This window comes from Xenopus tropicalis, chromosome 1 (genome assembly GCF_000004195.4).
Source record: "Xenopus tropicalis strain Nigerian chromosome 1, UCB_Xtro_10.0, whole genome shotgun sequence".
In the NCBI taxonomy this organism is placed as follows: domain Eukaryota; kingdom Metazoa; phylum Chordata; class Amphibia; order Anura; family Pipidae; genus Xenopus; species Xenopus tropicalis.
This window is the reverse complement of record NC_030677.2, coordinates 168,807,837-168,952,015: the sequence shown is the minus strand read 5'-3', so window position 1 is coordinate 168,952,015 and position 144,179 is coordinate 168,807,837. Positions and strand designations below refer to the sequence as shown.

The 144,179-nt window shown below is 36.6% G+C and overlaps 1 protein-coding gene across 6 annotated transcripts; it reads right to left on the bottom strand.

Annotated features, from left to right (window-relative positions):
* Positions 1-52,564: 52,564 nt before the first annotated feature.
* znf608 (zinc finger protein 608) lies at positions 52,565-109,052 on the bottom strand. Of its 6 annotated transcripts, none has more exons than XM_012968414.3 (10): positions 108,857-109,052; positions 105,240-106,343; positions 87,323-87,578; positions 63,234-63,321; positions 60,609-63,060; positions 59,214-59,616; positions 58,380-58,555; positions 57,280-57,433; positions 56,317-56,398; positions 52,565-53,603 (listed from the first exon to the last, which is right to left on the bottom strand). In XM_012968414.3, exons 2-10 carry the CDS (start codon positions 106,113-106,115, stop codon positions 53,597-53,599), a joined length of 4,494 nt encoding a protein of 1,497 aa, XP_012823868.1. In that variant the 5' UTR covers positions 106,116-106,343; positions 108,857-109,052; the 3' UTR covers positions 52,565-53,596. The 6 variants fall into 6 exon arrangements, with proteins under 6 accessions (XP_012823868.1, XP_004910537.1, XP_031748898.1 ...); XM_004910480.4 differs by lacking the exon at positions 108,857-109,052 and adding an exon at positions 106,844-107,720; XM_031893038.1 differs by lacking the exon at positions 108,857-109,052 and adding an exon at positions 106,844-107,720 and having other exon boundaries at positions 56,339-56,398.
* Positions 109,053-144,179: the final 35,127 nt, after the last annotated feature.

Genomic DNA, 144,179 nt, shown 5'->3' with positions numbered 1-144,179 from the left:
TGCTATGTAAACAGTGTAATTCAGAAATAAAAAGTATACCACCTTTCCTGGTAGGTGCTTATATACTAAAGTTTGTGTTAAAATGGACTATGTCTTAACATTCCACACATTATTATATGTTTTTGTGTTTCTTTGTTTTTTTCCTCTTTCAGAGATTGCAATATCTATTCTGGGTGATGCAAGAGAAACAAATGGAAAAAACAGAGAAGCATGAGGGGAAGCTATAATTGAATCCTGAACTGAGACAAAATGATTAATAGAGGTATTGAGGGTAAAAGAAATAAAACAAAACAGGACTGAACAATAGCATTTTCCTGGTTGGTTATGAACCTTTTAACTGAATTTCTATCCAAAGGCCAGGCATTTGCACCCCTTTGTGCAAATGTTTTATTACAGCTAAACTTAGACTTCTAACAGTGGTAAGCCATTGTTCTTTGCTACATGATAAGATACACTGAAAAACATGTATACAGATTTCATCTGACACAAATATGTCTAGAAATGGTATTTTAATACTAATTTATTTTTCAACTCCTTATTCCCTCGTTATTAATAAAACAAAATATTATGGCTATGGATTATAGCACACAAGAGGTTTGATTTACGATCATAGCTGCTCCATAGCACAAGTACTGCTGCCCATAGCAACCAATCAGCAATTAGTTTTAATCACTATACTACCAGTTAGTAAAGATAAGATTGAGCAAAGGGATTTGATTGCATATCAACATTAAATGGATCACTTGATAGCAGTTTGGTCAACAGGTCTTTTCACCATAATTCTTAAGCTAATGGTGATTTTGGGTAATTATCTATACCAAGTAATATCTAACAGTGCCTACTCTTACAAGTGGGATCATGGCAGATATTTCAAAGGCTCACATTCCATCATTAGAGAAAAGATTTGAAGTTGTCAGGAAATGTTTGTTTGTCAGCAATTTTTGGAGCAGATTAATCAAAGGCCTGAAGAAACTCCTTTGTCTTCACATTTTAACACTTGTGCAATTTTGGAATTGTTAGGAAATTTTGTTTTGTTGTTTTTGTTTTATTACAAATTTTAAGACACCACTTTAGAATGAATAAACACAACATATCATCTTGTTATTTCATGTTTGCATGATGGTGTTGATGACGTAGGAATTTAATATATCGATACTCTCCAAGATGCTTTTATTTCCTATATTATGTGAAAAGAATTAAGACACATAACTTCCATAGTCTAAAGGGAATCCAACACCCTACATGACACTTCTATTTAAAGTAGTTTCTGAGGTGTTAGCTGTTGGTATTAGATTGTTTATACTAGGCTTTCCACTTAGCAGCTCTTCCAAACCCAGTACAATTGTCCCTAGAGTTAACTGACATAGTAAGTTAGGGTCATTGACATTCTCATTCTGAAAGACAGTTGTTGAGCTTAAAGCCTGCTATTGGCAATCGGAAATGATTAATATTTCAGAAACCTTGAAAAATAGAAAATGTATTTAAATGACAAAATACACACACCACAAACATATAGGCAGCTTCTGCTAAAATTGGCCCTAGTGTGTGTGAATGTGACAGGGACCTTAGATTGTAAGCTCCTCTGGGGCAGGGAATGATGTATGTAAGGCACAGTGGAAATGTTTCAGTGCTGTATAAATACCAGAAAATAAATATATATCATGGGAGGGGAATGGTTTCAAAGCAAGTGTAAATGCATCCTACCCAATATAGATTGCTTATAGATTATGTTGGAATGTGCTCAACACAGATCCTGACATCCGGGTTGCATTTTCACAGCAGTTAGATGTAAGAATAACACACACTGCCAAGGGACACTCAGAAAGTTGCAATAGTGAAAATGAAGAGAAAGCATGCCCTGTAATGGGGCATTCAGTGGTCAGGAAGAATCTTTACCAATTAGATATAAATAGGACTGAATGTGATAAGTGATACATACAGCATGCCTACAGTGTATATAAGATATTGATGGGTATTACCCTTAGGACCTCCTGAACGTACTCTTACCTTGTTTCAGATGAATTTGCTCCAAATATTCCTGCCTTACTTTAAGTTGGGTGGTACATTTCTAATAGTAACGCCTGGGGCAAATTAATGAGTAGCACAATTACTCAACGCAGTTTTGTTTATATATAAATTCAGTAACTGCTCTAGGACATATCATAGAACAATCAAAAATATTTTTTCAGATTTACTCAGTAAGGAAAAATGTCAGTGGTCTGTATTATACTTCATACTTTATAGTCCCAAAGGGAAAAGAGAAGCACTGCAAGCTGTGCTTATGAACATGGTACACTATATAGTCCAATTAAATGAAGGGTTTAGTGCAGATCCTCTATTTATCAAGTGGGATTCACATGTCTTTGACATTGTATTTAATCATTACACTATCCTTTTTAAGAGGCTGCTATTTATGGTTTTTAATGCAGCAGCACCATAACAGAACGAGCTGTAATAATTAGCAATTTATTTCATTCTCGTTTTGCATTACATTGTCAAAACATTTGTTAGGAAGCAAACTCATTTTCACCATCCTCGACAAATTGCAGGTTTTTAATTGTTGTGTGCCTGGTATAAAAGACCTCTTGATATAACAGAACCTGACACTGTTTACTTCAGCCTATTATGCTACAGTCACTGAATGCTCTGGTGGAAAAGGGAAAAATCGAAAGAAGACTATTATTTTTTTTCAAACCAGCTGCTTTTTTTTATTTAAAAAAAAAAAAGCAGAGAGAAAAAAAAAATCAATTTTAGCTTAGACTCAGTGTGAGCTCAGCAGATCTGGAATGACATACCGCATCCTATATCAACAACAAAAGGGTTGACTTGTTTTTTTTTTTTTCCGCAGTTCACAAAAGCTGCTTAGAGAACAGTGAAATCTCCTTGCATTTATTTATTTAATACCTCAATAGATCTCCAGTGGAAAATAACAAAGACATGTTTCAATCTGGTCTTCTTAAAGAAACCCCAAAGTTACAAATATAAATAACAAAGAATCCTTTTTTCATAATGCTAATAGAGGAAAAAGCTTGGAGAAGTCTTTTTACTAAAGTCTCCAGATTAATAATAATTAGGTTGATAAAATGCTACAATTTTCATAATATATTCACTAATTAATAGGTAACATTTAAATATAGTTTAAAAACCTTTTAAGTAGCAGTTTGGCCATTCATTACCACCCACCAAGCTACACAGGGGTCAGGCTGCAGTTTACCAAAGTATGTCTGTACTTTTTCTCTTTCTGATGAAGGGTAAAAAGCCACTTGTCATGAACTAGTCTTGTTTGTTCTGATCACAATTAATTAGACAGTATTGACATTTTCACTCTTGTTATTTACCCTTTATTTTCTTCCAACCATCTATATCTTGTTGCATAGACAGTCTAGTTATGTGACTATTGTATGTAAATACAATTCGTTGGTAGTGATGGGCGAAAAGTTTCGCCAGGCATGGATTCGCGGCGAATTTCCGCTTTTCGCCATTGGCGGATTGTTTTGCGAAACGGATGAAAAATTTCGCCGCACGTCCAAAAATTGTCGCCGGCGTCAAAAAAGAATAGTTGCGGGTGACAAAATAATACCTGCGTGACAAAATAATAGCCGCGGGCGACGAAACAATAGCCGCGTGACAAAATAATAGCCGCGGGCGACGAAACAATAGCCATGGGCAACGAAACAATAGCCACGGGTGATGAAACAATAGCCGCGCGACAAAACAATAGCAGCGGGCGACGGAACAATAGCCGCGCGACGAAATAATAGCCGCAGGCGACGAAACAATAGCCGCGCGACAAAATAATAGCCGCGGGCAACTAAACAATAGCCGTGCGACAAAATAATAGCCGCGGGCGAAATTTTTTTTTTGTTGCACGACATTTTCGCCGTTTCGCGGATCTTTTGAAAGATTCACTAATTTTGCGGCGAAACGGAACAGATTTGCTCATCACTATTCGTTGGGTAAAAAAGCAGCAAAGTGATATATTTGTGTGTTTTACAGTGGTTTTTATAGTATTGTATCTGATTATTTTCAACAATATTCAGCAATATTATTAGGATGAACTGGAATAGACTCTCAGTTATCTAGTAATTCATTTAATATCAACTTGAAATAATGAGGGTGAAATTGCCTTGGAGCACAGAAAAATACTGGTAGCTCACATTAAAACTCAGTCTGGGCTAATGAAGCAAGCAACTCTTAATACATAACAGATTAATTATTACAAATCTCAAAGAGCTTTTTGTACACTCAGTACAGGTTCAAATATATTCTTTGGTTCATTGTTCAAAAAATGTAATCTCCATTTTTGAAAAATCATTTATAAAGGACAATTGTCCTTAATGTTACCTTATTGGGCATTGTGAAATGTCTAAAACTCACAAAACACATGGAAATCAATGAGCGTAATTTTGCACAAAATACATTCAAGTCAATGGGTGTTTTTCCACAGCATTTTTTTTTCTTTTGCACTGTATTCTTGCAGTAACATTTTTTGCATTGAAATTTTGCCACAGACAACATTCAGAATTTCTCCACAAATAAATGCCTTCCAAAAAATTGCGATCATCACTATTTATTTGACTTATACAATATAATACAGTATACTCTCTGTATAGCATTGTGGCTTACAGTATATCAACTCCATAAAAATAAGGCATAATAACAATATATACAGGTATATATATTTTTTTTTTCTTAAAAAGAAACATTGGATAGATTTTCAGCATGTTGTGCAATTTTATTCCGAATCAAGGACAAGTATCAATTTATGTTTTCAGTTTGACTGGCACCTGGACACTGCACTCTGTAGGAGTGCCACTCATATCCTGGCTATATATACATGTACTTTATATCTGAGGGGGGAGGTGTATATAATTTGATTCCAGGCTGTCAAAAGCAAAACCATTCTATTCCTGTTCTTTGTAGTGTTTAATTCTATCGCCTCCCTCCCCCATACTTTTATGCAGAACTGCAGCGCTGTAGGATATGAGATGAAAGTATTGATTGTTAAAGCATAGCAGCAAGCAGAAATAATGTGCATCTTAACACAATGTATTTTTCTGTGATAATATGAAGGTCACAATTAAAGTAAGTTTGGTTAATATAATCCCCGTTTTGGCGAAAACAAAGGCACAACAGAACAGCCATTAATTAAATACTACTTTATACCTGATAGAAAAGAGCTACAGACAGAAGAAACATAAAAGGATTCAGATCCAACCTTCTTTTTCTCCCTTTATGTTGGCAAGAAGTACAATTACAGCAATATATTCTTATTCCTTTTAAATCACAAAAGTAATAAAATTCTACAAGAGAAGCGGCTTCCACTTAAAGGGGCAGTTTACTATGCATTTAACTTGAGTTCAATGAATACGCTTTTTGCTAATAAAACAATAGGCAAAAAGTATGTTTAGTACAACAAGTATTCAGATTAAATTCTGACAGTGATGTCAGTATGACATCATATTACCTGGTTCCGACCCGGCATGTGTGACTCCATCCAGCTCTGTCCTTACTGGCTCCTTCCCTGCAGAATATGTTTGCCTCCTTTGCCTGCCTCTTTGGGAATCGCAATTTGTTTCTTGACAAACAAGACATTGAAATCTTATCTCATGAATCCCTCTGACTAGGCCTGCAGGGCACTAGGATGTGTCTTAAGCTGGCCATACACGTGGCGATCTGACGATGTTTCGCGCGACCCTCGGTCGCACGAAACATCGTCAGATCCGCCACACACCATTCAGGGCTGAATCGGCAGGTAAGGAGGTAGAAACAATAGGATTTCTACCTCCTTCTGCCGATTCAGCGCTGAAGGGAGATTTTGGTCAGGCGCCTTCTATGGCGCCCGATCAAAATTTTCAAACTGGTCCGATCGGCGAGTCGGCCGATATCAGCAGCTTCCTGCGAGGTTTCGTACGATATTATCGGTGCGTATATGGCCACCTTTAAATGTGATACAACTATATCTCATATATTGCCCTTGCAAATGTAAACTATTTTCTAAACCCTTGTAACATCTCTATCTCCAAAAGTAATTATTGACTCAAACATCACCCATCATCTGAAATTAATAAGTAGAAAATAATCTTTAAACACCTACAGCTTCACACAAGACTTCAGGTCTGTAGACCACCACCAATGAGGTACGAAATCCAGTAGACATGTAATATATTGCGCTGTCACCTTAAGCTTGGGACAGCAGCTGGTCACATGTTCTCTTCTTCCTGTTCCTGTACTGTGTGTGTAGAAGTCTAAGAGCCACCATTTTGCAGTGTGCTATTATATGTTGCTGTGTTAGCCTTTAGTAAAAGTTATTCTCTACAAGACCAGTTCCTGTGTGTGCTTGTCATCTGGTTCACTGTCTTATCCACATGCTTCAGAGTCTCCTGCAAAGCCAGTGCAAGGTGCCTGAACAGATTTAATCAGGGACAAGACATGGTGTCAGAAGTTGGAGTGTAACCAGAAATCTGCAAGCAAATCCCCACAGAACTGTAAGTAGTTAAAGAAGAATACACTGTGTGCTATAAAGGACATTTATACAGATAAAAGACTGTGTGCCTGCCTAAAAATGGAGCAGTTTAAACCTCCAAATGCTTTAATATTTTCTGGCAACCTCAGTGAAAACTGGAGGAGATGGGAACAGAAATTGCAGCTGTATCTGACTGCAACTGGTGCCTGCAAATATCCAGAGGCACAGAAAATAGCCATTCTGTTACACACCATAGGGGAGGAAGGCTTGGAGCTGTATAATACTATGAATGTGGTATATGGGACTCCTGAAGCACCAACTATGAATGAACTGCTGGCACAATTCAGAAAGCACTGCAATCCTAGAAAAAACAGTGTGTTTGAGAGATATCAGTTCTGGACACATCCCATGCCAGACACTGGGGGTATAGACAAGTTTCAGACAGAGCTGAAATTAAAAGCAAAAGATTGTGAATTTAAAGACACAGAAGATCTCATGCTCAGAGATAAAATTGTGTTTAGCATTACTAACCCTGCACTAAAAGAGAAGCTGTTAGCTGATCCTGATTTGACATTAGAAAAAGCAGTGTCAATCTGCAGAATTAAAGAGACAACAAAAGCCCAAGTTGAAGCTATGGGTGCAAGTGCAGCAGAGAGGCAAATGCAAGCACTGTCACAGAGAAAAGCAAGCAAAGAATATGCCCAGGACAGAAAGTCAGGACACATAAAGCAAAGCATGCAAAAATCACCTGATACACAGGTTTATAGCTGTAAGCAGTGTGGGCAGAGGCACAAACCAAAACAGTGTTCAGCTTATGGGGCAACATGTCATAAATGTAATGGAAAGAATAATTTTGCTAAATGCTGCAGAACAAAAAATCCTCTTTGGAAAATGAATAAGGAGAAGCCAAAGGAAATAGACTCTCTGTTTATTGGTGTCCTGCAGGCAGCAGATTTATGTACACAGGCCCAGAAATTGGATGATGCCTGGTACACAGATATAACCATTGGAGAAAATACAGTTAAATTTAAGCTAGACACTGGAGCAGAAGCTAATGTATTACCAATTGCAACGGTTAATACCATGTCCACTCCTGTGAAAATTGAACCAACTACCACTGTGTTAGTTTCATATGGGGGTACAAAGCTGATTCCTAGAGGCTGTACAACTTTGGCAGTTATGGCAAAAGGCCAGCAAGCAAAACTCCAGTTTTTCATCACAAATGAAAATACAACACCTATTTTGGGAAGGAAAGCATGTGTAGATCTACAACTCATTCAGAGAATAGATACAGTGAATGTATCATCACCTGCAACTAAAAAAGACTTAATAACAAAACACCCTGAAGTTTTCAAAGGACTCGGTTGTTTTCCTGGAAAACATCACATATATGTAGACCCTACAGTGCCACCTGTCATACATGGTTGTAGGAAAATTCCCTATGCCATCATGGACAAATTCAAGCAAACACTTACAGAACTTAAAGAGACAGGAGTTGTGAGCCTTGTGACTGTACCTACACCCTGGGTTAATAGTCTAGTAATAACAGAAAAGAAAAATGGAAACCTCAGAGTCTGTCTGGATCCCAGAGATCTTAACAAAGCTATAAAAAGACAGCACTACTCAATTTCTACACCTGAGGATGTGAGATCCAAACTAAATGGAAAGAAATTCTTTACCATCCTGGATGAGAAGGACGGTTACTGGCAAGTCGTTCTAGATGAAAAATCATCATTGTTATGTACCTTTAACACACCGTGGGGGCGCTATAAATTCAATCGGCTACCATTTGGAATAAAGTCTGCGAGTGAGGTGTTTCAGCAGAAAAATTCAGAAGCTTTTGGAGACATTGAAGGCACCCACATAATAGCAGATGATATGATTATAGCTGCTTCCACTAAGCAGGAACATGATGACATTCTGAACAAAGTTATGGAGAGAGCCCGAAAGCTTAATGTCAAGTTTAACAAGGATAAAATCCAATACTTGGTGAAAGAAGTTAAATACATGGGCCACATCATTTCTTCAGATGGTGTCAAACCTGACGATAGCAAAATCTCAGCAATACTAAATATGCCTCCACCGCAAGATAAGAAAGGTCTAATGAGATTTCTTGGCATGACCAGGTATCTAGCACAATATATTCCTAAAGAAGCTTCCCTGACTGCACCTTTGAGAATGCTCCTCAAAAAAGACATTTTGTGGCAATGGGGCCCAGAGCAGGACAAAGCCCTAAATTTGCTAAAGAGCAGCCTGACACAAGCCCCAGTTCTCAGTTACTTTGATCCAGCCAAACAACTGGAAATTCAAGCTGATGCATCAAAAGATGGACTTGGAGCATGCCTCATGCAAGAAAGAAAACCCATTGTTTATGTTTCCAGAGCACTATCACGTGCAGAACAAAATTATGCACAAATTGAAAAAGAACTGCTAGCAATTGTGTTTGCAACAAAGAAATTTCATCAGTACATCTATGGGGCCAATGTAAAAGTACAATCAGATCATAAGCCTCTGCAAGCCATTCTCTCCAGGCCTATAGGACAAGCTCCTGCACGACTACAGAGAATGTTACTGCAGTTGCAAAAATATGACATATCTGTATCATACACCCCAGGAAAATTGATGGCTATTGCTGACACACTATCCAGAGCAGTTGATATCAAAAGTACAGACAATGGAGAGGAACTTTTTGATGAGAAAGTTGTCTATGCAATGCAGTCTACAGAAGCATTAAGCCCCAAACTGCTACAAATGCTAAAAGTGGAGACACAAAAAGATGATACCCTGCAAGCAGTTAAAGACATGCATACGCAAGGTTGGCCACAGCGAAAGAAACAAGTGCCATCCATCATACACCAATACTGGCCAATTCGTCACACATTTTCAATAGTTGATGATCTTCTAATGTCTGGTGACAGAGTTGTGATACCAAAAGGTTCTCGAGCTGAAATGCTAAGGCGACTACATAGCGCACACCAGGGCATGCAACGCTCCAAAGCAAGAGCTAGACTGATCATGTGCTGGCCAGGTATGTCCAAAGACATAGAACAGATGGTGGAGAACTGCACAGTCTGTCAAGAAGAAAGACCAGCCAACCACAAAGAGACATTATTATCACATGATATACCAGACCTTCCATGGCTAAAGCTCGCGGCTGACATTTTTGACTTTAGAGGTCATGCATTTTTGTTGATTGTGGACTATTTTTCGAAATATCCAGAAATCCTAAAACTTCCGGATAAAACGTCACACTCCATAATTGCAAAACTGAAATCCGTGTTTGCCAGACATGGCATTCCAAAGGAGATGGTTTCAGACAACATGCCTTTCTCCAGCAGAGAGATACATAGTTTTGCATCCCAGTGGGGAATTCAACTAACTCACTCTAGTCCTGGATATCCTCAGTCTAACGGTCAAGCTGAGAGGATGATACAAACGGTGAAGTTGCTTTTTAAGAAGTCGTTCAGCACTGGAGCTGATCCACACTTAGCACTTCTACATTTAAGGAATACTCCTATCTCAGGTACCAATGTCACTCCTGCTCAACTACTGATGGGAAGAGTGTTGAGAAGTACTTTACCTGAAACAACTGAAATCCTTAAACCAAAACTCCCTGAGAAAGCTCACAAAATGCTATTGAAGCTACAAAACTCTCAAAGACAATACTATAACAGAGGCGCTAAAGATTTGCCAATCTTTCAAAAGGGAGAGAGAGTGAGGATACAGACCTCCCAAGGATGGAAACCTGCAGTCATTGTGAAACCTACAGCGGAACCAAGGTCATATATGGTAATGACTCCAGGTGGAGCTCGATTCCGCAGAAACAGACGTCATTTGAGACGTGACACGATTATTCCAACAGCTGAAGATGAGGTGCATCTACCAGCAGATATGAACAATGAATCTGGAGTAGATCCAGTGGAATCTCCAGAACAACGAGCTGTACCTGTTGATCCTAGAGTTGATGAACCAACCCCAGCAGCTCACCAGCCAACAGGAGAACAAAGAAGCACTCGCTTTGGACGAACTGTAATAAAGCCTGCCAAGTTACAGGACTATGTTCTCAGTTAGATATCCCTAGCAAAGTCTATTATGATAATCATTTTATAATAAAGAAGTAGATTGTATGCTCGGGGGGAGACTTTGTTAAAAACGGGGGATGTAATATATTGCGCTGTCACCTTAAGCTTGGGACAGCAGCTGGTCACATGTTCTCTTCTTCCTGTTCCTGTACTGTGTGTGTAGAAGTCTAAGAGCCACCATTTTGCAGTGTGCTATTATATGTTGCTGTGTTAACCTTTAGTAAAAGTTATTCTCTACAAGACCAGTTCCTGTGTGTGCTTGTCATCTGGTTCACTGTCTTATCCACATGCTTCAGAGTCTCCTGCAAAGCCAGTGCAAGGTGCCTGAACAGATTTAATCAGGGACAAGACAAGACAGGTTATGTTGTTCAAATATTTAACTAACACCTTCCCAAATAAATCCTTTATGCCCAGACATCTATGTAACTAATTTATATGAAACAAGCTTTCGCTGTGCTGAAGAAAACAAAGGTACTAAATTAGTAAAGGAATGAAGGAAAAACTCAAAAGGACCAACCACTTTGCACTTAGCATCTTTCTACTGCTCCAAAAAATGTGCATTCCAGGCCAGCCTCTACAGCCACTTCAATACTGGATGGATGGTTTGTTGGAGTGGAAGTAAGCTTGACAGCATATATCAATATATTAAGTAAACAAATCTAAATGCTACAAAAAATCTAATGCTAGTTGTTCAAGCTAATGTGTGTATTTTATTTTTTTTTGGCTTACTAAAAATGCCTGCTGTGTCTTTTCGATACAAAGCTATTTGTGTTTAACGAATATGTTATTGAGTTCTTGTTATGGAATGTTTGACTGGCCATTGGAGATTATCATTCAAAGAGTGATGCACACAATAATCACAGAAACAGAAATAGTTATGATGAAGGTGAATTCTTACCCCAATAGGAGTGATTTCAGGTGCTCATGCCCCAGACCTTCAGCTTAAAGAGCCATACTGGATTTGGTAAGAAAAAAGACAGCAGGCAGGCACTCTGGTATCCACGGATCATCAAAAAGTCATTGGAGAGCTTAATTGCAGGCTCTATGACCACTTTATAGTATCACTAAGGAAACGTGACCGTACCTTTTCATAATGATCAGCATTGTGCAAAGCAGCCAGAATGTGATTATGCTCTTGCAAAGGTCACTCAGGTAACCAGTGGTCTTCAGCTCATTCTGAAATTAACAAGTTGTATTGTTTGATCATGGTGAATAGGTCCAAATTCACAATTGCATGTCAATATGAAGTGTTGCTTAGTGATGAGTTAATCTGTCCCGTTTCGCTTCACCGGAAAATTTGCGAAACTTTGAAAAAGTATGCTTAACGGCAAAAAAATTGTTAAAGAAGAAAAATTACATGCGTAAAAAAATGGGCACATGCTTCAAAAAAAACTGACGCGCACAACAATTGTTTTTACGCACATGACTTTTTTTTTCTTGCACAGCTGCAAATTTTTGCACCCGTTTTGCACAAAAAAAATCTGCCAATGCAGAAACACAGAAATTCACCACAAATGCATGACTGGCGAAAAATTTTGCTCATCACTAGTGGAAATGTATTCTCCTCACAATAAATAGGGCATTTCAAACTTTAAAAAAACAAATATTGAGATAATTATGATTGTCTGTCTGGAATATGTATGAATCAATCTTATGTATCAATAAAGCTAATAATTTTTAATTATTAAACTTAATAAAATGTATTATACATATAGAAGGAAGAATGCATTCGAAGTTTTATAAAGTGATGTTTTATTACTATGGCTGGAAATATATAGATTTATTGGCCATCACTGGTGAAATAACTAGTATTCTGCTTTTATTTGGCATTCATTCTTTTGACTGAATACATTGGTAAAATATGGCCTTTTGTTTACAAAGGATTTAGGGTGAACCAATTATAAATATCATTAAAGGCCAGCATTTAAAACCGCCAACAGTGTGGGCTAAAATGAAATGTCAGTCACAGCCTATAAAAATGCAAAGGGTTTGTATCAGGGTTGTCACTTATCAACAATAATATTTACTTTGTGTATTGAGCTGCAAGCAAAGCAAATAATATGCCATCCAAACACAAATAGCTTTCATGGAAGACAAGGAAAACAAGAAATGATTTTATGCTGACAACATGCCGTGCAATTCAACGAGTCCACTTATAGCAATTCCAAAACTCATAACTCACAATTATAGGTTCGGATACTTATGGGGTCTTGCTGTCATTTAACTGATAGCCTTTAAAAACAATAAAAGAAAAACAATAATAAAAAAACATGAATAAATACATTTTTATAAAAAAGATGTTTTTTTACTAAGTGGCTCACAAAAACACTGAATTTATATTTATTTCAGTTAACGGCAATTGTTTAGAAAAAATACATTTATACTATACAGGTATGGGAAACCCATTATCCAGAAAGTTCCAAATTATGGGAAGTCCATCTCCAGTAGATCAAATAATTCACATTTTTAAAAATGGTTTGCTTTTTTCTCTGTAATAATTAAAAAGTATGTTGTACTTGATCTCAACTAAGATATAATTAATACTTATTGGAGCTAAAACAATCCTATTGGTTTTAATTACTGTTTAAATAATTTTATCAGCAGACTTAAGGTGGCCATACACGAGCAGATCCGCTCGCTTGGCAATGTCGCCAAGCGAGCGGATCTTCCCCCGATATCCCCACCTACGGGTGGGCGATATCGGGGACCATTTAGGTAAAAAAAATAATAATCCGATCGTTTGGCCCTGGGGCCAGACGATCGGATTATGTGGGCGGCAATGGGGCAGTCGGATCGGGGACCGCATCAACAAGCCGATGCGGTCCCCGATCCGACCAGATTTTCTAACCTGGCCGATCGAGATCTGGCCAATTTCAGGCCAGATATCGGTCGGCCAGGCCGATCTGCTCTCCCCATACACGGGCCGATTAGCTGCCGAATCGGTCCAAGGGACCGATATCGGCAGCTATAGTCGGCCCGTGTATGGCCACCTTTAAGGTAGAAGATCAGAATTACGGAAAGACCCCTTATCCGACGATCGGATTATGTGGCGGCAATGGGGCAGTCGGATCGGGGACCGCATCAACGAGCCGATGCGGTCCCCGATCCGACCAGATTTTCTAACCTGGCCGATCGAGATCTGGCCAATTTCAGGCCAGATATCGGTCGGCCAGGCCGATCTGCTCTCCCCATACACGGGCCGATTAGCTGCCGAATCGGTCCAAGGGACCGATATCGGCAGCTATAGTCGGCCCGTGTATGGCCACCTTTAAGGTAGAAGATCAGAATTATGGAAAGACCCCTTATCCGGAAAACCCCAGGTCCCGAGCATTCTGGATAAGGGGTCCCAAACCTGTACTTAACAAATATCCACAAACCCAATGCACTTTAATTATCTAAAATTCTCTATATAATTATAATTACAATAAACCTTGATATTAAATAAGTCTTAAATGTTTAAAGAGGATATGAAGATAAAAATAAGTGAAAATGTTGAAAAACTCTTATTTGGGTATATTGAACATTATAGGAGAGAGATGTATAAACAATATATATGGGACCTGTTATCTAGAATGCTCAGGACCAGGAGTTCTACAGATAATAATTCATCTCCATACTTTAATGGGCTTATTTATCAATTTTCAAATTTGTGAATTTGTGAGTTTGCTTTTTTAATTCGAATAAACGTATATTTAAAAAAACTTGAATGCTTGCTTATTTATCAACATATTAAGCTTGTAAAAAAGCTCAGTAAAAAAAACTTGAATATCTCAAATAAAAAAATATGGCTAGACTTTGCTAGACAACTCCTATTGATTTCTATAGAAACTCGCAAGATTTTAGTTTTTGGGTTTTCGCACTTAATAAATACTAGTCATTTGAGTTTTTGAACCATAACTTGTATTGTGCATGTCATGAAAAAAATCCCACACTTAAACATTGACAAATCTCCCTTGTCGCGGGTGACTAATCTCCCCGCAATGCCATCTCACCGGCGGTGACAAAAAAGTCACGCCACAAACACATTTCGAATCCCATACCTGTACAATCTTCATTAAGAAATGACATCACAAAACAATGTATAATATTTAATTTGTATTAAAACATATTTTAGATACAGACTTTTTTTTAGCTGAAAATGGGAATATCTCAATTTCATTGTTGCAGCTGCCTACGTACCAGATTATTGTGCAGGATCATTTTTGTGAATAACTAATTCTTGCTTTATTTTATGCAGTTTGAAGATAAGACAAAGTAAAAGATATGATTAAAGGTATCAGTAATAGTGCAGTAATAGGCCCTGTGTTTTCTGATTTTATTTCTTTTCTTATCTCCCCAAGGTTTCTTGAATAAATAAATAATCAGGCTACAGGGCTGTAATATGACAGAACAAAGAGTTTTTCAGGCCACTAATAGAACTCGAGCTAGAATAAATATTTGTATTTTACATCTACACCATCTGTTGTTGGATAAGTTGTTCTCCCCTGTACTGTTATGTTTATACCAACTGGATTGCTTTGCAGCAGTGGCTAAACGCTGTGGGAAGTTGCCAATAAGGGACAATGGGTTATGAGCAAGAATTAGTGAACACACTTATTTGTAAAGGTCTCATCTTTTTGAAGCTTGCAGAAATATAGAAACAAAAACAATATTCCCATGTATTCACTAGTCAAGTATTTTCCTGTACATTGTGTTTTTTATGCACCGCCAATAGGCCTTCAATACAAATATAAGCTATCCTTTTATAAAAGCTGGAACTGTGGATTAATTTGATGTCATCCATTTTCTATAAAACTTCCATAATCAATTCAAAACCCTTGTGTTAGACTCAAAGATATTAGGGCGCATTTACTTAACCTTAACAAAGTGGACTTTTAGATGCAATTGCTATGTTTTTACCCCACAATGCACCGTTTTTCAGAATTCGCATGTGATTGCACGAGCAAGTGGATGTTAAATCAGATGTAATTGTCTGCCACAACTGTTCCCGATATGTTAAAATGGGTACAACTGAACATGAACTTTGCTGTAAGTTGGTTGTGAATATTTTTGCAGTCTGCCCAGCATCAGTTCCTGTGTTAACTCACATCAGTTCCGGTGTTCAGCGTGCGAATGACGTCTGGGCCTACTGCCTGCTCAGGAGCTTCAGGGTTTGCTCAGAGCTGTACATCAATAGACACAGCATCACAGTTCCAAACAGAAGGAAGAAAGGACTGATCATCACTGAGCACAGCTACTGTATATGGAAGTGCATTGGGCACATTTGGACACAAGTATCTTTAATGTTAGTGGTTTTAGATGCAATTTACTGCCGGGAATTGCCCACTATCTTCGGAGTTAACTGAGCCCTTTTTTCTTTAATATTCTTTCCCACTTTTGACTGCCACAGCACTGCCTTACTGAACCCAAACCCTCATATTCCAGCCAGTCGACATTACCATAGCAACACATCATATGGGCACACAGGACCAAATAATGCCACCTTCTCTTCCCAGGAGTTCCTTAGCAACAATATTGGTGGAAAAAAAAAAATCAGTCCTTGCTACAGGCTATACTCTACCACATTTTTGTTTCATTACTGTCCCCCAAAATGGTACTGGCAGATGTAAGTATTGTAATGCCAGATTTTACTTAGAGTTAAGTATTACCCACAGAAATAAAAAATATTAAAATAATTAAAGTTATCTATAATGGTAATGATATAAAGGTATCTAGTAAATTCATGAAAATGTGTAAGATGGCTAAAATGCGACCTGTCATTGAAGAGCAGCCCTAAACACAGAGGAGTTTTTCATAGTAAACACAATGTCATTATAAAATGACAAAATGACTTGCTTTCACACATTTTGTTGACAAGCACTCAGCGATGTCTCTTTGACAAATACACAATGGAGCTGAATTGCTAATTTTTTTCTTTTTGAGTATTGTGTCCTGATCTTCTGACTCTTGTTAATTGACTCTCTTGTACAGAGTATCGATTGCTATTTGCCTGGAGAGATATTTTCATTTGATTCTCATTCTGCCTTTTAAAAAACACTTCCTATGCTTAAATCAATTGATGGACAAGCTGTTAATCTTTCAGGAGCCTACTTAAATCTTAAAGAATATTGGTACAGCCAGTGGAGACAAACATTGATGTGTTTTTATTAGTTATATCTGAAAAAGTGTTATTGGGCATTATATACTGTATATATATGTGTACTTTCCATGGAGTCATACAAAAAAAAGTGCCATATAAAAAAAGAAGTGGGGTGTGGTATAAACAATGACACATTCCTGTACTCCAATGAATACAGTTGCTACATAGGTGCAGGGGTGGGCCAAGCAAACTAGGCACCCTAGGCAACCCGGGCAGCTGCCTCGCCTACTCCCACCCCCACCACTCCCTTGCATGCATGCATGCATGATTACGTTCTTGGAGGAAAGGGCAGTGTGTCAAGGCGGCAGGAGGCAAAAGATCACGGAGAAGGGGTAGGCGGAAGTGGTACCTGCCTAGCACCCCACCCCCATTGTTATGCCCTAGGCAGGTGCCTCTTCTGCCTACCCCTAGTTACGGCCCTGCATAGGTGCATATGGTAGCTTACATGAACCATGAAAAGGGTTCTCTTCGGAACTGGTTGGTTTGAGTCTGAGCATTTCACACTTATCATTTTCCAATTTTCTGTATGTTCTTGACACTGATGGATAACAAACTGAATTCAAATCTCAACTTGTTTCAGTCTCTGTTTTATTATTAATAACATTATTAAAAAAGTGTTAAACCCTGCCTGGATACAGAGATTTTTAGTTTATTTAGCATGTGCTAGAAATGCAGATTTACTCTTGCATAGATACCCTGCATGCATATATTAAAGCGTATACTTATACATCCGGCAAAAGGTGAACAGTGATTGCTTTCCTGAGCTCCAGAATAGCAGTCATCAATTCATACTGAAATTAAATGATATGATACAGACACTTTGTTGGATGTTGGGGAAATAAACGATTTGTTCCCTTTATCATACCCATTCTTTGTATAATTGAATAATGTATGCCCCATTATTTGTTAGAAGATACTAAATAGCTGATTTTATCTTAAGGGTAATGTACCACGGGGAGATTTGTAACCCCTGGTTAAATCTCAGCTGCCAGGGGGGGGACAAATCTCTCTGAAATGCTTTACATCCTGCAATAAAGTGAATTACCAGTGGAAAAGCATACACTGTGCTTTGTTTTCCAAAGTCACCCAATCCACCCAAAGTTTCCTGCACAGGAAACAAAGTGCTGCGTGTGCTCTTCCCCATTGTTCACCCCTATGGAAAGTTCCGTGTGTGTTTATGTACCCTTTTCTACATAAGCCCAACTGAATGAGCCCTCGTCAAAAATTCAGATCACTAGCACTGATTAGTGTTTGGATATAAAAAATATGGCTATGTTTGTAATTGCTCAGTCTTTAGTTAAATCTTACTACAACATTTTATTTTTACTCTACATTTGCTACAGTACTGCTTTTTTGTGTATATATATATATATATAACTGATTTATCGGACAGAAGGTAGATTTATCGGAAGAAGGATGAGGAATGGCTGTTCTTGATGCAAAGCAAAAAGCAGCTAGTATGCAAGGCTTAAGGTTACTTATCTATAAAACCTGTAAATGATGATCTCCCATTTGCCATTCTGTGTCTTGCAGCTATCTGAGATGCATATACTAAGAATACCGTTAAACTATTGCCCCACATTGTATCTTAATGTGTTCCAGCTGGACATAGTAAAAAGACTGACCACAACACTTTGTTTATTATGACAATCACCATGTTTCCCATGTGAGGTAAGCTATGCTACTCAGGCAATTAGCTTGAGCGGAATGGATCATAAATGATCCTGTTGTTAAAAAAAAAAAATCAACAAAATGAAACAGACAAAACCAATTAAAAGAAAGCCTGTTTGCAATTTTATTGCCTTTGTTTCATGAACAAAGCGGGCTGACTCTGTCTATCCAATTAATTGATCTTTACCCAATTGTCTTTAGGTTCCTGGTGCCAATTGTGGCTTTTGACTATGGGGACAGGGCTATTATGGATCTTTTAATACATGATGATATTTACCCTTATAAACGGAATGCATAGTCTCTTAATGCATTTTGTATAAAGTGGGCAGACAAATGCCTATGCGCAGAAAATGCTTAGAAAGTAAGCAGTGTCCTTTTATTCAGAAGGGTACTTCTAGTAAAAATTCCAAGATGGGTATCTCTTTGGAGCTTGATCATTTTTTTGGTTTGGGTGATGATGCAACTAGGTGAACAAAGATGTTGCTCCATTTCAAATTATGCACTGGATCTCTGTTTTTTAATCTGGGCCTGTCCAATGGTTGTGTGTTTTTCTTTTGATTGGTGCCAAATTCCTTTTGAATCAGGGTTTGACTCTTTATACTCTGGCCCATGCAGGCCTTTTGTTCCTAAAGATCCTGGTCAAGCCATTCATACATTTATCTATTTTTGATTAATGTTGCCTATTCATTGACCTTGATCCTAGCTGCTCTTACTTTGTTGCCCAAATTTTTCCAAATTACATGTATGGATTACATATCATGTTCAGTTGCAAATGTAATTGGTTACATTGTTTTCACTAACTAATTTTTTACTGACAACATCTTTCTTCACTCTGTCATATCCTGTCTGTGCTGTGTTCTCATGTCCTTGAATATCAGTGAATAGCTATTGATTCATGGACATCAAGGCCCTGGTATGCTGAAATGGTAGAGCCTAGCATGGCCAATTTGGCCTAATCTGTTGCTTACCTGTCCAGTTTGGGGCAATGGGGCAAATTCAGTTCACCAAGAAAAAGTAATCTCATGGTTTATTAAATTAAAATTTACGGATGAGATTCAAATTAAGGAGAAAAAAAATCTTTCTCCTAATTCAATTCCATCTTTTCCCCATAGATTTCAGTAAAGTTTTCACGTAATAAACAATGGGAGAAGTTTTTCTGAATTGAATTGCATCACAAATTGAATCTTGTTCATCATTATACCCAGACACAACAGGGTCTATAGAGTGCCAAGCAAATCATTGTGTCTTTAATACATGGATATGTTAACATACACAGCTAGCTTGGTGGCCCTGGTATTCTAAAATGGTGTAATAGGCTAATGTTATGGCTACTTGCAACTATGTGTCACAGCATGATATGCAATGAACTCAATGGACCCTTATCAAGAGATCCATTGACATTGATGGTGGTGGTGAGAGACTATTGTAGGACAAGTATATGATGACGGGGCCTTCTGTACTTCAGCCATTTCTGTTCTTGAAATCTTCTTTTCCCGTTTCCTTTGTTTTTGGGATTTCCTTTTGTTGTCAGTGTATTACATTTTATTTTCACTTGGTACGTATCTTATATACAACCCCCCCCCCCCCCCCAAGGGGCTTTTTAACTCCTTGGGGTCTCAAGGTTATTCGTAATAACTCCAAAAAAGAATCAGCAAAGATCCAATTGGCAGAGATGGCATGCAGCTTCCGGGAAAAGAGGTTCAAAAGGTCTGACATTAACCAAAAGTATAGGAAGTATTGCTTAGGGGCTAATTTGTCAGCACATATTCTACTGAGAATGACATGGTTTGCAGCATAATTTTTTTAAAAAAAGCAAATTGGGGAAGAACATTTAATTAATTCCCTTCCTGTTTTTTTGTTTAGCAGCACATTTTTGTTATTATTTTGTTATTATTTGTTATTATTTTTGTTCTTTTCTTTACTTTAACACATTATGCTGGCAGAGGTAGTTTTTTTACTGATCCCACCTTAGTGACAGTGTTGTTTACTTACACTGTACTGAAAATGTGTTACCATTTCTAAAAGCATGATAGCTGAAAATATCAGTATGAGGTGTGTGGTACTTAAATGAATGAATGTGTATTAAGCGAGTCTTGTTTTAAGGTGATTTCCAGGTTGCCATCTGCACCTTCTGGTGCTTTTGTGGGTCAGGCGATTGTCATCAGAAAAAGCTGGCTAATGGCAAAACATGTGGAATAACCCTGTGTGCCATTACTCTTAGAATAATGGACAAAGTGGGGCTTACTATAGACAATAGATATCTGAACTCACCAGAGCTAATAGCAAATACATCTAAAAAAATTCAAATAAAATCAAATTGATGATTTTTATGTTTAGCAACGTATCTTGTATCTGTAACATACAGTAGTGTTTTATGCATACTCATTGGTTAGTTACTTTCATTATTTCTACCTGCAGCAGACTGATCAGAGGTAATTGCTGATTAGTTTAAATTTGCCCATGGTTAATAAACAAGCCCCAGTGTCTCACAATTCATTATTTCATATTTTCATAATTCATATTTTATCTAGCTTTAATAAGAATGAATTAAGACTAGGGTGACACATTCATTTTATAGGTTCACAGAAAAGAAGTTGCAAATACTGAATTCGTTATTAATTACCTATCTAAGAGTTGTAACATTCCGTAAATATAACAATACAGAATAGGCCAGATTAAAAAAAAAAAAAGGTTTATTGCATGAAAACGCTATTGAAGTCTAGGGGAAAAAAATGTAACTAAAAATTCTCCTCAAATTGATTCTTGTCCATGAGTTTTCATGTGATAACCAATGAAATTACTTTTTCTCATTTACCTGAATCTAGCCCAATATATGGAAAAATGGGAAATTTGGAGACATGAGTCCCTGGTCATATTTTTCAGTTTCTATCCTGTAGTTCTAACACTCACAGTTTCTAGAGCTTGGCACATACTGTGGCCTGGAAGCTTAGACTGATTATCTTTCTGCTATCTCTTCCTGGATGTCACAGCACCACCTGAATGAACCTCTCTAAAACAAACTTCATTACATGTCCCCCATCACCTATCTCTATGCCTTAGGTTTCACTCACAGTCAACAACATGATTTTTTAATCAAACACACAGGTACACTGCCTAGGAATTATCTTAAGCTCCTGTCATTTACACCACATATGCAACCCTATGCCAGATTCTGTTACTATTATCCGGGCAACATTGCCTGAATAGGGCCTTACTTAGATACAAGCTCACTCCACATCACTCATCATCTGCTGCTCCCCTATGCATTTCCCTTCACTAACTCCCAATCTCTTCAAATTAAATTTAAATTACAAACACTGACATACAAGGTCCTTAGCAATGAAGCTCCTCCCCATATCTTAGCTGTGCTCTCAAAATACGCTTCTTCATGCAACCTACACTCTGTCTCAGGCCTGCGCATCCCTTCTCTTTTCACCACGTTATCCCATTCCCAAGTGGAAGGCCCAGCCACAACCCAAGCCACCACAAGTCTTGCCCATTCCTTTCTAATTTGCAAACCCACCATGAAGGCTCACCATTAAGTAAAGCCTATTCAAAGCATCTTGATTGATCAGAAATAAAAAAACACCAATTGTCTTTATCTTCCTCATGTTTCAATGGTTTCCTATCCCCCTTAGATTGCAAACGCTTGTGAGTAGGGCTCTCTGATCCTATTTTTATTCTGTAACTCTCGCCTTTTTATTATATATTATTATATGAATTAATGTAAAGTGCTTCATAACTTGGTGGCTCTATATTTAAAAAATAATGATAATGATGATGAATATCTATATAAGTGTATACTTATTTGAACATTTTCTAGAACCTTTGGCTGCAGTAAGAACATCTGTTTAGTAAATGGCTGTGACTGTATCATTGGGGAGAGTTAAGCGCTGCATGTCACTTCTATTAAATGAACTACACAAAACATGGATGCACTTCTAAATTATAGAAAGCTGTATATCATAAAATTACTCAGAGCAGCCATAATTATTGCTAAGTGCATATAATCCGTCCACTGGCTTGTGTGCATTGTTACAGTTGTTGAACTCTAAATAATTGAAAGAATGCTGAACTGGGTTATATCCCGTATGATGTGTTGTGAATCAGCATCAGGTTTATGGCTTGTTTGAGATATTCCCTTATCCTTATAAATGTTTCATGAACAGTCTTTATACTTCATTCTTAAATGCAATCCTTTTAATGGATTTTTTTTACTATATTAGCTTAAGAATGAATTTCAGTATAAATCTGAGCAGTATATGTGCAGCAAACTTTAGATTAAATAAACTAATACATTCCTCTTAAATTATCTATCATAGGCTTGAAGGATAATTGAGAGATCAGAGAAGCACAGTTTTAGCTTCAGCAGTAAGGTTATTGATGTATATGTTGTATGTTATAATCTTCCTACTTGCAGCCATCAGCATGTAACTTCCAGCACAAAAAGGGAATTCCTAGTTTATTTCCTGTTGAACATTCCCATATTTCTGTCTTATGAACAGAAAGCACCTTTTCATTTTATTACTGTGACATTTTGTTACTATCACAGGATGCAATTTACTGATTTATTAATGCAAATGATGCTTTAATCTCAGTGTCGGCTCCTTTATCTCCATTTCTTCCAACCTGTTCTTGTTGATACGAAAGAAAAAAAATATATAACTTTGAAGCCACTGACTTTTCTTTCATGTGCCTTTCCAAAAGCAAAAGAAAATGATGGAAATGCTATAATCACACAATATGGTAACCCTCTTTACATGTACTGTGTTATTTAATGTAACACGAGAGGTTTGGAATGTGTAAATATATGCATTTTAAAATTGCACTGGTTTTCTTAACCCTTTTCAGATGCAATTTTTTATCGCTTCCACTTTAAGGGCAGGGGTACAATGGGAGATTACTCGCCCCGCGCCTGAAGTTTCCTCTCAAGACAACTTCGGGTGACTGCGGGACATCGCACTGATGTGTATGCCATCCCACTGGTGATTTACATTCTAGCCGGGGGGATGGCATTGCGGGGAGATTAGTCGCCCGCGACAACAAAGATTTGTCGCTAGGTGACTAATCTCCCTGTGTACCCCTGCCCTAATGTGGCAATACATTGGCTAATAAAGTCTGCTGGTGAGGGTGGCAGGTGGGACCTTGCAGTTCTCTAGTTATTCCACTGATGTTATCCATGGGTTACCACAATATTTTTTAGATGCATAATACAAGCAGTGGGTTTTGGATACAAATAGCAATAAGCAAAACTGTCTCTTTTGCTTGGTGAGAAATTATTTGCAAAACCATGGGAAAATTTGCAAAATGTTGAAACTTTGCAGATATTTAGATGTATACATCACTCAATGTCAGTGTTCATTTTCATTTTGTACATTTTAAAAAGTATATGGATTTCTGAAGTAAACTTACTGTTTGGGGCATTTACAAAACTACTCAGAAGACATGACATTTATGAATGTGATGTTTTTTTATTTGTGTACAATAGTTATCAGCTTTGTAAATACTTCTAACCTTATCTCAACTGCTAATTATAGGGAAAGATATTTCTCAACACAGTGGATAAATACAATGTAGTGAGTTGGAAGTTTACAAAATGTGTTGAAGTAGCAGTGGTCAAATTTTATTCACTATTAGTATTGTAAGGGTTCTTGACCGCAAATCCTAAAACGAGTAAGCCGTGGGAGCCCTCCTGCCGGGACAAAGACGTGCACGGGAACAAGGACGACACAACCAGAATGGAAGTTCAAACTTGTTCAATTTATTCTTACGTGATTATAGCTTTTATACCCTTTTTGAGTACATGCAGATACAAAGGAATCATTTCCAAAAAATAGAGTAGAACCTCATTATCCTCAAGGACGTTCTTCAAGGACGGCCAAGGCGGGACATAAATTTTACATAGGGGCACATTTACTAACCCACGAACGGGTCGAAATGAGTCCGATTGCGTTTTTTTCGTAATGATCGGTATTTTGCGATTTTTTTCGTATTTTTTGCGAATTTTTCGTTACCAATACGATTTTTGCGTAAAAACGCGAGTTTTTCGTAGCCATTACGAAAGTTGCGTAAAATCTGGCGATTTTTCGTAGCGTTAAAACTTGCGCAAAAAGTTGCGAAACTTCGCACCTTTTAAGTTTTAACGCTACGAAAAAGGCGCAACTTTTCGCGTAAGTTTTAACGCTACGAAAAAATCGGGCGATTTTACGCAACTTTCGTAATGGCTACGAAAAACTCGCGTTTTTACGCAAAAATCGTATTGGTAACGAAAGATTCGTAAAGACGCCGAAAAAAAAAATACGAAAAAGTCGCAAAATGTTCGTTTTCAAGTCGGAACTTTTCCAATTCGGGTCGGATTCGTGGGTTAGTAAATCAGCCCCATAGAGTACACAGATAAGATGAAGTTACTTTTTGAAGGTTTACATCCTGTAAGATGCAAGCTGTGCAAGGGTACTAATTGGGAAAAACAACTATTATGGGATGTTCAAGCCTTGCTGTCTGCTGTTACAAAATGGAGATACATTTCTAAAATGGAGTATGATATGCTAAGCATCAAAGTGTATCAAAGTATCAAAATACATGCATATATGAATATATGATTATATGAATACAAGAATATAGGATATCATATCAAACCTTACAAGTATTATATAAACATTGACTTATCTGTACAAAAAAATTCTTGCAGGATGCATAGTCTGGACAAATCTAATCTTTACATTTAATAAGATATTGTGTTCTTAAATGTAGGATTTACATGGGGTTATGCAAGAAAGGCAATAAGTTTGTCCATGTGCAGTAACCCATAGCAACCAATCAGCCAGAGAGGGAGTGCAGAGAAGTACAACAAAGCTAATAAAGTGTATGAAAGATCAGAAGATAGGCCTCCTTGAGGCTGTTTACAGTAGGAAGAGTTATGAAAGATGGATATGATAACCTTGTATAAATACATATAGGGACCCTGCAAGTTACTGTATGTACCATTGGGCAGATCAGGTAGATGTCCTATTCAGTTGTTTCATAGCCATGAAGGAATTATATACACACACACACACACACACAAAAACACACACACACACACAAAAACACACACATGCAAACACACACATGCAAACACACACATGCAAACACACACAAACAAACACACACACACAGACACACAAACACCCACGCACTTTTTTTTTTTCCCCAGAGCCATTTGGGCTCATTCATCATGGTCATATCACAGTCTAAATTACCAAATTCATTGTTTTCTTAATGAGCCTAGCAAACAGTAAGAACCTAAGGCCAGTAGATAAAAACAATAAATACATCAGGAATATTTAATAAGCATTTAAAGTCTTGCTGTTGAAAAAAACAATCTAAGTATATCATTTATTTGACATTATATAAATCAGGAATATAAAGAGCAGAGCAGGTTTAGGATCCATCATTTGAATATGTGAAAAAAACATAGTTTTGATGTACAAATTAATGAATATTTTGCAAAATAGTGAACCTGCCTATAATTGCAAAGAGCTGCTTTAACTAATGGGCCATTGTAATATTAGTTAATGCAGTTGCCACAGCCAGTTGGTGCAGTTCTGTTGTTTTTATTAAACAGGCTGTCAGGATCTATAATTCACACATCATTAACTCCTTCATTAAAACTGTACAGGCCTTGAGGGCCTTAACTAGTTGAAACAATCTTAAGAACAGAAAAATAATCTTTTCCTGGAATGTGTGTAATGCGTCTCCAACACTCTGTCACAAGGATCACAGTGTTAGAGTATATGGTAAGGATTTCATTTGTGCAAATATATGCTAAATCTCCAGGTTCAGATGTATAAAAATATCAAATGTTTTCAAATGCCAGAAATGTGCTATGTTGCAATCCTTATGACACAGTAAAACACAGAACACCCCCACACACATGACTACTATAGAATAATTGGAAACTCACCATGTACCGTGTACCTTTCCAACTGCAGTTATTCTTGGACATTATCAGCTACTTCCATACAAGCGTATTGTATTTCAAGAAAAAATATACTCTACACATTTTGATTTTTTCCAGAAATCTTCTCCATTATTTTACACCCAGCTTTCTACAGCAGAATTTTACTCTAAGGGAATGGGACAAATTTGGATTGGATATGAAAATTTCTGAAGATCGCAAATATCACGAAAATGCTTACGAAAAAATCATATTAGTCACGATAATATCGTATTGGCAATTTTCGTACCGAACGATTGTAAACAGCGGGAAAACCTCTCCAATTTCTTTGCGCAAGCGTGCGAAAAAGTCACGCAAGACACAAAAAATTTGGCGAAAATATGCTCGGAGCGTTCGTGTCTTAATAAATCTGCCCCTAAGTTTCACATTCATTACGCTACTTTATTTTCAGTGTAGCCTAGAGTTAAAGTAGTGATATTTGGTGTTTTTTTTACATAAGTATGCCCCTTAGAGAAATGTGTGATACATTATATAGCGGCAGCAATTTTTAATTAGAAAATGTGCCCTAATAGAGTAATTGGAAAAAGACTATAAAGACACAGGAAGTAGATACAGATACAGCCTTGGTCGGGTTTGAACCCAGGACCTCCAAAAACACTAAGCACTGAAATTTAGTAAGCCCCTATACCAGCTGAGTACATCTGAGATAATCCACATGAAAAGACAAACTTGAATGTGTGCAAATTGAGATGTTGCAACAGGGGTGGAAGTAGACTGCAGAATTCTCCTTTATACATATTTTGCTTAAGTTATTGGTAACTGTCAAGCTGTGTATTAGTGGGTGTGCTCTCATACTGATATCATACTGATCTAGTGTCATGTGACATGATCTCTGTCTGCTAACGCAGAAGTGTTAATAAAGTTGTGATTACTTGAAGGAAGTGAGGCATGGTGTCTGTGTGTGGTTTTTCCACACATGAGATTGAGTTAATATAATACACTGGGTATCGCATCTCTTAAGTAGAATGGCAACAGTAACTGACAAGAGTTTTTTTCTATTCCTGTTCTGCTTTATTCTTTCCAACTTATGCTACTCCATTCAGAAAGAACTACGGTAGTTATTTACCCAGCTGGGGAATCTTGGGTACAACAGGGCAGAACTGGCCAGTACAAACTTTCTTAAACATAGTCATAGTAGTAGTCGTAATGCAATAGACTATACACTGTAGAACTAGAAACAACCTGTCCTATTACAATGCAGTCACAATAGAATCAATGCCACAAATCCCCAAGAGAAAGGCAGCATAGACATTTGAGTGTAATGGCAGCATTAGAGCAAATAGGGGGTCTTAATTGCCTTTAGTCCTCTAATGAGACCTCATTTATGACCTGAACCAGCTGGTCAAATGTTTTTATTTTCTGAATAAATTGTCCTACTTTGGATTTTGGAAATACTGAGCTAAGGGTCCTTAGACAGAACCATAATGAATAGATTGCAAGTTGATTTATTTTTGCCTGTGGAGAACTCCTTAGCTAAAGCAACACCCACTAAAATGGCTAAATGCCACAAATATTCATACACAGCTATGGGGTCTCTTATTTAGAAACCCATTATACAGCTAGATCACAATTACGGAAAGGCCATCTCCCACAGACTCCATTTTAAAGAAATATGAAACAGTACATTTTACTTGATCCCATCTAAGGCAAAACTATCCTATTGGGTTTATTTAATCTTTAAATAATTAAGGTATAATGATCCAAATTATGGAAAAATCCCTCATACAGAAAGCCCCAGGTCCGAAGCATTCTGCATAATAGGCCCCATACCTGTATTCCATTAACTATTTAAAAGAGAAATTTGGTATATTTCCCAAATACACCAAATACAATACACATTTTTTCTCTAGTTAAGCTTCTAGAAATATGTGCCACAGTTCATAAGCGTAGGCAAAGATTATTTCAAATGCCTCATGGCTGGGCCAGTATAGGTGCCACAATTATTCTGAGTTTTAAAAATGTAATGTTTATTTTTTATATGTAATATTTTTACATTTTTACACCAACATATTATATAAAGTTTGTTTTTAAGTGATATTAATTTGCCAAGGATATTGGTTACTCTATTAAAACTGGTGCCATGGGAATGAACTGAAATGCACAGTATTCTGGGACTAGAGAAGGACTTTCCCGTGATGGCCTTGAGGAGATTTAAACAAAGACCCATTGATTCTGTGTGTTTGGCATCTCTAGAGGATGCAAGATTTACAGTTTGCCCATTAAAACATTTGTGCATCAGGCCCCATCTGTTTCGCACATCCCTCTTCCCTACAATAAACTGGGTTTTTTTATTTCTGTACTGAACCAAACCTATTTTTACAGGAATCTATGACTTCTGTTCTTTGCATTACAACAAATTGCATTTTAAGGCTCATTATTATTCCAAGTCATTTCTAAGTCTCAAATTACCTAACCACATGCTCTCAATAGTCCTTTAATGCATTTCACTCTGAATCATATATTTCACAATTACCTATGCAAAGACATGGTAAAGCAAATGCATAAATAGAAAGCTGCAATTCAAACCAATCACTCAGCTATTCTTGTGCCTTCTAACCTCAAATCATTTTATTTAATCTGGCTTTGTTGATACAAGGACAAGGGTTGCTGCACACTTTGACACCGTGTTGTAACTATGTACTTGTATTTCAAACAACATTAGCTCAGTCCTATTTTAACTATGTTTCCCTTTTATTCAAAATAACAGGAATACAACTTGATGCAGCATGCATTTTAGCAAATATTTAATCGATAAAAACTAATGTTAGATATATGTATACACACACACTACATGCTGAGCTGAGCAAGTGTCCTGTATTGATTGGTTTTTGTGCATAATTTGTAAATGTTATGTATAATGCACATAGAACGACTCTGAAATGTGTGCATTGCCATCGAGGAGATGCCATTAAGATTAACAACAGGTTTATCTGCCATTTTGACCTTCTTGTTCTCCACGGTTGGGAATGCATTGCTAGTCTACAGACTATAGATTACTAAATTCCCAATAATTAGGTGTTATTGGACTCTAAAAATGTTATATTCACAGAGCTTATTTATGAGATACCAATTTCCCTAGAGGAAAAATGAAAGTGGGAAAAAGTGAAACCTGCTTAGAAATAAAAATTGTTGTCATCGAGACATTATAAACATACTCTTGTTATAAACACCGAAGCCCAATCCCAGTTTTTCGTGAGGTTTTAATCTTTTTTTTCTGTTTCCTGGGTAAGTTCTGAATGACAAAAGAAGCAAACATATCAAAGTTTATCTGAAGGTAGCTTTAATATGGTTGTTGAGGATAAGAAAATGACACATCAGTCCCATAAAATAGTGCATGGATTGGCAGGCTGGCATTCACCTATTGAAAATCATATTTCAGAAAATGCTATTGATATGTGCATGTCCAGCTAAAAAACAGTGGCAAAACATGGCCTGCTAAATGTAAAAGTTATTATCACTACCCTTGTTGCTGAGGCATCCAACAGCTCCCTTTCCTACTTCTCCCCCTTGGCAGCCTGCAACAGTGCCAGCAGCAGAATGTAGGGAGGGGCAGCACAGTCAGCTTACTGCTAAACTCATAGTTAGTTAAAGTAAAAGTGCATAGAAGACCCATGCTTTCCATTAAGTCTAATGAGTTAGATGGGACAGTGCACAAAGTTCTGTTCCTGGTCAGCTCCTGGTGGTTGTTCACGGTCCACTAGTTGCCCTGGCATCACTGGCCAGGGGGGTATTTACATGCTTGAGTCTAATATTTGTCGAAGAAAGTTTGTGTGTCTGATAGGAGATACATTTGCTATGTTGTGATTGGTGGTTTTATTTCTGTGTAATTTAAGACTTTTAGAAATCTTTTAGAAAAGTTCAGTATTTTCTAGACTCCTTCCAGTCACCAGATTTTTTCCCACCTTCTTCATGATAATATTTCGGCTAACAGCTCCCCTTATCATTTTATTCTCCCTTTTGCCAGCCTATAACATTGCAACCAGTAGAATGTAGGAAGACAGTGCACAAAAATAAGAAATATGTCTTACTGATGTCTAGCGAAAATCAGTTCAGCGAATATTTTTTCCGCCACTAAAGCTGTGGCGTGACTCGAATGCAAAGCGTGGGCATAAATATTCCCAAGCTGCGAATATGCCATATTTAAAAAGCTTCAAGGACATTTGCACTGTGAATAAACATTTCGCAATTATGTTTGCACATTAAATGCACCAGTCTTGTTCAGCTTTATTAATATAAAAATGGGCAGGGCAAATATGTTCACTGTGCAAAATGTGTTTAAATTAAAGCTGCACATTTTTACAGGGAGTGTTGTCTTATAATCGTGTATATATATATATATATATATATATATATATAAAATCTAAAGTAGATAATGGATAATAATGGACCATAAATAAAGATAATAGAAGTCACTGAGGAGCTCCTAAAACCACATATACCCACATACATATATACAGGTATGGGATTATTAACCAGAAACCCATTATCCAGAAAGCCCTGAATTATGGGAAGGTCATCTCCCATAGACTCCATTTTAATCAAATAAATCATATATTTAAAAATGATTTATGTAATAACAAAACAGTACCTGGTACTTAATTCCAACTAAGATATAATTAATCCTTACTAGAGGCAAACCAATCCTATTGGGTTTATTTATTGTTTAAATTATTTTTTAAAAGACAGTATGGAGATTTATTTCCAAATTCCAAAATTATGGAAAGACCCTTTATCCAGAAAACCCCAGGTCCCAAGCATTTTAAATAACAGGTCCCATACCTGTATATACATTTATATTTTAAACAGAAATAAAAACTATAGGTAAATAAAAAGTTTTTAGAAATCCACACAAACTGTTCAGTTTTTTTCACAACCTTACATATTAGTTCTGTTTTAAAATTTTTACCACATCTGAAAGATTTTGGCCCATAGAAAACAATAACATTTGACTGCTCAATGTTGGGCAACACTTCATGATGAAAAGCCATTGGAGGAAGGGAACATGTTTAAAAATAGGCAGTATCAATAACAAAATTCCAGAATGTCAGGAAAAGTTTAATAAATATAATAAAAGTGTAACAGCTGGGAAAGGTCCAGAAAAATGTCAGGAATCTCATTTCGACCTTTGATTAATATCTCCTGTATATAAACAGAAATCAGGAATGCAAGTGTGCTAAGGAATGCAATGTTCTAAATGAGAGGAATAGGGAAACATATAAAAGGAACAGAAATATATAATTTCTATAAAACAAAAAGACCAGGTGTAAATTCAAGAGACTTATGCTGCAATTTCAGTCTAGTGTGGGCATTGCTTCTCTTGCCTTCGTCCCTGTTACTATCTGGTTCCTGTTTTCCTTGTTTTCACCATAACTATTCAGTTATTTTTAGATGATTTTTGACTCTCTTCTGTATCACTGGCCAGGGAAATCTGAGGCTAACATTTGTCTGAGCAAGTGTGTGTGTATCTGTTGATATGATATATATTGGTTATGATGTGATTGGTGGTTTTATGTCTGTGTACTTAAGATATAAAACCTAAAAGTTAAAATACAAACCAGCGTAGAAACCCTAAAGTCTAATATTTTCCAGCCTCCCTCCAGCCACTAGGTTGTTTCTTCTTTCTTCATGATAAATTCTCACAAGCATTTGTGGGACCTGTCAACTGGCTACACAATTCTTTTCTATTATTAAATTATATGGGCAGTCAGTGTGGCAGGGGCTGTAAGCAAGGATTTTCAAATCCGTTACAAATTCTAGCGCCTGCTCTCATTTAATTACATTATTGAGCATTCAGTAAGGAGAATATGCCAAAACCAATAAAATACTGTGAGGCACATTTACCAACATTTAAACTGGGAAATCCCAAATGATTCCTGCAGTTTAAATTTTATGCCATTTACTAAATTCTGTCTTGACTTTTAGGAACTCAGAAAAATGTTTAATGAACTGACCCATTTCTAAAAGCAGATGCATGGGTCAGTTAAATAGCCTTCTGTAAAACAGTGTTAGAGCTCAGTGACAGCATTTGAATCCCCAAAGTAAGTGCAGACTAATAATTCTGAAATATATTTTCCACTCTGTAACCTGAACAAAGGTAAATTGTTAAATATAAAATTGTCTGTATTTTGTTATTAAATTGTCCTTACCATTCAAAAAAAGTCTATCAAATGATGTTCCAAAAAATATTTTTTATTATTAGCAAAAGTAGAGACCGAACTAAAAATATACTTAAAATGGAATTTGTCCCAGAAAAAATAAACAAGAATATTGTTTAAAGCCTAAAGCAGGCCATATATTCCTAGACTGGGCAATTTTTTCCATAACAAGAGAATTTGGACATCTATGCCAGGTTGGGGTTGGGATTTGACAGACCACTGCGGGGCCGTAGGCAATAGCCCTAAGAACAAATATAAACACACACAGACCTATCAGTACTTTCACATATAAAAACATATGTACACATACCTATGCTAAATTAACTGCAGATCTTCAGATCACAATAGCCTTGGATATTATACTCGTTCAACAATTCTTCCAAGCCCCTCTTAAAGGCATTAACCGAATCTGCCATCACAACATCACTTGGAAGGACATTCCCCAACCTCACTGCCCTCACCGTGAAAAACCACCTACACTGAAAAAGTGAAAATCTTCAATCACTTCACGCAATTTCATTTGCTTTGGCTGTTGACCTGAACAAATGGAACCATGGAAGGTTGTGCATGTTTATGATCACCTTCCATGGTCCTGTTTTTTGCCCACAGGACACTTGGTTGGATCAGCTAGGACAGTGATACCCAAAAAGTGGCTCGGGGGCAACATGTTGCTCACCAACCCCTTGGATGTTGCTCTCAGTGCCCCCAAACCAGGTAGTTATTTTTGAATTCCTGACTTGGTGGCAAGTTTTGGTTGAATAAACAAACAATTTACTACCAAATAAAACCCCTGTAAGCTGATAGTGTGTATAGAGGCTGCCTAATAGCCAATCTTAGCCCTTATTTGGCACCTCCATGAACTCTTAGGGTGAAGACACACAGAGCTACTAGTAGCAGCTACTTGTAGTGGCTACTAAGATAGACAATGATGATCATTTACCGCAGATTGTCTCTACGTGCGTTTTAGCAGAGGCAATTCTCAGTGTTGTCTATGGCATGGGATTTTCTGGCGTTTAGTAGCTGTGACAATTTGCTGCAACTAAGTAGCTCTGTGTGTATTCAGCCTTATGATGCTTATGTTGCTCTCTAAGTCTTTTTATATTTGATTGTGGCTCACGAGTAAGAAAGGCTGGGGTCCCCTGAGCTAGGACATAACCACCTTAACCTTTAAGTGACAAATTCAAATATTTAAGTTTTATGATTATGATTTTTCAGAGAATCATCCCTCATATTCTTAAATAAACACAGCCTTCCCTGTCTAAAAATATTACGGTTCACAAAGAGCAAACTCATTTTAATCACTCTGTGTTACACTGACAAGGAAAGGGAACAAAATTAAATGCCATGTTAAACAAACCACCATAAAAATTGTCGATGTTTTTCTGAAAACAAAAAAAAAGTTTATTTAGAACTTTTTTGCACTTTGAAATGTAGAGAAATAAACTGCAAGCCATGTAAACAATAGACAATTGAGTTGTAGACTTAAGGTGCAGCATTGACTCTCAAAGACTTTTAATATCATAACCTATTGAACTGGCACAGGAAAGAAGAAAAATATCATGCAATCCCAAAAAAAAACTACTGCTCTGTTAGAAATAAATGTAGAAAAGTGTCTTTATCTTTACTGATATCTTCATAGCACCACCAATACCTGTTGATCACCAGTGATGAGTGAACTTGCAGCGTTTTGTGGAAAATTTTGCTCAACCACAGAATTTTTCCAAAATGCATTAATATCAATAGGCAGATGAAAATAGATTGTGGTTAAGGTGTTGTTAGCTCTGCAATAGCATGTACATAGCCCTACCTTGTTAGAGAACTCCATTTACACTATTCTACAACTGTTTTTCACACAAAAGGCTCTCATGTTCAAATTTCTTCCAAACACAGTGCCTGGACAGATCGTATTGATTGATGTGGAAGGCAATGGGTGGATAATAATGATATCAACATTTATTTCTGGCACAACAGGCCACATGGTTTTCCAGCCACATAGCACCATTCTAGCTTCTAGCCATGGCCAGAACTGCAAATGCCTCTAAACTGTATTGGGTAAAAACATTTGCTCATACCTATTCACCACTCTTAACAATCTGTCTAAACTGTTTAAAGGAACAGTAACACTAAAAAATGAAAGAGCTTTAAAGTAATAAAAATATAATGCACTGTTGCTCTGCACTGGTAAAACTGGTGTGTTTGCTACAGTAACACTACTATAATTTATATAATAAGCTGCTCTGTAGCCATGGGGGCAGCCATTCAAGCTGGAAAAAAGGAGAAAAGGCACAGGTTACATAGCAGATAACAGATAAGTTCTGTAGAATACAATGGTGTTTTATCTGTTATTTGCTATGTGCCTGTGCCTTTTCTCCTTTGAATGGCTGCCACCATGGCTACATAGCAGCTTATTTATATAAAATATAGTAGACTTTCTGAAGTAAACACACAACTTTTACCAGTGCAGGGCAGCAGCACATTATATTTTAGTTACTTTTATACACTTTCATTTTTTGGTGTTACTGTTCCTTTAAGATCTTGTTGACTATTAGAAAGACAAACAAAATGCTAATTTAGGAGGAGGGCTCTTGCTATAGTTGGTCCCTAGCAATGTAAAGTTCTTCTGTTTTGAATAATATCTGTAGAAGTTGTTCTCAGATTGACTATGAAGATTTTCATTCATCCAGGTCATGGTATATCTAGTATAAATAAATCTAAAGCAACTGGACTTGTTAAGTAATCATTGAAGCAGCTTCTTCAGTTCAACTGACTGGTATTGGAAGTCCTCAGCATATGAACACTTCCACTAATTCTGTTCTAACATCCGTACCCCGGCAGTTTCAGAACTCTTCACACATCCATTCATGTAACTCTAACAAGTAAAACCAATCTCTATGAGTTGCATGATAATTTGGCAATCCTTTCAAAGTAACTCCACAGCCACAGCATTCACACCTCTGTGAGTTTCACCTCTAGAGATGTAGCGAACTGTTCGCCGGCGAACTAATTCGCGCGAACATCGGGTGTTCGCAAGTCCGCAAATTTGCGAACTTTTCGTGATGTTCGCAATTTGGGTTCGCCGGCACCGAAAAAATCGCAAAACTTACGATAACGTTACGAATGCTCCGAAAAAGTCGCAAAACTTATGATAACGTTACGACTGCTCCGAAAAAGTCCCAAAACTTACGATAACGTTACGAATGCTCCGAAAAAGTCGCAAAACTTACGATAACGTAACGAATGCTCCGAAAAAGTCGCAAAACTTACGATAACGGTACGACTGCTCCGAAAAAGTCGCAAAACTTACGATAACGTTACGAATGCTCCGAAAAAGTCGCAAAACTTACGATAACGTTACGAATGCTCCGAAAAAGTCGCAAAACTTACGATAACGTTACGAATGCTCCGAAAAAGTCGCAAAACTTACGATAACGTTACGAATGCTCCGAAAAAGTCGCAAAACTTACGATAACTTTACGAAAGCGCCGGAAATTACGAAAAAGTCGCAAAATTACCGATCATTTCGAAAAACAGCGTGTGTCAATTTTTCAGAGAAATTTTTGCTTGATCCCCCTCCTGCAGGCCACTGTCCAGGTCGTGGCACCCTTTAAACAACTTTAAAATCAGTTTTCTGGGCAGAAATGGCTTTTCTAGGTTTTAAAGTTCGCCTTCCCATTGAAGTCTATGGGGTTCGCAAAGTTCGCGAATATTCGCAATTTTCGGCGGAAGTTCGCGAACAGGTTCGCAAACTTTTTTTTTGAGGTTCGCTACATCCCTAGTCACCTCTCTGAAGAGTTACAAAGTGCCATTGTGATTAGTGGAAGAGTTCATATGCTGTCAGTTGAATTGAAGAAGCTACTCGGATAGGTTGTGAAACATCTTCAATGATTACTTAATAAGTGCAGTTGCTTTAGATTTATTTATACTAGATATTGTTCTCAGACTGTTGTGGGTTTCACCCGCTTTGCCTGAAGACTGTGACTAGGGACTGGCCACTTACATTTCTAATACATTCAGAATACTTACGTTTTCCCCCAACTTAGAGTGCATAATGTTTCGTTATTTATGAGGATGTCCATATAATCACTCAATGTAATTCCTTTTATATAACTGTATTAACAGAAAGCTAAATTTTCATATTTAAGCAATAAATCATATTTTATTCTATGAAATATAATTAAAGGAAGAAGATGAAAATACGTTTTAATCCAAAAAGGGTTTAGAATAAATTCCACATTGAGTTCTAAATACTTTTTATTGCAGCTATAAATCCATCTGGTTTTCCATAACAGCAATTTATTATTTAAATTACCACCCATGCCTTCTATGCCCTTGAAGATATCCTGAATGTGCTTTAATATTTTTACAAATTTCTGTACTGACTCACTTAACACCCCAATGAAATATTACACAACCATTTTGTATAACCTACTAGAATTCATTTAGTATTTCCTATTGCATACCCTCCAGTATCTGGACCTAGGAACATATACAGAAATGCAGGGGCCTATATGGGTATGGGATGTTACTACAGTGCAAACCCTTTGTAGGCTCAGATGTGTGTGGAGTTGTGTCCTGTTGTGTCCTTTACTCCTGTCACAGGCACAGGTCCCGTTACAGCCTGCATCCTCTGTCACTCCTTGATGTGGCATCTGATTGACAAGTGCCTATTCCCCTGTCCTTCATGAATATAGTACTGGCTAAAGACATAGATGAAGACAAATTGTTAAGAAAACTTATTATAGAACACTGAATGCAATTATTAGAGATGAAACTCAAGACCCGTCTACATGGGCATTTCTACCTGTGGTCACACAAGAATTAACTCACCCCATTCTTATCTTTGGGGACAGTACCAATGGGGCAGCATTAAAACACTAAATTTAAGTAAAAAAAAGAATGTTGTATTTTATATGTGTTTGGCATTATAATTGAATTCCAGATGGTAAAGCCCCATTAAGAAGAATGAAGTAAGTTAATTCCTGTGTCCCTGAGTGTTGGAATATACAAAAAAATCACCACAGGGGATCAAAGATACAAATGCTCATGTATAAGGGCTCTCACTGTGATATCTAAAAGCAAACAAGAAAATGGTGTATTAAGCTCTAAAATAACACAGGTATCTGTAAACCCATTATCCAGAAAGCCTCAGAATAAAAGGAAGGCCATCTTCCAAAGACTCCATTATAGTAATAATAATAATTTGATTTTGTAAAAATGATTTTATTTTTCTCTGTAATATCAAATGATTTTTTAGTAGACAAAGTATGGAGAACTAAATTACAGAAAGACTCCTTATCTGGGAAAGCTCAGATCCCAAGCATTCTGGATAACAGGTCCCATACCTATAGTAGAATGATAACACATCAAAGTAAGATACCATAGGGTTGATTCACTAAAGTGCGATAAGCATTATCGCATGTTTTTTTGCATTAAAATTGACGTGAAAAAATGCGTGATTCTCTAAAGTATTATCGCATGTGTTAAGTCGCACATTGCGTGCGTTAATTAGCACGCAACCGCATGCATTAATTTTACCGCGTTGAGGTAATTAGCGTGCAGAAATAATACTAACGCATGATTCACAAACACTTAGGGGCTGATTTACTAACCCACGAATCCGACCCGAATTGGAAAAGTTCCGACTTGAAAACGAACATTTTGCGATTACTTTGCGATTTTTTCGTATGTTTTGCGATTTTTTCGGATTCTGTACGAATTTTTCGTTACCAATACGATTTTTGCGTAAAAAACGCGAGTTTTTCGTATCCATTACGAAAGTTGCGTAAAAAGTTGCGCATTTTTCGTAGCGTTAAAACTTACGCGAAAAGTTGCGCATTTTTCGTAGCGTTAAAACTTAACGCTACGAAAAATGCGCAACTTTTCGCGTAAGTTTTAACGCTACGCAAAATGCGCAACTTTTTACGCAACTTTCGTAATGGATAGGAAAACTCGCGTTTTTACGCAAAAATCGTATTGGATCCGAAAAATTCGTAAAGAATCCGAAAAAATCGCAAAGTACCGATCATTACGAAAAAAACGCAATCGGACTCCATTCGACCCGTTCGTGGGTAAGTAAATCAGCCCCTTAGACGCGCTAAATATCGCATTAGGCTATGAGAAAATGAACACCTACTTGGGGCAGGCAGTAATTATAGAAAAGTACATTTAATGAGCTTTTGGCAACACAATATGGACTTTGCAGTGTTATTTATTCAAGTCTGTGTTGGCCCCAGAGTGATGCAGCCTCCAGTTTGCAGGGAAATGGTCATTTTAAAAAAAGTAGTTTTACGAACGTAATGGTCTGTATGGTTAATATGGCATGCGCGCGAAAAGTAGCGCATGTGTGTTAATTAGTGCGCATTGCGTCAAATAACGCACAAAAATAGTCTTCGCGGCTTAAATAACGCAAACAGCATCGCGTCTAAATTAATGCAAATATCCTTTGAATCATGCGTTAAGACACGAAAAATTAGACGCGATAAAAATTTTTAACGCATCCTATAAATAGCACTCGTTTTAACGCACTTTAGTGACTCAGCCCTCATGAGTGTCTAGTGTATCTATGTTTAACTTTATTAACTGTTACTTTGGATTTGGGGAGTCTGACATCATTATTTATTTGCTCTCACTGTGATATCTGTTAACCTATCTTGATTATTAAGTGTATATACTTGTTTGGCCCCTTTCTGCTCCAAACTTGATGACACTGTACCCAGTTTCTATGAGACTTCTAATGATGAGTGAATCTATCCCATTTCACTGAAAAAATTGGGAAACTGCGTAAAAATTTGTGAAGTAGCAAAATGCATTGCAGTTAATGAGCATTTTTTTTGCTGCATTCTTTCAGCAAAATACATTGGTGTGAATGGGAGTTTTTTCGCACGTGTTTTCTCACTCCATTGTAGTCAATGGGTTATTTTGCTACATTTTTCTTGTGGGTTTTTTTCCAAAAATTTTTGTGACAATTTTTTTGCAATGGTTTGGCCAACAATTCACCAATGGCAAAGTGCAGAATTTTGCCACCAATCCATGTGTGGTGAAAAAATTCACTCATCACTAGTAATGGGCAAATTTTTTTTTTTTTTTTATGTATCAATTTTTGCAGATTGATTTACACTGTTTGAATCATGCCTTTCCTAAGGAGGTTTCACTTATGGACATTGAATATTGGGAAGTATTGTGAATTATGTATTACACTTTTTAATGGTTCTAAAGAATTATGTATGGCACATTTTGTAAAACGCTTTTAACTGTGGTTTAATGGTTAATATATATACAATCAATTATGTATGCTAATTTTGTGACTATTTAATCATGTGCACTAATGAGTCTGTATGCCTGACGAAGGGGTACGCCCCCGAAACGTTGCTTTCGTGAATAAGCACGCAGGGGCCAAGCCCCGCTTGCACCATACTTGTTGTGCCGGCTTGTTTTTTGCCAGACATGGATTTGCAGCAAATTTCCACGTCAAAAAAGTGACGCGCACAACTATTTTTTTTGTATTCAACATTTTTGCTGTTTCGCAGATTTTTCTTTGTTTCGCGAATCTTACGAAAGATTCGCAAATTTTTTGTTGAAGCAAAACGGGACAGATTCGCTCATCACTAGAGCCATACAATTCGTTGGAGCTTATTCAATAGCTCTAAACAGACTTTTGCAAACTAGAAACTCAAGGCAAATACTAGATTGGTTCCTATAGATTACTGCCCCGATAGCCAGAATTCCTACTTGAGCTCAGTCGTGTCACTGCAGAATGACAACATGAAAATAAAATATGACAATTTTGTTAGAAAAACTTTACTTTGTGCTGTGTTTTCCTGATCCTTTCTGTTCCTGCGTCTGACCCCACCTTAATCCTGATTCTAACCTTGAGGGACACGCTTACATTGGGATAAGCAAATATTCACTGCCTGATTTTATTTCCTTTCCCAAAATGATTTGATTTCAAACCTAAAATCCAATATATAGTTTTATTGAGCACTCCATCAAATCCAATCAGATAAAACCCTGTAATATCATAGTCTTTGGATTTGTATCTATTTAGTATAACATTGAAGAGGGCGAACATCTGTTCTGAATAGTAAAATGCGTACGCCGAGGCCTTGAAACCGTGTGTGAACATTTGATTACTTACTTTCCCTCCTAATCAATAATTGTTATAATTAAAATTGATAGCTTCAGTAGCATGACAAAGGAGTGCAGCCAGAATCCTGATTGTGTACTTGGCTTAAGCAGCTAGGCAGCAAGTACTGTAGAACACTTATTTTCCAATTTGTTTTTAGATGTGTGCAAATTGCTTTAGCTGAATCCAGCTGATTTAGACCTTGCCTGGAGGTGCACTAGATTAATTGGGAGCCGCACATTCATTGCATACAGAATGGACTATGTAATTGGTGAAATCTGTTAGAGCCAGTTAGAAAACAACTAAGTAGCTCTGCCGTTTTCTTGCCCTTTCATCATCATTTATTGAAGAAGTGAAGTAAACAGAACAATTGGATAAAGGGGCAAATATTGTCTCAATTTTTGTTCAATTAGAAAACGTTGTTTTTCATTAATAAACATACTTTTCAATATATTTTTTAAATAGAATGCATAAAATGTATTCAATCTTTATGTATTTATAATAAAGACAGGATTGCTCATTAAGCCGAAAAACTTCCTTTGTAAGATTTTCATGTTAGCATTTGCTATACATAAAGTATTATATGGAAATCATTTTCTGACAGAGGGAACTAATTGAAGGGATTAGTCTTGCCTATTGACCTAAATATAGAAGTACAAAGCGCTCAGCTTGTTTTCAGAAGAAACAAACATGCAGACATACTGCCTTATACTCCACATAATTAGAACTATAAATAGGGTAAAATGTCTTTATTGAATCTCTGTTAATAGATGTGGGTCTTGTTAGGTCACCCCTTTAAAAGTGGCCATATAAAATCCTCATGTTATTTGATTAATTAGCAACGATTTTAGCCATCCATATTGCATGGATATAGAGAAAGCTATAATAGCAGCAATCCAAATCATATGCTATTAATCAATGCAGCATGAGGATTTTATTTGAAAGGATGGATTTAGCAGTCCTGAAGCAATGATGGCACAAATCTTTTTTTTTTTTTAACATAGGAAATACCATGGATTTCTTTTGATAAAAACAGTAGCTGATTAAGCAGCTATTTCAGTCCTAGGAGCGAAGAAAAACACTCCTGTTCCCAGTTTACCTCCTTGTTCCCCTGTGACACATTAGTCCTCAAACAGTCCTTTCTACTTGGCAGCCTTGTTTGTAAAGGCCAAAGGTTTTGACAGGGTGATAACATTTTTATCTAACTGCAGTTTCAAAAAAGCTAAAAGCAAAACATAATCAGCTTATAACTGACAGCCCATGCAAAGATGTGACTGCAAGTCACAGGATTGTTGATTGTTAGCATACAATTGAAGACGCTTGAAAGCTCACACTCACAATTTTAAGAGTTAGGGTACTCATCCTTTGGCCTCTCCTTACTGCCTCCCCTTTAGTAATTCAGTGCCAAGGTTTTTACTAGTGATGGGTAAAATCATTGGGCAGACATGAATTTGTGGCGAATTTCCACGTTTTTTTCGCGAAAATTTGCTTTTGGAGAATTCAAAATTTCAAAAAATTGTCACCCGTGAAAAAAAAATTGTCAAACATGTCAAAAATTGTTGCACATGGCAAGAAAATGACTTGCAGCAAAAAAATGACGTGCATGTAATTTTTTTTACGTGCACGTCAAAAAGTGTTACACGCATAAAAAAATGACGCGTGCAACAATATTTTTGTTTATGTGTGCCACTTTTGCCTTTTCAAAGATTCGCACATTTTTTGGCAAAGCGAAACAGGACAGATTCGTTCATCACTAGTTTTTACTCTTTCAGATTTAAATTCACAAGCTATCATTTCAGGTATCCACCCTTCATCAAAAAATATCACAGTGCCACATAGAATAGCAATATATAATATAATATAAAATATAATCAATGTAGCAATATAAAAAAACTTTTAAGGAAAATTTGGAGCCATGATGTTCATCAATAAGATATAAAAAGAATTATGCACAGCACAATTTGATTGGCTGGATAAAGTAATTATAGAGGTGAGGGAAATAGCACATGGTGTGGCTGTGCAGTCACAGGTCAAGTCATTATCACTTGAAAATGCAGTAAACATTAAATGATAATTGCCTGACTTTAAATTTCACTGATAGAGTCAATGGGATGAGCCATAGGAGGGGAACTTTTGAGCATTATTGAGCAAAGACATGTTGTGCACCATTATCTTAAAGTCTTTAAAAGTGTACCCCAATATGTAAATTCCCCATAAGTATTTGAGTTTCCCTTTCCTTTTTCGACAATGAACGGATCAACTTGTAGGTTAAGACAAATTTCAATCACTTGACATTGGTTTTTCTGCAGTTCAGTTTCTTTTTTTAAACATGGGAAAACAAATGCAATGTTTAATTCAAATAATTGGCGTCCACGTCAAAAAATATCACAAAATAATCTGCCAATGGCGAAATGCGGAATTTTGCTGCAAATCCATGCCCGGCAATACATTTAACTCATCACTAAAAGATACTGTATAGAATATCGAGAATATAATCTTTGTAAAATGGAAATGGAATTGAAAAATGTAATGTAATCTTTTGAAAGAAACTGGCATTTAACATTCCATATAGCATTCTGCAATAATGACCTTCTTGGCAGACAAAATATTCAGGGCTAAGGTAATATCCAGTGCTAGATTTTCTTTGCAAGGTTATGCAAAGGTTTACACGGAGCCACACATGCAGTTTATATGCAGTCGGGGAGCTTACCCCGCTTATTGTAACCACCTGTGGTTAAGACATCAGCAGGAGGATCAGAAAGTACATCCAGTTTCAAATCTCTGGTTCACATATAAAAGCATAACTAACAATCATCTACTTCAACTGTCTTCAAATGTTAGATGTTGGGATTTTTCAATAGAGCTGGTAACCAGGAGATCACATTGTTGTCCACAAACAGTTCCATTAAATCACCCTGTAGGGGTAGTTGACATTATTAATATTTTAAAGAACGTGAGTTGAGTTGATCTAGTTCTTAACAAATCCTGAAATTAGAAAAATCAATGTCAAGACAAATGCAAGAACTTATTTTTTGTTCTTCATAACATGTGCTTAGAGATACCAAAATGCTTCCTTTGTACTAAGCAATATTCAGCAGGAACATTTTGAAGTAGAGCCTTTTCATGTTTAACCACCAAAGCTTATGTTTGCTCAGAAAATAACTTTACAAAAAATCTTTTTAAAGATGAAAAACTCCAGGCCTGAGTTCTATATTTTTCCATAGAAATTCAATAAGCAGTTTTATTACTCACATGGGAAACGTAATTTATGTCTATTAAAAAAAGTCATTTTTATTAATACCTGCGTGTAGTTGAACCCATGGCTATATTCATTTACTAAGACTGAGAAAATCTCCATATTTACATAACAATGGTTGACCCTGTCAGCTAATACTGACACAACTGCAAAAATAATTGAAATAAGATTCATCATGAGTGTATTTATGTATTATTCAGGCATTCAGTATTAGTATCTGAAATGCAAACTTATTGGCTTCTTTCTTAAGGGTCACATTTATCAAAGGTTGTATTTTTTTCCCACAATTTACATTTTGTTACCGCTAATAATCACAATTTTTTTACTTAAACAATGTGAATTTTTTGCAATTTATTATGCATCAAAATTAGTAATGGGTGAAATAATTCGGCAGTCATGGATTCGGGGCGAATTCCCGTGTTTCGCGATTGGCGGCTTGTTTCACAATATGAAACAAAATTCAAAACACAAATTGTTGTGTGTGTCAAAAAAAGATTCATGTTTTTTTGACATGTGACATTTTCAACATTTCACAAATTTTTTGCTGTTTTGCGAATCTTTTGCAAGATTCGCAAATATTTCGCTGAAGCGAAACGGAACAGATTCGCTCCTCACTAATCAAAACCACAAAAAACGATGTAAAAATATGCCATCCAAAAGCTTGGAAATCATGTAGAAGTCAATGAGAGCTGTCCTAGGCATTTTTTTTGCTGTCTTTTCACTTTGAGGCATTTAATTTTTTCATATTTTTGGGGGGGGGAGCTATTTGAGCTATTAAAGTGATGTAAAGTTCACAATTTGAAATATTCACTTTTTTAATTCGTTTTTGCATCCATGTGAATAACATTTATGCATTTTAAAAATGTGAGTTTAGTTAAGGTTGAAAAACCACTAAAATTACATGAATACAAATTTTGATAACTTTGCCTCCCCCTTTTGAGGTTGAGGGTAAACACTTTTTTCTGCATTAGCAATAGAAAATCACAATAGAATATTTGTAGTCATGGTTTTCATGAAGAAAAACTGAAGCACAAAAGCGAGAATCAATGAAAATTAAATATCTCCAATGTTTTATAAACTAGGAAATAGAAATAAAGTTGCATGATACAATTCTCATTGACTTCTATAGGTGCTTGCTGTTTTTTTCCTGGCGACTTTTTGAAGTTTTTTTCTTTAACAAATTGATTCATGGCAATTAGTGATGGGCAAATTTTTGCGGCTGGCATGGATTTGCAGCGAATATCCGAATTTCGCCATTGGCAATTGTTCTGCAAAACTTGATTTTTTTTTAGAGCGTTTCCTAAATTTTTCCCTATTTTCTGATTTTTTCTGTGGTTTCGCAAATTTTTTGCCAAAGTGAAATGGGACAGATTCGCTCATCACTAATACCTGTTGGGCTCTAGATCTAAGCAAATCTAGAGATTTTATCTGGAATTTCAGTTCTCCTGCAGGGGTTGTGCACTTTTTGTTGAAAACTTTTATCCATATTGGTTTTCTTACAAACTGGTTGTTTGAAGGACATAAGATTTCATTTTTATATAAAGGTAATGAAGGAAACCGTTGGCTCATACAACATACAGTATATCGGGATACCATTCATTCTGTGCATTTTCCATCAAACCTAATGAGTAATGTATTCCTTATGATCGCCTGGTTAAGATCCCTATATTCTCCTCTATAAAGCTGCTTTCATAGTAATCTGTATAAATATTATTTTTAGTTAGCCTTTTTTAGGGTATATCTTGCTTCTCATATGGTGATGAACCTTGCAAGTAATCTGCTATTTCTGAAATAACCATGTTTTTCTTAACCGTTTAAATCACAAAGCCTTAACTTGTGCCAGCGTATTTGTGTTTAAACCACTTATATCTGGCAATTACTTGTCTGTATCTAGGGTGTCTTAAACTTAAGGGAGTCAGTTTACCAAAGGGGACCCTAAGGAGGAACTCAGTAATAATGCAGTCAGCAGACTAAATTGGAACGCTACTAGCTGTGTAACTAGCCTTATTCAACAATAGCATGTTGCTCAAAAGTAGTGAGTTGTAGTTAGAAATTTCTTATGCTGTAAATGTACACACTGACTGGCAAAAGACAATATCCTAACCACTTGAAGGATGTGAATAATGAATTATTGATGATGGTAGATGACTAAATTAGCATACTGAATCCAGTCCGAGTCTGAACTTAAATAGAACATTTTACCTAAATTTCAATGATGAGAGACAATAAGTTTTGATTCCAAGAATAGCAGTGTAACCACTGAGTAATGAAGCTTGGATTTTTCTTAGTGTTGTGTTGGTTATACAGACAAGAAAAGATTATAGGTTTATTCTTTTTTTTTCTTTTTGTATTAAATAAAGAAGTTAGAGCATTTTTTCATGGCATGGACTTGCACAAAGGGAAGTGTGTCATCATTGTCATCATCACATTAACCAATCAAAGCATTATTGTTCAGCACAAAACATTGGAGCTTTGCAAAGAAAAGGTTATAGATAAGGAGAGTATAAGGCAGAGAAAAAAAGCAAAAGTAGAAAGTGAAAGCTTCAAAATGTTTTTTAGCAGTATCTTATAGTTTGTAGTGTGCCTGGAGGTAGGAGATGCAGAGTTGCCTTTACATGAATAATTTGGGGCACATTTACTAACCCATGAACGGGCGAATGCGTCCGATTGCGTTTTTTTCATAATGATCGGTATTTTGCGATAATTTCCGAAAAGTCGTAAAGGCGCCGAAAAAAATCGCAAAAAATACGAAAAAGTCGCAAAATGTTCGTTTTCCAATCGGAATTTTTCCAATTCGAATTCGTGTCTTAGTAAATCAGTCCCTTTGTCTTGTTTTTCTGTAAGTGAGGAGGTAATTTCCTCCATAAGGTATAATGTTTATGCTAGTCATCAGTTCTTTAAAGATTGGGTAGTTGGTACCCTTCCAGTGCCAATAATAACTGTAGGAGGAGGCTGTGTTTAAATGAGTAGTCTGGAATATCAGTATGATAGAGTAATATTAATTGAGGGGTAAGGGTGACCTCGCATCCTAGGATCTCCTGACATTTTGACTGCACTTCTTTCCCAAAATTATGAAAACTTGAACAAGAGAACCATATATGTGAAATTGAACCTGTGTCTTTAAGGCATCTCCAACATTTAGGGGCCCATTTACTAACCATGGAGTTTATTTTCATTTCATGAATTGGATTTTTAGTGCTTAAAGTTGCAGGGAAAAAACACTGCAACTTTTTCAAGATTTACTATTCGTATAAACAGCTAAAAATCTGAATCTGACAGTTCGCCAGGTTAATGTAGAAGTCAATGGCAAAGGTCCCTTCCCTTTCTTTGAAGATCCTTCTTTTATCATGAAATAGTAAAGTTTTCAGGTTTTTATTCTGGTTATTAAGCGAAAACTCGAAAAATGTGAATTTTTGCAGCGACAATTCAATAAAGTTGAGTTTTCGCAGAGACAATTCGAAAAATTCAAGGCTGTTGCGACTTTTCCTTTCAAATTTTTTAGCAAATGTTAGACATTGGAGGAAATGAGTTTACTTAAGTTTGAAAATATTAAAAAAATTACAAATTGTAGCCTTTTAGTAAATGTGCATCTGGGGTTAAAAGCATTTTAAACAACAGGGTTTGTGCCCTGTACCATTTAGAAATAATTTTAAAAGAGTTCTCCTGATACTTGTTACTAATTTTGCTATTAATCTTAAAAAAAATTCTCATTCTTCTTTTTACAGGTTTAGTTGGAGTTGATCTTCCCAGGAGTGGACAAGGGTAAGTCTGAGTACTTTTTTTATATTCTCATCTTCTAGAGCAATGAGATTAAATGATTTAGGAGAAGTTTCATATCACCTTTCAAAGACTTTCAAAGTCAGTTAGTTGGCAATGGGCCAGTTGGATCTTAGGATTCGATCACAAGTAATGTTTTATTTACCAGTAGGTCCTTCCAACGGACACGAGGGCACCCACTCCGTTTAGAAGAAGGGAGGTTCCATTTAAACATTCGGAAAGGATTTTTTACAGTGAGAGCTGTGAGGTTCTGGAATTCCCTCCCCGAATCAGTCGTGCTGGCTGATACATTATATAACTTTAAGAAGGGGCTGGATGGATTCTTAGCAAGTGAGGGAATACAGGGTTATGGGAGATAGCTCTTAGTACTAGTTGATCCAGGGACTGGTCCGATTGCCATCTTGGAGTCAGGAAGGAATTTTTTCCCCTCTGTGGCAAATTAGAGAGGCTTCAGATGGGGTTTTTTGCCTTCCTCTGGATCAACTAGTAGTTAGGCAGGTTATATATAGGCATTATGGTTGAACTTGATGGACGTATGTCTTTTTTCAACCCAACTTACTATGTTACTATGTTACTATGGATCTTAGGATTCGATCACTGCGATGGTATCTCCACCAATATAGATGTATTCTTAACCATGTTGTATGATATGCCTAAAACAGACATCAAGAAATCCTGAAAACTTCTAAACCTCTGATAGTATGGTACTGTATTGCCTCTTCCTATGCTTCCCTTTTATTCTATGCTAACACCATACAGGTATAGGGTTTGTTATCAGGAAACTTGTTATCCAAAAAGCTCCAAATGATGGAATGGCCATCTCCCATAGACTTCATTTTAATCAAATAAATCTAATTTTTGAAATGTATTTCCTTTTTCCTTTAATTATTAAACAGTACCCTTTACTTGATCCTAACTTACAATCCCATTAGTTTTAATTAATGTTTAAAAATGTTTTTTTAAGTAGACTTAGGGGCAGATTTACTAAAACTCTAACATTTCTCATTTTTTATTTTACATTTTGAATAAACTAATTTTGCTAAATATCTGGCATTTACTTAAAAAATCTGAAATGAAAAAGCATGTGTAGGAAAAGTCACAAAAATTCTGAATTATTGCACAAAAAACCCAGCATCAAAAATCTGAAATCTCTTAAGCTTCAAAGCAAAAGAAGGATCCCCCAGAGAAGGGAAGTGACATCTGCCATTGACTTCTACATGATCTCGGCAAGTTTTAGCTGCAAATTCTCGGATTCAGATCTTTAGCCATTGTGACGAAAAGTAAATCTCAATGAAGTCTCAATTTTTCAGTGACTTTTAGTGCTAAAAAATCTGAATCAGGAGAAAAAATACGATGGTTAGTTAATGCCCCCCTTAAAGTATGGTGATTCATAATACAGAAAGACAACTTATTGAAAAATAATGTCCTGAGAATGCTGGATGATAAAACCAATACCTGTACTACAATAATATTATTATTATTAACATTTATTTATAACAATATGATGAGTAAGTGGTTTTAAATCATCAATTATTGCTTTATTATAGTTTTGTAATAAGAACTAGTGATGAGTGAATTTTTTCGCCAGGCCTGGATTCGCAGCAAATTTCTGCATTTTGCCTTTAGGAACTTCTGTGAAAATGTGTTGTGCATCACAAAAATGTGGTCGCGGCAAAAATGGGCGCAAGCAATTTTAAAAAAAAAACGCGGGTGACAAAAATAAATCGCAGGCGACAAAAAAGTCAAGTGACAAATGTGTTTTGATGATTTTTCGCCGTTTCGTGAATTTTCTTTCGTGAATTGATGGTCGCGTCAAAGATGGTCGCGTCAAAGATGGGCGCAACCAATTTTCAACAAAAAGACGCAGGTGACAAAAAAGTCACGTGACAAATGCATTTTGCTGATTTTTCGCCGTTTCATGAATTTTCTTGATGTTTCCCAAATTTTATGGCGAAACGGGACAAATTTGTTCAGCACTAATGAGAACCACTCCATCCCTAGTGCTCAAGTAGATTTACTCTCCAAATGCTGTATTGTTCTTAAATAAACATATATCTAAATAAACACTTTCTGCTCCTGAGTGGTTAGATTGTTGCAGGGTTTCATGGAACACAATGGTACCCTACGTTGAACTGTATCAGGTAAACAGAAGTCTATAGAGAATGTCACTAATGTTCCCCAATCTACTTGGCCTGGATGTTGTTGTTAGCAACAGCAATGTTCTTTTCAATTAGTGAGGTTACTGGTGTGAAGTTGGTTGTCAGGAGACGCTAATATCTAGCAAGGTAATTTTCCAGTCCAAAAATACTCTTTGGGATTTTGTTCTGAAATTCAGAGGAATAGTATTTGGTAGAAAAAAAGATATTACTTTCTTCTCTATAAGCAAACCCAGCATAAATCTCACATATGAGTTTATTGATTATTTGTCTACCCTGCGCTACTGGCTGTCCTTCTTCCATAGGGCTGAGAGGCTGCAATTGAATGTGGATGTTTCAGATGCAGAATTACAAAACATTATTTTTCCTGTTCCTGATCCATCTAAATCTGCTAGATGTGGTGAAATATCAGGGGCACTCCCAGAGCCTAGCTAGAAGGACTGCAATGATTACATCCCATTTGGGAAGTGCTTGGCTTAAAGATCCTGTGAGTAATTATCAATTAAAGAACAAGAGTTTCTATGTTTTCAAGCACTGCCTGTTGTATATGTTCATATACACGGGGGCAGTTTTACTAAAACCCCAACATTTCTTATTTTTAAAAATTTTAAAATAAAAATTTGAATACATTTGTTTCCACATATGTCTTACATTTACTAAAACGTCTAAAATGAAAAAGTCTGCACAGTTGTGAAAATTGCTAATTGCTAATCGCATGAAAACTGCAACTTTTTTGTAGTCTCTGAAAAGTTGCAAGATTTTTGCTGCGACTTAGCGCTAAAAATCCAAATCTGAAAAAAAAAAAAATGACGGTTAGTAAATGGCCCCAGAGTATTCTAGCAGATATGTTACTGAAAACTGTCAGTAATTCAGTCGTTCTGTCCTGCTTTACAAATCAGGCCCTTTATATTTTGTTTGAGGATATCTATAAAACTGCAAAGTCTTCTACAGGAAGCAGGCATAATATAGGCATAATTGTATATCAATAGTGGATTTTCAGTAAGTGGTCAGAACTATATAATCTAAACAGGGTTCCTTTAGGTTTTCAAAGAAACTACCACTGAATAACAGGGTTTAATTAAACGTAGCCCTGAAAAGGTGTTGAGTTTGTAGAGACCTCCTACATAAAACAACATAATTTGGAGGGCGCTGAAATGCCTAAAGAAAGCGCTGAGGGACTGGGGAGCCAGTCGGTACTTAATTCCCTCCAGCAAGCAAGGAGTTAAAAATTAGCTTAGCTTTGGGCGGGAAGAAAAAGCAGCTATACTCACCCCCTCCCCTTTTTTGCCTGTACCCATAGGGCGGTAAGTTCTCCCAATTGCATGTTTTTTATATTTTCCTTACAGGCTCTCTTTACGCAAAAAAAAAAAAAAAAATTTTCAAAGTCATATATATATATATTTTACATTTCGGTTTGTCACAGCAAATGGCAGGGGATAGTCCTTGGCCATTTAATCTCTGGTGGTGTTTGATGGTTTTCACATGCCCACTGCGTTTGCAGTGGCCGGCATTCGTTATAAACAGTTATAAAAAATGTTGTTGCGATGTTTGGTAAAGTTTGTATTACATGGCAAGGACTATTTTCTCTGATGTTGGATTTCTGTAATAAAGCTGTGGCCGAACTCCACCCACAAAAGCTATGGTGTCATCGTGTTTTTCTTGACTAGGCGTTACATTCAAGGGGGACAATTTTGGTAGGGAGGGAATAAGTCTCCACAGTCATAAGTGCAAATTAGTGATGTTTAGCAGAGAAGTATGAGAACTCACTTTGTGTTTATTCCACTCCACAAGTGAAATGTCTGCTTGTATATAAGGCATAAGCAATGTTACAAAAGGGCATCTCTTTCCTACAGGGACAGAGCCAGTTAATAGCATAGAACACAATACAATAATAGTTTTTGTTTGGCAAGGGTTTCCATACAGATCTAAACCAGGGCCGGAACTAGGGGTTGGCAGAAGAGGCAGCTGCCTAGGGCGCAACGATTGAGGGGCGCCAGGCAGGAGCCTCTCCTGCCTACCCCTAGTGCTACTTTGTCATTGCCTCTGCCGCTTGTCATTAGCGGCGGAGGCAATGACAGATCTAATGGCACCGCCCCTCCTCCTTTTCTTTGGCGCGCATGCGCCGTTCGGGGGGGGCGGGGAGGTGCGCCATTCGGGGGGGCGGGGAGGTGGGGGGAGTTGGCCGACCGGGTTGCCTAGGGCGCCCGGTCGGCTTGGCCCGCCCCTGATCTAAACTGATTTACAGAAATCTCTTCTGCACAAATGTGTCAACCCTATATAAATATAAAATATTAATAATTACAAGCTTTAAAATCACAGCTCAGAACCCAGTGGGGCGATAAATGTTTAAAAATCATGCTGTCCAAAACATCCATATACCTCTGCTCAGAGCATTGTAAGTCTGGCTGCAAACACAAATTGGTATATACAAATAAAAATGATGTAGATAAAAAAATGCAAATAATACGGACAATCTCCGAGGCTGAAATACCCCTGTGGTTTAAGAACAGCTGATGATAGAGGATTTTTAAATAGCACTTCTAGAACAGTCTTAATGGACAGTCATCTCATTTATTTGTTATCCAGGTTAACCCAAAGCCCAGCAGAGAGTGGATAAAGAAAATGTTTCACATATAAAGAGGTATTTAAAGCTAAAGTGCTGTCTTGCATACCCAGTGTTTAGCATCCCAAATTACAGACTAAAGACAAGATGGAAATACTGAAATGAGAGACCGGGAACGCAATTGTACAAAAACAACTTCTTTTATTCTGATTGCCAAATTATTTAAGGCAGGTATAAAAAGAAAGCATTCAATATACATCTTACATAAAATAAACTAGATTACAGCATAAAACAAGTAACCAGGCAATGGCATTAAAGTCTCTTCTCTAAAACTGGATAATTGTAAACATTAAAAAGACTGCAGTACTATTCAAGTAATAGAACAATCACAGATGTCATCTGGTATGCAGGATGTCGGATTATTTGTCATTCAAGATTAAAAGAGACATTTTTTAATATTCACATATGCTCATTATTTACTTATTTTAACTTTTTACACTATGTACAATGCAGTTTTTTGTGGTACTGGCGACCCCCTGCCCCCCCCCCATATGTTTATTTTCACAATACACAATTACAATAAAACAAATTATTACAGTAACATTTTACACTGAAGCATCTTTACTGGAGGCACCATATTGCTATCTACATTGTACCAAACTGTCCTCATTACAGTCTGTCTCTAACAGAGCCTAGGGCCAATATGGTTAGGATTTTCAAATTTCAGGCACATGGATACTTAACAATATTTACATTTTAAAGGGGAAGGGGGGGAATAATAATAAGCTATTTGTAAGTAAACACTTCCCAACATGACAATTACACTTTGTAGTTACTGTGTGGCTTGCAATTTAGCAGCAGACTCTACATGTGTGCGAGCCTGGTTACCAATACAAAAAAAAAAATTAAAGAATATATATTTATTTATATATATTTATATATTTGTGTGCATGTAAATAGACAACCATACTGTCGTGTACATATATATTCATATATATGCTGTACTTGCACACAGACGTCTAATTACAGGAACATGTTACTCTGTTATAAAATCTGCAATTTACAAAAAAGAAAAAAAAAAGGAAGAAAGAAAGAAACAGAATTTTCGCCTGCCATTTAGGCATTTCAGATAAACACCATGGAACTGATGTCTGCAATAAGAAGCTCTCCCATGTGATCCAGTCACATGAATTAATGTACATTTTCAATATATTCATTCCCTGAAAGAAAAAGAAAGAGAAAAGGGATGTTAGCATTTTTTCTTTCTAAAACCACTGACAATCATCACAACATTGGCCATTTAGTCACTGTATAACAACAATTTTTGTATTAGACAAAATCATTTCCTCTTTATTAAATCTCCCTTGATCCATATTCATTTAATAATGTGTTTACTTTGGAGATTAGAAGGTCACAGTCTCTTTCTATTAATCCCCAGATGTAGCGAGACTGCTGACTATGTATTTCACATTATGTTCTAAATGGTTTTACCCTTAAGATGATTTTTTAAGAAAGGTTTGGTAACCACTGACCCTCGAGATGCTGTTGAGCTACAAATGACAATAGGTTCAGGGAACACGGTGGTTGCTGGGTGTTAATTTCTATCTCTGTGTGTTTGTTGTTAAATTTACAACAGACCAGACAGATTATATATAGTGTAGATTAAAACAGAAGCAAGGGCCTTTTCCTTTGCCTTTTCCAAACACTGTTTACTATGGTCTCCTTTTGTACAAACACTTTGATGCCTGGTGCAGGCAGCCCCGAGGAAACTGCGCGGAAGTACTATCTCTAGACTATTTTTACACTGTTTGTTTCTCACAATTTGGGTCTCATTGGAAGAGGTGCAATTTAGATCACTATATTTCCTAATACTTTGTGATTACACTGGGACTATTTCTAGCTGAAATGGATCTGCCATTTGCCAAATTCATTCTAGCATCCCTCAGAAGGCAGTTATTTCTGCACAACATGGCTATTATGACTTAAACGATATGATTTCCACGTTTGAGGTAGTAGAAACAGGAGAAAAGCCCCCATAACAGCAAAATATAAAATACATTATAAGTATAAGACACAGTTATTCACTTACTCAACTGACAATATAGAGAAAAGGGTTCTGAACCTAAGAGTTTTTATTATTAGGTGCTTACTTTTATGTTGTGCATAATATTTTATATAAATAAAATGATGGTGTCTCCGGGACAGCTATAGTGTACTCATCTACCATAAAATAACAGCACTCTTCAAACATTTTTGAGAAATATTCATTAATGTACCAAATCTGCACAGTATTTGTTGTTTCAAATGTGCTGTTTCTGCTTGTATGAGGAGTGTATATCCTGGTAATCGTTTGACTGTTACCTTCCTTCATGTGATGGGATTTTACCATCATAGCAGAATTAGGTGAAGACAGTTATTTATAACTCTGACCCTAAGGTTACATTCGCAACAGAATCATGGTCAGATCAGATTCATGTCAAACTTGGTAAGTCCTAATATCAAATTGGGCAGCTTCCTAAAGACAATTTAATACAATGGGCTCAGATATCTCTTAGGACAGCTGAAGTGAAGAGCAGAGGTAACAACAAAGTAGGGATATTGTCATGTCATTTTTTCTATTGGCCTCGTATAATAGTCTAGACTTGGGCAAGCAGTTTTGTAAAGGTTTCTGTTGCATGAGATAAGCAATTTCCATAAATCATTTATTTCATAATGAGCAATGATTTTAGTTTTTTCATCCACACTTCTTTCTATATGTTTCAGATAGACTTGCCCATGACAATGGACAAAGGAAATAGTCTTGAGTACCAGGAAATACAAGACTGCCCGTGGCAAGCAGATAACATGGCCATCACAACATTGCTAATCTACATAATAATACAGGTATGGGGCACGGTCTTTCTATAATTTGAATCTCCATACCTTAAGTCTGCTAAAAAATAATTTAAACATTAAATAAACCTATTAGGATTGTTTTGCCTCCAATAAGGATAAATTAAAACTTAGTAGAAATCAGTACAAGGTACTGTTGTATTATTACAGAGAAAAAGGAAATCAATTTAAAAAATTTGACTAAAATGGAGTCTATGGAAGATGGCCTTGCTGTAATTCAGAGCTTTCTGGATAATGTGTTTCCAGATAATAGCTTTCTATATTGAGAATAATCGCTTATGAAATCTAATTTTTGCAAATATAAATTTCCAGCGTTAAAAAAGATGCCTCAAAGGAATCTTTCATTATGCAATAAGCTTCAAAACACATTATTTAGGTAGATGTTTATATTTGATTCATGTTTCAATTAACACTGCTTGCAAATAGTATTATAAATATACCACTGCCATTTATTTCTGCATTTACTCAAACAAATCATAAAATAATACAAAGAGCTCACAAAATGCACACAGGGAACTTTTTAGCATTAACTTTTACATAAAGTTCATATGGATTCACCAGATATTGCACAATGCATGCAGTGAGCATTGGCCCTATTTTTATTTAGGGTATGGCATAAAATATATGAGGGCACAAAATAGGTTATTTGCCTGCTATTACGTAATCAAAGTACAGCAGTATTTGTATATGTCCTTTGTAACCTTGCTGGAATTCCATTCCATTCTAATTCCATTCTAAAGATTACTACTATTGGATAGAGTTCTTTAGGAAGTGTAAGAAAAACTCAGTACAACATATCCACGCTTATTCTTATTTCCATGAAATTTTGAGCAGTGTGGTTAAAATGATAGAAATAGAACAGTCTGTGGATGTAATCAAACTCAAACTCAGTGATGAAATTGACTCTTTTGTTATCTTCCTCCCCATTGGTTTGGACTTAGTGGGCTTGGTTAACTTTATAAAAAAATTGACAATACTGAAAAGTTCCATCATTCACACGTCTCTAAATGTGCTTTTATGTCCATAGATACACTCATTTACCTTCTTTGAGTAGGAAACATACCGGTTGCAGATGCCTGAGCAGCCACCTGCTGAGTTGCAACAAGGGTAGCAGAGGTCAACCCTAAAGGAAAAGCCCCATGTGAGTACATTCCTCTGAATGCAGTACACATGCATCACAATTTGTGCCGCTTTAGATGTATACAGATCATATAGTGCTATTATCCAAAAAGAAAAACAGAGAATTCCCTGGGGCAGACTGTAGGCAACTAATCTGTCAGACAAAGCACCTTTTTGTTTTTGGGCAGGAACAAATGAGTGCTAGTGGCTCACAACTATATTTCAACTTTGGTAATCCATAATACAAGAGATTACAAATAATATTATAAAAGTGAAGAGGCACAACTGTAAGCTAAGATTTTCTCATAGTTTAGTGTTTCCTTTGTGCCAGGAAATATTTGAACATAATCAGTATATGTACAATTATGTACAATGCAAGGAAACATAATGCTTGCTTCAGACCTGAAAATAATGCAAGGCCTCTTGCTACATTCTCAAAGCAATTATTGCATTCTTCCAGATTCCTTTCTAAACACAAAGGGGTTTATTTCTACAGCAGGTTAGGATGAGTAACAAGATGGATCTAATTATGGGCTCTTTTTAGCAAAAGATGCCCCTGACTTATGTCTTGGAAATGAGAAATGTGGTAGTGCAATGTAAGAAATGGCTGCTAATGGATACCAACAGATGTTTAAGGATAAATGCAATGTAAAAGCGTAAAGTTGAAATTGATTCCACATTTCAGCTAAACTTGCCGAGTAGCTAGCCTTTAGGGATAACTTATTGCTATGCTCTTTTTCTATTAAAACACACACCTGCACTATAGAAAAATATGCCTGCAGAGCCGAAAGCCCAAGCAAATAGCAAGTGTTTTTCTGTCTAAAAAAAGTGACAGCTTATAAATTCTAAAGAGCAATTCATTCATTTAACAAGAGGATTTCTAACCTTGAAATGGATCGTACTGTCCAGGTATTAGTGGATAGCCCACTCCGACATGTGTGTGGTGGTGTGTATGAAGGTGCCTCTGACCAAATGGGGAGTGACGATCTCTTTCCCTTTCGCTTTCCCTTTCCCGGTCAGATGATGCTTTTTCTGCCAGCTGGAATGGAAATAAAAAAAGAAATTTAGAATAAACAAGGTAAACAAGGTAAAACTCATTTTCAAATACCTGTTAATATAGAGAATAACACAAAAACTGCCATAAAGGTACTGGTCTGAATTATTACATTGAATACATGAAATATTAGTACATTAAATGTTTGTAATTATATTATTTAATAGACTTTCAAGCAAAAAGGGGAATATAAGATGAAAAGGGAAAATCTTCAAACATGCCAATAATAAACAGTTACCTGCCAGTGATCATTTCATAAAAGAAGTTTACATTTTCCGATAGGGGAATAATACCTATTTACTAAATGCCTGGGTTGGGGGGAAAAATGCAAGTGCCAAAAAAAAAAAAAAAATGCAGCAAAACGCAGACAAGTTTTTTCTAGAACACCAGTTTACTTAAGGAAAAGTTGACAGAATATTCCCACGCCTGTTTTTCCTCAGAAAAAAAAGTCACATGACAGCAAGAATCACAGTTCCATTCATTTTCAATGAGGCTAAAAAGCTCAAATGTTTTAATGAACTGGGAACATAAATAAAGTTGTTAGGGACAATTTCCACTGACTTCTATTGAGTATCCTCTGGTTTTAATTGTCGATTTTTTTCTGGCGACTTTTCTATTTTTCGCCATGTTTTTTCTCGAATGATAAAAAAAAAAGCAAACTGGAATTTTGATACAAAGGCCCCTTAATAAACATGTAGCAGAGCCTTATAAGCGCAGCCCTATAATCATGGGCATCATCCCAATGTCTGAAAGTCACCCATTAGTACAGTATTTCAGAACATGTTGCTACTCTCCAAAAACAAAATCAGAAAAAAACACCAATAATAAAGGCTGTACATCAGCACAAAGCTGTTGCTCTGGTACTGAAGATCATTATACACAAGCAATTCACACATACTAAGGAATGCGAATGGAGTTCTAGGAAACTTACAGCAGGGGACTTGGTGCGGTACTGATTTGCATGTTGCTGAAGGAGATCTAGTGCTTTTGATTCAGATGCAGATTTTGAATTAATGCTGGGACTGGTGCTCGACTTCTCAGCTTCATCTCTCCCAGACACCTTCCCATAAACAGAATAATGAGGAAAGCCTGGAGACAAATAAGCTCCTGCAATCAAACATAGAAATACAAATTAAAATTTGCTTTATTTGCTCTAAGGAAATGAACAGAAGAGTTAATTAGGAGGTGTTTTTGCAGCTACGCAGTATTTTTATTTTCCTTTGAAGCTCTAGCAATACCAACTATCAAGGTTTGTTATGCTATGAATGTATAAATAACCCTTAATAACCTCTGCCTGTTATGCAAAACTGAATTCAGCCTTGTTACAGAGTAGGGATACAATAACAAGCTTTTATCTCACAGAGTGACCAGATTGTTCTCAGTAATCAAACTCTCACATGATCTTATCAGAATTCATTGCTTGGATCTGAACCTGTGGCTGAGCAATGAACCCTATTAGCCATACAAATTTGCATGACACAATTGCACTTGGTCATGTGGCCAGCTCAACTTACTGGTTAAATATTATGCAAACAAGGCTTTCTGTAGCTCCCTTTGCAAATCCTACAGATTCAACTGCAGGTCCCTCTTATTAGATAAAAGAAGGCCCTCTACAGTGAAATTTCTGATACATTATATAAACAATGCTTGGTCAAATACTGGGCATTAAAGATAAAATAAGACTCTTTCTGTACTTAGTCATTGTGTTGTTATTATTATTTTAGTATCTGATACTTGTGCCAAGGTTAGCCACATCTTAACTTACCTGGATATCCATGCATTAAAACAGGAGACACTGCCCGATATGCTGGGTGGTTTGGATCATACATCTGAGTATATGGGTAGGCATGTAAATACTGAATATAGGATTGATGCTGGCTCATTGGTGATGAGACTGCAACCCGTGCATTCCTCGAGTCTTTCCAGTTTACTGGTGTTTTCCGATCATCACTCTTATTTTTTTCATCAACTGACTGAGAATCTGGACGTTTTGCCTCCTTCTCCTCTTTGATGTTTTGTATTGTAGTTGCCATTGTGCTGTCTTTGTTTGGGGTTCTGCAGACATTTTCTTCTTTTAGTTTTTTCTCTCTTTCCAGTTCATCTGCTTTATGTTGTTCCAAGAACTTTGATTGATACACATAGTGGTGCCAAGATCGTGAATCAGAGTCCTGAAAATGCACATATGCATTATTAAATACCAAAATATATTTTTTACCTTTTAATTGCTCAGTATAGGAAAGGGTTATATATAGCTCCCATTCCATAAATGTTGCCTAACTCATATAAAATACTGAAGCTCAATAAAGCAACGAGGCTGCTACAGACAGTGAAAGCAGAAAGAAATATAAATTGGGCAGTGAACTAAAGTCGCTACATTCAGTGGGCATTCTCCCATGCCAGAGCCAAATGGTACTTGTCACTTTTATGCACAATGGAGCTTTAGTATCACGCAATCATAAACATAACCATGGCAATGAAATCACAGGCATGTCTATTTAAACAATAGAAACCCAAATAGGACTGTGTTGTTATGTAAAAAGGTGCATGTTAGATTAGTTGACGCCAATTACAACAAAGAAAAACATAATCAGTCGGTAATGTTCATAAAGGATTTTTTTTACTTTTTGCACCTGGAGTAAGGCAGAGTTAACCATTAGTGTATGCCTAGTATAACCCTTTGCAAAATGAGTTCAATGAATAGGGTTGAACATACTTTTAACCCACAAAAACTATCTAATTATCTGTTCTGCATAGACCAAACATGGAGTAGCTTCAGTTTCCCTGTCTGTCCAGTTTAGCTAAACAAAACAACAAAATCCATAGATTTTTAGTGATTAAAACAATAAGCTAAAAGTATGTTCAGTGCAAGCCCAATTAAGTGAACTCATGTTAAAAAGGGGGGTTTACTGCCCCTTTAAAAGTTGAATTTGTAACTGCTGCTGCTGCCTGGGCATGAACCATTGCAATGCTGTATGATATCTTTCTAAGAATGCATACACAGTCATGTAGAATGTATGTCTCCCAAAAGAATTTTGCCTTCATTTTTCATTGCTGCATGTATTCAGTTTTGACAAGCATGGGTTAATATAAGTTAATGTTATTCTAACAACTGCTTAGTACAAGAAGAAGTAATCTACAAGAGTACTTATTGTGTGCTTACCTGCTTAAATCTCATTGTGGGATCTACCCCTGTTTGCTTCATTGAGTCCATTACAGATTTCATCTCTACAGCTTCTTTTATTAGCTGGTGGTTTTCCATTTGTTTTGCCTTGAAACTGTCGCACTGAAGTTGCTGGTGATTAGGCAAAACCTGGGATTTCATTGGATCTTCCGTTCTGTTTACATTACCCATTTTGGAACTACTTTTGCTTGGTTCTGGAGTAGAAGGTGGTTTTGAGATAGTAGCTGATGGCACTGTTTTCAACTTGTTGTCATCTTTTGCACATTCCTTGGGAACATTATCAGGTTTCCTTTCACATTCTCTATTATTTTGGGCATTTTTTTGTTCTGCCATTCTTTGATCCTCATAGTATTTCTCATATTGTTGTCGATAGGCAGGGTTTGATGCAATTAAAGACTTTTGATCCATATAAAGCCCATATGCATATTGTCCATAATAAAGTGATTGGGCCAGTGCAGGGTGCCTTTGTGTAATGACTGACTGATGTTGAGAAGGAATATTATTAGAAATAACTTCATTTTTCTTACAATCTAAAATGTCTGTTTTATCTTTCTTTTCTAATTCATCTTCTGTATCTTTCTTGATTTTTAACCCTTGTGAAGGGCTGGTATTGACAGATAGATTATTATTAACCTGCCCAGAATGCACATAACTTGGAGAATAGTAAGGATCGTAACCATGGTAATAAGGAGAATGTGGTTCTTTTGCTTGGGATGATTGCGGCATGGATGTAGAATGCCCTTTGACTACAGTGTCTTTATTACAAATAATTTCTGAAGGGGAACTTGTCTTTGACCTTTGCCCCTCAGACCTGCTGTCTGATCCCCCATCATCAGCAGCATCTGAAATATCAGAATATGCAGGGCTGTTTGTTTTGGTAGCAGAACTATCTCCACCATTTTGTGTCAATACACTAAGTGGTGGAATAGAAGATTGTCCATTTATCACAGTGCTGCATTCTATCCTTGAGGCACTTCCAATGGAGGGGCTTGGTGCATTGTCTGTAAATGTATAAACCTTATCTGCCTCTGCTTTTATACTAGCCATCCGACTTCCTTGAGCATCTGATATTCCATTAACAAGAGATTCATTTTTATTCACATGGTCTTTTATAAATTGCCCAGACAAATCCTTTCCTGATGCTTTCACATCTTCCACTTTAGCCACTTTTGAGTCTGCTTTTGGGCTGACTGCTTCTTTACTTTCTTTCTCTTTCTCTTTCTGTTTCCTTTTTTCCTTTTTCTTTTTGTCTTTGAGTGATGTGAGTGAAGGGTTTACAGTGCTTGGCTCTCCCATAATTGTGGGCTTTGGTTGGATAGGTTTTAATGGAGGGCTCTTTGGTGTTGCCTGGACAACAGTTGTTGCTAATGAGGGTAATCCTGGTATTGTCCCTGTAGTAGTGTTTGTAAATGCTGTGCCGGGGATTGCTATTAATTGAGGAGGGGTAGGGGCTGGAGCTGGAGCAATAGGCCTAGCTGTTTTGAGCTTTGAGATGTTTTTGTCAACTTTACAATTAGTGCCTTTTTTTACCTTTTCTTTTTCATTTATATTTTTCTTGTCAATAAGTCCTTCTGCTTCTAGCTTTGGCATTTCTACTGTTAAGCTGCCATCTAATATAGAACAATTTTCCAGTGTACTTGCCATATTTGAAATCACAGGAAGGTTATTTAGTTCAACAGTTAGACCTTTCTTTTTGCCAGAATTTTTTCCAGATTTTAAACTGTTATTTTGATTAGAACCATTGTTTGCCGCATCTCTTTTGCCCTTTGGTGTCCCAGGTGTACTTTGTGAACCAGGTGACATGGGTGCTTTTAACTGATCCAAACTTGTGCTTGACTCATTGCATTCAAGTGCCACATTGCTTAGTGCTTCTTCACAGTCCGAAACTTTGTCCTCACTGTCCTGTTCGAACTCCAGTTTATTTTCAGGGTCTAAATGTGCATGTGCCTGATGATAACGTAGTCCATTGATGTGCTTGTATTTTTTGTTGCAGTTTGGATGTGGGCAGTCTATTAAAACTGGAGAAGAGCAGCCTTGGTCCAAAAAAGCAGTATCATTTTTCCCTTGCGGGGTAGTTGGAGTGCTTCGGGAATTTGTTCGGACTCTCTTTCCAGGCTTGCAATCCTCAGAGCTCGAATTCAGATCCAGCTCTATTTGAGGCTTGTTTTTCCTTTTGCCTGCAGGAGAAGGGCTTGCCTTAACATCCTCAATGGCACAGTTTGGGGGTGTTCTCCGACCACTTGCATTAATGTAGCCTCGTCTCCCTTTACCATTTGCTCCACCTCGGTTTTTAGTTTGAAGTCCTCTTACTTCCATAAAATTTGCATCAATGCCTGGTGCTGATGCTGTGGTAGCTGCTGCTGTTCTTGCTCGCTTCCCTCGGCCACGACCTCCACGCATTTCAAGGTCACTTGTTGGCGAATCACAAAATCTGCAACGAAATAGGCAGCTTTTAACTATATTACATATATGATATGACTTTTAACCAAACAAATTTAATATCAAATCGACTTTTATGAATTTTAGAGAGTCTGTACAACATTTTATAAGGGTGTTGTCGTTTATAAAAATGATTTATCCATACATTATTAGGCTGTATCTCACCTTGGAGGAGCCCAGTCATGCTTTGTACAGTCCAGCAAAGTCCCCACATATGTCTTATTTCGCCATGTAACATTCACAACTAGGACACCTGGAAATACAAAGAAACATCAATTGAGTTCATATATTTTCCACTCTTTAAAACACGTTGTAAGATTCAGTTACATTTGTTTTTAATAGCTGTGGTCGACATGCTTCCTCTTTTGGTTTTAGTGGCCTCAAGTTAAAACCCACAGGAAATTGTGTAAGTGTATGGACAAATCAAGATAAAACTGACAGCAGGAAATTATTTTTGCTGTGTCCTCCCATAAAACATCACCTTTTAATGCTGCCATTACTATACCTAATTACTCTCAATTACAAGTAAGCCAGCAGAACAAAAAAAACATCAGTTTGTATGGAGTAAACCAGAAAATAACCACAAATACAACATGCCTTAAAACAAATGTGTAAGATTGTACCTATAACCCACACTTTTCACTGTTTGTAATTTTACTGTATCATAAAAATGTACAGTGCTGTTTATACAAGTAGGGCATATATAAAGTTACACCTATATCCAAAGTAAATGGGAAAACAAATTATCTGTTTTATATATATATATATATAAATCCACTAAGATTAATTTTATGTTGAAACATTATTATTACTAGAGGTGAAAGTAATTCTTGGCTTGACATTTAAACCTGGAATGTTATTAAAATGGCAATTGCCATTTATGCCAATGGCAGGTTGCACAGTTGATGGCAGGCTTTTTTCCGTAAATACGTTGGTGGATGAAACACTTTGTACTAATTCTCACACTGAACAATACCTATACCCATTCCCAGCGAACCTGACCACAAATCTGAGCAGCTTTCCCCTTATATTTAAACCACCCTGACCTTAAATATTGTCTTTTCTTAACCGTACTATACTTATTATTTCTCTGCTCAAATTTTAATAATAGAAGACAAATATGATAGTTTTCCTTTAACCTGTGCCAACATATTCTCTCTCTTTATATCAGAAGAATGGTTGTTCAGCTGAATGTTTCTGCATTTTGATATCCAGATGCAGCAAATAGCTATGGAACACATTCTCTGGGTGCAGCACATATGTATAATTAAAACTGGTTGAAAGGAAACATAAAAGAAACAACAAGCTCACCATTCAAAGACTAATAAAATTAAAAACAGGAAAGTCTGCTCAAATATTTAAACCAAGTCCCCAGTGAAAACCTTTTGCCATTTCCTTTCCCTAGGGTGTTTTCAGTTCTCCAACATAAGGCAACAAGAAATTGGCAAATGTTTGCTACAAAAACCAACGATGAATAGATGAATTCAAAGAAAAATCAATATTAGCTGACAGCTAAGAGAAAGGTTGTTATATATTTACCATTATGTATGCACCATTTCCCAATTTCGTCATAATACCTAACATATTTTACTTGCTATTCAGCAGGCTGGAAGAACAAGGTACTTCAAATATAAGTGGATAAAGCAGTCTTACAAGATATGAAAACGTAAAGCTTTTTGAAGTCTTTTTTTTTAAGACTTTATTGTTTTAATCAAAATGTTTTAATACGTACACATTAATGTTTTAACACATACTATTGTTTGTTACATAGGTACATAATGTGAGTTTGTGGGTTGCAGGTGGCAAACAGCATAGGGTTTATATTTCAGGGTGTTCTATCTCAGCTGGTGATTGGGATTAAAATTACACACTTGCACAAAAATTGTGGTATATGGCTGCAAGTGGGCTATAGCCCTGTGAGCACTGGATACCATTTTATATTTACCATTTAACAGTCAGAACATCTGACTTTGTATATAAAAAAACAGGTCTGCATGGAGCATATATCAAAGCTATAAAAACTCACACCAACGTGGTCTTCATGGCTCATTAACCAACCTGCAAGTAGCTTTAAATTGCTACAAGTTTGAAAATGAAAGCAGGGGTCTGATTGGTTGCTATGGGTAATTGTACTGGCACCTATGTTTGTAAATCAGCCCCTTTATCTTTCACACAAAGAAATTGGACAGTGATAATTTAAAACCTAAATTAATGGCTGTGGAATTTACGCAGAAAAATATGTCGAAAAATTAATGCTTCAATGACAAACAAAAAAAACAGCAAGCTAGCATTGCGTTGGTGGAATATTTTAGGTGTAATAACCTTAAAGGAAATGTGTTAGCATTATTAACATCAAAGGGTAAGGTGAAGTGAAGTGTGAAAAAATAACATTTGCTAGGGGTGTGGGTGTGTGTAGGATCTGTGTCATGCAGGAACACTTCTATAAGTGAGGATTGCTAAGTATTCTTGGCTGTGTAAAACAATTAAACACTGCAATAATCACATTACTAGGTGGGCCCCTTATGATTACAGCCTTTAATAGAGTGCTTGCTTAAGGAAAGAAATTTATGACTTGACTAAAAAGCATAACATTTATGTGTAGTTTTTCTTAATATGCTTTTGGGGACAATATGTGTTATTTAACATGCTGCAATAAGTACAAGGACATGTACTTTTACAGATACTAAAGTTTTTCAATGTGCAGGATACGGCAGTGCTATGTGTGGAGCATGGGGTATGTGAATACATCCTGTTTTAAGAGGCTCTCAGTTCTTGTCTTGCATTTCTCTCCATAAACAATGCAGTTCTTTTGCTACAGTTCCTTGAGACCATTTCAGGAACAACAAATCATTGTGGCTTTGGAAAAATATGTGATAGTTTAAAGAACATAAAGAGCCTAAACCACAGATATAGTTATGCACATTATGAAAACATAAACTGCAACAGAAAACTACAGTATGTGCTATCCAGCTCAGTCTATGAAGAGCAATTACGCCAGTTGACTAAAAGGTTTCACAGAATTTAGCCAACTTGTATTATCCACAATCAATGGAAAAATCAATGTTTTGACCTACTGATAGAATGTAAAAGAAGCACAGTGTGGTCATGCAATCTTTCTAGTCAACCACCATCTGGAATGCCATTCACAAACATATGTCAATATTCTCAAATACTAAACTGAACTAAAGAAAGTCCATCTAACTTACAGTGTCCCTTGTAATGGCTCAACCAGTATGAAATGCGTGCATATGAGGGAGCATTATAAAACAGTGTTCGTGCACAGCTTCCACAGCTTATTTGCATTCATATCCCACACCTACGTTGTGCCTATGGCTCTATGCCACTAGGGGTGCCTCAAGGATAGCATCATTTCCTCAGCTCTTTGTCTTGAAGTCAGTCTAAACAACTGTTTTGCTTCATCTATCAGTTTATATTGCCAAGCCTGGGGAAATTTCAGTGACCAAAGCACAACAACTTTTTGGATAATAAAAAATATGTACATGACTGGTGCTACTCATGTATTCATGCTACATATCTCACTTCAAAAACAGTACCCTTCTGGGGCATTTTAGGTGGGAAAGAAATTGTTACAATCCAGAACTGGTTCTCCACTGTATTACCTTAGGTCTGATTAATTATTATATGCTCTTATAGTATTACATCAAGCTGCTCATCTACTCTATAAATTCTGTAATGATATCCATGTCATTTTTGTTCTAACTTGCTATATTTTATCTGAGTATTTATGGGTTAGTTTAGAATTATGCTGTGATATTATTGGACATTTACTTTCTGCATATTTATATCACAACAGAGCTGATCACCCTGTTCTCTGGGTGAAGGAACAGGAACCCTAAATCTGCAATCTGTGCACTACAGAAATAATTCTGGACAGCCCTTCTAAACCAGGTCAGAGCATTACAGAAAAAAATTAATCACTAACACTCCAAGTGTAGTAATGAAGCAATAATAGTACCTCTACAATAGCTAGGGAACCAGCATTGTCTAGTGCACTACTAGATAAACACCTAGCTGCTACATGCTAAGTATGGAATAAAAAAGTATAAATAACAGACCTGAATTGATCTCATTTTTTATCTATAACAATAAAATCATTTACATTAGGACAAAGTGTAGTGATAAAGGTCAGATATGTGCAACATATAACAAGCAACCTCTGGCAACAACACCTATGTCTCCAGCACCTTGGGGTTAAATAGCTTGTGATGAATAGTTATAAGCAGAAACCTGGAAGTCTATAGTGTAGTCCAGAGTACTAATGCAAAAGACAGTTTTGATCATGGTGTGTTCTAATTTTTTTTATTAAAACAGCTCTGTCTGGTTAAATGTCTGGTAAAAAACTACTACTTTGGGGGTCTTGGGTTTAGTTTTGTCTAAAATGATATTCGATAGGTTTCTGTAATTTTACTTTTGTAGGTTTCGTTGACTGGCTTGTCATAAAACTGATCCCTTTGTATGTGTTAGTATGCCTGTGGTAGGGAAATTAAACTGTATGCACACCTGGGAATATCTGTTTTCCAAATTGAAACCTTTCATCAATAATAAACATATAGATATTTTAGGAAAGAAATGAAAAGTAAAATTCCAAATTATGTTTTTGGTAGAATATGAATAAATATATTTTGTTATTGCTTTTTTGACTAAAATTGTTGATATCTTGAAAGGCATTATCACCAAATAATGGGCACGGCCTTGCAGGGATGCCTCCAAAAGACCAAGACAAAGTTGGCTACAAAGAAATTGTGCCAGGTGACCAGAAACAGAATTGCAGATTTAAGAGCTCCACTGCTGAGCCAAATGTTTGAAGAATCCCTTTAAACCACATCCTGTAATCAAACCATCTGGAACACAGATCTGTGATTAGTCACCCTGAACATTGAGCTTTATCTGAACAAATAATGTACTGCAATGAAGCTCAGGAGATAGGCCATTGCTAACAAAAAGAAACATAATGAAACACTTTATGCCCTAGTGAGTTGTTGCTACTACAGTCATAAACCTTTGAGACACATTTCTCTGGTGTTAATGTACTAAACACAGATTAAAAGGCTAGAAATTGGTGGTTTAGCTATGTTTGCCCTGCAGGTGACTGGGCTGAATGGATTGCTTTCTTTTTTTTTTTTAACTTTAAATACCCCCCAAAATTTAGTGCACACAGCCAGAGATGGTTTTTTATACTACTAATCACTAAGACATGGTTGGTTCTGCAATATGCATTGCAGAAATAAGGAGACAGAAAAAGACAAAACACAGCTTGAACTGCATAGCGTCATGCTTAAAGACACGAGGGGGGGGGGACTTCCCAGCCTTTATGCATTTCTAACAAAAAAGGAAAGCAGATCTTTGAAGACCTTCTCTAAAAGAAGCACACAGAGAGAAGGCAATGAAAAGCATAACACAGACTTAGCTTTCCCCTGGGCCTGCTGCTCTTAAACACAAAAGAACCTATCACCACCTCAATCGCTGTCGCATCCCCCGCAGCCTTTGTTCTGAAGCCTGATGAGCTGTATTGATTTGGGGAAATCGTTCAGCTTCTTGGAAAACTAGACTCAAGCTTATTCACTACCATCTATTTCTTCCTACTGAAAAGACAGTTGGTCAATATCCAGTTGACTGGTCAGCTAAAAGCATCACTTGCTGCTTTCCTCTTTTTCTTGCTTCCATAGTAACTGTATCCTTCCCCAGATGAAATAAATTATATTGTGTCAAATGGCAATGTGGCTTGGTGGATAAGAAGCAGTACATTCTACAGCACAGGTCAAGTTATGGTTGTTTATGTCTTACTTAATAAAATGTATTATTTCAAGGTTGAATCCACACAACAATGTACTTTAACTTGCCACTTTGATCAGTGGTAGAAAACAAGCTTAACATTTACCAAGGACCTCACCTTTACTTACAGTGTGCCCACAGTGCCAGATAGCTTTTGCAAATTGTCAGATATAAAAATATCACAGTAATGAATCCTGCCTTAATAACTCTTAAACTCCATGCCCTAATATATTATCTATATCACCAATGAAAACATTATGTTTGCTTTATTTTTCGTGTATAATATCCAAGATAAGAACATTTCTGTTATCCACAAAGCTTAACAAACAACAATTTCAGACCTTTGAGTGAATAAAAATGATGGAATACAAGGTGTATTTTAAATGCATTGTTATTCTCCATTGAAAACATCAGCCATTACCTGCACCAACAATTTGGATGCAATTCTGGGCAGAAAACAGGCCCAGTGAGAAGTAGTTTGGAAGCAATTTGGGGCTGTTTATAACAGAACAGGGGGGGATAGTGTAGGCAGGCATCAAAACCTGAGGTGGGAAGTTTACACTGTATTCAGCTAGTCTCCACTTTTAACCTTGATATTACATTTGACCCTTTGTGGATAAAATGTCACGTGTGAAAGAATGATCGATATCTGTCCAGCTTTATATTTAGCTTTATATACACAATTAATCCTTGGGTGAAAGAGTTCACAGTATGTATTACACGTGCTGTACATAAAAGAACAATGCAGTTCCTTTCCCCTGCAGTGATGTGTAATGCCTGCCTTGGAGCTTCTACTGCAGAAACAGAAAAAAAAATCAGATTCCCCGTGGGCCCCGGTGTCTCAAGAGCATACAAGGAAAGCATTGCAAACCTATCAATTTGCTGTACATTAATTACAGAATCTTCACTTCTAAATATTTCACAAACCCCCTTCTAATGATTGAGTAGTCCAAGAAAACATGGAAAGCAGCCTACAACGTAAAGTGGAATTGATTTGCTATTTCCGATTTATGGACATCGATTGCTTTAAAGAAAAGAAATGTACTAGACAGGTTGGAAATTACCTTTAACTCTCCAGGAGAATAATCATGAATACAAGAGACATTAAATAAATGGGTGCTGTAATGCTGCTGAGATCTTGCTGTCTCTTAGCTACGGTTAACAATTTAGATGCATTTTTACTGTAAACTGGTTAAATCTGTGCTGTCCAAACACGGTTTCTATACATAATACCCTAGGACAAGTTAGCAACTTTGTTTTAAGAACAATCTTATGCTATGGGCAGTATGCCTGTCTTTTAATCGGCCACCGGGTTTATAAATGCTGCACATAACATAATTGTGATTACTGAGGACTTGATTTTCTCCCTTTACATTAGTATAAACAAATTAAGGATTTAAAGGGGATCTACGCCCTTTTACAATTAATTCTAAGGCACAAGAATAACTATAAGTGGGTTTTGAAATATTGCACTATATTGCCTTTTCTATATTTACTTCTTACTTATAGCCTGCAGGTGCTGATCGTTTTCTGCTTTTGGATTTTTATATACAGAGATTCTGTTAAAAAATCGACAGAGGGATATACTAACATTCACTCTTGTCTATCCATCTGGGCATGTATGTCAGGAGGCCATTTAGACAGATGATCTTGTGCTTCTGGTGGATCAATTAACTGTGCTGATGGAAAAATTCTGTTGGTCACCCTAAGAAAATTGAAAAGGAACCACAGCTCCTCTTCACATCATTCCGTGGAATGGAATTATATATTATATATGTATGGCAGTCATATGGTATCAATCCTATTGGTTCAGCCACTTGCCATAAGATACCAAGCCATAACAAACATATTTGATAATATAACAAATCACATTAGTTTGCACTTGGGTTCAAAGCAAACACCATATAAAAGGGCTCATTTACATCTGCAAGTGCAGTTGTGGCCCCACCAATTTCCCCACAATCAGTTGTGTGTAAAACCACTTTAATTAAAGGTACCTGCATCAAAATTGCACCTCCCAATAGTTACACTTGGTGGAGCTTAGCCCTTCTTCCCTTTTCTTAAGAATCTGTGCCTTTTGTTACTTAAGAACCCTAAAGCTACCGCCACCTTTTGATTAGGCAGTAGCTCCAGGGTTCCCTCAGTGTCCTGTGTCAATCACTGCAGTGCAGTTGTGCAAAAGAATAGGGCACACGCGTCACTCAAACAAGCCAGCAAAAAATGGAAATGTCCCCCAACAATTGCACCCGATTTGGGGAGAAGACCATGCACAGTTGCATTCATTTTGGTGTCTTGGTACCAATTGTGCCAGGTGCAGTGCAACTGCATCAAGTGCATCACCCTCTTGCGACTACAATGGTGCTAAATTCTTGGAAAAATAACACACTGTGGGGAAAAAAAAGTGACAATGTTGCTCAAAATTGCACTTTGCTTACTGCACTTGCGGGCGTGCCCTGAAATGTCTTGAATTCTTTCACAGTCTGAAAACATAAAGTATATGTGACTGTAATCAGCTGGCTTTTCGTGTTTGTTTCTACACTATCTCCCTAAAACATCTTCTGCTTTATTTTTAGGATCCTGAGCACATTGTGCAGGGCATGCAGAAATGATTCATTATCAATGTTTGAACAGTTTCTTCCTCTTGTTTGTGGAAGTCATTTAGCAATCACGCAACAAAACATATCTTATTCTTTCAGATGTCTGACAGAGAATGAGATCAATGCTTCCAGCTAAAAAAAACCCTTTGGGATAGAGAAGCAGAGCAATACAGAGTGTTAGTGCAGCTCAGAGCAGTGATCAGAGCTACTTTTTATTGTTATAGGGAAACAAGATGGTGCTGCAGCCAGAGTCTTGCAGATGAAATCTTACTGAGAGAAGGCATAATAAATTCTTACTAATCTCCACACAAGTCCAACAATAACCTCATGTTTCTCCTGAGCAATAAAAACTGTAACAAAGGTGAAATCTGCAATCTTCGCTTTTTCCTACAATGAATGATTATATGAAGGTGTGAAAGAGATTTTTTTTTCTATGACACTGCAGAAGGAGATGTTGCAAAGCAGGCAGTATTCTGTGCTAGAGCAAAAGCTGTTATCTATTCACGCTGTGCTGGAGAGTGTGGAAAGCAGTCTCATAAATTATGATGTTTTAGTTATAGTCAAAGCATTTATTTGCTTCTGTGCCAGCACTGGGTCCTTTTCATCTTTCCCTACCAGGCCCTCGAGAACACATTCCTAAACCTCTGCTGGCGGCCAGCTGAGGCCTCGCAAAATCATAAAGACTCCTAATAAGCAATTCTTTAAAGCAGTGAAACTGTTTTCACTAGAAATAATCATTCCCCCATTATATCGTTAGATGGAATTTCAGGGACATTGAAAAAACACTGTGATGGTTATTTTAAAATGCTGTATTTCACACCGGAAGCGTTAAGTGTATTGGGGAAAAAAACAGAATAGACAAGATGTTCTTAGACACAGATTCAGTATAGACTGACTCGCCAGGTAATAAGCAATTACCCTCCCCTGGACCCTAATTAGGACAAATGGAAAAGCAGGCTACCAAGAAGTAAAATATGTTACCATTATACAAATAGCTCTAAAACCAATGAAAATGTTTTATTAATGTATATTAGAATTATATTTTCTTTCATTATATGTGGAGTTCCACGGTAAATAGGTCAACATCCCAAAGCACATCTTGTTAAACAGACACCAGACCCAGTGACTTATTGTACAAGTCATTGTGAATGTTGACTCTTTGAATATTTGATTTAATAAGTCATATATTAGTCATACATTTTTGGAGGTTTGTTCTGCATTTTTTAAAGAAGGGGTAAGAAATTATAACTGACATATCCTATATGTGCAGCCCAGTAATTTAATATAAATACCATTTGCTATACACATGATCAATAGATTATTTTTTACAAGCCATAACATATTAAATGAAACACACTTTATAAAGAAAACATTACTTGGATTCTTTCTTACTGTTTTTAGAAATATGAACATAAACATTGCATAAAGGAATATATATTGTTAGGGCTAAGTCACTATATATACCATTCACTTTAACATAAAGTACTGATAGTCACTTTACACCCCAACTAGTGCTCAAAAGTATATCAGTGGCAAAGCATAAAAAAAAATCAGAAAGTGTTTATGTACTTTGTTCTACATAAGCCCAACTAATTAAGCTCATGTCAAAAGAGGTGGGGGGTATATTTTCCCTATAAATATAGCATTAGAAAACACTACAAAACAGTTAAATGGAAAATAAAATGTTAGAGTCACTTTTCTAATTGTAATTTTCCAGAGCTTTCATAGTCCTATAAATTCAATAAAAATTACAACTGTTTCACATTTCCACGAATACAAAACTTCAAAGATAAATAACTTGCAGATACTTAACAACATTCCTTTTGACCACAGGATCCATTTTTAGACCTGCTGGATTTCTCCTTTCAAGACATTCAAGTTGCCAAACACGTTGTCGTTATTCTGTTACTATTTCATGTAGTCCCCAGAGGAAGTACTGCTTGCAAGTTTCATTTGCATCATTTATAGTATGGTTTGGTTTGCCATAAATCATGGACATTTCTGCAAGTAATGGCTGTGCTGTCTCTTTAGCTTCCTAGTCCATTAGAAAACTTTCTAGATTTTATAAAGGCATAGCCTATAAAGGCAAAAAAGAAGCTCCACATTTAAAGGAGAATGGAACTTGAAAAAAAAAAGATTTCCAAAATGTTCCTTTAGTACTTCCCCTCCCAAACCGCCACATTAGAAATTATATTATTACCACTGTTATCACGCACCATCCCTTTTTGGCATTTACATTTTGGTGCTATGTTGTTATTTTCCCCGTGTCACTTCCCCTTCAGCGTTATTACTCATTTAATGGGCAATTATTACAGCTTTATTTATTGTTGAGGTTTTCTTGTCCTTTAAATTACGTTATGTATGTATACATAACAGAAAAAAATGTTTGCAATAGTTTGTGAAATGCATGAGGCTTGCCTTTATGAATGTGTTTACTCATTTCTTGCAGAAAGCAACAGACAAGTCATTTCAGACAAAGCATGTTAGATTTATCATGGAAGGAAAAATGTTGTCCTGAGGACTTCTTAGGACTCGTATGCTTTTTTTCTAAAGAAAATAAAATGTCCAATGAAAGGATGAATTAGAATGCATATCCTTTACAGTAAACGCGCACCATTACCTTTTTGCTTAACAGCACACGCCTTCGAGCTATGCTCCTGTACAAAGAGTGGAATGTGAATTTAACAAAGTAATGAAGACTAAACAGACCCATTCCAAAAATATGCTGACAGACTACTTCTATTTCCACAAACAACTGTGACTGGTTGTGTTAAGTAGACAAAAGCAGAGCAGTAGATAAATGGTATGGCTAATAGATCATTTTAATCAGGAGATGCAGCTAATAAGGGCAATGAAAGCACTGTGAGTAGAGACTGCACATTGTTGCACAACAGTTACTCTGTTGTTAGTTGTGTTACTCATGGTGCTTTCTACTGCAGCCAGTGGGAAGCAACCCATTGTCTATTTTCCTTGTTTTCCTTGCTGAAGGAACATAATATAACATATAAAATTTAAAACAGCCAAGAAAAGGCTTTCTTAATGCTATAAACATTGACCTACATAACCAAATAAATGAGAGCATAATGAGAGAATCCAAATGGTTTCTTACTGCTAATTAACACCACAGAAACATGAAAAAATGATAACTAAGATCATATGATTTAAGATAATGATCTAAGATCATTTTCAAGCTATGAAAGCATTTATGTGCCATACAATGTAGAATCTATGGCACCGACAGAAGTAGTACTTGGTTTCTCTTTGATCTGAGCCATATAAGTGCTCCATTCTAGCAGCAACACTGGTTTGTGCCTCTGGGTGCAAGCACTTTGAACCTTGCCCCATGCATCATAAATGAGGCTGATAATGTTTCAGTCTTGTTAAATATGCTCAGTGAAGGATATGGTATAGTGGCTTTTGAGGTATAGCAGGTATCCAGTAATAGCTATTGACTGGGGCTAAATGGAGTCAACCATAAACCATGATAATTGTTAGTTTTCAGTGTGGAACTCTGATAATTGTGTTCTCAAACATACAAAATAAATACAAAAACACTTTTCTACTTGTCTAATGATAAAGATTAAAAGGAAAGAGTTTAAAAGCATTGTTTGCAAGGTCCTTGCACCCCAGCAAGTGTAAATTCTAATCCAAACATTTGCAAATGACTGGTGATTAAACAGTGATTAATATGCTATTATCTTAATATAATTTCTAAGATCTGCTCTGTTTCTGTCTTTATCGAAGCATATAATTACCATGGGGTGAAAGGGTGGCTGAGTAAATATGATCTTTACCCTACACAACACAGCCGCTTGAATGCTAATAGACTGCTGACAAGGAAATGCAAAAACTATATAAATATATATATTTCCCCCAAGAGTATGTAGGCATGAACTTTCCTGATAGATGCATTCCGTGCACTTATTTCAGTGTAAATTATTACCCATAACATGGTTTATCTATAATAAGCGCTTTACTAGAAGATAATCTGTAACCCTGAGTGACACACACAATCCTCTCAGAAAAAGCTAGAGCATGATTGCTTTGCTCAGGGGACTGCAATGTGGCTGCCAATCAATCAAAACCTCTGACAGCCTTTACAGCCTTGTTCCATTAGGCCTAACACAAACTCCAGGGTTTCCATTCATATTATTTCCTTTTTACTCTTGTGAAGTTAATGCAGGTCCAAGGTTTCAATGACTAAACTCTGCAAGAATATAATTTGCTTATTTTGCATTGACTGCCCCCCCCCCCCCACATTTCCTTCTCCCCATAGAAAAAGCCATGATTGTTCTAGAAAACTATCACATGGGAAAATAAAACACACAAGGACAAATACAATCTTTTCAGCTTTCATTAAAAGCAGTCTCTTAATGGATATTATTATCTTCTGTCAAAAACATACGTTTACACAGCAGCCATTGTCAGCCTTTGGGTGCTGAGTTGTAATATATGACCTCTTAACATTTGCCATTTACTATTTTGGAGGGTTTATTCATATATACAGAATACTATAAGAAGGTAATGACCAAATATAAAGTATACTCAGTTTTGTTTTCAGACACTTTAGTAATACTGCATCTCTTTCAGTGGTGTTAAATCAAAACTAGTTGAACTCCCAGAATTCCTAGCAAACTGGTTATAGGTATTTGACATTACGGTATCTGATGAGCAGCAATTATACCTTCTATTTAATTTAAAGTTGCTCAAACATACATAGCCGCATTTCTCTGGTAACCAAGAACGACAATCTCTTTCTATGCCTATTTTCAAGCAACTTTGCAGTAGGCTGGGCAAGAACGAACTTGCAGCCATAAGAGCATTAGAATTTTCTCAAGGCTATGGCAATATAAAAACTTGATATCGTTTTAATGTTAACATGACAACTGTATAAGAAAGTGGCCTTATGCTAAATCAAGTTCATGTATAGTATTTAGGAGTTATTTACAACAGCTAGCACAGTTGTGGTTGCACAAATACCCTTACAGTCAATAGTACAAAAATTCCCATTCATTTAAGGTACTTGCATCAAAAAATGTTCCTTTAACTTCTAAGTGAAACTTCTGCTGAAAACTACACCAGCCAGACTTAGAACATTTTCAACACAATTTTGTCCGATTCATGTCAAAATGCAAACACAATTGCATTATGGGACAACCCTGCATTGTGGGGAAAAAACACGGATATTGCGCTCAAAATGTCACTTTGCTCACTGCACTTGTGGTTGTAAATGACCCCTTCTGTCTTCTTTGTCCAACCAAGGACTTAATCCACTGGTGATGGTATAAAAGTAAGCAAGCAAAGTTTGGCATTATTAGCAGAAATAACTATGACACAACAATTCAAAGAAAAGCAGGCCCAAGGCAATGAAGAACAGAACAAGTCAGAATACACGCATACTTTAAAGCATGGTGTGTTAAAAGCATGCCATGGGCTTATCTTACTGCAAGAATTGGCTATGCCTCAAAACAGTTTTTTACGTTAGACAGCAGTGAGAGTACTTCAGTCTCCTTTTATTAAATCCCTGGGCACTAAGGCCTCGGCTTTCAGCTGTCACTCAGCACATGATTTCACTAAAAACAAAGATAAAGTACATTCATAAATCTTGCTTTAAAGGAAACTAAGCTGAATTGCTTTGCAAAGCCCCTTTTCTTTCCCCGCCATTCAATATGTGTCACAAAAATGAAGAACGTAACATAGAAAAAGCTAAATACATACATGTGCTCGCATACACGCAAAGAGAGAAAGAGGCTGCTCTTCTTTTCAAGTCCTATTGCCAGCTAGTCTTGTTTTACTATACTGCTTTTGTTTTAGAATAAGTAAAAGAAACTATTTGAGAGCCATATATATCTCTTTTCAATCAACTGAGGCTTAGAGCAGCTGCTTATGTGGCATTATTCTCTACACAGCCACGAGTTCTTTGTAAAACAAATAGCTTAAAAGAAAAAACAGCTTAAGCAGATGCTACTGAAATACATAGTAACTAGATGCACTTAGAAATTGCTGTTGCTCAGCTGACAGACACTGGGTTAAAGTGTTAACACTCAAACTTACCTTACCCCTCGACTTTCTGCCTTCCCCTTATATATTTAAATAAAAATATATATATGTGTTTTAATTTTCATATCACCAATCAGAGAAACCCATATTTCTTATAACACGTTGGCTGATGCAATGACTAATGTAAAACAGATTGAAATTCACAGCTGGGTTGGCTACTGATAACCTTTTAAGAATAATAATATTTTCTTTTAGTACATGAAAAGGTTGACACGGGAAAGGTAAACAGAATATTTATTGGCAATTTATCTGTTGGCTTGTGGCCCATGCCTACATACAAGCCAAGGATTTAAAACCCTACAGTCCTTTCCACTGTAACTGCATATAAGAAGTTTGAGTTTTTGTGGGAAGAGTTCCAGGAGGAGAATGTGGGGTTAACTTTTTACCTCAAACCTCCCACCAAGTGGTTCCTGCAGATTTTGGCTTTTTCATCCTATCATTTGTGTAGTTTGAAAATAAAAGGCCATAGATAATAATACATAGTGCATGGAGCAGGGTTGTCTGGCTGGAGGTCAGTAGACATAATGTGGTCCTGCAAGAGATTACCCAAATGAAAATTTGAAGGCAGGAAGGTGTTAACTTCTCTTTACTAGCTATTGGTAGGCATGGTGCTAATCACTCAGCTAAAAACCACACTATATCACCCCCTGCAGCTCCCATTGACTTGAATATACGTTAAAGCCTTAAAAATACCAGTGTTGGCACATTACGGCTTCTTCTATTCAAGTCAATGGAGGCTGCAGGAGGCAATTTGAGACATTTTAAGCTTAGGTGTAAAGTGCCACGTGAAACTTCAGGATTCAGAAATTTTCTTTACGGGCAAAAAAGCTCTTTCCTATTTTAATGTAAATGGAATTTTATAAATAATGAGTAGCTGTTGCTTATATTTACATAACTGTAACACCAGCTTGGGAGATATAAAAATACAAAGTGCCTTTAGTTGCCTTCATATGAACAGATTTGCAGCACAATAAGCAAGGCCAGAATATCTTGTGTATAGAATCGCCACTTTCATTAGCATACATACACGTTGATTCACTTTAGCAAGGTGCAGAAAGATTTGTCAGGCAAACAAATACAGTATTCTGTTATCTCTTCACTTTCCCCAGACATTTAATGAGGGGTGTAATGATTTATTTCCTAACTATTTCTGGTATGATACAAAACATTTTGAAATAGCATCTATGCTAGAATGAATATTGAAGCAATACCTGTGTAATTGTATAGTAGGATGAAAACTTTTCCTTTGTTTGCCAAGAATGATTTTATTTGCCTATCCTTGACAGACAGATATAACAAATGAGTTTGACCCCTATTTATTTGCAGTTATAGGGTCAGTAACAGCAAAAAATGTAAATGCTTTATATACATTTGTGTATATAAGGCATTTACATTTTTTGCTGTTACTGACCTTACTGACTGCAAATAAATAGGGGTCAAAACTCATTTGTTGCTGTCTACTCAGTTGATAAAAACCTTTCATATACAAAATACAATTCCTTCTACCGTGATTTTTTTTATTTGCAGTTGCCTGACAGCAGTAATCTATAACAACTAACAGAACATAATGTTGGATTATCTTAATGCACATGTAAGTTATGTATAAGGACTAACAGTGACAAGGTGAGGTTAGGTGGCATTTAGTAGAAATGTCAGTTTTTTTGTTTGCATATGAATCTTTGCAGAATCATTGATTTTATTTAAGTGAATTTGATTATTTTGAGCAAAGACCACCAATTATGTTTCGAAAAACACAATAGATACACAAAACCAAACAAAACTACAGGTATGTATAAATACACATATAAAGATTTATTATTACAATTGTACATGTATGTGTAAATACATTTGGGCCTTTTCATTTTCTGCCTGTTTAAAATTACATTGTCTGCAACTATTCTGGTTTTACATATTTCTCAATTCCCTTAACAGGAAAAGTCAGAACAAGAAATTATGCAAATGCTTCACTACTTCAGAATCAGCATCCACAGCCATGGCTGGGGATCAAGGAGTCTGCCTGAGTCTCAATAGATTTGCAACCGAGCTGCTCAAGTGAGCATGGCCACCCACTATGAGAAATGCTACATTGCCAAGGCAACTTTCATTGCACCACAGCTGCTCCATGAAGTGTAAAGGCCATGATCATCAAATGAAAGCATTTAAATTACTCTATCATGCAAAGCTTAACATTTGTGTCTGGTAGTAGTCATGTGACATATGCACAGTTGTGTATATTTTTTTACTGTATATCTACATCTTTTAAAAGGGCTGTGGACATTTTTATACAAACCACAGACTTATATTAAGAACACATAATTGGTGTTAAGCAGGTGTTCTTTCTTATACAGGCAACACACTGTCAGATGGTCATCACTACTACCTTTCAATTCTTGGGTTCTAGGTTTGATTCCAGCCAATAGACTAAGGTACTTTAGTGAATATTCAGAGACAATGTATGCCAAGAGAAAATTAGCCACATTAATCTCAGAAACAGCGTACTAAAGCTGGCCATACACGGGCAGATCCGCTCGCTCTGCGATGTCGCCAAGCGAGCGGATCTTCACCCGATATCCCCACCTACGGGTGGCGATATCGGGGAGGCATGTAGGCGAATTCGATCGTTTGGTCCTGGAGCCAAACGATCGAATTCTGCACGTGGCAATGGGGTAGTCGGTTCGGGGACCGCATCAACGAGCCGATGCGGTCCCAGATCCGACTGGATTTTCTAACCTGGCCGATCGATATCTGGCCAATTTCAGACCAGATATCGGTCGAACAGGCCCCTCATTTCTGCCCCTACACGGGCCGATAAGCTGCCGAGTCGGTCCAAGGGACCGATATTGGCAGCTTCTATCGGCCCGTGTATGGGGGCCTTTAGGGTCATATGTAAATATGGGAAAATACACCTCATGTAAGGCAACCTTTAGAAGAGTTAGATAAGGATAGATTTGAAACTTTTGTAAATAGGCCCCTAAGTGCAAAGCATTTGTATATTCTCTCTGCATTTGCATGGGTTTGCGTGGGTTTTTCTTCCACACTTAAAAAATAATAAGGAAGGTTGACTGGCTCCTGATAAAAGTGGCCATGGTGCGTACATATGTGATAGGGACCTTACACTGTTAAATCTGCCAGGGAAAAGATTTATGTGAATAAAAGACAATATGCTGGCACTATTTAAGTACAATAATAAATATAACTATGTACATAAAGATCAGTAAAAGATATTGAGCAAAACACAGCTAAGCAGAGGGCATAATGTCCGTTAAACTCATGGCAAAGTGCAAACTACAGTTTCTTAACACTCAAAGCCACACACAGCTCTTTCATTATTAATTACCATTTGTCAGTTTGTTGATTTAATCTTTCATGCCTGACTGAGTTGGTGCATGAGGAAGTGAAATAGCAGTTTACCTTGATAGGCTGCCTAGATCACACTGTGCAATGTACCAGAAAGACTGACAGTCACTGATTACAACCACAAGGTTGTAACGGAAACATAAGCCTAGGGATTTTTTTTTTCTTAAATGCAATTTAAATACAGTTAAACTCTAACTAATTAAAGAGAAAAATGCACACACACACATGAAAGGAAAATACATCATTGCAGAAGCAAAGATAAATATTCAAATGATTTTGTTAGATATAGAATTTTTTTTATTCATTATTGAATTTACACATTACAGTTAAACAGCCCCATAAATTAAACAACAGCTTTTATTTTGTGCGTATTCTTTTTTGTTTGGAGGGAGGGTTGTAGGAAACCTCATTGGCTTTTTTTATGGTAAATTTAGAAAATATATGAGCAGTGTACTTATTTGTTCTTAATTACTGAAACAGCCACTAAACTACTTTAGCTGAATGATTACCCTCATAGAGAGAAGCAAGTAGCATGCTGTGATCTCACCCTGGGGCTTTAATGTAATGCTGATAAGGGCAAGTGTAGAGGAGGGAGGAAGGACAAACAGTGGGGCCATGAATCAAACCATGATATTTTATTGCTTTATTACTATAAAGGAATTATCTAATATCAGACATACAACAATTTATAAATTTATTAGTATCATGATAAATGCAAAAAGACAAACAAAAACACAGAGAACGATGGATGTTGCGGTTTGTATCGTAGGAGTAGGACATTCTGGGAATATGTTCACTCCCTTTGTTTGATTCAAGCCTTGTGGGCATCCATTCATGTAAATGTAGAGCAATTAGACTGGTGATGCTAACACAAGGAGTTTTACAACAAGCATGACAATTGTTATGTACATAACATAGATAATAGAAGCTTTTATCTGGACAGACTACACCTCTTCTTTTGGAAAATGAGGGAAGTGAACAGATGTCTGAAATATCTGACTTTTTTCCTATACTTTCAGGAATTGTAAATCTGCATTGACCACACAATTTGCAGTGGAGGAGATTAAAACATTGCTCTTTTGATAACAAATTGCTGCAGCTGCATTGCAAATAGTTTACTGTAAAATACTATTAATCCATCAACTCCTTATCAGCTCTTAGGTCATTTGGTCTCTACTCTCTATTTACAATATTCTTACAGTTACTTTCCTACTTAAGCCTCCTTTCTCTTTATCTTCCTGGAAAATTTGGTTACCATAGTTTCTGTGTCACGCTGAGACTTGATCTGTAGAGCTGCTATTAAGCTGCTGATAACAGTGTTTCTGTTGCAATTTATGAGAAATGTCAGTTGAAGGCACAGTGAATTGTACACACTATATTTTCCCAGCTGGAGATATCCGTGAATGGAAAGAAAAACATGAATACACATGCACTGTGGGCTAGAAAAGGCAGTTTCCTACTTTTGTAGGGTGGTCTTGATTTGAAAAACAAAATTCCCCAGGAATCTTTCACATTTGCTACAGTAAAGAATGTGAGCAAATAAAGAGTTGTTTGCTGTTCTGTTATTTCACCTTTAATTCACACATCGCTATTCAGTCAACTGCTTAAAAAGGAAACAAAACAAACAGTGCTATTATATTATTCTATCACTGCAATAGGTTTTAATGTATGAAACTGAAAGCTTGCACACATCCATATGGATGGAAATTGAAGATACCACTAGCAATTGAGGTTTAATGAACTGTTATGCACCTAGGTGAGGATATTATGCTATTTTGGCCAGAAGTCTTACATTTGTTGGAAATATGTCAAATACTTTACTGTGTAACAAGCATTGTCCTATAAGATGCTGGGAAAAAAATTCTCCCAGACAAAACAAAAGAGAGCTTTATTTTGACTGGAAATTGTTTTCTTATTTTAGTCATCAGCTTATAATACTCAGGGGGAAAATGTGAACTCTTTGCACAACATTTATGGAACTAAAGTCGTAAACTCACACAATTCCGAGCTGGTAAGGCACATTGCAGCATCTATTAAACAAGCACACATTTTCCAGGAAACTGAGGATTAACTTCCCTTCAGACCTTACAGGAAAGCTCTTGCAAACAGGGGAAAGTAGAATGGTTACTTAGCTGTTCAAATGAAAACATACTGAGTTGTGGCAAGCAGCCAGGGGAACGATTTCAGATCTGTTATCCCATCTGGTTGGCTTGTAAGCTATTGGAATATACAACCTAATATCTGATTTAGAAACAAATACTGACTAGGACTCATAAAAGCCAGACTGCTTGGTGTGCTGTTTATTATGACTATATAGCTTGTGATCCATAAAGCACAGTCTTCCGGCAGTTGCAGGGAACCTAAGCATTGTCCAAAGCACCTCAGCAGTAGAAAAAAAAAAAGTGTTCTCAGTTATTATGGCCTTCAGCCAAGAAGCTCTCACAGATCAAGCAACAAGTCTTATATTTTGATCACTCTCTTAGCAAACCAAACATCGCCCTCAATTTAGTGGTTTGCAGCCTCAGCATACTCTAATTGAGTGCAGACTTTTAACTTCTATGTGAAAGAAACAAAAGTAAGAATTACATGGTGTTTGGTGATAGCTCAGTTGCTTTCACATCTGTTACTGATGGTTTAGCTTGGGGGCTTGAAAGTATTACCTAAGAGTTCAGCACAGTTTAAAAGGTACTGGAGATTAAGGTTAGCAAAGTGAAGAAGTAATTACACGACACCTGATAAAAATAACCTGAAAAGGGGCATTCAGAGGAGCTGAATAAAATATGTTGAATAATATACTAAACATATTAACAAACTTTCTCACAAATAAAAATACAAAAATGACTAAAGCAGAATCCTCCTCTAATGCAGAGTGTGTTTAAAAGAAAAGCTGCACAGCAGGGCTTCCCACCCCCACTGAGAATTCCACATGGGAGGGATGTCTACATGCAGCCCTCAAACATGATTGCTGTAGGCCAGCTGAGAAAACAGTTTGAGTTCTAACCTCAGCTTTTAGATGTTAAGTATGTCACGTTTTGGAGACAAAAATTGTATTTTGAAAGATTATTTTGTGTCTAAAACGCAATGAAGCTCAACATAAGTGATAACTAAAGAGCCAAAACTGACCAGTGTGGCACTGAAAAAGATTTTTTTATTTTTTTTCTGTTAATTTTATTTTTTGTAAATTGAACAACAAATTCTGATCCACCTGCCACCACCTTTGGGATTAACAAGAGAAATGATCTCCTGCTCTGAAGTGTTAGCAACCCCCTATAAAAACACAACCACTTCATCTGTATAGTTTAAGTTCATACCTCGGTCCTCTATAACATAAATATTTTTTTAAGAATTCTATGCTGGTTTACCCCACCCCAGCCCACAATGTACATATCTATATAGGACAGACAAGGATCAGATATTGCAACATTTGAAAGTACATAACACCTTTTAAATGAAATGTGAAATGATATGTTTAACATAGTAATAGGATTTTTTACTTAGCAGATGATTATGCTTAGAGGTTTAGGTTTCTAAGCTGGTCAGCTATTTCAGATTCCAATACCTTTTAGCTTTAAGACGCCACCTTCATCATAAGCCACATTTGCTATTGAGAAACTTGAAGGTGAATTTAGGAATAAAAAGCAGCCAGCTATAGTCACATGTGTCATCATCACTCTGCTGCATATTTTGTTTTACCCATGTTTGAGGTAAAATGTGCATTTGGCTGTCATTGCCACCAAGCTGTCTGCTCCCCTTGTAACAGAAAAGCTGCCATTTTGCATTATTATCATCCTGAAAGAATGATATTGAATGTCATGGATGATCATGATACTCAGTGACTAAATGCCCTGAAATGCCATTAACTCAGTGTTTATACTCCAGTAGTCTGGACATTACTAATGCAATGTTTGCATACATACAGTATATACAAACATCCTTAATGTAGAGAAGAACTCTAATTTTAGCATTCATTACATTGTTACCTTGATCTTCTGAATTTAAAATAATTCACCAGTACCCAGAAAAAAAATATAAACAAGCTTCATATTTTTGATCCTATATTTCTATTGATGTTTACATGTTCTAAAAGAAACACTGCAAGATGATGCCTGTAAGTCTACTAATGGGGGAAGTGTATAGCATGCTGGCAGTTCATTCGTTGTACAAAAGCTGCCAAGTGAAAATTGTCTGCCCACAGAGAAGTTTTCACATTGTTATATATATATATTTATGTATAAAGAGTGAGTGACAGATACATTTTTGCATATTTAAATACTAGTCTTTCCTATTAACATAGTAGGCAAAACATCCATTTATATAATGTGCTCTTGCTTTAGATATTATATGCACCATACACTGAAGCTAGTCTAAACATATGTCTCTTTTTTTCCCAGAAGGAAAAGAGCAGCTAAAACAGACTGTGACAGGTCGAGTAACAGGTCTAATTTCATAGTAACCACCCCTAGAGTATTATATTCCCAAGAACAGACCTCTGACAACAGCAGGCATTAGATTTAGTGGAGGTCAGGGGAACCCTTCAAATAATATGTTTCATCTTACTGCACAGTTCCTTAAGCATTCATGTTCCCTGAGCCTGTATAGTAAGAGGCTGATGCACAGCTCAGAGCACACATTCTGTTTAGAACACCCTTGGCCCAGATACAAATGCATTTTAATTAGCAGTAAACAACTCATTTACATAACTTCAAACGGTGATTGGTTTTTGCACAGATGAAGTTAAATAGGCACGCCAGCAGTTGCCATCTTTGTTGATCAGAGAGCATATATCTAATTCAATATTGAAAGGCTTATAAAAGAGCCAGAGTGTTATTAACAGGACAACTGCCATACAAGACTTTGATTTTAGATTGAATGCTAGGAATCAAATCATTTTAAACTTAGCAAGAAAAACAAAACTCTTTATTAGAGAAAAATGAGTATATTAGGAAATGCCAGGTGGACAAAGACTATTCCTTTCATTTCTAATCCCAGGAAATCTGAATACACATAGTTATGCAAAGCCATGTGTGCCCCAAATGTTACAGATGAAATGTCATGGAAATTCTTGTATGCATCTGTGAACAATTTTGCAGAATACTTTTTCGTGCCAATGTACTTTAAAAATGGAATAGATCAAAAAGGAAGGAAACCCAAAACATCCTCTGACAATTTTGCATTTCAGTTGAAGAATAAAAATTCTTTCCAAGCCAGACAATTTCATTCTCGACCTAGTTAAATGCCATTTTTTTTTTTTTAAATAAGCTGTTTGAAAAATAGTAAGCTATTCATTATGTTTTAGCCTCCCTACTTAAAAAACCGTGGCATAATAATAACAATCCCAGAATGCCACAGAGATAACATGATACTTTTGCAGGAATTAAATGAGTCAATCCTTGAAATCCTTAAAAGCAGAAAATCTTTTTTGTCTGGAAAAAGGGTAGGGTTTTCAGGCTGGAGGGATTCAGATGCAGGGAGTACTTCAGATTTGTAAGGAGGGGTGTTGTTGCAATAATAATTTAAAGAATGCCATAAACTAAATTCATTCACTTGAAATACTCCTTATAGCTTAAAGGCTTTTTCTTCAACACGGTAAACACAACCTCTCACAGCAGTAGTTTGCATAAGACAATAGGCAAAGCAAAAGGTTAAACCACTTTTTATTATACTTTTTGTAAAGGAGCAGCCTTTCCCAGTGCATTAAGCATGAATATTGCATCCAAGGCAACATTTCTTGTGCTGACTGATTTACTAAAAAAACTGCTATAACTTGATTGCTTTTTTTAAGCAAAAACATAAAAGGATACCAAACGAACCCTCCGTATTCGTTTTTCCTGCATTATACTTTATAAAAAAAGAGTCATAGATAATACTACTGGTTTGCACTTGGGCTTCTTTGATGCAGAATATTTATGGTTTTACTACTCCACTGTTCCTATTTTCTCCCTCATTGTAATGTATCAATTCTATGTTTAGTATTTAAGACTTTCAATCTTCTAGATTTTAAACTGACAGGTTCAACAATTATCTGAACTAAAATCACATTGAGAATACAGACCTAACATTGGCATCCTATGTCAGCTGTCATAACTCTTCTCTAGTAGTGGCACAAAGCAGGAATTGGATAGCCAGAAAACCGCCCAAGTTTATATTTTATATATAGAAAGAACACAATACGGTACAACTAGCAGACAGTGTATAAATATCGCATATAAACGCAGATGTTTTTTCGCATGCAAGAAATTATTTTGTATCAAATGAATTAACCATATCATTAATCCACTAATGAAAAATACTAAGTTAGTATATTGGTTCACACCACTCTGCTGTGGTCAGGAAAGAATAATGAAGTAATTACATTATATAATTGATCTATTATGTTTATCACATTTACAATTCAACAAAAAAGACTTATTAGTAATATTGTAAATCAATTCTTCTGAAAGAACGTACCTTCTTCTGTTTCGTGCCAGACAATTCCTTCTAAATTAACGCTGGTTCCAGGTTCACAAGGTCCAAGGCATTCAGGTTCTGTTACAACCCCAACATCACAGGTATTTATACCCACTGAACGAGTTCGCACCAAGAGCTGTTCCACTGGAGCTGCAATTGTAGTTGAGGATGGAGAAAAGTAGGAAGGCAGAATCTGAGGGGAAATGCTGCTGTGAACTGGAGGTGGTGGGGCAGGCACTGTAAACAGGGGATCGACCTAGAAAAAAAGAGATGCAGTGATTGAAAATAAATCAGAAGTGAAATTATTTTGGTGGGATTGTGGTTGGTGGGTATGTAGCACAATTGTTTCAGGTTACCACAGTAAAACCATTTTTGTCAAGTAAAAGCGAGAAAAATACTGTCAATAAATAATTATAGCAAACAAGTATTAGCAAAAGCATAGTCTTTATTTCTATGTGTTAAATTACACACATTAGTGAATTTACATGGACCAAAAAATATTATTTGGTCATGGTCACACACATGAATAGGCAAATTTCACTGATCTGAGAGGGCAGCTGCTGGTCTAGATGGCTTATTTTGGAAACATAAGGAAAGACTGGATAAAGCTATTTTCTATTAGCTGATGACCTTGCACCATTAGGGTATTTTATTAACCAACAGAAATGTTAGCCCTAAGGGACCTAAATGATTCAGTATTAGTGGTAACCTAAATTGGCTGTGGATTACTGATTTGCTTTGGTCAGCGTTCCATGATCAAGATACCTGTTTGTTAAGTGGGTCAAGGCAACTTCGGAATGTGATTTTGTGGAATGAAACAAGTGAAATTAAAGTGTTTGGAAAAGTTAATTGTATTTTGGTTGAAATTGTACTATTGGTTGAAAATGTCTCCTTGCAAAAAACTGTGCTTAACTTGTTTGTGTCTGCTTCAGTTTCTTATGTTTATGTCATAAACTCCTTTGATGTGTACTGCACTGTGTTTAGTGTGTACACGCGTAAGTGTAACTTTTTGCATCAGGTTGTAACTAATCTTGCAACCTCCGAGCTGTGATTATGCTGTGTTTATCTACAGCAATGTTTAGTGATAGCTAGATGGGAGGATAGACAGTGTGTAGTATTAGTATTTAGTATTTCCTTGATTCTAAAGGCCATCTCCTGGATTTTTTGCAGTCTCAAAGAAAATCAGATAATGCTCACTGAGTAGAAAATTGCTTATGTGCAATGCACCATAAGAGGCTACTTGTCATGTTTGCTGCATAATCTACAGCTATATCATTGCATGATGACAATCCAATGCCTCTCTAGTTCTCCTTGTGTGCATCTTCCAACCAGAGAATTATTATTATTATCCTTTCTTTATATAGAACCAACATATTACACAGTGCTCTCACAAAAGCAAACAGTGAATTCTATTTTCCCAAATCAAAATTACATGGTATTGCCAAGAAATGGGCTTCTCAAGCAAAGCTGAATAAATGTCCATAGCCTTGATTTAGATTTTAATAATGTTTTAACACTATTGCATCTCTCAAAATTACAGGTTTTCAGACACATTTAAACTAATTTTCATGACTCTATATCTTTGATATTCATATTTTCCTTCGAAACATCCTTCTTTACCACAAAAAAACCCCTCATAAGATTAGGTATTTTAATTTTAAATTTAAGCTACTGATGCAGTGTTTAATTCTACAGGAAGACAAGGTCTTGATTGAGCAGTAAGTCACTTAGGCTCCTGGATGTCTCTGTTGGTATCCTGAACAGGGTTTTTGCAGCTGGCTGTCTGTGATCTTAGTTTACAACAGTTCATCATTATCTGGCAATTATTTTGCCCCTATCTTCTCAGTGACCCCCAAGTGTCATTCATGAGTCAATGTATCAGTTACCATTCAACTGTGTCTGGCCTAAAAAATCACTGGTCACATAAGACATATAAACATAAAATAAAAAAGAAATGATAGCAAGCTAGATATCACCACACATTGCAATGAACACAAATACACAACTAAATAATAAATACACAACTAACTAATAGCTAAAAAAGAGTGTTCAAGTACCTGTGAGTTTTCTGTTCATGGGGGGTCATTTATACTTTCTCCTTTTGTAGAATTGTGCAAGTCTCGTTTGGCAAGGGGTGGGTGGAGGTAAATAGGAGCCCCCCCACTGCTACTTAACTTGCAAGTCATTCAAACGTACAGGTTACAGAGCAGCAGGAGAAACAATCCACAACAGGGATCTGGCCTTTCCCCCCTGCAGCTATGCACCTCATGAGGAATAAACTTAAATGACCCCTCATGTATCTGACTTTATGATTAATTATCCCACACTGATTTTCTGGATAAGTTCTGAAGCCAACTATCACAGTAGTCCAAATCCATTTCCATTTGTACAGAAAGACTTCTATAATGCATATAAACCCTAAACAAGAAACACTTGAAAATTTCGTTTTAGAAATAAATTGCATGCTGTGGTGTTCGGGTGCTAACATCTCATCAGTAAAGATTAGCATCATGTGATGGTGCATGTCTCCTTCTCTGACAACCCTTGAGACCCAAGACATTAGAGAACTGTAATACTGCACAGTTTTTAAGCTAATGCACTGGTTTTAAGCCATAACATTCTACCCCTTAAAAGCATCCTCAGATGATGGCAATAAGCAGTTGTGCTGCTTCCCAGACACAGCACACACATTTGACTAAAGACAATGACACAACTTCTTATGGTGGCACAGCAGCACAATATTCATGGCAACATGACCTCAAGAGTTTTCACTGCAGTCCTTTAATAGTAACCCTTATTTTCTAACACACAAAACAAAATAACACAGTAGTAGTCAAACAGCTGTTTTTGGCTCTATTTCAAGCCAGAATTTAATACAAAAGGAAAAAAACACAGCTTTTTTTCGCAGTACCTCATTATTTTAAGTTGACGACTGCCAGGTGTTAATGCGCACTGAGAACTAGCCAGAACACAGACATAGAGCACTATTATGCTGGGAAAATAGCTGATACTGAGCTTTTCCCAGGAAACCTACACTTAATTAGTAGTGAAACAGGGTGACAATTGTGAAGTGATAATAATCAGTGTAAACACTTCAATACACATTTGGAAAGCATATACAACACTGATTGTAGCTTCCAATCTCACTGTCTAAAACCATGCTCATATATCTTGTTTAGCTCCACATTGAGTGCTTAGTGTTAGCTTATTTTAGTATGAATATATTTTTAAAAGAAATTCTACATCTATTGAGAGGTAAACCTAAGACTTTAGCTCTGGGATATAATCTGCAGATTGTGCAATATGTGACCTACCAAAGCAACCTCTTTTATAAGAAGAGAAATATATTCTCTATGTGAGTGATTATCTACAGAAATGGGTAGTTATTCTTGGGGCAATTGCAGACAGGGAGATTCTATACTTATTTAGATGTACTGGGTTTTAAAATAAACTATATAATAATGATATTATTGCTTCTTTGTGAAGACAACATCAGTCAAGATGAATTAGGACATTTTGTAGTACTTTGCCCCTTTTCATTTCAGTTGCATAGTTGCATTTATATGGGAGTATAGGCTCACTCATGGGTCTGGTGTTTGTTGCTGGAAGATTACGTAGTCAGTGCAGTAGTTAGTGCACCCACATGTCCAGGTGACTGCCATTGAAATGAAATGGGGGGTGGGGAATTTGAGCATTTTGTCAACTGCTTGCTCAACTGGAAATATCTTGTAAGCAAAATGTCTTGAATTGCCCTATTTGCCATTCCCAACCATAAGGAACTGAAAAAAAAATGGTATAACTATACAATACAATAACCAGGGAATATAGAATCCCTCTGTGAACAAATATGCTGCAAGAGGAAACTGCTTTACAAATAGTTTTAGAAACATCTAAATATATAGGCAATCAAAGGTAACAGAAGCATAAAACACCCCCAGCTTTTTTTTTTTTTTTATCAAAGTAAGGACACATGCATTAAAACCTTTGAAGAACTGATACTGCAGTTTATCAATGATGATTTATAAGCAACACTGATTTAGCTGCTGGATAACACTGAGGTCTAATTTTTAGTAGTCAGACAACAGCTATGTGAACACATCAATTATGGGACACTGCCAAAAGCCCTCAAGATCTAAAAGATTAACAGCCAAGCCTCCACTTTACAAGCTCGCATCATAAAGAATATAAATAAAGGAAGGGGTTATGAGAAGGCTAGTCAATGTAATTCACACTCTAAAAAGAGGTACTCCCACTTTTACACTTTCAATTGGTCTAGGAATGAAACCCTCTTATAGACATTGTGCACTGCCAACTTGCCATTCTGAGGGCCATAGAGGAAGGCAATTAAAATTAGGACTGTATTAAACTCACAAAAACTCATTTCAGGTTTCTGAAAGGAGAGCAAAATCTAAAAGTGGTACAAAATAAGGAACCATTTCTAATGTTGTCTAAAAAGGCCAAAATGTGAATGCTTCATATGTGCCTATGTCCCCAATGGGGACCAAAACATTGGTTGTACATATGAATTATGTGATAATATACTGACTTTTGAATGCAAGACCCTTGGTGATGCCTTTGATTTATTTTGTACATATTACGTTTCTGTGTACAAGTGCTTGGTAGCTTTAGAGAGTAAGAGAGGACAGAGTGGAGCACACCCATCACCAAAATAGACATATAGAGAAAGAGTACTGCACACTCAGGGACTTGGTGCTAAAGAAAAATAGTTCATTGAAAAAACTCCAACGTTTCGAGTACAAACAGTACTCTTCTTCAGGGACACACGATCAGCATTAGGCTCTAACTTAGGCAAGTGTATGGTAACTGAATCACACACACTGAAGTAATGTAACTAAGCTCATTGCAGAAAGTCTTATATTTCAGTATTGTTCATACAACATAATTATGTGTACAGACACAAAAACAATAAAATGAAGGGCCTGTTATTAAATTCAAGTTCACACATCTTCTAAAATAGGCTAAAAATATATTTTGTAATATTAAGACACATTCTTCAATTATTTTAGAATTTCTGGCCATGTTAACATAGAACCCCTATAAAAAACGCAGCAAGCAAAACGCCTGAGATCACCCTTGTGTCATTGCCCATACACTACACAGGGAAAAAAAAAAGAAAACGACAGCACTTAAAGTAATCATTGTGTTTTCTCAGATCCACGACCATTCTTTTTCTTTCATTTTGTTTAATGTATGCAGTTCAACAAAACCGACAAGTCCTTCTTGCAATAATTGGTGTACAATTGCTGGGAGTAACTAGGCTTATCTGGTTCCACTCAGACAGCATAAACAAATCAACGCACTGCCCAGCCCCCACACCTTTTATTTTTAAGACTCACAGAAGGCTTAGATGTAGTGTCCTTGCAATTCATTACAAATGCCTCCCTCGTAGAAAGAGGGAGCAATGTCACAACAGTGACAAAATCTAAAGCCAGACACTCATTTCCTGTACCTCAGCGCCCTATTCTTTAACCTTTTTGTCCGTAACAGTTGGCTACCAACTAGGTTTTAATCTGTAAACAAATGATTTGCTTTACAATTAGACTATCCATTTCTTTTTCTTCTTCCTTTTTTTTTTGTACTTGCTTGGCGGCCATCCAATCTACAAGCTCATAGGTTTTTCTATTATTTAGTACTCATGACGGTTAAAAGGCAATAAGCTCATTTAGACTTTATAAAACTGTAAGCCATCAACAAAAGCATTTAAAGCTTCTTAGAAGCGCTGTGGCTTTTGCCTGCAGAATTAATAATGTAAAAAGAAAGAAATGTACTTGGTTTGGTAAAGTGCTTTGTAGTCACTCTGTCAATTACTGCAAATTGCACACTACTCTTATGCTACTTGAACTGTACAAATCTACTGGGTATTTTTGAAGGGTGTGAAGAAACAATACTTTCAGAGTGAAGATACCACTTGTGAAGCAAATTGCATTTTGGATGGAAAATGGAATTATTTTTTATCTACAAGGGGATGCACATGCATTTTTAATGCAGGATTTTATATGGAGGTTTTCTTTCTTTTTTTTTGCATGACTATCTCACTACATGAGATATAAGTGGGATTTCATCTTTGAAAAGGAAAAATGAATTTATCTGAATTCTATGAAAGTTAAAAAAAAGGAAAACACAAAACTTTGATGGCAGAGTGTGTACGGAAAATATTTTTTTACAGACACCCAAGCCATGTCACAAAGACAAGTAAAATGAATGCTATCATAATACTGCATCTGTATAGATTTTCTACTGTATGGCTATTCAGTTTAAATGAACACAAAGAGTACACAAATGGCATGCACCAACGGCTGAGGGCACTCAGAAAATCTTTGGTTTCCCAATAATCCGCATCACAGCCTGGTAATATGAATGGGTACTTCATTACTTTCAGCTACATTGGAGGAAACATGTTGAGGCAAGAAAGGTAAAAGGTCTTACAGTCTATTCTATGAGGCAGCCTGTGAATTCCTAGACTGAACTGTCTGTATCTTCCGACAAGTACTATTTAGCTGGCTTTACTAACACACAGTAAGTCTAGGTAGAGGAAAGTCTATAGACATCAGTTTCTTTTACCATAGACAACTTTGTTCAAAGGTTAGTCAGCTATTGGACAACTATATAATATTTACTAAACTGTTCCTAAACATGGGATATGATTTATGAAATATCAAACCGGGTAATCGTGCAAGGGCTTTTGAGCAGGACCCTCCCCCACTCTACAATGTAAATATGCCTCAGTATGATATCATTGTTTGTAGGTGTAAATTGTTATGTCTTGTGTATCCCATTATTATTTAATGTTCTGCAGAAGACTATAGAGCTATATAAATAGTAATAGTAGAAATAATTTCCAGCAGTTTAAAATTTTCGCTATTTATCAAAATGTTCCTGATTTCCAGGACCACGTTTAGGAACTGACACATTAATCAAATCTGATACTTGAGTCAATTCATGAGCATGTATTTCACTTCTTTGAGCATAAATGCCATTCTGTTCTATAGATTGATAGCAGCAGCACTAAACATTAACACCTCTCCGGATTCTTGCTCCCTAATGCCTGTCTTAAGTGTGGGTAAAAGATTCAAAAATAGTTTCCACATTGGAACAGAAATAAATTGTTACATCTGAAACCATTGCTATCATTGCCAGTAATAACAACAAAAGACTGATAAATATTGTTTCAGTGTAGTGTTTCAGAATACCAGGCCACACACTGGTTGCACTTCACTTTTTTTCAAACCTCTAAATCTAAACAAATGAAACAAAGACGCAGATAGACAAACCTTAGCCCTTTTATACTGATGGTAATTGCCTCTGGATACTCCCCCAAGTTTAAAATGCATAAGAAAGACTGAATGGCATGACATAGACACAGGGTCACAACCATGCCCAGCTTGCCAAATGGGAATGACTTCACAAAATAGATTCTGAAAATTTATGTAACATCCCACATTAACATATCCCATGAAATGAAAAGCACCATAACAAGGGACATGGAACTTGCTGTGACATTTGTGTATTTCAGCCCAAGTGACAATCATGATAAATGATAACTTTTTTTTTCTTGATGAAGTGTCATGATTTAATTTCAGTGCTATGGACCATGACTTGATGAAAATTTCTTATGAATTATAATACAAACTTGTGTACAGTGCATGGCAAGACAGGATATTTTTATGGTGTAGACATGTATAGGCTACAATACATATCTGTGTGTTATTGCTAGTGATATTAGTGATATATGATTGTAACTGCTAAGCTTCAGTGGGGATTTACACATGTATATTTAGCTTCTGTATAGCCACATTTAAGAAATAGCCCATGATATATTTTACAGGTAGGTAATTTGTTATTGTAACCTTGGAAAGCGGCTAGGAGTAAATTGTTGGGTTTAAACTGTTTTTCCCTTTCATGTTTGAGGTCAAACTGGCAGTTGGTTGTTGCCATGGAAAGCTCTTTGATTTCCTTTTGCTTACTACAGAGTTCATTTTCCAAAGTTTGAACTTAATGGACTTGATGAAGTGAATAAAATAGGACTCAGAGTTCATTTACTATGCAATAAAGGATTGGAGCCTAAGACTCAAGGACAAAGCATGAGAGATTTCAGGCATGACAATGAAAAGAGGTGATAACCAACAATAGTTCTTCCATTGACCATGAAACAGAGCCTGTTATATTAAATAATCACATTAAAAAAACAATGGCTCAACAAAATAGTCATAGATTTAATATGATCCAGAATGTATTGGATAACCAACCTACAATTTCATATGATATTATAAGGCATAATTTAACTGTAGTAAATGTTAAACTATATTAACATTTGTAAAGAACTGGGACTCTCCCTGACTAGCGAAACCCCTGGGGGTTGAAATGAATCTTGTACTGCAATGTATATACTACTGTAAATGAAGCTGGATACAATGGTTGGCAATACATGCATTGCAAGATTATGTCCATTAATGAAACTATCCGCAATATCCTGCCTTAGTGCATTATCTGAGCAATAAATCAGCATTATCATTGTATCCTGCCAGGTAAGAATCCTTTTGATCTAGATACTGCAGAAAGATTTGTACTTGAATTATGCATGAATGATACAGTTTAATCAAGTTGATGATAGGAAGGCTCTGTCGGTACAAAAGCATTTTAAGTCTTGTCAACATCTGAGAGTTGCCACAGCCACAGCAAAGAAATACGACATGGAAGTCACTTGAAGGCAATTGAGGACCTTTAAGGAAAATAGATTCAAAGCATCCAAAATATAAATATTCTAAAGAATTAATTTGTGTGTGAGGGGTGCGTGCAAGTAAAATGCCAGTTATAATGCTGAAAAATTTCAGTTACATTTTGCAACTAATTGGAAGCAGATTAGGATTTCGCCTCAGGGGAACGTTGTCAAACTAGGAGCTAGAGCAAATGAAGAAAGAGGTGAAAGTATCCTGAAGAGCTGACAGATTTACAGTGCTCAAGGCAATAAACGGGTACTAGATGAAAATGAATATGCTTGACTGTACTGTATGCAGTTCTGTCAGTCACATCTGAGTAATAACAGCATACAGCTAGGAAACAATGACTTAACTCAAAGAGCCAGGAATGAGGGGATGGGGGCAGGGGAACATCTGCTTGTGAAGCAAAATAAATTCATTGCAATCCAAACCTATTTGTAAGCGTCACCAAACAGAGATAACATACAACACATTAACAGAATAAGATTTACTATATAAATCAAATTAAGAATAAAGAAGGAAATGCTTTGAGACATCAAGCACCAATTAAAGAGTGACATTTTTGCAACAGATGTAGATTAGACTTATTATCATAAACAGACATATTCTCTTGATGGTTTGTCTGATCTTATGGGCAAAATGTATTTTAAATTACCTTCATTGCAGTATTGCTAATAAAAATGTGAATAAATCTACAAAAAAAAAAGATCTTTAGTCAAATCAGTAAAATGTCTGCAATAGGATTTCTCTGCAAGGGGATTTTTCTGGGAACAAGTTACGATCCTGCCTTTGTTATGTTGAATAATCTATTTAGAACATTCATGGTTTCTACTCCTCTCTTTACAAAAGAAGCACTAGCTTTAAGATCTCATTTTATTTCCATCAGAGATTGTGCTGGCACGCAAATGAATCCCAGGCAGAACACACAACAAGAAAAGTGCTGCTGCACTGCAGTTATAAGCCTATAATAAAGCCCAGATTTGATAGCATTATCCATGTAGTGCGGTGAACCACATACAAACAAATAGTTCTGTATGAAGAATGAGAACCAAAAGACCAAACCCTTCCAATTCAAACATCATTATTGCTTTTTAACATGAGCCATCCAGAAATATCCAGCCAAGAAGGTAAAAGGAAATCCAAAAATAATTTGGTCTAGCTGTACACTTTGTAAAATGAGCCTGCAGGTTGCTAAATAGAGTACTACTTTGTTAACCCTTCTACACCTCTATTGTTTGCCTTAGAGGTTCAACAGAGAGGGCAAGAGTTCAGTGTTCTTTGAAAATCATTAGTCCAAACCCAAATAAAACGCTTGCAAAGGACATAACTTAAAGACACTTAAAGACAGCAAAGCAATCCTCTGCATTTGGTATCTTGGTCATCTGCTAGTTGCATTTTTCTTCTTTTTTCTCTTGTAATTTGTGAAAGGTTCCATACATTATTACTGTATATTAGGCTGTCAGGACAGAAATATTGTTTTTAAGAAGGCGGGAGCAACACATTTTTGCTGCTATGGATATGTTCTTTTTCATGAAGCCTCCCCCACTCCCTATCATATAATTTATGAACAGATGGATTTTTTCACCCCTCTATATGTTGCAGGCACCATTTTTCAAAGTATTTATTTTATCCTATCCCCCTCCATTAATATAGATTCTGTCCTCTGATATTCTTATAAGTATTGCACATTGCTTTGGTGTGCAATTTAAAACATAACTACTGCAATTCACAACAGCTTGTGTAACTGCCTTGGAATGCCTGATTTGCAGTAACAGATAAAGAGTCAATAAAGATACCAAAACCCTTTCACAATGAACGGTTATTAACATGCCGGCCATTTTCTAACCCTTCTTATTATTCTTCTCCTTCATTAGCGATGCTATAATTTCCTCTGTATCATTAATAAACTTCCAGCCATAAGAATGTACATATTTTTATGTGGTACAACTGGTCTTTTACTAAATGAGACACTATAAACATTGTTTGGGTTTGGGCTAATTTATTGATTTTATTGCAGCAATTTTTACCAAATCAAACTCCTGTGAGAAAAGGAACAGCACTGACAGTGCCAACTGACAGTATGATGGTCACAATAATATTAGCTATATATATTAGCACTTATATGTTTTATTTTGTTGATCAAACTTGTATCCTATTCAGGAAAAGATCCACTGTTAAATCTTTGTGTCTATAGGGTTGGTTCACTAAAGGTCGATATTTCGAGAGCTATTTATAGCATGCGTTAAAAGTTTTATCGTGTCATAACGCGCGATTTACTAAAAGGATACTTGCGTTAATTTAGACGGCATGCTGTTTGCATTATTTAAGTCGTGAAGACTATTTTCGTGCGGTATTTGACGCAACGTGCTATAATTAATGTAGCGCGCACAAATTGTCACTGCGCGTGAAAAAAAAACACGCCATATTAGCCATACACGCCATTACTTTCGGAAAACTACTATTCTGAAAATGACCATTTCCCTGCAAATTGGAGGCTGCATCACTCTAGGGCCAACACAGACTTGAATAAATAACACTGCAAAGTCCATGTTGTGTTGCCAAAAGCTCATGAACTGTACTTTTCTATAAAAGGCGTTAATTTTTACATAGACTAATGCGATATTTAGCGCGTCTAAGTGTGTGTGAATCATGCGTTAGTATTATTTCTGCGCGCTAATTAACGCAATGCATTAAAATTAACGCATTCAGTTGCGCACAAACGCATGCAATAATACTTTAGTGAATCGCACCTTTTTTACGTTCAATTTTAACGCAAAAAAGCATGCGATAAGCCTTATCGCACTTTAGTGAATCAACCCCTATGTTTGAATGCATGTTTTTTTTTTAATAGGTAAGTAAACTTTGCCCCTTTGTTTTGCAAATAAGCGAACATTTGTAAATGAGGGGGGTGGGGACATGCTGACAGGCACAAATCTGTGCTCACCATGTAAACATATTTATAAATGCAATGCTCATTTGTAGCTTTTTTTTTTTAATTCACACCTGCTCAAGGCATGCCTTAGCTACAAGGCTCCCTTTGTCTGACCACTGTGGCTTGTGTTGGATGGGCCGCAAATGTGCAACAAGCACAAGGTGCAGAGTGCATTTTTCACTGGAAATTGGATAGGAACAGGTGCTAAGTGATTGGTGCCTGAGGGCATGCACTTTTGCCCCCCTTAGCAAAGCAGCACTTAAGCATGATAATAGTAAGTGAATGCTATAATATGGTCATGGAGCAAGTGAGGAATTAAGAATGTTCCAAGACTATGATGCAAACAAATAACAGCTCATTCATATTGTTAATAATAAAAAGTAATTGAATGTAATTGCAAAGTTAAACTATTACTTAATCTGTTTCCCAATCCATTTTGTTTATATGTTGTTGCAGAGCATATTATGCTTTAAATGTCTAAACATGATTTCATTTTGCTATGTGGTATAAAATTATTGAAAAGCTTTGTTCTTTATAAATCATAACAATAATTAAAAACACCTCCAACCTGAAATTGCAAAATGTGTGCTGTAATAGGCAGATGGGTATAGGTTTAAATCTGATTTGTGAAAAATCCATTATTAATAGGGAAAATGCTTGCCACCCTCTTATTGGATTCATTTTATAATGGCAGTGTTTATAGCTGAATAGAATTGCATTCATGTATTGAAATGCAAAGCATACTGTTCCAATTACCAAGACTACCAAGTGTGAAGGGAGGCGCAATCAGCGTGGCTGATTGTTAACAATAGAGGGAACTACATCACATTTTCATTGTAGATCTGCAATCCAAACTTACAGGTCCTTACAACACTACACTTACATTGTAATTGGGACTCAACAAGAAATACTTTTTTTTTCTAAATCAAAAACAAAAATGATAACAACTATAGGCTTTAGTAATTTTAGGTAGGTAGTAATAGTAGGTTTTTTTAAGTTCTAAAAAAAATCAAAGGATATGTATGAACCCCCAACCCAGTCTTGAAACCTTTTTCTTCCACTTACTATGGGTTAATTAACACAGTAATCCATGCTAATAGCTACAGTAAGTGAATGCATAACACGATCATTCAGAGTGACCTTTTTGGATGGTTGTGAAATTATTCCTTCTATATGCTAATATTAACACGTCAGTCATTTTCCAAAAGTCTCCACCATATCATTTACACCACATATGAAAAGGCTATATAGATTAATATTCTATATATCACAGAACGATAAGTGCCCCTGCCTTTTTATATTGTATCTCAAGCAGGAGACCCTGTTAATGTTCCTTTGCACCAGCATACTTGTGGCCAAACATGGATGCTTTGATTGCTGTAAAGCACTTTAAATCTTAGGGGAGAAAGATTCTAGAAATATTAAAGACATCTGTCTATTGTGTTGTTTAATGTCTTACTAAACCAACTATCTCAAACAACAAAAAGAATATTTACATTTTATTGGAATGATGCTTCTGGTAAAATAGCCCACAACACCACCACACGGGTCTTCCTTGTAATAGTTCAGGGATTTGTAATTCATTTGCTAGAACAATGAGGAACCCTCCCTGCAGCTTAACCATTAACATGTCTGTTGCCTGTCAGACCACTCAGAGATAATGTCATTTATCTCAGGGTGGCACAAGACCAGTCATTAGCTTCAATAAAAGACCTTAAACAAAGGCCACATGATGTTTTCCTTTTCATGGTTTGAGAGCTGGCTGGTCACAGTTGTAATGGATGAATGACTTACATTTCAAGCAGCTGAATACCCCCCTACTCAAAAAGGGGGGGGGCTAAGAGAGTCCAGTAAAATTACATTTTTAAATAAGTGTTTATAGCCACTTTCTAGACCACAGCTCGAAAAATTACTTTCTTCTACTAACTGTCACTGGTTAACAGCATGTCAATATTTTGTGCTGTAAAGGACCATGGTTTATGCTAAAATATAAAATAAAATGTAGTAGTTTGCAATAATAAAGGCATCCTCAATATATTCACATGTAGAGGTGTGGTTTAGAGAGTTGAGATGTCAAAAGACTATACACCAAGAAATAGAGCATAATATGAGCCTTCTGTGGTACAACAAAAGTATCTACATTAAGTCAAGGCAAATAAAGGGCAGATGGGTCCACTGTATGTGAACGCCATACAGACGTGAAAGAAATTAAAACATATTTTACTGAATGTAGCCTGCCTATTACTGTTTATTGTAGATTTATCTTGTATGTCTTGCGCAAAAATCAATTACCTTCTGTTACATTCCCTTGTAGTAATCATACTACAGTAAGTAGGTTACATTTTAATGTAAACTGTGCCTATGTGTGTGTGTGGCCATTAGCCAGCATGTCAAATTGTTGTATCCAAAAAAATAAATAAAAAGAATCTGAAATACGTTCTCATGATATACACAATTTTCCTGACATTTTTGATATGACCATTTTATTATACATATATTTTTCAGGTATGGAGAATACTTGGGACTTTATTTTCTGTGGAGCACTGTGTCCTAAGGCTACAAAAAAATCTTAAAGACAAACAAAAATAAATCACTGTTGATTTACGCAAGCTTATTAAATGCCATGTACAAGGACTGTAAAGTGAGATTTTGACTAATCACATGTGCCTAACTACACCTAGACATGAATAAATACAATCTGCATGATTATACTGTACATTATATGACTTGTCCACAGCATAAGCTTGAATAAAATTCTAGCGTTCAGGTATCCTATCCCAAGAACAGCTGAAAATCTGCAAAACCTCAAAATATATAATATCAGATGTTACACTTTTTCATTTATGGGTTCAAAGAATTTAAGTTTAAGACTCAGTTTGATGAATTTGATAAAAATGGGTGGGTTTGAAGAACAACTGAAAAGAGTTGGGGAGTGTTTGAGATTCATCATCTATAAAATGACATCATTTATAAAACTGCAAAAAAAACACTTCAAAATTCTACTTTTCTGCTCAAAAATGGAACAGGTGGCCATATCACCTAAAACCAAATTTGACAATTGATTTTTATATTAGAAAACAGGTAGAATTTGTAACAATGTTTACATTTACATTTTAGTACATTTTCACACAAGGTGATTTGTCCAGGTTTTGTCTTAGCAGGATTTCTTTGGAAATGTAATTTTATCCCACAGACAGGATTGGTTTCAGGTGATAATCACACCTTTGTGCCAGACCCTCAGGCTATTTCCATGTTTTATTATGTGAAGCTGCAGTACATTTAGTCGTTGCCACTAAATGTGGACGATTAGAAATGTGTAACATTACACTTACAAATGAAGCTTTGTGGAAAAGAATCAATATATTTTTTTTTTTTTTTTTTTTAAACCCACTATTTTCTAGTTGAGATTTTTTTCTCTGTAGCAGTCATTTCTGAAGCAAAATTGTGTCATTACCCTTGGGAGAACGTGCAGAAATACACAAAGTTCTAACATTAAATTTGCCCACACCCTTGTTCAATATATGCAAAATATATTGCTGAGAATAACCCCTTTGTACTACAAAATAAACACTCCATTGATAAAGATATGTTCTGCAGGTACATTGCAGAGTATAACAAAAGCTTGAAGCAGCCAAATACAATATAAAAACACATTAACAACTTCTGATTACATCAATATGAGGCAGGAAATTTCTAATGGCTAAGTGGGTTATTAGGGTTGACCCCCATGGAGGGTCAGCCTTATGCATGGCTTTAGTAAAAGCTTTTGTTTCTACTTAAAACTTCAAAGATGCAGACTAGAGAACCTAAACTAGAAGATGGCCATACTTAACAAACTAAACTGGATAGATCATCAAATAAATGAACACTGTGTTACATCAAACAGGCTCTAATTATGTATCCCTTCTTCAATACATCCAGCTACATAGCACAACATTACCCCAGATTAATTTTTCAAATGTGCTACTAGCTAATACAAATGACACCATCTAATCTTTTTTATGCCTTGCCACTACATAGCAAAATGGAGTCTTGATCCATTAATACCTACACTCAAGTAGAGCTGAAACCATGAGAGATGAAGCATGAATACATGCTTACTAATATGCAGTCCCTTTTTAAGTAAAACATGTTTTTGTTTTATTCCCTTTACACTGATCACACAAAACAGAAAAACTAATAGTATGTATGTGTACTGTATATATATATATATATATATATATATATATATATATATATTTATTTTTTTTTTCAATGTATGTTTAAGTGCATGTTCAGCAGTGCAATTGTAAATAGTTTTCTCATACAAGATAGGAAGACTCCAAGCTATCAAAGACTTTAATAGCGTTAGCAAGCAGAGAAAGGAAAATATTAGCTAAAGACAACAAGCAAAGAAACTATTGTCACTGGAAATGTTGCTTTACCCTTTGAATGCCAGTGTGCCTTTCTTAAAAAAAAAGCTCTACATAGCAATTGAATTACAATTGAGTTAATATCTAAAGCCATAAAATTGTAACAATGAACAAATATATAATTCCTTCACATTTTATCTCTGAAGCTGCATTGTAAAAGGAATTATTAAACCAGCCAAGGAAACCACAGCATACTAATCTTTGTTGCCATGACAGCAGCCTTTTGAGATACTGAAATGTACAGATTGCTAGCTAAACAAAATTGTTGAATGTGAACATTTGGCTGCAAGATTAAAAGGCTAAAGGGGACACAAAGGGGGTAGAACCTCCCACATTCCAGGAAACCACTGAATCCAGTCGAAAAGAACTGACTCCTTAACCAGTGCTATTATGATCAGTGGATTAGGGCAATTTATCTGGACAGTTAAGACTGATTAAGAAATTACAGATAGAAAGCTATTACTGACAGTTGGAATCCTACTGTAACAAAGGTAAAATATAAACAAGTACAAGTTAATTTGATATATTACTATTATTAATAAGAGAGCATGCTTTTATTACATCTAATAGGATATATGCCTCAATGTTAATGAACACAATCAGTAAATAAGAAGGGCAAGACAATGATCTCATTACTTATTACAAAGAAATATACTTTTGCACAAAACTATGTTTCATTATGGTTTTATACCGGATTGAAAAACATGATGACTAACTAATAAGCCAGTGAGCTAAGTTGTATCAGGACTGGAAAAGGTTGACAAAATGGGTTGTAAAAACAATGAAGGATGCATAAGGTTTCCAGCATTTCATCTAGAAAATCTGAGGGGCAAAAGAAAAGGGAATGAGATAAAACAGAGTTCACTGCCTGTAGAATGCATTTGACCCTTAATTATCAATCAACAAAAGCACTAGTTCCCAAGAGAAACCTTAAGCCCTCTGGATAACTGCTAGTAAAAAAAAACCTGCCTCAATGAGCAGCAAGAATGGCCATTCTAAATAACCAGTCCTAACATTTGATTTGCTCATGTGCTTTCAAGCTACTTAGCATTCAAGCAGTTTCAGACAGACTGGTTCAAATCAAAGGGAGGCCAAGAACAGTGCTGTCTTGCATTTCTCAAAATAGCACTCTAGTTACAGGGGGGAGAGAAAAAGGAACATTTTCACTAATGTGCCATCAATGCAAGATACATAAAGACACTTCCCCCAACCATGGCAAACAACAGATTATTGTAACCATGTCATTCCTCATTGGTTGTTTATACTATAGCCTGTTGTGCAAACAGAGCTGGCTGTTACATGTAATAAAGATTATGGGGGAAGGGTAATACAGTAGCTACATTAACCCTTCGAGTGTTAAACATGATTTTGCTCAATGAGCTCAACTGCATTATACCAACAATTGCTGATACTAGAAACACAGTCATAGGAAATATGTATATTTTTACACCAGAAAAAAGAATAAAAAATAAACATTAATTCAAACTTTGTAAGCAATTGTCACCCAGGCAAATAAGTAGCTGGAAAGAAAGCAAGATTGCTGCTGCTGCAACAACAAACAGTTCTTAATTAGATACAAGAAGTTAATGAAAAATCCCTGATTTAGCTAAGCAGTTCATTATTTACAAACATGTGCCTCACCTTTTAATATACTTTACCCTGAAGGGAAATGTAGGCGGGTAAGAGAGGTCAAAGTTTAACATACTTAAATTCCCTTCAGCAAGGAAAATGATATCAAAACATGATCACTTAAGGAATGTGATTTGCAGCAAGAAAAGACACTTGGAAAACATTAGCTTAGCAGAATCAGCAAGTTAATGATTGCTTTTACTTACTTTTTCAGTTTTTAATTTCTTATTTCGCCTATGGCATTCTTCTTCGTCTTCATCATCGTCTTCTTTTTTAACTAGTGCTGAGTTCCCCATAATCCCTGAATCAACTGCACTCTTTGCCATTTCTCCAGCCAAACTATTGCCACAATGAAAAGGGCTGCCATTCCCAGAGGCCTTTCCACTTCCAAATCCATACAAATGCACAACAGCTTGGCTATTCACTCCAGTGTTTGCATGCCCAAGGTCATACAATTTATTACTGTTGTCCTTTCTTGATTTTCCAGAATCCTTATCCCTTTTTGAGCCCCTGGTGCTCTGACTTTTTCCTCCTCCTGTTTTTTCATCTTTCAAAGTTTTATTACATGTAGTAGTGTTTCCATTAAGGCCAGCTCCACCAGTATTGTGGCCACTCATGCCAACTGTAGATGCCACTTCCCCAAGGCGTCCAGCCTCTAGCTTTTGTTTGGCAGCCCCACTACCAATCTCAGGAATTCCATATAAAGATGCAGAAGCCAACGACTTATTAACATCCTTGGAAGTTTTACTCCTTTTCACTTTTGATTTGCTAGTGTCTTTGTGGCTGTTCCCTTGAGGGCCGGATGATTGCTGTTGAATAGAAGCAAATTTGAGGCTGTCAGCTAAAGTAGAGGAGGTAGAGTTAACTGCTCCACTGGATGCCAAGCCATGGCCACTGTCCTTGGAAGTGCAGCTGCTACTTGTTGAATTACTCATCTCAAATTTCTGTCTGTCCTTCTCCAAATCCGCATCCAAATCTATAATCAAATTTCCCACACCGATTTCCCAGTCATCACCACTGTCGTAGGCATCAACTGCATTAGGATCTACACCTTTGCCTGTAGCAGAAATGCTTATTGACATCCTGAAGATGAGACGTGTGGCATTAAATTCCAAAGAAAATGGTTTTGAGAAAATGGGGACATTCGTTTATCTCAAATGTAAAACACAGGTTTTCTCAAAAAAAAAAAAAAAAAAAAAATTAAATCAAAGAGATCCAAATCATTTGATCAAAGTACTCCAAATATAAATGATGATTGTCTTTGTCTTGTCTAAATGTTCAGTAATCTTTCTTTAGTTCAATTACACCTCCTGTGTTGGGGGGGGGAGAGAAATAGGTTGGTTTTACAAGATGATAAGGCTCAGTTGAAATGCTAATCAGGTTAAATTCTGCAAAAACCCGAAGTAGGATTTTTAACTATTCATTCCAGGTAACATTATGTTCATGCTTATTTATAAACATAAAAATAAACATACACACTATTTACACAATAACTGAAATCATCCTTTGGCTATGGGGAACATATTTTGTACAGCATTTGTGAAAATCTAAACAAAATCCGATGTCCAAAAACAGGTAAAAAAAACAATGCAGAGTGGTCATGCAGAGGAGAATTGCAAAGTGTGTTAAATATAGCATTACTGACTGTACAGGAAACTGATTAAGACATACGCTTTAAGTGATCTGCACCAAGGTGGCCTCAGTGACCACAAATGAGCCGGTGTTTGACAAAGATGAGTTAAGGGAATTTTGCAGGGACAAGCGTTATGCCAACATCAGCATGACTGTAACAAACAGATACATTGCTTACCTTTCTTACTCCAGTTTTGTCTTTTTAGCTATTAAGGCCACCAACTCAAGGTCCTGTAACCACCTAGTTTCAATAAAAGCTCCGTGCCTCATTTTACACCACAAGTGATCAAGCAGAAAGCAAGTCATGTGTATCTAAGATAAAGGGTAAACGTGCCATTCACAATATCCCCTGTTACTAAAACATCTGAATGCTCTTTCCTTTCTCGTGAGTCTTCCCTTCTTTCAGTTTTACAGCTGGAGATTATGTTTCACACAGAAGACAAGAACACAGGGGGGGAAATGGTTCATCCTTTCCAAAATACAATGTAAGCCAGGCAAGGAAAAAAAAATGTAAAAGCAAAAAAAAAAAAAAAAAGCAAAAAGTTTTTTTTTGTGTGTGTGTCTCCTTCCAACTACTTCAGTCACGTCTCTCCTTTAAACAGAGATTTTACAGCCATCCTGATCAGTTAAGTAATGATCCCAATGAACAAACCTACAGGCGTCCGGTTGTAACAAGACAGAATGTGCTAACATCGGGATAAATTAGTGAAAGGAGAGAGAGAGAGAGAAGAGAGAGAAGAGAGAGAGAGGGACTGAAACTCTGGTCTGGATTCAGCTCTTTGCTTAGTCAGGAAGTGGCATTTCCCACACCCTCCCCCATCCACCAGTTTTCCTGACAAATCTGGTTTCTTGAATAACACTTGAAGGGAAAAGAGGAGGAGGGGGCTGTGGGTTGGAACAGTGATGGATCTGTGATCTGATAAACCTATTATCAAAACATTTTTAAGTGTGAAGATCAGTCTTGAGAGGGATGTGAACCTTTTCCTCAGCACACAGCCTTGTGTCTATGCTGCATAGGAGAAACACAATCCTCTGTGCTTTAACTGTCCGTACACAATGCATAACCTAGTAATCACTCTGACAAATGTATTATAGTCATGCTCCAAGGGAAGGAAATGTTAAAATCTATTTGTGTTTTGTTCTCTGTCAACACAACTTCATTTCATTTCTCTTGCATGATGTGTGTGTGTGTGTGCCTGTGTGCCAGCCAAATGATCTCTGAGCATGCTTAGTATTTTTAATTAGCTGGCATTCCCAGCTAAAAAGCTGTAATGAATTGTTGATGGATTGGAAGGCTGGAGTGGTTTGTTAGAAATGTAAGATGAGGCGTGGGGGAAGGGCGCGTCAGCGACAACCAACCGTATAAAAGCAGCTATATTGTAGCAGCTCAACCTTTTCCATCACGTGAGGATCAAGAACTCAATTGCTTGTCGTGACGTGAGAACAAAAAAATGGGTGACAAGAAGAACAACACACACAGAAAAAAAAAATCTCATCTTTAACGCAAGGAAAACCTTCAGTGCTTCTACTCTGCCTTATTTCCCTGGTACAACTATTCCGCGTGAATGCAAAGCATTTCTTTCTGCAGATGTAGATCTGGGACTGGGGATAAAAAAAAAAAGAACAGGGAAACGTGATTCGCATGCACAGGGGAATGGTGCATGTGGGTTTATAGAGAAATGCTGTGTGTTTTGTATTAAAGCAGAATCTTCTGCCCACCGTCATCTGAAGAATTCATCTTCAACCTGTAAAATGGGTGGGGGGTGGGAAAGAGTGCGGATAAACTTTGCCTTTGCTTCCCACCATAGCCTTCAGAAATGAACTCCACTTAAAATCTGCTTTTGAAATGTTAATTGCACATAATCCCTGTGTAAGCACTATTTGAACTGAGCTCATTTTTATAGGTTCAGTATTAAAGTGACAGAAGGAGGGAGGGGGGGCTGCGGTATTTAACTTGCAGCACAAGGTAGGAAACAGAAAATAGCACTGACTGGGTGTAAAGGCTAATGCAGAGATAGGCAACCTTCGACCATTCATTGCTGGACTACAACTTCCAGTATCCCCATGTACTGTATATATAAATATATATATATTCTGGATTATGTGTAAAGATACCACCCTAAAACAAGTATTTATTTATGAACATTTATCATGATCATCTTGTCACAGCATTGCACACAGCTATACTTACGATCAGATAGGATCTAGATGACCTTTGCTTCTAAATGCTTTTTATGGTGCAGTCGTTTTTTTTTTTTACACCTATTTTGTGTTCATTTTTCTTCCTGTGTGCATAATAGGTTAGAAGCCAATAATTCAATGCCTGTGCTTCTTCCTAATAAAAAGACCATCAATACAGCTCACTGGGCGCCTACTTACAATGGTGAGAAATCAGAACTGAAAAAGAGAGAGGGAGAATTGAGCTCTGTCTCTACCTGAAAGGACTTTTCTTTGTTCCAAATGCCCTTTCGCATGCATCCAATCAGAGGGGAGCATTTGTGGAACTGGGCTTGCTGATTGGATGCCTGTTTCTTTAGCTTGAGTGGGGGAGGTAATGGGAGAGCAGCAGAGAGCACTCTGTATACACATAACAAACACACAGGCAAGTAAGCGAGAAAGCTGAGCCTTTAGGAAAAAAAAAAAAAAAAACTCGCAGCACTAGACTCATCATGTTCCTAACTGAATTAGTAACAGTTTAACACACAAATCTGCTGAACACAAAAGCGCCTGCCTGAATACAGTACTGAACACAAGCAATTAACTAACAGAAGTGGAATGTGCAATAATTTTGGACTACACATTAAAAACAGAGGTTAAATAAGTAACAGGACCTGCACACATTACATTATTTCTCCTGCATAGATCAAATGCACTCAGTAGCACACTATATTACAGAGAGCGGTTTCCACTGGCAACCAAAATATTTGACTAAAGCAGCATACTAATTAGGCATGCTATTCAAACTGATCACGGGAGACGGTCTAGCTTTAAAAGATTTTCAGTGTTAAACTGAAATAGAATCTACATACAATGGTAAATTCACAATAAAGAGAAAAATGATAGGATTAATGATTTAGCCTTCAGTTAGTTTAATTTACTGATCATTCTGGTTCAGTGTGAACCTGATACAGGTTTATTGAAATAATTTGCAATTGCATTGTGGTGTTCTAATGCTGAATAAGCAAGACGCTTCAAGATATGTAAAAAACACAATTGGCTTGAATGCATAAGAAGATCACTGGGTGAACTCCCCCAAAAAAGGACTGACTGAAAATGCAACTGATTGCCCTCTGTGGATATCTGTGAACCTTACTGTTCCTTTCTCCAACCCTTGTCTGTTAATTTATTCTGTTTGCTTTGATAGTATCGTAAAACCCTTCATAAATTACACACAAGTGGGAGGGTTAGCCACCGTCTCTTTAAAGTAAAGTAAAGGTTGTGTTTAATATCATTTTGCCCTAGAAAATCTCAACACCAGCCACATGAGTAAGGGATCTTACAATGCTCAAAAGTGCAGGTGATCGTTCCTATGAAAATGATGTTACAACAACATGTTGGTAGAATTTCACAGAACTCAACTAAAAATATATGTAAGCACATTGTAGATGAGAACACCATTAAACAGCCAGTGCCGTCATTTCCTAGCAAATAACATAGGGTGCAACTGGGGCATTTTGAGTGGGGGGAAACTGTGAACGTTTGCTTATGTAACCAAGACTCCAAGAGCTTAAAATTGTCTATAAAAGACAGTCACAGTGTTCTCATGTTGTACATCCCTATCTACAAAGACTTTTAGTATTTCAAGGCTATAGCTGCATTTATATTGACCATTAGATAGTGCCTAACACTAATTATGTTTTCATCATCAGCTTTTTTATGTTCTTCACCACTCTGAACCACCACTGTGTCTGCATTTTTGGGCTGGAATCCTAGCATCTAGGGGCAGGTTTACTAAAGTTCAAACTAGGGAATTATGAAGCATTACCAGTAGTCAGGGGCAGGCCGAGCCAACCGAGCAACGCAAAACTGAACGCGTACTAGGCGTAAGCAGAAGAGGCTCCTACCTGGCGCCCCCTAATCGTTGCGCCCTAGGCAGCTGCCTCTTCTGCCTACCCCTAGTTCCGGCCCTGCCAGTAGTTTTTGCATGATTACTAAAAACTTTCTTTAAAATATTTTGATTGGTACATTTATTAAAGCTAATTATTGTTAAATCTTGAATTCTTGGTAATTTTTTTTCCAACCTAAACCTACTGGTAGAAGATACTGATTATAAATAATTATATGATTATAATAAATAACCAATTCCTTAAAAGCATTTATAATCTTCCTTTCTGGTTTCATAGTCACATCTTTAGATTAAACTGTTTTTACATAGTCTCAAAGGACTATGTGGGATCAATAATAGCTGGCTACAGTGAAAAAATACTTCACATTCATCTATGAGATAATAAAAACCCCTTTATCATAATGGACAGAAAACTGATGCTCTCTTACTGGAACTGATCACAAGCTGAGAAATGTGTGCAAGTGCTTTATTATTTGCACAGTGACACAGACGTTAGATAAAACATCAGTTTTATACACGTATAATATCATTTAGTAATATTTAGAATAAAAGGCACAACACTATAAACAGAAGAATGTGAATCCCATCTCCTCTGCAAATACCGATAAATAACAGTGATTATTTTGCAAGCCACACTCAAGCAGATCATAGATTTAACAGCAACAGACTAATCTTTTGACAGCTGACCAAATTGTCAGATAACTGGGGGGACTAAAGTAGCCAATTCGTCCAAGATGGTATACACAGGTCAGTGCAATCATCTGCAGAATGAATTCAGAGACGTGTCTGATTGAAAACTGTTTTACTGGAGTAGATTTCAGGCATCATTTCTGCTCATTTCAGATTCACATATAATGATTTGTTGGGACAGTTTGGATGGAATTGTCTTAACTGACCCATATCATCATCTTGTGTATTGCCAGATGACATATTGCTGGTCATGGACATTTTATGGTTACACATAGTATGACATGTTTGTAAGATGTGATTACATTTGAAAGCAATGTGGTTATACAGCATTCCTCTGATTCCTATTCTACTTATCCTTCCTCCCTACTTTCCCCTTTTCTACTGTAGCGCAAGAAAATTCCACTTATTTAGCATGGACCTTTTAGTGTATGGTGTAGCATAAGGTTATGCAACCCAAGTGTCATCACTTTGCAGAAATAAATGGTTAGTAAATCCCTGTCACTAGACGACATTCAGTCTGACAATGAAAAATTAACAGCATGCATTTTCTCAAGTAAATTTTACATTTTAGGCCATGTATTATTAGCAGGTCAATGACTTATGAAAGGCTGTTTAAAAATAATACATAATATAATGTGCTAGTAGGAGAAAGAGCTCATAAAGCCATGTCTAGTGGTAACTTGTAAGCATCTAAAAAGAAGGCCCCAAAGTATGTTAAATTATTATTAACATTTATTTATAAAGCGCCAACATATACAATAAGTGGGTTACATTGGACATACAGAGTAACATATAAAGCAATCAATAACCAACACAAGAGGTGAAGAGAGCCCTGCCCAAAAGAGCTTACAATCTACAAATGCAAACTAGATTGTTTTAATGTATGTATGTATATCTTTATTTATAAAGTGCTACTTATGTACGCAGCGCTGTACAGTAGAATTCATTAATACAGACAGGGGGTTAAAGATAATGGATAAATACAAAAGATAATGGATAAATACAAAGTACAACAATAAATAGAATAAATACAAGGTGCAGTTGTAATAAGAGTCAGAAACACAAGATGAAGGAGGTCCCTGCCCCGTAGAGCTTACAATCTTTATGGGAGGGGTAACTAACAGACACAAATGGGCAAATGTAAGTGCTATAGGTCACAGTGGGTGACATTACAGTATAAGTGGAAGTTTCCAGATCAGGTGCTGGGCGAGTGCTCCAAAAGGTAGTCTTTAAGTTAAGTTTTAAAAAGACTGGGGGAGGATTCTCTCCGGAGGAAATCAGGGAGGGCATTCCAAATGTAAGGGGCAGCAAGGCAGAAGGGTTTAAGGCGGGAAACAGCAGTAGTAGTGGGGGGCGCAACCAAACGGTTGCTCTGCAAGGAACGAGTCGGCCAGGAACGTACGGAGACACAAGGGAAGAGATGTAGTGAGGAGCAGAGGAATGGAGGGCTTTGAAGGTTAAGAGAAGGAGTTTGTAAACTATTCTTTGTTTAACAGGAAGCCACGATAAGGCCTTTAGCAGGGGAAGGGCCTGAACTCTCCTGGATGAGAGGAGGAGAATTCTGGCAGCGGTGTTTAATATAGACTGTAGGGGGGAAAGATGGGAGTTAGGGAGGCCGGTTAGCAGCAGGTTACAGTAGTCAAGTCGGGATAGGATGAGCACGTGCATGAGCAGCCTAGCTGTTACAGTAGAAAGAAAGGGCCGGATTTTGGCAATATTCCGTAAGAAAAAGTGACAGGTTTTGACAGTGGTGTTAGTATGGTCAGAGAAGGAGAGACTGGAGTCAAAGATCACCCCCAAACAATGCATGGAATTGACAGGGTTGATGAGGGTGCCTTCAATAGAGATAGAAAAGGGGGGAGTAGGACCAGGCTTAGGCGGAAAGATCATTAGTTCAGTTTTTGTTAGGTTCAGTTTGAGGTGGCGTTGGTTCATCCAATGGGAGATAGCGAGGAGGCAGTTAGAGATTTGAGTCTCAGTTTCAACTGTTAATGAAGGGGTTGAAAAGTAAATTTGGGTATCATCAGCATACAGATGGTATTTGAAGCCAAATGAACGGATAAGATCTCCCAAAGACAGCGTGTAAAGGGAGAACAACAACGGCCCAAGTACAGAGCCTTGGGGTACCCCCACATTAAGAGGAACTGGAGATGAGGTTTTAAAGAAAAAAAAACAATAATCACTCATTAGCAAGACTGTATTTCTCTAATATTCCTCTTAACACATAATCTAAACATACTTTGCCAAAAATAAAGTGAAAATTGTGTTCATTTTATGTTGAAAAGATAATACAATCCTAAAATAACTGATGTTCTTTTATTTTAAAATAGTTATATGCACTTTCTTCTGGCAAATGTTCTGATATAAGAGTCACTACCTTTTGTAATCATGTGATTCCAGCTCAGTCTAAAGGTCCCCATACACGGACCAATTCTAGCTGCCGATATCGATCCCTTAGACCGATTCGGCAGCTAATCAGCCCATGTATGGGCACTACCGATGGGCCTGCCTGAAATCGCCAGATATCAATCGGGCAGGTTAAAAAATCTAGTCGGATCGGGGACCGCATTGTCTCGTTGATGCGGTCCCCGGACCGACTTTGCCTATACCAGGCGTTAGAATTAGCCTGGGTTCTCCCGATATCGCCCACCCATAGATGAAGGTGAAGGTGTATGGGCACAAAAATGAGTCCTCGAGGTAGGGTACCCCTATGTCACAACCCTGCAGCCTGATTTGTTTCCCAAAAAAACTAGCGTACAATAATATATGATCACAGTATCTTTACCTGTAAAACAACCATTATTAATTTTGAAAAGGACCTCTGATAATTCCTTGTTTTTCTATGCAGAAGGCTAAAATCCAATGATGAGATATATTCCCTTAGGACAGGGGGAGGCAAAATATTAGGTGGCTTTGTTTAGTAGCTTATGGGGCATTGCAAAACTGACCCTAACAGCCCAAATTGCAACAAAGGCAATAGCCCAAAATTGCTTGTGGAAAGGCTTATGAGACAGTTGAGTCTGACATGCAATTGCAAGGGTGGGAGATTTGGGGTCATTTGGAATTGCCCCCAAGCAACTAAAAGTTGCTGGTGCACTAAATGCTGCTAGAATTAGTGTTAACAATTTCAACATTTTTTAAGGAACTAAACATTAAACTTGACAGCAATCCTCTAATACATGGTAATGACCTCTAGAGACGCATTAACACTAATGTAGGTGTAGCACTCACTTACAAACAGTGCAGTCCCCAATTATTATCACATGAGAAAATCTCTGTATTACAACCAGGAAAAGCACAATGATATAGAATTAAAACACTTCTTTTTGCATTGTGTATGGTTAACGATGCCACTTCAGATAGATAAAGAGGCAATTTCAAGTGCTAGAGACTTGCCGTAAGAAACACCAAAGGTCAGCAAGCAAAACCTATAGTAGACTCATTTGCAGAGTTTAAGGGAATGTCACAAATGAGAGTAATATACACAATTAGATTTGCCAAGTGCTGGTCATACATTATTCCCTGGAGTTAATAGTTCTGTTAAGATTTAATAGACAGTTTAAGGTTATGAGAAGTATCAGTCAGAGAACACAAGTCACAGACTACAGTCTTTAAGGAGATAAACGCTCTTTCCAGCATTTAAGAAATGTCAGCGTATTCTTTTACATATTCGATGCATTCCAACATGTTTAGTAATACAGGTATGGGATCTGTTATCCAGAAACCCATTACCCAGAAAGCTCTGCATTACAGGAAGGCCATCTGCCATAGAATTTTTAAGTAGGATTTCCTTTTTCTCTGGAATAATAAAACAGTACATTGTACTTCCCAATTAAGATATAATCAATCCTTATTGGAGGCAAAGCAATTATATTGGGTTTATTTAATGTTTCATTTTTTTTAATTAACAAGGTATGGAGATCCAAGTTATGGAAATTATGGGATTATGGAAAGACCCCTTATCCAAAAAACCCAGGTTCAGAGCATTTTGGATTACAGCTCCCATACCTAGATATACAAATGTAGTTTTATTAAGCACAATTTTTGGTCTTTTCTATATATTAATGTTATGTTCCCCATAAAATTGGGCTTACTGTGTTTACTGTATTTACAATCAAGGCTATACTCACTTCCCAGGTTAATTAATCTTCTAAATTTACAGTTTGGTATAAATTACCACAGCCTTACTGTACATCGGTTGTAGCATTGGGGAATACTATGAACACTGTCCTTAACTTCTTTATGTGTACAATAGGCATTGCACTTTGTATGTGACACAATGTTTCTGTTAAGCAAAGTTGAGGTTCAGGAAGTAGGTTAAGAACAGTGATGAGTGAATCTGTCCCATTTTGCTTTGCCGAAAAATTGGCAAATCTTTTCAAATCTGCGAAATGGCGAAAGTGTTGTACAGCAAAAGAAAATTGTTGTGTGCATAATTTTTTGGACTTGTATGACAATATTTTGATGTGTGCAAATTTTATTTTGATGTACATCATTTTTTTACATGCACAACAATTTTTTTTTACATTTTTATGAGGCGAATGACGAATGACAAACCATGGAAATTTGCTGTGAATTCACACGTGCCGAATTATTTCGCCCATCACTAGTTAAGAATTTAACATAAGCCACTCTATTATTAAAAGGAGAGATCATATAATTGTTTCTCTATATAGAGTAGTTGCTGTTTAAGGATAATTACCCTAGGAATAGGTTTCCAGAAGCAGCACTGTATCGCACCTAGGCACATATGTAGGGGTAGATTTACTAGTGACTCATGGGGATTTTTCTGCTTTAAGGCAAAATATTTTCTTACAGCAGTATAGGAATCCATCTAAGGTGAATTTCTCAGCCTTTAGTAAATCCAGGTCACAGACAAGTCATCTTGTCACACAAGGCCATAAACTTCTTCTGATTCAGCACCCAAGTGCAATGGAAATACAGGACACCATCCATTGATGGTGTCAGCTGACCACCCACTGCACATGATCTGCCCCCACTACAAAATGACAACTTCTTAATTGACATAGAGGAGATTTAAGCCCTGCGTGACATTGACCCAGTGACAAATAGTAAATATCTATTTCCAATGGAAATATGTTTATCCATCCAGTGTTTCTTAATAAATTAATTAGTATGTAAACTAAAACTCATTAAAACTTAGCGTTGACAGGGAATGTAGGGTTCTTATATATTATCAGTTGGGGGTTGTTGGTTTAGCTGACTTGGCTTGATTATACAGCTAAATAGCTTACCTTATAACATTCTAAATATTGTTTGTTTGTAAAGCAAAAGCTCATGCCAGTAGAACATTAATACACTATTTTACATTAAAGGAGGCCTTTCTTTGCCTTCATCCACTTTTCCCATCAATTACCGTGAAACTCTATAATCAATGTCAACTCTACATCCACATTTACTGCGAGAAAATCTCTAAATGTGAGCCTTCAGCAGAAGAAAAGAATCCTTTCACTAACATCTGTGGAATAGAACTGAAAAGTCAAGAGCAAATTACAGAGGTCCCACATGTATAAAGTATAATAACATTACTCCAACTCCTAAAATGTGTTCACAAATTTTGTTTGAATAAGATTAAAAACACTTTGTGATGATTACTCTCTTAATATGTTGTAAAGCAGCTGTGTGACTGGAGAATCAATAAAACTCATTTTAAAATCCCACACACTTTAAGGAAAGATTGCTTGAGAAACATGCAAAATCACGGTAAAAATGTAATGTTGTAGATCCTTCTTTCCTTATTTTTTTAGGTGCAATTTAGCTCTCAAACAGCAGTCAGGACTTTTAATAGTAAGGCATCATGGTTTATTCTGATTGGTTGATTCCTTAAAACAATCCTAGAGATTCAAACGCTGGGTGGCAAATGTTTCCTCTGTTTTACACTTAAATTCATACAATTAAAAAGATGCACTGTTTCACTTGAGGGTTCATTTACAAAGGGTACGTGCTATATAAGCACATGTGCCTACCCTTGCAAACTACACTCTGAGCCGGTGATCCCCAGCTAGTAGCTTGTGAGCAACATGCTGCTCAACAACTGCTTTCATTTTGCTCCCAGTGGCCTCACATATTTTGAATATCTGACTTGAAGTCATAAAGACAATATGTACTGCCAAACAGAGCCTCCTGTAGTCTGCTAATCCACACTAGGCTACCAAATAAGCAATCACAGCTCTTATTGCTCACCTCTTAGGTACTTTTTTAATGCTTGTGTTTCTTACCAGCTTTTTTTATGTTGCTTACTTGTAAAAGGGGTGGGGCCCCGGTTCTGTGCCTTGCACCTTTCTTAAACAGGACTCAAAAACACTTTGCACCCACAGGTGCTCCTATTTGCATGTCAAGCATGATGCACATTTAAGAAGCATGTAAGGGGTGATTTTATGGATATCTATGGACTACCCACATGCAAGTCTTTTACATGGCAGATTTAAGGTGTATTTGCATGCATACAAAACTTTTTACTCAACACTGGAGGTGCAAAGAGTTGTGCCTATCATCAATATAAGTAAGTTATATCATCAATATAAGTAAGTTATATCATCAATATAAGTAAGTTACTAAGGGATCCAGGTTTCTCATTGTGTGCAAAATAAGTTATTTGCACCTTGGAGAAGTGGCATGTGAACAGTGGTATTTAAACAGGGCAACACAATAACAGAAGTTTCTGTAAGGGCAATACAAATGACAGCCATAAACTGTCTAAAACAATTATTCACAGACTTCAAGACTCTTATTTTAATATGGTTATCCTTCCTATTATTAAAAACAGTTGTCTAAGGCTAGTGGGACACATCATGTTTTCTCCATTGGCATATCTACACCAGCATAGAAAAGGCACTAAAAGGGCATAGCATTAGCGTGTCAGTGTGCACACTGGGTAAATTTCAGCATGGAAGCACTAAGCTATACATTATTGCATTGAAATACTCAACATGTGTGTTTAGACAAGCATGGACAAGAGCAAATTGGCCTTAATCATTAGGTTAGTGTTACACACATTTTGTCTGCTGGCATATCTACAACAGTGGAGAAAACATGATATGCAAGACTAACCTAAGAGAAATGCCACACAATGGGATTTCCAGCAGTTTGTCCTCCCATCAGTTTGCTGCACTGTGGGAGGGGGACAAAATCTCCCCCATTCAAACTGAACAGAAAATTTTGCAATATGCCTTGTCCTATCTAGAATCAGGTGTGTTCACGGGACAAGGCCCATAGTAGTGGTTCCCATTAACTTTGAATAAGGAGACATATTGAGCATATTGAGCATATTGATCTCCAGCATGAGAGAACTTCAGTTTCAGCCTTGCATAAAAGTCCATTGTTCACTAATTCCTTAAGGTCAAGGTTATGATGTTTTTTTGACACTCTCAAGAGAGATGGTCTAGCAGTTTTAGAGGAGAAGTGTGACTCTGGGTGTTCTAGCCAAAAACCGCAGAAGAAGGGCTAACCACTTAAGTTAATTTAAATACTGTACTGAAAGATCCAATAAAATTCTGTCCACAGTACTTCTTTAGCTATGGTTTTTCTTTCATGGGAGAATATGTACAGGTGTTTCCATAAGTACACAGTGACCCTACTCCTGCATATCTATTTGATATTTTAAGTTTAATAAACAATTGAAAGACAGGTAATTCTAACCCACAGGCTCAGGCAAACTAATAATGAAAGTACTCAATTATTTAATAAATGCTAATTTTTCAATGTTTGATGGGGATTTACGTGACATGCTACCAGTTATATCCTCTCCCTGTGATTTCTTGGAATACTATTACAATTGGTAGGAGCGTCAGAGGTTTACTTTTTTCCCCTGTATGGTCACAGGAATAATATTTTGTCACCCAATATGACAATAATATAACATTGTTTAAGTTGTTTTTACAATGATGTGTGAGTTATAGCTGCTACAGAGCAAAGAATATAGGAGGCAGGAACAGTGGTCTATGGCATTCCATGTTGATATCCACATTAAGTTTCTTGTGATTGGCTGTTTTGTAAAGTAGTCAGATGATCATCTGATGATCGTGTAGAGCAGTGATCCTGCGGGCGACTAATCTCCCCGTGTGCCAGAGCCCTAAGAAGGTTAAGGGCCCCCAATGTAGTGTGTGTCTTAGTTGACAAAGTTGAGTAAGCTTTAGCATTTCTCCACTGGCATGCAGGTGTTGCTGGGAACTAATTGCCACTGGATTTAAGGGCTGCATGTTTGAACCCAAAGGCGGACATTTTCAATTGGGTATATAAAGATAATTTTACGTTTGTGTATTAAAGCTATGTAAACGTGGATGTGATTTTTGCAAACAAAATAGTTTACTTCAGTGTTCAGTATGAGGTCTTGGCAGTATGAAAGGTTGGCAGTTCATTCAGATGCTACATTTATGAACATTTATACATGAGACAATATGCATATAAAAGGAAAGACAAGTAGGGATATAAATACCCTGTAGCTTTAAGATCGTTGAGTACTGGGGCAGAAAGAAACCATTGGCTGTCACTTTGTGATTACAATGCCTCCTTTTAAAGAGAGGATTAGACATGCCTAAGTCTTGTGCAATATTCACTGCTGCCTTCAACAAGTATGTTGAGAAAATACAATCACAATAAAAACAGTTTTGTTAGTCAGATCTGCAGAGATAGTCTTATCTGTTTGTTTTCTGTGTGCAAAGTAACAAAAATAACAATAGCTCTTGTGTTGCTTCTACCCTTTCTCTCTTTTCAACATGCTGGATTTGCAAAGCATGCTTAGCGAGTTGAGGCATTTAAAAGATCAGGCTTTGGCTGTTGAATGAAAGGATACTGTATGCGTGACTCACATACCAAATGGAATCTGCCTTCAAAGCCTATTTTACTGTCTAATTATATATACACACACACAACAGAGCTGACTATTGCAAACAATATGAGAAGAAATAAAAGTTCTCTAGAGCTGCAATTTCCATGGTTTGTCATAACCTCAGAAAGTGGGCTGTTCACTCGACTACAAAAAGTGCAGCTGCAAGGTCTAGATAAGGACCTTGTAATTGTTTTCCTTTTAATTATTACTTTATAAAGACATTATACCTCCTGTGTAAAATACGAAATTACCATCCATTCACTATTTATAATTTTATTTTTTAAAACAGATAGCTGCTTTTCAATTCAAGAAATGCTCTTCTGTGTATCTCTTGTAGCATAGAATGTGTGTTTAGATTTGAAATTGCTTTTCCAAAGGCATTTTTTATTCTTTTTTTTTTCTAGCAAGGCATTATCTGGCTATAGGAGGGATAAAAGAAAATGCAAAACATGGTAGAATCCATAGCAGCAATATTCTAATCAGCTGGAATACAATGACTCAGTGGGTAATTTGCATCTGGCTTCTTAGATGAATGCAAATTTTAAGTATGAGAAGGGATACATTAAAATTTTGGTGGCTAGTTCACAGCAGTAAAATCACACTGTTTACTGTTATTATGTCTTACTTGCAAAGAAAAGGCCTTGAAGGTTTCTTATTGTCTGACAGAAACCATCCCTAGAAAACTTCATTTAAGCACGAGAACATTGCTTGGTTAAAGAGATGTTTGAATGCTTAAGGGTAATACGCGGCTTATGTCCTCTTAGGGTTTCTTCAACTTATTTCACACAGTCTTTAAAAATTGCTATCACTTGCCCAGCATTTTCTCTTTTAATGTAAATTCCAGAGTGAGTTTTTGTATTGACAGTAGTTCAAATATAGCTATATATAGTACAGTGCATTATATTGTTAGTACTTGTTTTTTGCATGTATGTAACAATTGTATATTTATATAACTATGTTATGACTTCTGTGTATTCAAGCATTAAAGTGCTAGTCTCTGTCATATGCTCATTTTTCATTTACTGTAAATGAAGGGTGAGAAGCTGCAGACAGGATTTAGAGGATCACAGCAATTGCAAAGGCCTTTGTGCCAATGCCTAAGGATGGCTCTTTCATTTTTGACAGATTCTTCTGAAAGGTATAAATACAACCCTCCCACAACCCCCCAAAAAAAGTAATCCCCAACATCTAGCAGTAGCATTAGAAACACAGCAATATCATTAGAAACACGTTAGAAACATGTTTCCTCTTATGTCCTGTAAAAGAGGGAAATATGAGGCCCCTTGTGACCAAATGGACAGTACTAAATATAGGCAGGCATGGCCCCTACACAAACATGGCTCCCTACACTTGTGCTCTTTACAAGCCACCATGTACTCGATGCAAAGAATTGTTTCAAAATATGTATTATAGATGTAGATATGTTGTTTATTAAGCATTCTGCTTAGTACCATAGAAATGAAGTGTTAGAGTAAAGCTGAGGGTAACTTTGGGGATATCACACATAGGCAATACTTATGTGCCTAATCAGCCTGCAGTCTGGATCTCACCAATGACACTGGTGAATCAATATATATATATGTCACTGGTGAATCAATAGGCATCTCTGTCTCATTTCCTCAAAACTGTATTTACAATCAAGGAAAGTTTTAAAAAATAAATAAATAAATTAGGGATAGGGACTGAAAAATGATATAGTCATGATTTGTGGTCATCTTTAGGGATGAAACCTGGAGGCAATTTCAGAGGTGTTACTTGAGGATGTTCTACCAAGAACCCACAAGCTGCCAAGCTATAACGTAAACTGCCTTTTGTTAATTAAGTGGTAGATGCTGAGAGTTATAGATACACAAAACTAAATCAGGACTTTTGACTATGGAGCCCCTCTATTTCTATGGACCCAGGACACTTGCCCTAATGTTGCCTAGAGCTAGCTGTGTTACGTACACTATATAATGAACACCTTTGCATTTTAATAGTTTTTTCAAACCTTGTAAGTATACAATAAGGATCAACATGTAGAATTTCAGTCCATTCAAAATGTCATGGTCTCTGGCTTGTGTAATTATGCAATCTCTTTTTCTGCCTGTTAGATGATAACAGTAGAGCAAGCAGCATGTTATTGTTCACGTATTTGCCTTTGGCAAATACTGATAGAGTGAGAAAAATGTCAGAAAGGTCATACTCAATAGTGAGCTATTATGACAAACATTTTTGTACTTAAATTTCAGCATGCAGAATATAGAAAAAATAGATATATGTGTGATCATGTGTATGCACATATTTGAATAGCTATGATGTTGCACAATTTAATAGATAGTGGTAAGAAACTTGTACCTTATTACAGGCATTCATTTTACATATGCATGACAGGTTCTCATGAACACTAAGCATGCGCCGTTGCCTGCGGAGAGCATCGAGTTATGCAAGGGCGCATATACTTGGAGGGTCCTCCCTAAAACTTCTTACCTATCTGTTCTTTCTTTTGTCAGTTCAGCTGCAAGTTCCTTTCTCTTACTTACTCAATAGTTCCTGGTAATTAACACTCTTTAAAACTTGCATGTATCACCAATGTGCCAATCCAGACTGCCGTGATGAATTGTGTGCAGTTATCTGCAAGGAGAAAAGTATAGGGTGACCTGTTCTTTGCCCTGGAATTAAAACTTACCTTCTTGAAGAGGTGTTACTTCCAATATTCCCTACAAACACAACTGACTTGCATTAAGCAATTCTCATGCAAGTAGATCTGGTGCCCCGTACATCATTGATGCACTAAAAAATTGTGTCATTCTGACCAAAAAAATATCCAATTTACCAAAGAGGAGGCTAAGCTCGCTATGTTAAATAGAAAAATATGTTAAATATATGTTAAGCAATTCTGTCATTTCATCCCTATTAGAAGTCGACTCACCTCATGGTGCCAGTTCAACAGTTTTTCTGCAAATTTCCTTTGTTAAAACCATAGCCATAAATAACAATACTGTCACTTCAGATACTCTAAAATGACTCATAGACAGCCTACCTTAATTTGTTTCAACAAATGTAAATTATGTTAGTGACATTGTTGGTTTCATTTCATTCATATTTGTATCATTTTAATTAGTTAATTCAATGAACACCACTGGAAGGTCACCTGAAAAAAACCCCAATGCAACATTGTCCTTTAAAAAAATAATCATTGTAATATTATTGTAACATAACTGGGCCAGCATGTTTGTGGCTTGACACTTCACCTTTGTCTATGAGAATGTGCCTTACATGCTTACATACCACATATATATTGTAGGTCTGTCCCTTATTGTGTTTTTGGTGCTATGGGAAAAGGTGTAACTTTAATATAACTGAGAAGAGATCATGTTTATACATCATATTAAGCACAGCTTTTATTAATTGACTGCTGTAACTTGGTTTTTAATATGCATTCAAAATAATTATTAACAAAGACTTATACCAAAGTAATAGTAATAATAAAGACGTGTGAAGCTTTCTTAATAATTTAGCCAATGAAAGTCACTGAAAGATAAAGCGATCAGTATTTGGGACTTAGCCCTTCGTGGTGTTTTCCCACAAACACAAAAGAGCTTGGCTCTAAAAAGCATTGAACCTGTTCTGCAGAGCCACAGAGGTTGTGTGAAATTGCTAATTATGGGATGTCTGAAGGGCATAATGCAGGGATCAGATTATAGTCTAACAAGGCATGAATGGACACTTTTGTTCTTACTTGTTAAACTCTACATACACCAGGCTTACCTTTGTGTTGGGATTTGTATATGAACTGTGACTATAATGTTGTTTTATTTCAATATTTTTTACCTGATGTTATTTTTAAAAAGACTTAAAAAAGTTGAAAATGATGGACAGGATGCCTGAGGCATTGGAAGTAAATACATTTATAGATTACATTGCATCATGTATGGATTTTTGTGTTGTAATTGCAATCCTTCTATTTAGCAAACTTGTTTCCAATTCAGGCAACTAGCAAAAAAAAAATACATTCAAATTTATTTCTCTCAGACAAGAACAGACAACCTTCTTTTTGATAGTGCCTCAGGCACTGTAAGGGCAAAGATATTTAAGTGTATGTTTTTGCACATATCTCTTTAACTGTTGCACAAGCAAATGCTTCATACCTACTTCCTCCTTCCTGTTTCCTGGGTGGAGAGCTTACCCCAGCCACAACCCCTTTCCCAGATGGTAACTCATCAATAACAGCACCTCATAGCTCATTATGGCATACCTACCCTGTACCTATCCAGTCACTGTGATACAATATGTAAAATAAATATAATTATTAGGCACTGAAGAATTCCATATAAAAGCACAACTTTCATTGAGTCATGTGAAACCAATTACTTAGCTAAGCAGTGCTTACAATATCACTATGCACCATGGTTATACTGTATTATATATACAGTAGATAATTGATAAATATTGATAAATATATCAAGTGTAAAAGAGAGAGCTATCTGTCACTCAGTTTGCAGTTAAACAGCATTATAAAATCCAAACTGGCTAAACAGATGAATACCCTCCATTCATTTCTCCATTCATTCAAGGATTAACATAGAAATGCTTTATACAGCAGATATTAAACCTGAACTACTTGTTTTTTTTCTCAGTCTCAGTATGTTATTTTTTTTCGGAAATGGCCTTTATCTCCCAAAACCGATGTCCTTAAGCACTGAACTGAAGTACTTCAAGATAGACATTAACAGAGTATGGACAGCTGCACAGCTTGCCACATTAAATAGAATCATGTGAAAAGGATGCATTTATATTGCAACATTTAATTACAAGAAATGCTTTAAAAGGAAGACTCTTTCAGATGAAATCCCATGCATTGTTATTATTAATTCAATCAGAGTATTGAGCACTGACATTTCCATTAGAGCTTATTTATTACTACTGTAGGGTTAATAAATATTTCTTATTGTTATTATTAAAAGCATGACATGGCAAATGGCATCTCTACGAAAAAAAGAAATTCAAGAAATATTAAAGAAACATGTAATAACATAATAGCTAGGATTACATATGTTGTGTTAATGTCAACTAGAAACACTGGGCGCCATATTCGCTGTTCAGGTTTTCCAAACAAATGGAATTTATTTGACTGACATTCACATAAGGCACCCTAGTTTAAATGTGACCAGTCACATTTGATGTAAAAGAAGCATTAAGCAAATTATACTTTATTTTTATGCTACAGCTTTGATAGTGTGAGATGAAGCCTGCATTTGTAAAAAGGCCACAGATAACTGGCACTTGGGGATCAGTTTTTCAGGAGGGGAGTTTTAAAACCTTTGGTTTATATACATATTATGAGTGACTGGAGTGTTGAAGAACAGGGTGCGGTTGTGTTCATAAATCATTTTATGAGATAGGGGTCATAGGTCAATAGACCAGCTGTTGGGGGGGGGGCAGGGGGGAATGTGCTCTCAACTAAAGTAGCTTAAGGAGCCACAAGAGGTACAGAGGTATATAAAACCGTGCCTTGACTGGAAGGGAGCTGGACCTGGAGTTTCAGGACCATAAATAGAAAATCTGCTGATTTAAGGAAATCTCTTGTATTTCTCTCCTACAGATACTGACTACAATCATACTGGTTCAATACTCTTCTTAGGTACCATCTCTCTGTGTTACAGTACAATTCAATGCACTTGATGACAGGTTTTATACTAAATGCTTGTTCAATCTTCCTATTGCATTTACTGCCATACCACTCCTCCCCACACCTTTATAATCCCTACCTAACCAAGAAGACCCTTCCTTGGGTCTTTCCTTCCCACCTTGCCCTTGTTACCCTCCTTTCGACCTCTGTTCCTTCCTGTTACTCTCCCCCCTTCCTTTTTTCCTTGGTTCTCTTTCTAATCTATACTCTATTATATTAAAAAAAGTATGGTTTCTGTAACTTTGTTTTGGTATACTATTATAATTGACTAATAGAAATAAAGTACAGAATTCTGTACAAAGTAAGCACTCCTAGAGTAATGTGGTTCCTATGGTGCTTTCAAGTAGTAAGCCTTCCTAAGATATCATTTGCAAAAGGGTCAATAAATAAAAAAAAATAGTTCTTTAAATGTGTGGACTATTTGGCTCTCTTTTGATTCTTCCCCCTAGCCACTGTCCGTTTCTTTGTCCTAATGCATTTGCCTGACTTCCCTATGAAACATTGTTATAAAATACACTCTAAGAAACCAAAAAATATTTGTCTTTCTGAACAGCCCCAAGATGTATTTAAGAAATAGCTGCTGGCAGGCCCAAGACATGAGGGACCTGCAAATAATGAGCTCCAGATTCAGATATACTGTATTTTTGATTGTTTGCTCTATCGCAAATATTGATGGATTTATATTTGACAGCTTTAGAAAAAACTTACATCAGAATATATTCTCCTGAGCACCTTTCAGAATATTTGCGTTTCTCGATAATGCATCAGTATTCTTGAAATGTTTTCAGATCGCATTAGTTCCACAAAGGACATTTTGTAAATTGTGCCTATGCCTTAGTAAACATTTAACTTTTTTCAGAGAAATACAAAGTCTGACAAAACTATCTAGGAACTTATTTCTATTATTCCATATTGATGTTTAAATAAATCATTGGTAATAGTGCAACAAACAAAAACTGACAAAATCAGCAAATAATAAAGCTGCAAAACAAGGGGACAAAAGGACAGCCTGTGCCTCCTCATGATCATTCTCCAAGCAAGTGAACCATGAATGCACCATGGTGTTCTGTCTAAAGGTTATATCTGGTAATTAATCTACCTGAAATAACTTAAGGAACAGCATATAAACATACTTTAATAGCTAAACCCTTTTCTATTATTCTATTTATTGAATGTCACAATCTAGATATAACACTTTGCACTTCATGAATCAGATGTAATGCCTCACCAGCTATATAAAGCATTTCTATATAGTGTATAGTTCTACCTTTATTGAAAACAGATGTGTGCATGTTTTTAATTAGGAGCCTTAGCTGAGGCCACCGCAGTGCTGAGGAAATGTGTATCCACTTGTTATCCCTATGAATCAGCTCTGCAGAATAAAAAGTAAGTTCTGAATTACTTAGGAACACTTGCAGCAGGTCTTTCCTTGACACAGCTATTATGTTCCAAATGATGGGATAATGAGTGTTCCTGGTGTAATTTATATTTATCCAAATATTATTTGAAAAGACCTATTTATACTAAGGCTCTTAGTGTGCCATTTAACTCTAGACTTCTTGATTTTTTCCATTTATTTAGAGTCCTTTACTTAGGACATGTGTGTTAGTATATTCAAATATATCAATGATGCCATGCTGTGATAGAACTTGAAATGCCTATTTATTCTTTGTTAACTCCTTGTAACATTGGGACAGTAACTTTTGTTCACCATACATACACAGTACTTCAACTATTTACATATGTCCAAAGCAATGCATAACTTCTAAATAGCAATCAAATTTAATTGCAAAATGTAATAATTTCAGATGTATTGTCATGTTGCCAAAATAAATGTAACACACATAACAAACAACCCCCAGAACCTATTTCTCCAATGTGATCTGCCTCTACATGGCCTAAATACTAATCAGGCAGGACATTAGCCTACAATAATTTCTCACCAACACCATAAGTAAATGGTACAAAAGAATCCAACAGTTACATAAAAAAATTGAGAATGAGGGGGTGATTTATCAATAGTCGAGTTTGATTTTTTTTCTTGATTTGAGTCTTTTGCACTTAACTAACTCATATTCAAATTATTGTTTGAAACCTTGAATGTCTGGTATTTATTTAGTGCAAAAAAACCAAAAACTTGAAAATAAAAATTTGCCACGTAAAAGCTTCTATAGAACTCAATGGGAGTTCTCAAATTCAAATTATTCAAGTTTTTAGAGCTCATAAACTCGAAAAATGCAAGATGCAAGTTTTTTATTCAAACAAGTTTTCATTATTAATAAATTCAATGTGTGAGTTTATTTGATTAAAAAAAACAAACTTGAAAAATGATAAATACGCCCATAAGACTTTCAATTGGCCGCCTCTATTATCCAGATGATTTTGAGTCACCTTTTAGCTCATACCAAGGTTAAAGTTACATAACATGTAATTGTATCAAGAGCAGGACATAAGCATTCACCCCAGGTCCTACCCTTTTGATGTTTAGGTTTCAAATCCTCCCTCCCCTGTCCATTGCTTTAGACAGCCTTGGGCCATTGGGAGCCTCTGCCATAATGTTTACTGTCTTTTCCATTCTCCTAGCTGTTATTCATTTGTTCCAGCCGGGAAAGTAATGCAATTTATACATTGTTTGCTACTATAAGACTTTATTTTAAAATATTTATATACAGGCAAAAAAAATAAAATAAATATTTTACATGTTTATATTAATGGTATGTTTGGATTTTTAATCCATTTTTTTCAATGCACAAACAACAAGCTATGAAAATAAAACCTTAGTGGCACCCCCAGAGATTTAAGAGCCTTTTTTCTTCAATACAAATTGTTTCTAATAATCTCAGGTTGTGAAATGCTTGATTGATACGCCTAAAGCGGTAGCATTTGGTTTCTTTGCTGAGCTCTCTACAAAGGAGACAATGCCCTCAGTGATAGCTTCCTTTAACAACGTTAACATATTTTGTTACAGTGCTTTCTGTCTTTTAGTAAATGTCTAATTTCAGATCCACCTCACATGCTTTCTTTACAGGGTTTAAAGTACATGATTAATCTTGACTTGACTTAATACTGTTAGGAATGTGGCAATGACCTCAGCTGAACACTGGCATAGTGATTAATGTTACATGAACTGGGATACGGTTTTACCCTGGATCCTGAATAAACACAGACATGCAGTATTCTGTTTCAGACCTTTGCTCAATTGAAAATGTATCATGGTTGCAAGGAGTAATATTTCCGATGCAATAAACAATCTTAGAGGAAACATAGCCTGCCTCGTTAATGAAAATACTGTTTCAGTCTAAAGTCCCAGTGATCATAAAAGATAGATGATGCATTAACAAACCAAGGCAAAGGAAGTCTGTTTTAGGAATAAATTGTGATTCTGTTTTATCACAGAGTGACTTACTGCTTCTTAAAAAAAAGATTATAAATGTTAAAAGTGAAGGTGAAAAAGGTGTCTTAAGTTATATTAATAAAGCATTATGTTGTTTAACTTTTCGTATATTTTAGGCCAATTATATTATGTGCGGCTTGAGGGCAAGATTGTATCATAAGCTGAAGTCTATGGCCTTTGGGAAGGCTTGGAGCTATAAAATTTCTTTGAAGGACCACAGAGATGGCATTTAGAAATCCTTATCTAAATGTAGACAGTAACACTAATAAAATGTCCTTGTCTAAAAAATACTACTGCAGTCAGACACCTGCCTTCATCATTCTTAACCCCCTAGATCAGGGTCCCCAACCTTTTTTACTTGTGAGCCACATTCAAATATATATATATAGTTAGACGCAACATAAGCATAAAGAAGTTCCCGGGGTGCCAAATAAAGCCTGTTATTGGCTAGCACCTATATGGCAGCCTACAAGAGGTTCTGTTTGGCAGTACACCTGGTTTTATACAACCAAAATGTGCCTCCAAGCTAAGAATTCAAAAATAAGCATCTGCTTTCAGGGAACTGGGAGCAACATCCAGTGGGTTGGTGAGCAACATGTTGCTCACCAGCCATTGGTTGGGTATCACTACTTTAGATAGATCAGAATGGATACTTGCTTACTATGGGCTTCACTGGACTTTGCTTGCATATGTTACTGTAACACCTTGGCACATGGAACTACAATAGTAATTCAACTTTACATTTTTTATTTAAATACTTTGGTGAAAAAAAGTTCATTTCATTTTGAGCTAAAGCTGAACTTAAACATGCTTCATTTAAACCATTAATCAGTGACATCTTATCACCCAAAGAAGATGTGGATTTTGACTAGTTAAACACTGGAAATGGTACATTTGAAATTCTCTTTTGATAATTATTCCTAGAATAGAACAATGTATATACTAATATCAATACTAATTATAGATTTTAGTATCACAGTAGCCTTGGATATTATGCTTGTTCAAGAACTCATCCAAGCCCCTCTTAAAGGCATTAACAGAATCTGCCAATACAACATCTCTAGGAAGGGCATTCCCCAACCTCACTGCCCTCACCGTGAAAAACCACCTACGCTGCTTCAAATGGAAGCTCCATTTTTCTTATCTAAAGCAGCGGCCTCTGGTGCGCTGATACTTTTTCTGAGAAATATAAACATCCCCTATCTGCCTATGATCCCCTCTAATGTACTTGTACAGAGTAATCATGTCCCCTCGCAAGCGCCTTTTTTCCAGAGAAAACAACCCCAACCTCGACAGTCTCACCTCATAGCTTAAATCTTCCATCCCCTTTACCAGTTTAGTTGCACGTCTCTGCACTCTCTCCAGCTCATTAATATCCTTCTTAAGGACTGGAGCCCAAAACTGCACTGCATACTCAATTAAGGATTTCCTGAACACACTACCATTTAGTAGATAATGCACATTTATATTATTTTTACCAAAGTGCATAACTTTTTAACATTAAACCTTTTTAAACATTAACATTTTCCATTTTGCTGCCCAGTTTTTCTATTTTGTCAAATCGCTTTGCAAAGTGGCAACATCCTGCATGGGACTTATGTAAATATTTCTAAGGGGCCTATTTATTATGCTGTGTAAAAAACAGTGTGAAAACTTGCCATACATCACCAGGCTTCACCATGTAAAAAAACATTGTAATTTGTTAACGTGTTTTTTTTTCCACTGGAACTTACATAAAATGCCTGCGTAAAATCTGGAGTTCAGACAGCTTAGGACAAACCAGAATTATCCCAAAGGGGTGACTGGCATTTTGAGCTTCAAATCTATACTGTTAACTTAGCCAGAAAAATGTACTTTACTGTTCTCATTAAATTCACTCTCTTATAAATCTTATCTCTTCTGCATATTCTCCTCTCTCTCTGCCCACTCTATCTACCCCCCTGCTGCCCAAGATATAACTGCCCACTTCAAAGACAAAATGTAAAAAGAAAATATGTTTTATCATTATCCAAGCCATCCCCCTCCCCCTCCAATTCAAATCCTATTCAGTCTTTCCTTTACTCTCTTACCTGCTTAATAGAAGAAAGTGTTTTAAAACTTCTATATTCCTCTCATTTTACTATTTCTTTCCTTGATCATGTTCCCTTCTGGCTACTTTGAAATAATTCTTTGTTCTTTATCAAAGTTCTTATATACCTTGTTAACTATTCCCTTTCAAACTATTCTTTCACCGCCCCAACATGGACTTATCACAGAATATGAAAAAACACTCAATGGTCCTGTTAAAATGAAGCTCTAATCCCCCCCAAACTATTGGACACATATTTTTATAATATTATTGTGTAACTCTGTAACATCTTAGTATTGTATAGATAAATGCTGGTGATGATGATTGTGAAATCTCAGTCTTAGCATCCTCTCTCCCCCATTAACTGTTTCCTTTTATCTAAAAAGTTCTTGAGTGGCTTGTGTCTAACTAGCTGATCTGTTTTCTTTCTGAAAACTGCCTGCTTGACCCCTACAGGGCTTCTGTCCACAGCACTCCACAGAAGCTCTTACACAACTCACCCATGACCTTCTTGCTGCCAAATCGAGGACTGACTGCTCCTTAGAGATTTTAGTGATCTCCCTGGGTCTTTCTGCAGATAATGATGCTTTTAATCAATGTTCTCTTTTGGTTTTCGTTTGCTTAATGTTTTTACACTTTTACATTTTTTCATACAAATATAAATTCTAAAATGCTAAAAGCATCTTTATACGTAATCCTTTATGTCATGTTTCAGAATGGCCATTGTGCCCATCCCTGACATTCTTTTAATTCCTCTTAAATAGTTTTCCTTCCCTTTTTAGATTGTAAGTTTATATGTGTGAGGATGAGGTAACCATTGACTAGTTGTAATATTCAGTCCAACTGACTGTAGACTGGCTAAACAAATTGCTGTATGTATGGGGTATTTATATGTATTTTCCTTGAATCAGCATTAGCAGTCAAACAGTTCAAATAATAATGAGTGGTAAGGAAGGAAGGTGCTCCTAACTGCTGATAGTTTACTGAGCTGAGCGCTTACTTGTATCTGTGCAATTTCCATATCATCTAAAACAATGTATATATATATATATATATATATACACAAAATTGTTGGTATACTTCTTTCTGTGTTATTTGAAAATCCGTTAAATCACACAAAAATAGATTCATAAGTTTACACTGTCCCTGTTAAATATTTGAGTAAAAACAACCAAGAAAGAAAGCCAGGTTATTATCTTTGATAAAGGGCTTTGTAAGCCAGTAAGATTAATCTTTACACAGATAGACATCTGTTGGCCATTTATTTTTAAACCAAGCACAAGACATTGTTTCAGAAGTTAGGTCTTCAGTGCATGGTGACATGGCTAATATGAGATGACCTAGACATGTTTTGCTTGGTGATTTGACATGAACCACAGTCATTGTTTGTCAAACACACATTCTAAGGTTCACTTTCCTAACAGCATGTGAGAACCCTGGGGAAGGCATTGTTCATTAAAAATGTTCACTTATTTAAACAACAAAGGCAAGGCTTTAATCTGGAATTCCACCACAGACAATTAAAACCAAAGGTATTTCAGTTACATAAACCAATGCAGACAAATGCTATGCTGGTGCCATTAACTTATTTGACGCTACAGAAAGCCTGTTTTTTTTTTTAATTCTAAATAAAATGTAAGATTATGCAGTTATGTTTTCTTTTGTATATCAGGTATGCAAACAAGTGGATAAAACATCACACCTTTAGTCAGTTTTCGTATGTACCATTTGTAAATGAGAAATATTTCCAATGTGAATTGCATTTAAATGTATACACTTAGAAGCATATGAGTCACCAGCTTATAAATATGCTGGCCTGTATCTACAATAGTCTGTGTATGCATTTGCATTGCAAATAAACCTCATTCAACCTTCTCTGTGCTGAAGGACTTGAGTTAAATTCATAGCAAGTCAATGCAGTGCTCATTTACACATGCTAAAATAGGAGTTGTTTTTGAAACGACAACCTTTGTTGTCAACATTTCCGAAACATCTGAATTAATTTCACAAATAACCCTTCGGGCCCATACAGAACTTAAAACTAATTGTCTTTTAAAAACAATTTTAGAGTCTTGCTGGAATTCCTTAGACTTCAACCTTGTTTTTCTGTGAATCATCAGTCTATGTCTTCTTTGTCTGGAAAACAAACAGAAGAACTGGAAAGGTTAGGGTGAGGTGAGCTAAAACTCCACCAATGTGTAAATACAGTGAAAGTTTTCTTGTAACAGAAGGTATTAATACACCTCACTCTATGCAAATAGGGCTAGATTTAATATCTTTGCTTCTTGCCCCAAAAATGTATCCATAACAATTCAAAGTGATTAGTTATAGATTGATAACATTTATGAGTTTGGGCCAGTCTTCCTGGGAAGTGTGATATGACTTTGATCAGTGTTGATAATTTATCAATACTGATTAAATACACTAAAAAGAACAAATGTAATATTGCCCATAGCCAACTATGAAATGCTATATCTCAGACAAGGCAATCTTTTGCAGATCTGATGGATTTATTCAGTGGAAGAATAATTCTATTTTCTGTTTTTTTAAAACAACTATGATTATCGGTTAGTATCCTAAAGGAAGCCTGCTGAATGCTGTGTTTTATCCACTACAATTGCCCCATGGTATTGCCCTAGGACAGAAAAATCAGAGATTTTAACCTGCACTTAAGAAAATATGGCGAGAGGCATGCACCAGAACAGTGTATTCAGCTGCAAGTCTCTATGGACGGTCTAAGACATTCTAGAATTTTCACCCTTTACCAATATGGGTTTTAAGACATGTTTTTAGATAAATAGCACATTTATATGTCTTGCAAATACAAAAATTATTAGTGAAATTCTCTCTGAAAATAATATGTTAATCAATTTATAATAGTGAATAAAAGGATTAATTCATATGCATGGCACTGTGTCTGAAGGGTTTCCCACATTAGCAGCTGAGACAACGTTATCAAAGAATGCAAAAGAAGACAAGGAGGCCAAAGGTATCCTTTTATGGTACACTCACGCAAAGCCATGAGCCAATTATATAGGTCAATCAAGAACTGTCATGAAAAATTACAATAACATTTCGGGTAGATTTCACCACCTTTGGGGACTATTGTTAGTGATAGATCAAATAAACGTGTTCTGAGTATTTACAGTATTGATTTGTGGAAACCAGCAGATTTTAGTACCCCTCCCCCTGTAGAAGAATAACGTCTTCATTTTGATATAGTCACACCCACTACTATGTAGTATATAAACTAATTGATCCACTAAATGGAAAATGTTGAATAGTGTTGGAGTGGGTAAAAGGAGGCTCGGGTGGCTCAGTGTTGGGCTTTGTTACCCCCCACACCAGACAGCACACAAATAAGTTGCTTACATACAGTCTAAAGGTCCCCATTCACGAGGCGATTTCACTCGTTGTGCGACGAACGATTATATCGACAAACGATCGTATGGCGATCGGGTTTCCATACGATATGCCATCCACGGGCAATGATAATTTGCAAAAGATTTCATCATATCAGTATCGTAAAATACGTACGATCGTACATCTGCGTATGATCCAATGTTGTGGCGGAAGCGGTATTTATTTATGTTCGTTGACTTCCGCTGCTGGCAATCTGGACATGCGCAGAGAACAATCGTTCGAAGACAAATGTGTGACACTCACACCAACTGGCAGATTTTATCGTTAAACGACTAAAATTTTTAAACCTGGCCGATCGATTTTGGGGGCGATAATGTCAGGTCAATTAGTGGGCCGACGATCGTTCGCACACCATTAACTATACCATAACTTAACGATAGTATCGGATCGTTCGGGAATCGGTAGTTTGACAGTAAAAAATCGGCCCGTGTATGGGGGCCTTAACAGCAGGAATGTAAAGTATTAGTCTGCCCTTTATAATAACTTTTTTTGTAGTGGATGGATGATGCCAGTTTTAAAATCTTATTTTTTAGCTCCAAGTCCTTATATTTACTATATTTTGTATTACTTTAAACTTTAATTATTGCATCAAGAGAAAACAAAAAGGAAAAATCTGAAATATCCAACGGGCAAAATAACATTTATCAAAAATAATTAGATACTGTGTGATTCCATAGAGACTTAAGGATTTAAAGGTGAAGAAAAAAACAGTAGGCTAGTAAGGTTTTGTGGTTGGGCTGGTAGATGTTGGTACACTGCAATTAAAATAATTAAGAGCAGGTTTTTTTTTTAACTATAAGCTTATTTCTACACTTTTTTTCTGTTTTACAGGCCAGATAATGGCTTCATTGTCACAGGCATGAATCATTAGCTGACACCAATACTAACTGTTTGACAACTGGTGTTTATCAGATTGTCTGGAAGTTGTTAAGCAGGTTGTGGGGGAAGGGCAGTGCTTCTGGACTGTTGTTTAACACATAAAGCAGTCCAACTTATGCCATCATTTAGGCTGTGACATAAAACAACCGTGTTTGTGTTATACATTGATGCTTGTTTACTCAGTGGAAGGAGTCTGACAGCATGAACCCATTAAAATATATCCATCATTCTGCTATGAATTCTGAAAACATATATACATTTTCTCTTATTTTTCACAAGAAATACATTTAGACAAACAACTATAATACTGTTATTTATTTACATTCTACATAAGTCAAATTTATTATTTCATGAAAATATCATGCAAAACAGTTAGTGAGGAGCGTAACAGCATTGCAAGGGCTTACATATACATACATACTGAGTACACTGCAGAGTAAAGGTAACAAACAGCTGCCAGTTACAAGCATATTATATGGTGACAGATATGAAAAATAAATACCCAGATTTACTCTTCTGGGACATAACTGATCAAACAAATAGATGAAACTCATCATACACAAATTTTGATTAGGATCAGCAACCTCTGGCTTCTTAAGCTGCACACACATATACATATTTTTTCATTTGTTCAGTTTTCCACTAAAGTTTACCATTTTTTTACAGTGTAAAACTGGGAACATGAATGTTTTGGCATATCAACCTATGGTGCAGTTGTTAGAAAGTTTATTGCCTGAAACCAAAAACAGGATCAAACCATGACATAACATAAGTCATCAGTTGCACCTCTTCTATCATCTAACTGTTCCTATTAAGGCTGGAACAGTCTAAATTCTGTATTCTCTGTGGATTACAGACCATCTGTCCAGACTCTTCATTGGAGTCTATTAGATGGTCAGAGTTCTTTTCCACAGCCCCAGAGCAAAACAAGTGTTTATCCTATTGTTTATCCCATGGTCAAAAAAGTCAATTAGTTCAACCTAGTCTTCCATATGTGTCATTAAATAGATGCTGGAAGTTGTGTTTTACTTTTTGCCGGTTTTTAGTAGTGAAAAAAGGTCTTAGGTTTTGCATAATATTTAAGAAAATGCTTCAAAAGGTTCCATGAAAAACAACAGAAAAGTAGACAAATGTCTAAGATCTCTGTATAAACTCTGTATGAAATTTTGCGCACTACATCTTTTCAACGCGTACCAAATTTTTTCGCAATGTGGAACAATATTTTTTGCTGCCGCAGCAATTTTATTTGCCGTGAATGTCTCCTTATAAACACTCTTTCAATGTCACCTCGTACAGTGACACTGGAAGGGTGAAAGATGCCAATAAGTGGCCAAAAACATATCCAGTTGACAGTCTTTGAAAATTCACTTGAGAACATTTATTTGATCAGACATTCACACACACGTAATTCTAGCAATCTAGGCTGCCATATTTTATTATGTGACAAATCAACTGAAGCCAGAAAACATTTATTTTTTATTGCACTGGTAACATTTAGTAGAGAAACCACACATTGGATTTTTTGTACAAATCGCTTGGTTCCTTGATTTCTGTGAGTATGATTCATGTTTATATTGTGAGTGGAAATGATAAAATATAAAAACTTACAGCAACATTTCATGGGATGGAGGGCTACTAATTTATTGCTATGGCTGGTTATCTGCGAGGACACTGTGGGCTATCAGCCTGCTTTAGCCTCATATTAGCTTCAGGTTGGTGTCTATTAGTTTCTAGTACTTTTCTGTTAAAACAGGAAGAATTCCTGTTCTGCCCCAATTGTTAAAAAAGATGAGCACTTGCCTTCAGGCTGTTGGGAGCAACATCAAAAGGTATACGCCCCTAGTTGGACAGCCATAGTCTAAAGCCAAAAAAATAAGCCACCTGGGGTCTCAAAGCTGCCAAAGTGGAAAACCTGCGTCTCACATTACCCAAAGATCTCCCATGCTACTATACACTTGTTTTCCAAACATGTTGGGCAATGCTTAGTGGAAATTGTAGCTTCACACCTTGTTTCTCATACCTCCTTTTTTCTTTAAACTGTACGCTCAAATGAGCTGGGCCATTTTTACCTCCTGAATCAATAGGTGTAATTAGTATGCTTGGAACACCCCTCTTGGCCTTTATAGATTTAATAAGAATAAACATGTTACATAGTTTTGACACTGTTCATTAGGCTGCTGGGCAAAAGAAAGGGACATTCCCATCCTATTTGTATCATGTAAACCTTGTTTGTCAAACAACTTTAAGACCCCTGTTATAAATTACTGTACAGCACTTTGTAACCTGCTTGCGTTATATAAATAAACAGTGATGTTTCCTTTGGCTGACTTCTTTGAACATCTGTCCTGTATTTGATACTTAAGGAGAAAAGACAGATCTTCTTTCCATAATAGTTGCACAAGAAACCCTTAAATTACCTGAAATAGAGAGCAGATGGCAATTACAAGACCCAGTGGGGCAGAAGTAATGGTAGTGGTTAGAGTGCTACTTACTTAACCTGTGCCTATTGCAGATTCAGACTAGTAACAAACATCTCTGAGGAACAGCTCCCTACAGACCTTCATAATAAGGGAACACAGTGGTGTATATACTACTGGCAGGGGCACAAGTGCTATGGAACACAAAGAGCTAAATAAATTCCACCCCTTAGAGGTTCAATGCTTGCTCAGTGTCAGTGACAGGTGCTATTGGCGCTCTGTGTCTGTTGTTAGGTTAATTATTCACAGCAAGGCTCACTGTGCAACTTACACAGATGCAAAGAGCCAATGTAGGCCTTATGTAGAGGCCTCTGTTGTGCCTCCTCTGCTCTTCTACTTTGCATGTCCTGAATGATGCACAAGAACAGTACGGGTGTAGATGTCATGGAAACTCCCACATTCTACCCAAGTAGCACCTATATCGGAGATCCCCAACCTTTTATACCTGTGATCCACATTCAAGTGGAAAAAGTGTTGGGGAGCAACACAAGCATGAAAAAGGTTCCGGGTGGCAATAAGAGCTATAATTGGCTACTTAATAGCCCCTATGTGGACTGGCAGCCTACAGAAGGCTCTGTTTGGCATTATACTTTGGCTTTTTATGCAACCAGAACTTGCCTCCTAACCAAAAATTCAAAAATGAGCACCTGCTTTGAGCAACATCCAAGGGGTTGGTGAGCAACATGTTGCTCACAAGCCACTGGTTGGGGATCACTGACCTATATAGTTTACAGCACCAGCAGACACGGGCACAACTCTCCATGATGCAAGAGTTAGGCCTACAGGTGAAAGATGACATTCCAGGGGGCAAAGCACAAAAATATAGCAGTTTGCATCTGTGTTTAGCACTTTGGGGTCAATTCACTAAAGGTTGATAACGCTTATTATTAAATTTTTCAACGCATGCTATAAATAGCGCTCATTTTATCAACCTTTAGTGAATCGGCCCCTTTGTGTCTTGCCCCACATTTGTAAATGAAACCCTCTTAACTGCATGTTAGTTATGAGTGAATCTTTGCAGAAAAATGAGCAAACCAGCAAACAATTTCCATAACCCAAGTCAAAGAGCATTTTTTCATGCAAAATACATTGAAGTCACTGAGAATTTTCTTAAAGTTTTTTCTCACGCTAAATGCATTAAAGTCAATGGGCATTTTTTATTAATCCAAATGCTTTGAAGTGAATGGGGGTGAGTTTGCATTTTTGAGGTGAACATTTTTGGGGTGAATTTTTGCTCTGGTTTAGCAAAAAGCTGATGTCAAAATGTGGAATTTCACTGCAAAGCCATGCCTGTCGAAAAAATGTGTTCATCACTACTGCTCATGCATGCTGCAAAATAGATAAATATTAAGCATAATCCTTTGCAAAAAAATCACAAGTTAAATACTGTATGAATTATTGCATGGACCTCAAAGTGCCCTGAAAATCAGTGTATGATAAATGCAGCCAATATTTTCTGCATAAATGACTTATTTTATTTCCTCTCATTGTGGCAATCACTGTGTTAATGAAGGCTCTTTTCATCCTTTTAATAGGAACTGGATCATCAATCATTTCTTGTTGTGCTCCAATGCCATTGTGAAAAAAGAGCAAGGGAGCACAGTGACTTAGCACATAGCCAAGAGCTAGAATATATCTGCTTCAACTTAATTAAGTAACTTCAGTTTATGGTATGTGAATTGTCTGAGATGGAAACGTCATTTTGACACAAGAATGTGGCAATATGAGAAAATATTCACGGGCTTATTCTGTTTTATTATGATTGCTTGTGTGAAATATATATAATGGTGATGGGGGAATTCATTTTGTAGATCTTGGCTGCACAGGACCTCTCCAGAGTGAATATTCATTGTGCATGGTTTCAAATTAAACAATATTTTAACCCAAGCCCTTTTAGCTGCCTTAATTATGGACATTTAACTGCAATGTAAAGTCTAACCCCATGGGTCTTACATCCTGTAGGTCTGTAACATCCTCCCCTCTGCTTTCACATGGAGGCATATAAACTGCTTCCATTACTAGTTTCTCTGTGTTTTTTTTACAGAGGGTCAATGACCTCTCACTAGTCTTAGAAATCAAACAATTAAAAGATCAAACAGCCTTTATGTGTGATTGACTTACACCCAATCAACAAAACCTGTTTTGGGATATTCTATTTATATTCCACACCTACTCTAGCCAGTGTTGTATCATTTGAAGGATCTGAGTAGAATGTGAAATATTATGGAAGAAAATTATTTAGGAGATGCTTTTTTTTTTTTTTTTTTTTTAAATCAATATATTATTAATATATTTCCATTGTAAAATTAAATGTTTATATCTGATACACTAGAAGCCATCAGCATCAGCTAAGATGGCACACATCTTACATTCTTGAATATCCATATTCCTCAAAACGACACCTTGGGGCTCATTTCCTGACAATGCACACATTTGCACAAATGCAGTAATCCATGCCAACCAATAAAAGTTTGGTTTTTATTGTTTTTCCTGCAGCTGTCTGAATCCTCTAATTACTGATTGGCTGCTATGAGTTACTGCCCAGGTGCAAATTTGCTTAGGGCTAGTAAATGAGCCCTGCTTGTGGTTTTTACTTCTCCATTTAGATTGTAAGCTTTAATGAGCCTGACTCTATTTCTGTAATGTTCTGTATTTGTGTGTAATTTGTATTTGTATTGTACAAACTCCTTCGTTTCTCGCAGAGCAATCGTTTGGTTGCGCCCCCCCCCCCCCCACTACTACTGCTTTTTCCCGCCTTAAACCTTTCTGCCTTGCTGCCCCTTACATTTGGAATGCCCTCCCTGATTTCCTCCGGAGAGATTCCTCCCTCAGTCTTTTTAAAACTAAAGTTAAAGACTACCTTTTGGAGCACCTGATCTGGGAACTGGCACTTATACTGTAATGTCACCCACTGTGACCTAAAGCACTTATATTTGCCTATTTGTGTCTGTTAGTTACCCCTCCCATATAGATTGTAAGCTCTACGGGGCAGGGACCTCCATCCTCTTGTGTCCTCGACTCTTAACTTATTGCAGCTGTATTTATCTGTATTTATTGTTATACTTTGTATTTATCTATTATTATCTTATTAATCCCCTGTTTGTATTAATGTATTCTACTGTACAGCGCTGCGTACATAAGTAGCGCTTTATAAATAAAGATATACATACATACATACAAATATTACTGTATTTATAATGTACATACCCTTTTCTGAATTGTAGATCTCTGCAGAATATGTTAGTACCTCTACATTCATAATTACATAACATAAAATGAATGGTGGGTTCTCTCTTTCAAAATCCTGCTTGCTGCTTTCCAGAAAAAAGAGGAAATTGTAAAGTTCATTTCAGTTTACATTAGGAAATGTAAATAATGACATTATATATTTTTTTATCATTATACAGGAAAGTCCCTGTATTCCTAACGCCTTTTAACAATAAGAAGAATAATTTATAGCAAAAGAGTAAACCATTCATTTACTTTGAATGACCTTTTCTGTACACAAACCCTTGGGCAGTTCTGCCAACCACAAAGGTAAGGGTTTTTTTTTATTATTATTTAATGGGCCAGTAACACTAAAAATGGAAAATGCTTGATACACATTTATAGATTATATGTATGTATTTATGTTTGTATATCTTTATTTATAAAGCACTCCAGCAACTGCAAATTAAATATTTATTTGTCAGCAACAGTGTTGTATTGTCAGAATGTATATGGTATTTGACTTGGGCTTAAATGGTAAAATTATTATATAATAAAATAACTTATCTGTTATGCAAAAGCCGCCCTTAAAGGACAATGAAAGGTTAATATAAATTAAAAGTAAGTCTAAAGGCATTCTTTTTAAGTACTTACTGCATATCTAAATTCCCAGATCCCTGCTTGCTTCTCTGAGATATGGTGCTGGCAGCCTACAGCAATGTGAAGACTACAGTGACATCACTGAAATCTCTCTCCCCTTCCTGTAGGTGCCAGCGGCAGCCTTCCTATTCTCTGAGCATGTGTGTAACTTGATCCTGTCTGCTGTTCTGAGCTACACATGCCCACCAGCCAATCAGAAGCGGATCTGCCAGAGGGGAGGGGGGGGAGGGAATGAAACACATGTGCAGTATGAAGCAAGGAGGGAAAGGAAGGGAGAATACCTTTTTAGAGATGGCTGCCTGTTCTAGAAAATGTGAAGTAAGTGTGACTGAGTAAATATTTGATTAGGTGAGCCAAAAGTGTGGCGTTTTTACTAAACAATAGGAGGGCTATTGGGCAGTATGCTTTTTAAATTTTGACTTGCACTCTCCTTTAAACTTAAATGGAAACCCCTTTGTGTATATAGAAGCTTATTTATAGGATTAAGGGCACACATGGCTGTGCCTCGGCTTCTCTCAGACTTCGTTTTCTCCATAGGTGGAGAAGAGCCAATGATGTTGGCCTGCATGCAGATATGTGCCAATATTTGCTCCAAGTCTGGTTAAAGGGGATTTTTATGGCTAAAAAGCTCCATAAACATCTTCGTATCATTTCATTATTATACAGGTAATTATCTGTCTACTACATAGAAAAAGTTTTTCTTTACTGAAGGAAGACTTTATTTAACAGCCTTAGGATGGCAGGATTGATGCCACTAGGCAAGCCTCCAAGATTTGGCTACCAAATATTTTTGCCAGGCATGGATTCACATCGAATCTCTGCATTTCGCATAGACGAATTGTTTCATGAAACCTCTGTGAAATTTTGGAGTGGAAATTTGGCACGGTCTCATCAAAAAAGCTGCAGATGTCAATAAAAGCTATGTGCATCAAAAAAGACATGCGGCACCCACGTTTCCCAAATTTTTTGGTGCTTCAGGACAGATTCCCTCATCACTACCAATGTCACTAACTATGATAAGAGATTGGAAAATCTTCAAGTCACTTTTGGTAACTTTCCTATTGTGTTTATAGCATCCCATAGGACTTTAGGTTTTATCAAAATATCAACACCACTGCCATATTCTTACAGGGATGACCACCCAACAGGTCCAGATTGTGAGTCAAAATAGGCCCTGTCATTTCAAGTACTCAGAGGCCCAGACAGCCCCCCACCAGCCCAATTAATAGTGTCTGTCTATGGCATTGTACAGCAGCCCCTCTGGCATTTGCCAGAATACACAGATTGCCAGTCCAGGCCTGCCACCAAAGGTTTAAAGTAGAACTTTTAAAAAAAAAACATTTTTCCTATTGCAATGCTTCAACAAAAATCTCTCCTTGTCTTTTTATGTCAGAGCATAGAAATCATCAGTCAGGACAGTTCAGCTTTAGGTACTTATGCACTTGTAACACCTGTTAACACCAATATATTGTACAGGTATTGCATTGTACAGGTATGGGACCTATTAACCAGAATGCTAGGACCTGAGTTTTTCCAGGGGTATTTCGGGATTTGCGTCTCCAAACCTTAACTATACTGAAAAATCATTTATACATTAAATAAACCCAACAGGATTCTTGTACCACCATCAATATGGATTCATTCAGCCTAGTTAGGATCAAGTACAAGGTACTGTTTTATTATCACAGAGAAAAGGAGAAATCTTTTTGTTATAATGGAGTCTATAGGAAATGATATATATATAAATATATGTAGGATGCATGTGTATATACATACAGCAATAAATGAGGGCACAGTCGCTGTTGCACAAAGGTGCCACTCCTGTAGTGAAACAATTGTATTTTAAAGCAGTGTAAAATGCAAGGAGAGAATAACAGATTTTAAGCCCTGCCATCCTATATTGTTTAATGGCATTTAATGCTGGTATTTAACTTAGTGCAGAGCCTAAGATGTGTTTAATCCTCCCTCTGCAACCAAGCCACTAAAAAAATAATTGAAGGTTACAAGCATTACATTTGGATTCATGAACATGGACTGGAATTCCCCCTCCCCCATTCCTTTCACTGGGATCATGCTGTTAGCCATAAAAAGATCAGGTTTTTCCCTGAGCATGTGTTCTCTGCTCGCTCAC

Coding starts and splice junctions, on each gene's coding strand:
- znf608 (XM_012968414.3), bottom strand. CDS start 106,115: ATGTCAATAAGCATTTCTGCTACAGGCAAAGGTGTAGATCCTAATGCA. Junction 87,579..105,239: donor AGAAATTAAAAACTGAAAAA/GTAAGTAAAAGC, acceptor CTTTTTTTCTAG/GTCGATCCCCTGTTTACAGT. Junction 58,556..59,213: donor TTTAATGCATGGATATCCAG/GTAAGTTAAGAT, acceptor GTTTGATTGCAG/GAGCTTATTTGTCTCCAGGC.